This window comes from Pan paniscus, chromosome 14 (assembly GCF_029289425.2).
Source record: "Pan paniscus chromosome 14, NHGRI_mPanPan1-v2.0_pri, whole genome shotgun sequence".
Lineage (NCBI taxonomy): Eukaryota > Metazoa > Chordata > Mammalia > Primates > Hominidae > Pan > Pan paniscus.
In genome coordinates this window covers 30463002-30607180 of record NC_073263.2, presented here as the reverse complement: position 1 = coordinate 30607180, position 144179 = coordinate 30463002, and the positions used below count along the sequence as shown (strand labels likewise).

General features: G+C 42.7%; 2 protein-coding genes and 3 long non-coding RNA genes across 10 annotated transcripts; 3 read left to right on the top strand and 2 right to left on the bottom strand.

Annotated features, from left to right (window-relative positions):
- The first annotated feature begins 22725 nt into the window (after window positions 1-22725).
- LOC134728795 (uncharacterized) lies at window positions 22726-27160 on the top strand. Its single transcript, XR_010109604.1, has 2 exons — window positions 22726-24250; window positions 26744-27160. It is a non-coding gene; the product is annotated as an uncharacterized LOC134728795 (long non-coding RNA).
- Window positions 27161-43434: 16274 nt separating this feature from the next.
- On the bottom strand, window positions 43435-93456 carry TEX26 (testis expressed 26). 6 transcript variants are annotated; one of them, XM_063595697.1, is made up of 7 exons: window positions 93333-93456; window positions 86349-86433; window positions 73027-73192; window positions 68832-68988; window positions 59450-59626; window positions 56801-56962; window positions 43435-43710 (listed from the first exon to the last, which is right to left on the bottom strand). In XM_063595697.1, the coding sequence occupies exons 1-7, from the start codon at window positions 93391-93393 to the stop codon at window positions 43688-43690; spliced, it is 831 nt and encodes a 276-aa protein (XP_063451767.1). In that variant the 5' UTR covers window positions 93394-93456; the 3' UTR covers window positions 43435-43687. The 6 variants fall into 6 exon arrangements, with proteins under 6 accessions (XP_063451767.1, XP_003826910.1, XP_057155630.1 ...); XM_003826862.5 differs by lacking the exon at window positions 43435-43710 and adding an exon at window positions 48829-51045; XM_055096584.2 differs by lacking the exon at window positions 43435-43710 and adding an exon at window positions 55325-55486.
- On the top strand, window positions 93437-104261 carry LOC103783029 (uncharacterized). Its single transcript, XR_004665854.3, has 3 exons — window positions 93437-94866; window positions 95238-95311; window positions 103275-104261. It is a non-coding gene; the product is annotated as an uncharacterized LOC103783029 (long non-coding RNA).
- Window positions 100565-120139, bottom strand: MEDAG (mesenteric estrogen dependent adipogenesis). Its single transcript, XM_008952206.5, has 5 exons — window positions 119359-120139; window positions 108628-108737; window positions 105014-105126; window positions 104294-104579; window positions 100565-101825 (listed from the first exon to the last, which is right to left on the bottom strand). The coding sequence occupies exons 1-5, from the start codon at window positions 119634-119636 to the stop codon at window positions 101701-101703; spliced, it is 912 nt and encodes a 303-aa protein (XP_008950454.1). The 5' UTR covers window positions 119637-120139; the 3' UTR covers window positions 100565-101700.
- A 19014-nt stretch (window positions 120140-139153) lies between these two features.
- LOC130540756 (uncharacterized) lies at window positions 139154-143312 on the top strand. Its single transcript, XR_008954746.2, has 2 exons — window positions 139154-142209; window positions 142812-143312. It is a non-coding gene; the product is annotated as an uncharacterized LOC130540756 (long non-coding RNA).
- Window positions 143313-144179: the final 867 nt, after the last annotated feature.

The following is a 144179-nucleotide window of genomic DNA, read 5'->3' as shown; positions in this document are numbered from 1 at the left end:
TGCTGTTTGATATTGATAATATGAAAAGGGTTAGCTCTGCAAAGTGGAGGGTTGAAGGCCTCTTTCTCTACACTAAAGGGTTCACTTGGTGCCTCCTTAATTCCCCGCTTCCTAAGCTGCAGCGTGGACCCCTTCCCTCCTATGATAACTTGTCTATCTTGGAGCTGATGAAAAGAAGAATTTTGTGGGTGTGAGAAAAACAACTCACTGCTTTGACTTGTTCACACAGGTCACTCTCAAGTCCACAGGCCTTGCCTTTGTCTCAGTGCTAAATGGCTTTTTTTCACTTCCTTTCTACCTGTCCTGCAGTTCAAAAGTGGTTCCCTGCCTCCCAGTGGCATATACCCTGCCTCAACTTCTGGTTTGTCAGCTCAGAGAGCCTCTATAAGATCCTGCTCCAATCTCTGAACTTCTGTGTGTTTAAAACACATGATAAAGTCATTGAGTGTACTTTAAAGAATCAAACTGGACTGAATGTATAAATCTAAATTTGTGGCTTTTAGAATAGTTAATATTTATTATGTTAATTATATTTATATTTTGATAAATACATGTTAATGATTTACATATATTAATAAATATATACATTATGATATGTAACACTAAAATTAGTTATATTTAATAGCCTACATAGTTTGAGGTTGTATTTAACTTTTCATTCAAGTGGTTAAATCCTAGGGAACCGGTGACTTCTGGAAGAGACAAGGTAGAGAGGAGAAAACCCTTGCAAGAAGCTGAGCTTCCAAGGAGTCCGTGGTGTCCTGGTAGGCAGTGCTGTGAGAACCTCAATCACTCTCCCTTCTCATCGCCACGGCCCCCAGACTCCAGCACTAAACAGCCTCATTTTTCAGCCTAGACCCACTCACTCATAATTCATCCTCCTACGGTGTTGAAATTGCTCTTTAAAAAAATTATTACTATTATTTTATGGGCAGTTGTCAATGGCCTAGAAATTGCTTTTGCTTCAACCTTGATTTGACATTTTCCAAACCTTCTTCCCATCAAGCCACACCACCTTTGACCTGGCCCATTACTGAGAAGAGTCAAGCAGCGCCCAGAACCCTGCATATTCGTTTTCATGATGTTGCCATTGATTAAAACCTCAGGGCCTCCTTTCCCAGCCTGAGACTCGCTCTTCTGAAGTGCTTCAGCGGTGAGTGTGATCATCTTTCTACAGAGGATTTTATTTTTTGGATCAGTTCAGAGCACTAGAGACAAAATTTTGTGGCTAATAAAATAGGAAAACTATGTTGAATATAAAATAAGGTGTACTAAAAAGTACCAAGGCTAATGTTTTTCTAGTCTGGCCCATACCTTGGCCCCAGAAGTATTCCCCAAAAGAAAACCTCAGTCTGTGTTGGGGGCAATGACAACATCACTGCAATAGGCCAAAGTGATAACCTTGCGTGGTACTTTCGACTGATACATGAGTTTTAGTATTTTTTGAAAAGGGTCTCATAACTTTATCTTCATACCACAAACATGTATCTGTTTGTGTGAATTCACACATGAAGATGGATTCTGTAACACAGTGATTGTTCACTTCTCTTTTTTTTATTTTACTTTTTATTTGAGAAGGAGTCTCACTCTGTCGCCCAGGGTGGAGTGCAATGGCGCAGTCTCGCCTCACTGCAACCTCTGCCTCCTGGGTTCAAGGAATTCTCCTGCCTCAGCCCCCAACCCCCAAGTAACTGGGATCACAGGTGTGCACCACCACATTTGGTAATCTTTTTGTATTTTTGGTAGGTACGGGGTTTCACCATGTTGCCCAGGCTGGTCTCAAACTCCTGAGCTCAAATGATTTGCCTACCTCGGCTTCCCAAAGTGCTGGGATTACAGGCGTGAGCCACCACTCTTGGCCGATTGTTCATTTCTGGGTTGAAGAGCAGCATCACTCACCTGGTCCCAATGATCAGTTTATTGCAGTGTAGCATGCAGATGACATCTGTCATCCACCTGGGGTTCTGGCTGGTGGACTTGTCCTAAAGGGTTGAACGGTGAAAATGAACAAGCATATGCCTTTTTAATGATCAGACATTTTCAGTTGTCTCAAGCCGTTCTTGCCTGTAGTATGCATGTTTAACATCATATAATTTTCTTCATTTTCTCCTTCAAGTGGAAATAATTTGTTTCATACATTTGGAGAGTCAACTTTATTTTCTGTCTCTAGGGAGAGCATATTCTGCATCCCGAGGGCTTTGGGGCAGCTATAATATCTGGGATAGATTATACATTTCCTGAGGGCAGAGACTGGGTTTCTGTGTTCCCAGCACCCAGCACAATGCCTGGTCTATGACAGAGACTAAAATATTTGTTGAGATAATAAAAAGAATGGCTTTAAAAATAGAACGTATCCTGGAATGGGTCAGGCATTGTCATTCCTAAGCATACCTCCCCAGTGCTTTTTGTCTTTTGAATTTCTGATTCTGTCATTCAGTAAGTTCTCTGAAGAGAAGCCCTAACATAGCTACCTAAACTGACATAACCGTTAATGGGTGGAGGAAGGGAAGATTCTTTTCTATTTGTCATTCATTAAGACATACAATAAATCACATGATGGAATCACATGTAATTCATCATTCCATCTGATTTTAGAAGCAAAATGAAGCTTTATCTTGCACTACATAGAGAGATCATATTTTATTTGCATTCTACAGACTAGCAAAATCCAGCATGAATATATTATATTCAAGGACACAATTTATGTAATCACACCACTTAAGAAGCAGTTTAAAATAGCAAATAAAATCAAACTGTAGCACTCAGCATCCTTATCAAATGAAAATCACATACAAAGACCCGCTTTCTTCTTTTCAACTTCAGCTGCAGGGACCAGAAATAAATAGCTCCATCTTCTCTGATCATGATTAAGGTGTCGTCAGGCATAGAGAGAATGCGCAGCACGGGACCCCCATATGACAGCCTCCGCAGCGCAGCAGGCAGCAGGAAGGAAACCTCTTTCTGTCGGGCCAAAGCATTAGCTCGCTCCAAATACTCTAGCTGCAGATACGTGCGGAAGCCACCCTGGAGGATAAAGGACAATTCATGAAACGTCCTCTGTCTTTCTGGCTTTCAAAAATTCTCCTTACCATCTGGGCATGGATAATGCCTTTCTTGGACATAATATCATTATTAGCACATAAACGCGGCTGCCAAAATCTTGGGGGGTAATAACTGGGGTGTGCCTGTTGAGCTGAGCCCAGAAGTCTGTTACCCAGCTGCTGGGCTGGCTTCTGCTGCCAGTTTCTTTCTCTGAAGAGGATGATGATGATGGTTGTTACTGAGACTGTACCATGTTCCATGCAACAGAGACCTTCCTCTCAATTCACAAGATAACTGTGGGAGATAGGTTCTATTGTTCACCACATTTTACAAATTGGGAAACTTAAGCTTAAAGAGGTTAAATAACTTGCCTACAATCATAACTAGTAAGTGGCTGGCCAGAGACATGAGTCCCCATGGGTGTGACAACTCCGCAGTCCTACCCACCAGGATGTGTGCCTCATTTCGAATCTTAGCAGTACACCTGCAGAAAAAAACTCTGTGGTCAGAGTGAAGGGGTCGGGGATATTTGGGGCTTGGGAAATCTACATTTTCTCTCCACTTTCCCCCAAACCCTACTTCATTAGAAGCTTTCCTTCTTTTCCCTGGAATCCTGAATGTTCCTTTTCAAATCAGATGACAATGAGACCACTTGTATTTAATTTGGTGGGGGAATTGGCCAAAAGTCTGAATAGAGAGGTGTTTTTTTTTTTTGTTTTTTTGCTTTTTTGTTTTTTTTGATGGAGTCTTGCTCTGTTGCCCAGGCTGGAGTGCAGTGGCGTGATCTCTGCTCCCTGCAACCTCTGCCTCCTGGATTCAAGCAATTCTCCTGCCTCAGCCTCTGGAGTAGCTGGGACTGCAGGCACATGCCAAAATGCTCAGCTAATTTTTGTATTTTTGGCAGAGATGTGGTTTCACCACATTGGCCAGGCTGGTCTTGAACTCCTGATCTCAAGTGTTCTGCCCACTTCGACCTCCCAAAGTGCTGAAATTACAGGCGTGAGCCAGGATGCCCGGCGTGAATAGAGAGGTGTCTTACTGCTCAACTTGTCATTTTAAAACTTAATTCATTCTAGGACAATGGAAGTACACTGATGGACACGACAATGAAGAATGTTAAAAGCAGCCTTCTTAGCCTCTCATTATTATACATCCCAAATTTGGAAGTATTAATAATGATGATGATGATATTTGCTGAAAATTTATTCTGTGGCATCCCTGTTCCAAACACTCATCTGATTATCAGCAGGTGCCGCTGCCCATGGCATTTCTTGCACACTGGTGTGCTCTTGCTTTGGGTGAAGTTGTGGATGCATACTTCAATCCTTAGTTTTAGGATATCCTTCTAAGAACTGGCCGTCATTACTGAAATTCCTAGTTGAACTACTCCAAGTATAGCCAGACATGGCAAGAATTTGAAGATTGTGAGCAAGCATGTCCCCTTGGTTCAACTTCAGGTTGGCCAAAGGAAATGAGGGGCGAAGAGTTCTCCAGAAAGGAGTGGGCTGGATAATAAATACATTATGCAAATTCCCTAGAACTCCAAATCTGATTCACAAAAAACCCAACTTACCCCACTGAATTCTGCCCAGTGCTTCACAGTCTGTTTTCATGAACAGTTGTTCTATTTGTTTAATACTCTAGAGAGAGAGAGAAAAAAAATCTGTTTATAGAAATTACTAGATTACTGGGGAAAGGGGTGTAGAAGGAGGAGGAAATCTTCATATAAATTTCACATTCAAAAATGCGTAATACTCAAAGATCTCTGGAACTCCAAAACATTAATAGGATGGTTAATTGAAATTCAGTGCAGACGCCAAAGCCCTTCTCCAGTGGGAGACCTGGGCTTCTAGACCTTTTATTTTTTAAATCAAGCCCTAATTCGCAGAAGAAGCTCTGTGTTCCTCAGTGTTCATGCTCCCAGGAATTCCCCCTCTGCCCTGGTCCGTTCCTGACCAAACACTAGTCTCTCTTTAGGCGCCTCATTTCGAGTTAAACAGCAAACCAAGTTCAAAGGACAAGGATGGGAAGGATACTCACTTGGGTGTAAACTGAGACAAAAAGACGTGTAAGTCATGAGAATTATTTTCAAGTATTAGCAGGATCATTCTGTAGGAGAGAGATATTTTTTTCTGGGCGGCTATACAGGCAGACTATTAGATGAACCCAGTGATCCCTGCCTCCTGATGTTCATGGCCTATATTATTCTCATGCTCTGAGTAACTTTCTTGGAGCCAATAGAACACCTCAACTTTGAGGGGATGTCACTTCTGTGATGACATTACATGAGATCATAGTTTGTCTTGCCAGCAGACTCGCTGCCTTGCTGGCTGTAATGAAGCTGGCTGCCATACTGTTAGTTGCCCTATAATGAAGACCATGTGGCCAGGAACTAAGGGCAGCCCCTGGCCAACAGCCAGCAAGGAATTGAGACCATTAGTCCAACAACCTGCAAGGAACTGAATCCTGGCAACAGTCACATGAGCTTCAAAGCAGATCCTTCCCCAGGCAAGCTTTCAAATGAGGCCCCCAACCTAGTGAAACCCAGCTGAGGGTCTCCCCTCTGAGGACACAGCTAGGCCATTCCTGGATTCCTCACTTACAAACACAATGAGACACGAGGTGGTTGGATCACTTGAGGTCAGGAGTTCAAGACCAGCCCGACCAACATGGTGAAACCTCATCTCTACTAAATACAAAAAATTAGCTGGGCGTGGTGGCACATGCCTGTAATCCCAGCTACTTGGGAGGCTGAGGCAGGAGAATTGCTTGAATCAGGGAGGCGGAGGTTACAGCGAGCTGAGATTGCACCATTGCATTCCAACTTGGGCAACAAGAGCAAAACTCTGTCTCAAAAAAAAAAAGTATATTGTTTTAAGCTACTAAATTTTTGATAATTTATTGTGGAGCAATGAATAACTAATACAGTGGCTGAAAAGTATAGAAATTGGGCTACAGGGTAGAATATCAATAAAGACTAATTTCAGCTCATAGAGGAGAAAAAATATCTAAGGTCAGAGCTTTCCAACCTTGAAATGGGCTGCCCTATAAGGTATTGAGTTCTTTTTACCTGAACGCATTCAAGCACATGCTGGCTCATGGCTTAGCGGAGAAGAGAATTTGAGAACTGAACGGGGTTAAACATTAAAACAACTCTAAGGTCCTTTCAAGCCCCAAGATCTATAATTTCATGAACATATGTAGAAGGCAGCTTCACCAGAGCTGGTTGTATTACATGTCTGTGTTGGGAAGTCAGGTGTTGGTTTTCTCATATATCCCAGGGTGTCTGCCTTTGAGCAGTAATACAGTGAAATGGAGAAGAAGAGGTGATGCCTGGTATCCAACACACCAGGGCATTGCGTGGAGGTGAGTCTAACACTCAGGGCCAGTGTAGGGGTCATGAAGAAAGATCCTGGCTGTGCAACCAAGCTCAGCACCAGTTCCTTCTAAGTCATGCTCCAGTGGAGACACGTCACATTCCTGGGGTGGGCTGACGGTGCCAAACTTCACCGTGGCCACTAGACAATACAATGCACACAATATTTAACGCAGATTTTTGGAATAAATGTACAAACAAACCAAAACGCCCAGAGGTATGGCTTCAACAAGAGCCTAGGGTCAGAGATGGAATGGAAAGCGGAAAAGCCCAGGAGGAGTAGCATTTACATACTGGGCTCAGGCTGCCCCTGAGACCACCTCTGTGACTGTGGAGCCAAGCCTCAGGGAGCTGTGTGTACCCCTGGGCACTCTGAGGTTCCAGACAGGATGGCAGCAGGGAAGGGCCATGCGGTGTTGTAAGCTGCATGGTGAGGCTGTGGGCCATCAGATGGGCTCTTGTTGGCCCTGCAGCACTGTGGGCTGTGCCCAGAGAGACCCAGCCTCCTCCTTCCAGCCTAGAGCTGAGGAGGAGCATGTGCTTCTGCATGCAAGGGCACGATTCTCAGTGAGACACTCAGGGACACTGAACTCTGCCTCCACACAGTGATTCAGTCACTGGAGACACTTAGACTGAGCACCAATGGTAGGTCAAACACCGTGTCAGATGCTGAGGCTTCAGAGCTGAAAGATGTGCTTTTGTGACATTCAGTATCTAGCAAGGTCACAGACAAGCAAACCAACCATGTAATGGAAAACGATAAGTTCTATATGGGTAACTGCAGACCACTACCAGTTTTAAAGGAGGAGCATCTAAGTACAGTATTTCTAGGAAAGTTAGGACACCCTCTTGGCTTCGCAAGGAAGCCAAAGGGTTTGGTATGCTTCTGGGCTGAGACCACTGTTCCTCTAGATGCTACCTACATCTGAAATATCCTACACATCGTGCCCTGCCTGAATGTATGCTTTAGCACTCCTTCCCCTTCTTGGCACTGAATTGTAATGAAGTAAGTCAGTATTGCATAGAAAGAGCAAAGGAGATACTTTCTGGTTCTTAGCAGGTACTAGAATACAAAACCCTAGAATAGTGGAAAAGAAATGAGCAAAGACCATATTTGCCAGCTTCATTTGCAGCTAGATAGGACATATGATTAATTTCTGACTAAAAAGTTGCAAATGCAGGTGTCATGGGCAGCTTCTTGGAGTTGTCTTTAAAAGGAAAGGGTGAATCTTTTCTTGACACGCCTCCCTTCCTGCTGGCTGGAATGAGAGCATGTTGGCTGGAGCCTGAGCAGCCACCTTGGGCCATGAGGAGGAACACACAGGCTGAGGATGGCAGAACCACAGAGTAGAAGGGGTCTGGTCCCTGAAAATTTTATGAAGCTACTGGACCCCCGACTTCCTACATGAGAGAGGAAAAAGCTTCTGCGTCACTTAGGCCTTTGAGGTTATGCATATTCTGTCACCTGTAGTTAAAGCCAATCCTAACTGATATAATGAGCTTTAGAGAGAGACTAGAGTTTCAATCCCAAATCTATTCCTTAGTAGCTGAGGGGTTTCAAGCAAGTTACTCAGATTCTTTAAACCTCATTCTTTTCAGCTATGAAATAGGGGTAAGAATCCTTTTGAGGGGGCTGTGGATATTCTGGAGACTGATGAAATAAAATATATAAAGATCCTAAAGCAACGTGGACACATAGTTGGAAGTCAATGACTGTTTGATACATAAGTGAACAGAGAAATGGTCTCATGGCTCCTCAGTGATGTACTGGGTAACATTTTGCTGAGCAAAAATGGCCCCAGATAATGTGATGTCTGTCCTGGACCCCCACCGCCTCTCCTCGCATATGCTCCGCTGGATGTGTGGAACAGGCAGCATGCTGACTCTTGCCTCTGTGCTTTTGCACATGCTGTTCCCTCTGCCTAGGAGCCTTTGCCTCTCTCTCCCTCCTTTATGGAGTGATTCCCTTCATCCCTCAAAACTCAGCCCAAGGTTCACCTTGCAGGAGGCTCCCTTACTCCTTGGTCTGGGTTGGGTGCTGCCACTGCACCCAGGCTTAATTCTACTGCAGCGCTGATCTTCCCCAGGACACAGACCATGACTTGACTGACTGCACCATGGGGGCTAAGACAAAGCCTCCCACAGTAAATATGTATTGAAAGAAGGAGGGAAGGAAGGAAGGAAGGAGGGAGGGAAGGAAGGAAGGAAGGAAGGAAGGAAGGAAGGAAGGAAGGAAGGAAGGAAGGAAGGAAAGAAGGGGAGGAAGGTAGGGAGGAAGGAATAAAGGAGTGGGTAGATGACCAGGCAGGCAGGCAAGCACTCTAAAATTGTAGGTAATGACACTATTTTGGTTTAAAATATCTGGGATATTGCTAAAACACTGAATAATTTATCCATTTAAATAAGACGCTCCTCTCTCTTCCTAACAGGAAGTTTGTTTCGTTTCACACAAATGAAGGTGCTGTGGTCTGAATGTTTGTGTTCTCCCAAAATTCATATGTTGGAATCCTACCTCCCAATATGATGGTGTTGGGAGGTGGGGCCTTTGGGAGGTGATTAGGTCACGAGGGCAGATCCCTCATGAATGAGATTAGTGGCCTTATAAAAAGAGGCCCCAGAGAGACCCCTCAGCACCTCACACTGTGAGACGGTGCTGTCCAGGATCGAGGAAGCAGGCCCTCACCAGGCAGTGAATCTGCCTTCATCTTGGACTTTGCAGCCTCCAGAACTGTAAGAAACAAATTTTTATTGTTTATAAGCCACCAAGTCTAAGGTGTTTTGTTATAGCAGCCCAAAAAGACTAAGACAGAAAGGGACACTTTTAAAAAATATGTGTTATTTAACATTCCTTTTCCCACAGCAAGTGAAATGCTAAGCACACCTAAACTCCCACTGTAGCCATGGAATCTGGGGCTCTGCCCTTGAAAAGGGCACCTGGGGACTTCAACAGCCTACAGTCTGACAAGAGTGTGTTTTTGTTCAAACTCCAGGAACAAGATCATAGAGCTTTACCTTGAATACTTTTTTCCTATAATTTCAGACATAATCATGAAACCTTAACAAATAGAGCTTAAACAGCTTGTTCCTTTATAATATATATTTTATTTTATGATATGAGTGCAACCTTATTCATTAAGATTTCATATTCTAGGCTAACCAAGGTGGCAGAGGAAAAGTTTAAAATACCTAATTCCAGCAGATGGAGGTAAGGGAAATGCCCAACCTCTCCGGACAAAAATACGTATAAAACCAGTGATGTAATAAAAGTCTTTCTCCTTTTTTTTTTTTTTTTTTTGAGATGGAGTTTCGCTCTTGTTGCCCAGGCTGGAGTGCAATGGCTTGATCTCGGCTCACTGCAACCTCTGCCTCCCAGGTTCAAGCGATTCTCCTGTCTCAGCCTCCTGAATAGCTGGAATTACAGGCATGGGCCACCATGCCCAGCTAATTTTGTATTTTTAGTAGAGACAGGGTTTCTCCATGTTGGTCAGGCTGGTCTTGAATTCCTGACCTCAAACTATCTGCCAGCCTTGGCCTCCCAAAGTGCTGGGATTACAGGCGTGAGCCACCGCACCCGGCCTTTTCTCGTTTTTAACATAAGTCTTTAAATATCTTGTTGGTCTAGTGTACTAAGTAATTTAAATATATTTTACCATGTAAACTGTTCAGTAAATCAGATAGGTTTTAAGTAGAAATTACAGTTCAGAGTTGAGAATGATCTTACAGATAGATCATCTGGCCTAATTGGTTCATATGGTTAAAGTTTTAACTGTGGTTTCAATGATCCAATGTTTATAAAACCCATTTACTTTATTCTGTGACCTCATACTCTGTTTCATTATGCATTTGAAAGTTTCCAGATCCAGCAGCTGTCTTCCTCTCTTTTCACACTCCTGAAAGCAAAAAAGAATAATTAGCTATGAACATAGCTGCATTTTCTTTAGTCTAGGAGCCAAAGTCCAAAGAATTGAATGTCTGATTAGACTTACCTAAACTCTGTCAATTTCTAACATGTATCTCTTTTGTTCATTTCTCTGATGCATTCACAATTTGTTTCTAATTCCATTAAGAAGTGACAATTTAAAAAGAATTTAATCTTCATTGCTGTTTTATAGAATTAAAAGGATTTTCACTGAAAAATCAATCTTCAAAAAGAAAATCAAATTACCCAGATGAATATTTTGAAAGTTCACCTGGCCAATTCCTACCTGAAAAGGTGCATTTAAGCTTTGTAACTCTTCAAGGGTCATTTGATATTATCTTATCAAAACAAAAAGAAAATAAATTAAAAATGTATAATGCTAATAGTAATATCTATAAAATACAATTTCTGGAAACCCATAATTTCTCTCTTTATGAGTCCAGTGAGATAAGCTGAGCCTCCAGGTAATTTGGATATTCCAGCCCTCACTGTTGTGAGTCTCTATGCCAATTCAATTGATTCCACAACCCCAAATTCTAGGGTAGGGTTGGCTTTACTGGGTGGAAGGAAGGAGGAGGTAGAGAGGTAGTGGGAGGAGAGGGAGGATAGGATAGGCTTTGACTTGAGAGAGAAAAGAGGAAGCTTCCGCACCCCCTCAAAAAAAGGATCAGGAACTAGACTGAATGAGAAAAGGCAGTCTACAAATATTTTACTGTGTCAGATTCCAAAGACTCTGTCCCCTGTCAGGGGTCCTCTGTGTTAGAGCTGCCTGTGCCACATCCTCTGCTCTCCAGCCCATCTCTCACCCATGCTGAGCCAGGAGGAGGCCTTGGGGGAACTGACCTGCCACCTCTTTTTCTGGGGTAAATTTTCTCAAGCTGTGGCCATTGGATGGAGGAACTCTGGTGTTAGTGAAACTGGATCTCTTTTAGTCAATAAACGGATCACCAGAGAATACCTCCTCCTCACCTTCAGTCTCTTAGCTACTGTCTCACCAATTTGCCTTTTATAAATGAAAATCCCCAAACATCTGGCTTAGAATGAATAAACTATCACCAGTGAGTACAGCCAAGTCAGGCTCTGATGTTCTTACACTGTCTCATGAGGCCTGAGGCAAACAGCAAAGGAGGAAATTGGCTTTTCTTCCAATAGGATCATCTCCTGAAATCTCTGTGTACCGGTCTCCAAGGTGGTGGCCCCTCCTGTAAAACTCAGACTGACACCAAAGCTACTGGGAGATCTGCCATTTTATAAAATTAAAGCATCTTTCAGATTGTGACTTGAATGGTCTCACAAGTACTTTTCATCGGGGAACAAAACCAAGGACCCAGGTCTAGAGTGGAGACACATGTAGCCTGAAGTTTCTACTTGAAAATTCTTTGTAGGGCTCTTCTGGCAAGAACGGAACCCAGGAAGTAATTTCAGAAGTTAACTGGGAGAAATATCTTACCAGTATTTAAATACATGCAAAAGATATTTCATCAAACTGAGAGCCATTTCCCTTATCAGACAAAAGACATTACCACTGAGTTAATTCAAAGTGTTCTTTGGCCAAAGCCTTCTCTAGGATCCAAAAAAGCAGATGAGAGTTTACCAGGCTCACACACAACACATGAGAAAAACATACTTGGGTCTAAGCTTTAATAAAAAGATCCTGTCTTGGCTGGGCGCGATGGCTCACGACCAGCACTTTGGGAGGCAGAGGAGGCCAGATCATGAGGTCAGGAGATCGAGACCATCCTGGCTAACATGGTGAAACCCCACCTCTACTAAAAATTCAAAAAAGTAGCCGGGCATGGTGGCAGGCACCTGCAGTCCCAGCTACTTAGGAGGCTGAGGCAGGAGAATGGCGTGAACCCAGGAGGCGGAGCTTGCAGTGAGCCGAGATTGCGCCACTGCACTCTAGCCTGGGTGAAAGAGTGAGACGCCATCTCAAAATAAATAAATAAATAAAAATAAATATAAAAATAAAAAGATCCTGTCTCTAAGAACACCTATACGATTTCTCCTGAGTTCTAGATGTGAAATCCAGAAGGTGAAACAACTTTTAAGGATTTGAAAATTATTTCTCTTAAGGTTGGAAAATTATAGGAAAGACATGCTACTGTCACAGTTTTTCACATTGTATTTTTCTGAGCCCTTACAATTCTAAATATCAGATATAAATACTTTATTAGTCCATAAGTTACATAAAACACATTTGTTTTGCAGATTTGTACAAAGGAATCAAAATATATTGCCTATATGTTATCTCTACCACGAACTTTCATTTTTTCCACTGTACCTGAATATTTTTTCGTCTTAGCTTCAATACTTCCTGAAATTTTTTACTGCGATGGATTGCCTGTCCACTAACTAGCATTTTATGTGGAATTGGCCTTTTGCCTTTCTCTACTTTCATCACTGAAAAAGAAAAAACAACAACAACAAAAATTGCCCTACCTCCCAGGAGGGGGCTCCCCAATCCAGAAAGAGACTAACTCATCTTGTCTCAATAAATTTCCTGGAAATGCTGCTGAGACAGTGGAGTGAAAGCCATCATTAATAATAGCAATGAAGGGCATGAAATCTAAAGGGAGTGTGATTATATAATTTATAAAGGGTTTTACAGTAATTTTCATTTAAGCATAAAATGCAACCAAAAAGCCTTTTTCCCTTCACAACTTCTCCTCAGAGCCATCCGCAACAAATATCCCACCTCACCCCACCTCCACCAACAAGCATGACACACCCACACCTGTCATGCCTTAGGAGCCGGCTGAGGTTTGCTGTCTGTCCTCTGGGGTCACGCTACCATCACTGCCTCTGGCCACATCTTCTCTCACTTCCTGCCTCCCTTCTCCCACCCTCCACAAAAATAAGGAAATGGATGAAAGGTAACTACAGAAGATTTGTCAGGCTCTTGGCACACACTATGTTAACTAAATTTCCTTTGCACTTAAGAAAACAGTTCTTAAATCTCACAGACCCCATCAAATTTTCATATGTCACGAAGGAAAGCAAAAATCCAGTGATCATTAGCCAACTTCTTTTTTAAAGGCAGCAATATAAATACGTTTTGGAGAAACACAGCTAGAAAACAGGGCCATTATTGTGCTTTTCCTTGAAAATATAAATCAGGCCTTCACATAATTGCATGTTTTTAAGGCAAATTTGGAACACAAAGCAGAGAAAACATATGTCCCTTCTGGGTACTCCTGTGCTTGGCAGGGCTTGGAAATTCGTAACTGCCATCGACAGCAAGTCACATTGTATCACTAAAAAGCTTGAATGACTTGTTTTCCTACAAATAAAAACAGAGGGAAAAGCCTGACTATTTCATATCCAAACTATCACAGCTATAGTGACAACCATAAATAATTTAGTCTGCAATTGTAGATTCAATTTTTAAAGATATTATCTACTGCCCAGCAATGCATTTTGTTTCATTCAAGCACAATTTCATAGAAAACTACCTGGATAATTCCCTAATATCCTATATTACAGGGAATTCACGGAGCTATGATTCTGTTTGTCCTTACATTGCAGTTTCCCCAAAGCAAGTAGGTTTTATGATTAGAGTGGTTTTCCCATAAGGGTTCATTTGCCTGCTGGTTGCTCATTTGCATTGCAAATGAGCTCTCCTATTGTTACAACCCAGCATCTCCTTGCCTCTCACTGTTAAGAGTCTCCTCTGTTGGGGTGGTTTAGGGATAATTTCACGTCTACCACAAGGGAATTGACTAATTCATCGAATATAGTATCCTTTTGAAATTCTGTTTCTTGAGTGGCTGTCTCTACAGCTTCAGAAAATAGACAGATATAATCAATGGTCTTAAGATTCTAAAAGAGAAAGTGACTCCAGAAGGTTTGGGGCTTCCCCGGGGTTGAAATTCGGAGGATTCCCCAGCAGCTTGTCCAGATGAAGAGGAAAGGAGGGAAGGCTAAGGGGAGCTCGTCAGTGAATCTAGATTGTTAAACCACTTGTGTAAAAATGGAGACCAGATATTGCTTAAGCAAGGAAAGGAGGGAAAAAATGGTGGGGGCGATTGTGCTGGGAACTTTCAAACCCAACACAAGCTGAAACTTGAAAGCGGGTTGTCTTTTTAGCCATGTTAGGAGCCAAAAATTAGAAAAGTACTTTAATTTTAAAATAATGAATGCAGGCTTGACAGCACTGTCACTAATATCTAGCCTCTGTTGAGGTTATTATGTGCCAAGCACTGAGTCTTTTACATGCACGTTTGTGTTAATCCTCTCATCAACTCTGTAGGAGAGATATAATTATTGTCTCCATTTTATAGATCAGGAAACTGAGGCACAGAAAGGTTGATGAACTTGCCAGGCTTCCCACAGCTAGTAAGTGCTGGAACCAGGATCCCAGCACAGAAGAGCCACGCTGCTCACTGGTTACTCAAGCCCCCTTCTCCAGACTCTGCTTGAGGTCCCCAGCTACCTCCAGGGACAGCACAGATGGATGAGCAGAGGGGGAGCAGTGTGGACTTACCGGCCTCTATTGTCCCCTTTCACCTCTCTTCTCATCCAGTGTAAAATTAGTGTAAATTGTTCTAACCCAAGTTGCTGGTCCCTTAGAAATGAACCTTAAATGCCTTTACTTGAAGGTGTTCTTCCTTTATTATTCTTTTAAAATAGTTAAAAGTAACGGTGACCTTTAAAGAGTCAGATCCTTCCCCTTCCCCCAGTGAGTATTAAAGACTTCCTACCATCAGGATATCACAGCTTATGTGAGCTTTTAAGAGGATCCAAATTTGTTGCAAGGCACGGCCCAAGCATTTTCCAGCTCGCTTCTCTAAATTAATCTGAAATGAGTACATTGCTGCTTTTCCAGCTGCTCGGGTATATTCCATGGCCTCTTAGTGGCTTAGAAATAAAGAGAGTTGCTTCCTCCAGCTTTACCAAATAAGCATGGCAGAGCTCATCTTGCCTGTGTACACTGGTCAGCTATAGCAGTGGAGGGGGATGTTGAGAAGGCTATTGAGGCAATGGCCACCCTAATAGGGAAGGTTAGGATGGATTAGCTCTGTGTCCTGAGCACTGGAGGGTGGAGTGGGCCTTAAGCAATGCATCTGTACCATGAGCAAGGCATTGGAGGAAGGCAGAGAAGACGAAGCTGGAAGGCACCATCCAACCCATAGAGTCATCCCCCTTCCTTTACAGTGGGGAAACTGAGATGCAGAGAAGTATCTTGTCTAAGGTCACATCACGGATTAGTGGCAGGAATAGAAGGCTTGTTTTTTTCTACATTAGAAATGGGATTAATTTATCCTCTTCCTGGAATAAGTTGATTGAATTGAATACAAAATTGGGAAGAACAAGGATGTTCCAAGTTGTCAAATTCCCTCCTGTAGATTCCCTCACACCCTCTCTCCTGACTGCCCTCCACCCAGCCCAGCCCTGCCAGGAGATGCCAGGTCCCTGCCAGGTCCTGTATTGTATCTTCTTTCTAGTGGGTCTCCCGAGGGCCCCTCCTTGCTGTCCATCTGTAACTTTTCCACCTATTAGGTTGCAAAGGGAACAAAGGCTCTAGCCATACCCTCTGGAGTTCTAGGCACCAGATGCTCAAATCAAGATAAAAAAAGGGAAAGCCAAGAGTCTGGGGACAGGATGAATCAGAGCAAATCCAACCTTACTGCTCATTGTTGTGGTAAACTGTAAAAATGGCCCACACTCTTTGCCATATAATTTGGAGCTTGGCTTGTGACTTTGGTCAGTGGAAAATTAGAAAACATGATGCCAAAGAGGCTTTAAAAGGTATGCACAATGGGTGTGTCCTCTCGCTCATTTGATCTCCGTGAGAACATGCCCACGCTCGTCTGCTGGAAGAGGAGAGATACACGGAACAAGCCAAGGTGCCCCGATTCCCAGCCAAGTTCATCTTAGGTCAGCCAATGGCCTGCCGGGTTTCAGATGTGTGATCCAGCCAACTATGGCCAACAGAATTCTCTAGCTGATGAGCAGGCACCTGAGAAAACCAGTGAGTACTCTTGTGTGCCACTGAGGTTTTGTGGTAATGTGTTATGCAGCATGACTCTGGCAATCCATAACTGATACACTGTCTATTAACTTACATTCTAGTTGGTTCTACCACAGGCACATAGCCTGAAGCATCACCTCTTCCTATGGTATGTGTTGTAAATCACGACTTACAAATTTTTTCTTATATCATAATCCTCAGTAAGAATCTGTTAAACATATATATGCACACATGCTATTGATTATATACACACACATATACACCATATTTTGTGAAACACTATTGGCCTTTAATTTGTGTAAAGTGCTCTTATTTTTTTCTATTCTATTTCCTTTTCTCTATGCCTAAGTTGTGTCTACTATACACTAAGCTGATGTCATGGCTCACTAGGGGGCAGAGAGCTGCAGTTTGAAAACCACATCACGCTTTGCCACAAGACTTTCTTATGTTAGCAATTCAACAGGTATTTTCTGTGCTCTTGGTACCCTTCTCAGTAATGGGCACAAATAAGCACCCAACAAATGTTTGTTGAATTCAACTGAATTGAGAGAAGTTTACAGCTATGAACTTCCTGGGTTTGTGTCCCTAATCCCTACATTTGAGATCTAACTTTATTTCCCAAGATTTCAGAGATATGACAATGACGGTACCCTTCTGGGAGTGCTGTATGAGTCATTCTTCACAGTTCTAGCAAATTGAAGAATCATTTCCAACACTGGCCCTACTGGTGGTCTGTCTGCCCACTCTTAGTGCACCTGCCTGCAGAAGCAAGAATGCAGTCCTGCGTCTGCCCCGCCTGACCGTGTGAGGGTGGGAAGACGGAGGCCAAGTGCCGTATCATATCACTCATTGCTTCTCTTATGTCAGGCTGGTGTCTGGCACACAGTAGGTGCTCAGAAAACACCTGTTGAATTGAACTGAAGTGACATCAGGCCTCCAGGTCTGTTTCTTTATCTTTAATGGAAGGAAATTTGACCAGGTTCTTTCCAGCTTTAAAGATCTAATTCTAAGTAGTGTCAACTAAATCTGACTGTCTGCCGAGGTGGAATAAACAGCTACTACATGCTGTGCTCCAGCTGTGTCAGGAAAGGCCCCTCCCCTTACAGACACGCTGCCCAATGATGTGCCGGGCAGGCCAACTGGAGCGGCACAGCTTGGCATTAAGGTGTTCAGCTTGTCGAAATACAAAAACGTCTGCAAAGGTACGTGCAAGCTATTATCAGTCTTTTACACCAGATTGAGAAAACAACTTCCAGAACTTTGCCTGGGAGCAGACCTTGAGAGAGGGAACAGTACTATATGAAGGAGTTGACCTGCGGTGCTAGGGGAACAAGCTTGGGGTCCTCAGAGATGAAAGGAGTGTGGCAACACTGAAGGTGAACTCGTACCGGCTCACAAATGGCCCAGTTCAGCCACTTGCTGTCTTCCCTGGGCTCTTTCCCAGTGTCTCTCAGCAAAGAAGTGAGAGGTGAAACTCAGAACCTCTTCATCTCCTCTATCCAAAGCCAATATTTTGCTCTATGAGAAATGCTGGCTCTTGCATGTTCTAAGGCAAATTAAAAATAGCTGCTGTGTGCTTATTTTCCTGCAGCGAATTTAAATGTGTGCCACTGAGGCCATCACTTTTTACTTTGAAGCGGCATCATCCCACGTCCTCCCACACAGACTGGATCCTGCACCAGCCCACACACACCTCACGCTGGGAGCTTCAGATCCTGTCACTATTCCAAGCTGGCAATGAGGAGCCTCGGGCCTCAGAGACACCCCACCAAACATAGTCCAGTCACAAGCAATATGGCTTGGGTAACTGCAGTCCCCAAACTGGCTAACCCAATTAGCAAAGGATGGAAACCAGGTGGAGTTATTTCCATATCTTGGCTATTGTCAACAGTGCTGCTACGAACATGGGTGTGCAGACATCTCTTTGAGATCCTGATTTCAGTTCTTTTGGGTATACGTTCAGATGTCGGATTGCTGGATCATATGGTAGTTCTATTTTTAATTGCTTGAGGAACCTCTATAAAGTTTCAGTTATGCAAGATGAATTAGTTCTAGGGATCTGCTGTATAGCATTGCACCTATAGCCAACGATACTACCAAAGTCATCAATACTGAATGCACTTAACAATTTTGTTAATAGGGTATATCTCATAGTAAGTGCTCTTAACACACACACACACACACACACACACACACACACACACGGCATAGGGAAAGTTTTGGAGGTAGTGGATATGTTTATTACTTTTTTTGTGATGATGGTTTCATGGGTGTATGCATATGTCCAAATTCATCAAACTGTATACATTCAATATGCACAGTTTGTTATGTATCTAGTTGATAAATAAGGCTAGTTGATAAATAAATAGCAATAAAAAAGCTCAATATTGTATTGTATCTAGTTGATAAATAAAGTGCAAAAAAGAAAAACCCAAAAAAACAAAAAACCCAGGTTGGCCTCAGTTAAAAACTCACTCTCAGCCATGAAGTATGCCCCATAAAGCTCTGTCATCCTCTGACAGCTGCCAAAACTTCCTACTTTATCCCAGGAGACTGAAAAAAACTTGCTGGGAATGGGAAGGTTGAAGTGGAGGCAACACAGATGACTTCTGTGTGCCCCAACTTGAGAGGGGATCAGCAATAGATTCCTCCTGAGGCTCCACCATGCTTGAAAGTGCATCACACACAGGGTAACGGGTTTCAGACTTCCTTGACTGTGACCATTTCACAGGACTCAAATGACTCCATCTTCACTTGGAAACAAAAGTTTCACACTGCTTATGCTTATCCTGGAAGCTGCACTTTGACAGTAACTGTTGGTCAGTATTTTAGATGCCAGTCATATTCCAGTAAATCAATTTTCTGACCCACTGATCTCACCCACAGTATGAAGATCCCTGCCTTCAGGAAAGCCTCTTTTGTTATATTATTTGCACAGGTCACTAAGGGAAAAGGAAAAAAGCCCAATTCTTAACTCCTTATGATCCATTTCCACCTTACTGTTCAACATTAGTTTTATTTCTGCTGTCCATCAAGGCCCATCTCAAATGCTACCACCTCCAAGAAGCCTTCCTTGTTTCCAAAGCCGCAAGTAATTTCCCCCTCTCAGTTTCCCTCTTAGGATTACATGTCGTTTGGATACAGTCTTCCTCTCCCATTGAGTTCCTGCTTCCTAGAAATTAGGCATGAGTCCATCATCTGCACAGATTTTGCCATTTCGGTGTCATTTACTGAATATTTTTCTTTAAGTAGCCTCACTTATTTTACATACTACCTTCTTTAGCCTCATTCTAAACAAAAGTAATCTTGAAATAATGGATTTCATGTACTTGTTATACTCTTCCAGCATGTTAACATGTAAATGACATTATTAAAATTTTAAAAATCTCATTATGGTACCACCTAAAAACATCTCTTTTGAGGAAAAAATGCGCTAGCTGTGTAAAGCCTTGAGGGGCTGGATTTTGTTTAAGTTTGATTTTTCTCTAGGGCCCAGTCTATGGAATTGTTCCATAAATGTTTGCTGAATTGAAATCAAGTGCAGGGGATTACTGGAAATTATTTATACACTAACATTGTTAGCATGAATCTGATTTATCCAAAGAGGTGATTGTCACTCTGGAAAGTAAAGAATGGGATTGGACTGGAAAGGAAGTGGTCATAGAAAGGGAAGTATTGGTGGGCATGGGAAAATGAGAGGAAGAAACTCGCAGAAGCTGGCCACGTGTGTACGGGGGTGGCTGGGAGGTGTGCGAGTTTGGGGAGGGGAGTTATAGGCAGCAAAGGCGGGATGCCACCTTCCGCAGCAGGCCACCAAGTACCTGTTCTGGACCTGGGCTTTAAACGGGGTCATTGGCAGAAGGCTAACCTCCTGGCCGTGCCTAGGGGATTCCAGCCCCGTCCCAAGGTCCCGCCTAGCAGACTGCCCTGGCCCACCGATGTGGCTGCGCGCCTACCTTTTCTGCGCTTGCGCTCCTAGCCAGGCCTAAGCGGTGCGGAAGCTCCTCGGTTCCCACAGAGTGGCTGTGCGTTCTCCGCCGGGTGAGGCAGGCTCACAGCAGCCAGCCCGGGGGTCGGCACTCGGCGGCCCCTGCTGGTCCACTGGCCAAGACCCAGCGGGGCAGGTTTGGGCTACAAGCATCACGGGTCCCTCAGGATCGCCGCTGTGTTCAGTATGCTGCACAGACCCCACCCGAGACACTGGCCCATCAGGGTCTCGGTGAGACTGGGCCCACCCAGCCCGCATGCGACTCCCTTCTGTGCAGCCACAACAGCCACCTTCCCACGAAAATGACTCTAGAGAGTAGGGGGATAGGCTCTCTGCCTTTATTGATCAAGATGGAAGACATCAGGGTGAAAGACCTTCTCACCCTCTTTAGGAAGAAAAGAAAGAAAAGCAGGAGCCTGCCACGGTGGCACGTGCCTGTATTCCCACCTGCTCAGGAGGCGGAGGCAGGAGGATCACTTGAACCCAGGAGAGGTCAAGACCAGCCTGGACAACATAGCAAGACCCTGTCACAAAAGATAATCATAAAAATAATACTTCTTTCCTATTTATTCATAAATAATGAATGAAAAACAGGACAAGAAAGAGGTCTCTATCCCAGCCACTCATTTCTTAAATGCTTTTAGTTCTGCACATGTAATATAACAAGTAAGTAGTAAACTACTAAGGAAAAAAATCCACAGAAGGTAAAGATTGTAATCACATAAAGTCTACAACAAAGTGAATCTGACATGTATTTCATGATAATTTTGATTGTATTTCATGGTAATTAGATATAAGTGACAGTTTGTTTAAGCAATAATCCTAATTATGGTGAATTTTACAACAGCACTTTGGGGGCTGCTCAGGAAAATTCCCAAAGGTGCCTGAGATCGCGGTTCTTCCATATGAGTGTTTCCGTCTTGAGGAAACAGAGGCAACAATAGATTCTAGGCTTCTATGCCCAAGTACTGTGCCCTTTCGTGTCTGTGCTTAGGAGAACATAATGCCTACTAGTCCCTTGCTTAAACTTCCTCCGTTTAAAGATCTTGCTTGCTGGATCTTCTTGAAATAGAGAGATTAGGGGAAAACTCATCTCTCTGGTTGCCAAATAGGGCCGCAGAAGTTTGCAAGCTCATTTCTTCTTGCCCGTAATTTGACTCAGGGGAAAGGAAGTTGTCTCATTTAGGGCCCAGCTGTAGGTTATAAGCTGGACTGCAGGTCTTCTGTCCCCTGTCATCAGAGGACTGCCATCTTCAGGGCTCAGGATTTGTGGGTGATTAACAGTGCCCCTTTAGGCAGGAGGCTGGGAGCATCGTGGTAAAACCTGGATGTGGCTTGGATTCCGCGTGTAGGAATCCATACTACAGAGTCTGTGAAACCCTTTAAGGACACTCTCGGCCGGGTGCGGTGGCTCACGCCTGTAATCCCAGCACTTTGGGAGGCCAAGGCGGGAGGATCACGAGGTCAGGAGTTCGAGACCATCCTGGCTAAAACAGTGAAATCCTGTCTCTACTAAAAAATACAAAAAATTAGCCGGGCGTGGTGGCAGGCGCCTGTAGTCCCAGCTACTCGGGAGGCTGAGGTAGGAGAATGGCGTGAACCCGGGAGGCGGAGCTTGCAGTGAGCCTGGATCGCGCCACTGCACTCCAGCCTGGGCGACAGAGCGAGACTCCGTCTCAAAAAAAAAAAAAAAAAAAAAGGACTCTCTCACTCTTGGTGCCCTGATTTTTTTTTTTTTGAAACGGAGTCTTGCTCTGTCACCAGGCTGGAGTGCAGTGGCGCCATCTCAGCTAACTGCAAGCTCCGCCTCCCGGGTTCAAGCGATTCTCCTGCTTCAGCCTCCCAAGTAGCTGGGGCTACAGGCATACGCCACCGTGCCCAGCTAATTTTTGTATTTTTAGCAGACATGGGGTTTCACCATGTTGGCCAGGATGGTGTTGATCTTTTGACTTCATGATCCGCCCGCCTCGGCCTCCCAAAGTGCTGGGATTACAGGAGTGAGCCACCGTGCCCGGCCCGGTGCCCTGGTATTTTATTTCACTGTGTCCAAAGAACACAGAGTCTACCCTAGAGGAAAGAATCCTCTACTAACGGCAGGCCCTACACTCCAAAAGGCCAAACCAAGCTTCTCTGGGGTCAGGTAAAGGGAAGGTGGAGAGTCGGGGTGAACTGAGTGAAGCAGGATTTGGGTGGATGGGAGAGGGGAGAGGGAGTAGAGATGATTCTGGAGCATGGAGCACTTAAGCGAAGTACTTGGGGCAACCAAAGTGAGAGCACTGGGACTTGGCAGGAAGGGGACTGATGGGGGAGAGAAGGATAGGAGATGGGAGCGTTATAGATGCATCACCTTTTTAGCTAGGGCAGTCAAGTGTAGAGCTACAGCTGTACAGGTTACGATATTTAATTTCCCCAACTGTCAAGTGGTGATCTTCACAGTGCCTGCCTCATAGAGCGAAAAGTAAAGCTAATGTTATAATGTGTGGGCAGTGTTTAGAGTAGTGCAAGACATGTAGCAGGTGCTCCATGCATGTTGACTATTATCATTATCATCGAAGCCAGGACAGCCTCCTACTATCCTACAAGAGGCTGACCACAAGCCCTTGACGCTCTAGCTCACAGCCGATTGGGCACAGTATAAAGGATGTCCATCAATCCGAGGACTATTGAAAAGATGGGCTGGACCAGTGTGAGTCTCTCTCGGTGTTTAAACTAGCACATTTGCAAAGTATCCTGGCGGGACCGAAAGAAGCAGGCATGTGGAGTGAGCTGAGTTGTATAAACAGTGGGGTTCCAGGGTAAAAATTTTGAGCTATTTGTTCTTGGGTCCCTGAATATCCTTTGAATCCAAAGCCACTCTCCCTCCAGCTTAATAAGGACCAGCCCTGAGACAGCTTCTTGCTCTAAGATTTCTGTGAGATTTTTTGTTATTCCACCTGTGTCCCTACCACGAAGCCCTTTGGCTTGAGTCAACTCCAGGGGATTCTGTTCCTTGCAATCCAAAAAGCCAAAATAGAAGGAACTAATTGTCTTTCTGGTGGAATGTCCACACATGATTCCTATCTTCTTCTCTTTGCTTTTCTCTTTATTTTCTACAGTGAGCCTAAACAATCAATTTATAATTTTCTATAATTAACACTTATTTTGTAGCCAGAAAAAAAAAAGTGTTGCTTAAATGAAAGAATTAGCCCATCCATTTGTAGCAAGCAGAATGTTTGCAGGAAAAAGACCAAGGAACTTTAGGTCAGCTCTGTGTTCAAGTGGCTTTCTTTCTTTTTTTTTTTTTTTTTTTTTTTGAGATATGATCTCACTGTGTTCCCAGACTGGAGTGGAGTGACGTGATTCCAGCTCCTTGCAGCCTTGACCTCCCAGGCTCAAGCTCAGCTCCCCCAAGTAGCTAGGGCCACAGGCATGCACCACCATGCCTGGCTAGTTTTTAAATCTTCTGTAGAGATAAGGTCTCACTATATTGCTCAGGCTGGCCTTGAACTCCTGGGCTCCAGCGATCCACTTGGCTTCAGCCTCTCAAAGTGCTAGGATTAGAGGTGTGAGTCATTGTACCTGGCTGAAGTGGCTTTCTAACTATCCAGTCATGTGACCTTGGCCGTGCTGCCTCACTCTCTGAGCCTTGCTCCTAAAATTAGAAGGTGTGCTAAGGAATCCCTAGGTTTCGTTCTGGTTCTAAATACTGTTGCTATCCCAGCTTAGCAGAATCTGTACCCGCAAAGCTGCAGCTAGTCTGCAGGGGGTGGTTTACTTGGGAGTCAGCCTCTGTTCAACACTGAAAGCAGCTCCTTCAGAATGGGAGCAGGCACAGTGAGGGAGCACTGCTGGAACTCATCACTCATTTCTTCCTCCATCATCTTACTTTGACCAGCATTTGTTAAAAACGTACCCTACACCAGACAACATGCTAGCTGCTGAGACAGTGAAGACAAAACCAAGGACAGAGAGGTGAGCCAACAATTTTATACCACAGTAAGTGCCATGTCAGAGGGTGTCCTTGGGGCTCTTCAACAACACGGAGAGGAAGCCGTTAACTCTGGCTGCAAAGGTTGGGTGGGGAGGTGCTTCCCAAAGGAGAAGCCATTGGAAGGGTTAAGTATTAGTTTTTCAGGCAGACAAGAGGGGCTGTTCTTCCAGGAACAGACAGAACAAGTACAACAGTGCAGAAGCAACAATGAGCTGGATGCTGGATGTAGTCATGGCGCTGCTAGTGATTAAGCATGAGGAAATTCTGGCACCAGCCAGGAAAAGGAAAGAGATAAGGCCAAAAAATGTGTAGAGGTGGGATCCTGAAGGAAAGTGCAGGTCATATTAAGGAGGTTGGATTTCATTATTCCTAAGAAAATGAAGAGTCATCTCAGCAAGGCTTCAGAGAAAGACCATTTTCCCTGTAGCATGGAGAGATTGGAAGTGAAGGAGATCCTTTGCAGCAGCCCAGGATGGAAGTGCAGTGGACCTGCAGCAAGGCAGGGCAGTGGGGATGGAGACAAGCAGCAGCAGTGACTGCAGGGCTTGGGGAGAGGAAGGATGGCTCCAGGGTTCTGACTGGCACAGTGGGAAGAGGCTATGAGAAAAGGAGAAAAGAAATGGAGTTTAAGATAATTGATTCCGCTGGAGTCATCAAAGCCCCTTTTGAGATATCTGGGTAAAGAGGCTTACCAGGAAATTAGCAATAAAGGTCTGGAGCTCAGGAGAGCTATGGGAGGCACCATTGCAGCAGGGTGAGGTTACTCAGAAAAGGGGTCCCTCAGGACAGACAGCGGGAAAGCGTGTCTTGTCCTCATGCAGAAATGTTGGTGTCATTGATGTCTGTGTGCACAAGGAATCAGGCATCTGATGGCAATGGTCGAGATTAGTACTTCAGAGGTGATTGTGCCCACAGATTAATAGAAGAAGATCAGAACTTGGGGGTCTATACTGGAAAATATGAAGCCAGAGGATTTAGGAACAAGGGAGATAAGAGTCAGAGACAAGCCCTGGAGCCAGAGACAGTGGAGCTTGCCCTCACATGAGTGAGGCGTGGTGGGTGGGGGTCCCACTGATCCTAAAGGTGCAGGGCAGCCTTCCCTGGAGGCAGGATTTCTCCCCCGGTTGTCTGACTGGCTCCTCCATCGTCAGCATGCTGGGAGCTGCTGCAGCCTCATTCCCTAGGAATGATCCCACCATCCAACCAGCTGCCCAGCCTCCCAACCAGAGTCATCTTTTACTCTCCCGCTCCTCACTCTCCTGGAAACAGAAGCACCATCTGACCTGCCGCCGACACTCCGAAGTCCAGCCATGATTTTACTCTTTCTCACCCTCATCCCCTTTATCTGCCCAGGGCCATGTCATTAGCCAGTGTCCTCCTGTTGTCCGCTGTCACTGTGACCCCCAACAGCAGTGGTTTCTGGGGCCCCCTAACTTTTGCCATTCTCCGTGATCCTTCTGGATCCCAGATCTACTTTCCTGACCCTTCCTTTCCTTGTGCCACCCTCTGCTTGGAGCCTGGGCTTCCCCCTGCCCCATGGTCAGTACAGCCCCACTGCCTTCCACCTGCCTCTCTCGGGTTTTCTGACCTCGGGCAAATTATTTAACTTCTGTGATCTGAACTTTCTTGTCTGTAAAATGAGGTGGTTGGACCAGGTGATCTCCAAGTGCTTCCTACAATTTTTCTGCTGCACTTTAAAGACTTTTCTGATAAGTCTCCCCCGACCCCAACTCACACAAACCCCAGGCTTCCAGGTCCCCTCACCAGCCCAGTCTCCCCTAAGACCTTTTGCTCAGTTGTTCCCACCCAAGGCACCTCTCCATTGCAGCAGATGTGTACACGGAGGTCGAAGCCTCTGTTACAGGTCGAGGCTATGCTGGTTCAGTGGTGGGTGTGGGATACAGCCCAGGCCTCTCTATCCATCTGTTCCTCTTTGTGTCTGACCAAGACTAGGTCCAGTTGGGTAGGGACAGGTCACGTGATTTTATCATACTACTTAATTTAAAAAAAATTTCTGCATTCTTCATTAAATGTTTTCATGGTTTTTGTGAAGGTCAGTGGCTTCCTCACCAGGAAATCTCTAATTCAGGCTTCCTTTGACAGTGTATTTAGGTTTGTACTGACATATCCAAATGCAACCATCATGGGTCATTCCTGCACACTCTCCCCATCCCCAGCCCTTTTACCTGCCTGTCCCTACCTGCTCCCAATGTTTGTGTTTGCCAGACCACCCTCTTCTCTCCTTCCTGCCTTCCTGTTTCTGGCTCTTGTTTTCACATCCAACACACATCCACTCCCAACACCCCATCAGGCTCTCTTATTGGGAAGAGCCACTGGGCCCAGTTCTTATTGGGAAGATCCATTGGTTTAGCATCCAGCCTGCCCTCAGTGGACCTGAGCCCCACCCTTGGCTGTTGTGACCACCAGTGGCTGTGGGTGGAACTCTCATTACCTGCTCTCCTCCCTGCCCACAGGTCCTTCACACACCTCCCCCTCCATCTCCAGCCTGCTGAAACACAGACACAGAAGGGAGACTGAAGAAGTCCTGTGCAAACAGAAGTTTAAATAAAGCTAAGCAGTTCAGACAAGAGCTAATCCAAACCATCACAGGGATGCATTTGTGTGGCGGTCAGATCAGAGCCAACACTAACATCCTCAGCTCCCTTGAATTCTGTGAATTCTGTCTGCAGAATGTGCTTACAAGGCTGGGAGACATCGGCCTGCTTCAGATCAGGAGCTGGCATGCCCTGGTTGCCCATGGCAACCCAGCTGCACGGGAGTGCTGGCGTTTGTAAATGTGTGTGGGCTTAAAATTATATTATTGATTCTGTCTGGAAGACGATAGTCTGATTTGTATATAGCTCTGAATAAATTACTCCTTATCCTTTACAGCCATTGGAGTATGAACCTCTCTCTCTTTCTCCTTTTCTTCTTCTTTTTTTTTTTTTAGAGAGACAGCAAATTGTGTCAGCAGATGTGAAATGAAATGTTTCCCATAACAACCGTACTAGAGGAATCAACATCCAGGGCACCAGCCTGGAAAGTAGTCCAGGCATTACAGAATAAATAGCAAATGGATTTGGGAGAGATGGAGACGCTATCGGGTAGTCTATTCCAAAGGGAACATACGGTGTACTCTGAATTACAGTGAGATGCAGCCAGGAATAGAGAGACAGGCAGCTCCACCCTGGACTCCATCACTTCAACCTGAGTCCAGGCTTTCTCTTTTGTCTTCTCCCATATGTGGTATATACTCAGTGGACTCAATTATTGCCCCAATTCCTCCTGCTCCTTATATCCATACTCTTTGCCCTATAACCCTGTGAATCCTCCTACAAAAGGCATCATGCACTGCCCTTGACTCCAGGCTTGGTCTTGCAGCTCGCTTTGACTAACTGGCAGAAGTGGCAGGGTGCCAGTTGCGAGTCTAGGCTTTAAAAGGTTTCAGGAGTTTCCACTTGCCCTCCTGTCATCACTGTGAGAAGAGTCTGCCTCTGGTAGCTGCTGTCACTTTAGCTGGGACCCAGATGAATACACATGGGGAGGAGTCACCACCTGCAAATCCATTCAGATCAACAGCTCTAAGACCTACTCCAGCCTAGACAAGCCACTCCAGCCAAGCAGCAGATGCATGTGAAATAAATGTTTATTGCTGTATGCCACCAAGATTTTGTAGGTGCTTGCCTTGCAGCAGTAGCTGACTGATAGAATCTTCCATTTTTTCAACATCATGGCAATCAGTATCACTGACAATGGGAAAGAAAAGAACAACATCCCTCAGCTCCCCATTTTGGCAGTCACTGATCACAGGCCTTATTGAGAGGAAATCCAGGTCATGCATTACAATTTCAACTCACGTTGGGTCCTCACTGTGCACTGTGTCATCAAACATGGTGTTGCCACCAGGCGCATTCTGGAGGCCAGTGCATCTGAGAAGCTCCAAGTAAATTATAAGACTCTGTCTCTGCCACTGCTTTAGTGCCCATGAAAGTCTTGTTCAAATATGGGTGGGATTACATTTGAATCGAGGAGGAATAATGGCATTATACCTCCCAGAATGCATTGTAAACATTGCCTTCAATTAATCTTAGAATGAACACCTTTATCAGAATGCCAACCTCATGCTCCTTCTAACTTCCACATTTCCACCCTTCCATCAAGGTTCATATTATACAAGTACGTTCAATCAATTTTCAACAAATATTTATTGAGCACCTGATGTTGGCTGGGCCCTTGGAGCACCATGCTAGATAACAGATTGAACAGAAAAAAAGTGGTGGAGTTGTGTCATTAGGGAAGGTAAGAGTCAAGACTGACTCCTGGGCATCTGTCCTGAACAACTGGGCAGATGGAGATGCCATTTTCTAAGCTGGAAACACTTGGGGAGTTGCTGATTTGGGAAATATAAAAATTTCTGTTTGGAATATATCATGTTTGAGATGCTTCTGAGACATGAAAGTTGAGATGTCAAATGGACAGTTAGGTGTCCAGATATGGAGCTCAGAGGAGAGGTCAGAGCTGAGGCTATCAATTTGGAGGTTTGCCAGCATGTGGATGCCATTTAAAACCACAGGACTAGAGCCTGGGTGAGATTTTCTAAGCAGAGAGCACTCATAGAGAAGAGGGCCCAGGAGGATATTTAGAGGAGAGGCAGAGGAGGACTAAGCAAAGGGGTTGACAGGGGAGCAGCTGGAGAGATAGGAGGAACACCAGAAGACTGTGCAGGCAGACACTGGTGCTTGCCATGCTGTGTTAGTTCACTTTGTGTTGCTATAAAGAAATACCTGAGACTGGGTAATTTATAGAGAAAAGAGGTTTATTTGGCTCACAGTTCTGCAGCCTGTATGAGAAGTGTGGTGCTGGCATCTGCTTCTGGTGAGGCCTCAGGAAGCTTGCAATCATAGCAGAAGGCAAAGGGGGAGCAGGCATGTCACATGGTGAAAGAGGGAGCAAGAGAGAGAGGAAGAAAGGTGCCAAGGCTCCTTTAAACAACCAGCTCCCATAGGAACTAGCAGAGTGAGAACTCACTCATTACCATGGCAACTGCACCAAGCCATTCATGAGGGATCCACCCCCATGACCCAGACACCTCCCACCAGGCCCAACCACCAACACTGGGGGTCACATTTCAACATGAGTTTGGAGGGGACACACATTCAAATCATAGCACATGCTTTTCCACCCAGCAGCCATTCCTTTCCCTGGCTGACAGAACTCTGCCTTCGAGTAGGTGTTGGGGGTCATGCCCTTCATGAAAGGAGGAGTTTCTCCCTCATCTCGGTGGGTGAATCAAGCGGCCTGAGACAAGCATGGCAACCCACTCTCCTCTCTGATTTGGGCTTAGTCATAAGTGTTTAACACAACTTTGGCCAATCAGATGTAGGTGGAAGTCTACTGGGTGGCTTTTGGGGAAAGGTTTCTCTGCTCTTAAAAAGTGAAAAAAAGGAGAAAGCAGAGTTCCAGTCCTGCCTCAGAGGGAGCTTCTGCATGGAGGTGCTGCAGAATTTTGCAACCAGGATGAATGTGAGGACTAAAGCTCACACAGTGAGAAATATTCTATTTAAATTACATGTTGAATTAGCCAACTTTGGAGAATTCTCTACCACCTAGTTTATGTTGTAAGGTAATTAATTTTGTAAATGTTTAGGCATTATGGGTCTTCTATGACTTTCAGCTAAAAGCATCTTAAATGGTACTTGTGGTTTCAAGTCAACCTGTTAACTTGACCGTTAACCCATAACTTAATGGATTCTTTTACCTTATTTGGGGAAATAGCAATTACCCAATCTGTTAAGTACATGGTTTGTCAATCTTAACACTAACTTAATATTATGTTTACAATTTGTTTCTTTCAACAGTCAAAAAACAAATTATTCTGCCAAGCAAGGAGCATGTTTTAGCTTAGTCACCACAGAAGAAACAGATCACTTTTAATTATGACATTTCATCAACACTTGGCAAGTAAGAAAGATGGGTTGAAAGACTGCATCAGAAATATTCTAGAGTTATTTTCCTGCTAACATGGAAACAAAAAGATTCAATGTGAGAAGAAAAAATAGATTCCTAATGGTCAAGAGAACAAGAAAATTAGATAGAAACTTAAATATAAAGTACCCGGAAGTCAAAATGTTTGAAATGACACTTAGAGCCTTAATTAACCAGATTTTAAGATAATGACTGTAGTGTCTGTGTCTTCAAATGGTTTGGGATGTCCTTACAGCTCTTTGAATAGTGTTCTCTTTATTCAATTAATGCTTCTGAAAGAGCTTTAATTTTACATTAATCAAAAGCCCTCATGATATTCTCAGTATGTACTCAAATTCAAGAGTTTTTTTAAAGTGCAATTAAGTTATCAAGGCAGAGGCTCTGATTATAGGGACGAAAATTTCATAGCAACAGCCCATTAAACACACTGAGCCTGACACATTGCTGTACACCATGGTTCATGCCAGGCTGTGGGCAAAAGGGTCAGGCTTCCCAGTGAATGGGACTGACCTCCCTCTACCTTCCTCCTGACGAGCAAAATACTGCTTCTTTGACAACATAAACAGTTACCTTATACTACCCATTTTTACGGCAAACAACTCTCTGCCTGTAATCCAAGCTAATGGAATTTTTAAAAATTCTGTGAGAGTTTTAAAAAGCAAGGACTGAAAATAGCTTTTTCTTTTTTCTTTTTTGTTTTTTTTGAGACTGAGTTTCGCTCTTATTGCCCAGGCTGGAGTGCAATGGCATGATCTTGGCTCACTGCAAACTCTGCCTCCCGGGTTCAAGCGATTCTCCTGCCTCAGCCTCCTGAGTAGCTGAGATTACAGGCATGTGCCACCATGTCCGGCTAATTTTTTTGTATTTTTAGTAGAGACAGGGTTTCTCCATGTTGGTCACGCTGGTCTGGAACTCCTGACCTCAGGTGATCTGCCCGCCTCAGCCTCCCAAAGTGCTGGGATTACAGTTGTGAGCCACTGTGCCTGGTGAAAATAGCTTTTTCTTTTCTTTTTTAAATTATACTTTATGTTTTAGGGTACATGTGCATAACATGCAGGTTTGTTACATATGTATACATGTGCCATGTTGGTGTGCTGCACCCATTAACTCGTCATTTAACATTAGGTATATCTCCTAATGCTATCCCTCCCCCCTCCCCCCACCCCACAACAGGCCCCGGTGTGTGATGTTCCCCTTCCTGTGTCCATGTGTTCTCATTGTTCAATTCCCACCTATGAGTGAGAACGTGCCATGTCTGGTTTTTTGTCCTTGTGATAGTTTGCTGAGAATGATGGTTTCCAGCTTCATCCATGTCCCTACAAAGGACATGAACTCATCATTTTTTATGGCTGCATAGTATTCCATGGTGTATATGTGCCACATTTTCTTAATCCAGTCTATCATTGTTGGACATTTGGGTTGGTTCCAAGTCTTTGCTATTGTGAATAGTGCCGCAATAAACATACGTGCACATGTGTCTTTATAGCAGCATGTTTTATAATCCTTTGGGTATATACCCAGTAATGGGATGGCTGGGTCAAATGGTATTTCTAGCTCTAGATCCCTGAGGAATCGCTACACTGACTTCCACAATGGTTGAACTAGTTTACAGTCCCACCAACAGTGTAAAAGTGTTCATATTTCTAACCTGTTAACAGGAGAGGTTTCTAACACTCCCAAAGCAGAACTTCTTCCTCTCCAGTTCATGGTATCAGATAGCAACACTTCCCAAGTTCTCCTTTACTGGTTAGAATCATGTCCACTCAGTCCCGTGGAGCAATCACTAGTGATCAGAGAGATGCCTTGGGAAGAACATTGTGCTGTTTTTATGCTGGGAGCAGCTGATGCTAATGAGATCTACTCACAGTGGAGGTTCAGCTTCCACTGTCCACGCCAGGGTTTGTTACTGGAGTACCAGGGTAGATTCCTCTTCTCTCCGCTCCTCCCCAGGTAAGTGAATCCCATCACATGTGAAGGTAATTGGTGCTCCTGTGAAGTTCAGGTTAGGGGAGGAAATGTCAGGGAGTCAACGAAGAGGAAAATAACTTTGGTATTGAGCATACTCTCTTATCATCTTGCCCAGCCAGGGTGAGATCAATAATAATTCTAACTTACATTTGGGTGCCACCTGCCATCCAAGACTGAACCCTTATTATCCAGTTCCACTCCTCCCCAACCTTCCTTATCTCAGACGCTAACTGCATTTTCCCAACTGCTTAGGGCAAAAGTTTGGAGTCATCTCCCTCCCCTTTCTCTCCCAAACACGCAGTGAGTCCACCAGCAAGTCCCTTTGGCTCTACCTCCATAGAGGTGGATTCCATCTGAATCCACCACTCCTCACTTTCTTTCCCAATACCTCCCAGCACAAGCCACCCATGACTCATTTGGGCTTTGCAATAGCCTCCTAATTTGTCTCCCTCTTTCCATTTCTGCCTCCCAACAATATATTCTATGTAGGGAGTGATGTTTTTAAAACAGAAGTTGGATAGTGTCAAGTCTCTACTTAAAACCCTGCCATATTTCTTTTCTCATTCAAAGTAAAGTCCGAATGCAGAGGCACACCCTGGTCTGTACTTCTACCTGCTGGACCTCACCTACCACCAGTGTCCCTCATTTCTCTGGAGCCACATTGACCCGCTCTTAGGACATGCAGGGCTCCCATGCTTGTTCCCTCTGCCTGAAAGGCTCTTCCCCGAGATGGTCCCAAGATTCTCCCCTCCTCCCACACTTCCACCAGGAATGAAGTCAGTGCCATCTTATGGGGAGGGCTTCTCCCACCACCCTACCTCAAATAGCAAACTCTCAGGCTCCTTTATGCTCTTAGCCTGTTGTATTTTTCTTGATACTTCTGAACTTGACATTGTGATACATATTTACATGGCAGATTTATATGAAATACATGTTTGTATTACATGCATTTTATCTTTTTCCTCATACTTCCATACTTGTTATTATAGCAAAGATTTGTTTATTAGTTTGTCAATTTTCTCCCTTCAGCATGTTAGCTCCATGAATGTACATTTATCCCCTTTCCTGAGGAATCCACAGAGCCTAGAACTCTGCCTAACACAGTTGAAGAATGAATTGGCACTTCCCAGTTTGCCAATGGTTCCCAAATAGTTCATCTACTTAATCCTTGAAATAACTGCTGCAGTGTTGTAATCCTCACGTGCATAGGAAGAAAAAAATCCAGATAAGATGTGATGCATGTGAGATTTCATAATCAGTAAGCAATACAGCCATTTCTGTTTGGAGACGGGCCAGCCCAGCTCTCTGTCCTCAAGTGCAGGGTTCTTTGAACTTCACAAAAATGACCTCTCCCAGCCTTTAAAAAAAAAAAGTGTGGAGATGCTCTAATTTTAAATACTACATGTAAGATATCATCCAATACAGAACTTTGATATCAGTTCCTCCAGATGAAGTTCCCTGGGGTGGACATCTGTGTAGTTTTGTTTGGGTTGGTTTGTTTGTTCTGCCCCAATAGCTTTATTACCTCTGTTTGGCTCACAGGAACTCTCTCCTATCAAAACCCCGTTCCATTCAGTTAGGTGGAGCTGACTTCTCTCTGCCTTGCTCCTTTGCCAAGTTACTATCACCACTATTAATTGGGTAATGTGCTGATTTTTTTTTTTTTTTTTTTTTTTTTGAGACGGAGTCTCGCTCTGTCGCCTAGGCTGGAGTGCAGTGGCGCGATCTCGGCCCGCTGCAAGCTCCGCCTCCCCTGTTCACGCCATTCTCCTGCCTCAGCGCTCGCCACCGCGCCCGGCTAATTTTTTGTATTTTTTTTTTTTTAGCAGAGAGGGGGTTTCACCGTGGTCTCGATTTCCTGACTTCGTGATCCGCCCGCCTCGGCCTCCCAAAGTGCTGGGATTACAAGCGTGAGCCACCGTGCGTGGCCAATTTGCTGAACATTTTTTCAGGCTCTACCTTTATGTAAAGATGTACAATTTTATATAAATGAGATCATACTATTTTGTAACCTGCTTTTTTCACTTAGCAAGATATCTAGAGTGTGTTTCCATATCAATAAAAATAGACCTAAGTGTGTGCATAATGTTTCATTCTGAATTTCCTTAAAGGTTCCGTATTAATGAGCATAACGGTTGTTGACATTTTTTCCGGAGTTTTATATAGTGCTTTGCGCGGGGCCCTAAAAAGTTAAGAGAAAAAGTTAAAGAACGGGCTTAGCTGGGGTAAAAAGGAACAAATATTCCTAGAAATGGGGTCAACTGCAAAAGGCGCGCTAGCACTCAGGCACCCTGTGACACGTACTCAGTTCACAGCCCATCTATGCCCCAGCATCCTGTCCACAAGCATTTAGCCTCCTTATACAACTCCCCTCCAGGCCCTGCCTCTTGGCAGACATCCTTCCTTCCGCTGTCTTGCCCGTTGTATCCTTGCAACATACCTCCCCTTTCTGCAATAAACCTGCCTTTCTAAACTCATTCCTGTCTTGGTAAATTATTTTACTCCCACGCACCAGTCCCAGACAATCACTGACCATGACACTTTGATGAACAATCACAACAAAAACCGGTATGTAAGTTTCCCATTTGTGCAAAGACGTCATTAGAGTATATTTATGAAAAGGGAACTCTGAAACATATTGCCAAACTGTCCCTTGGAAAGATTGTACCCAACTTACACTCTGTTATGAGTTGAATTGTGTCCCTCAAAAGATATGTTGCATTTCCAACCTCCAGAACCTGTGAATGCCGTTTTATTTGGAAATAGGGTCTTTGCAGATGTAATCAAGATAAAGGCATGAAGGATTAGAGTGGGCCATAGTCCAATATGAGTGGAGTTCTTATAGGAAGAGGAGACTTTGGACACAGACAGACACAGAAGGAAGGTAGAGAATGCCATGTGACAACAGAGGCAGAGATTAGAGTGATAAATCTACAAACCAAGCAATGCCTAGGCTACCAGAAGCTGGAAGAAGCAGGGAAGGATCTTTCCTTATAAGCTTCAGAGGTGCATGGCCCTGCCAAACAGCCTGGTTTCTGACTTCTAGCCCCTAGAACTATGAGATAATAAATTTCTGTTATTTTAAGCCACCTAGTTTGTGGTGCTTTGATACAGCAACTCTGGGAGATTCATACACATCCCATGAATGCATGAGCGTGCCCTTTACCACCCTTGCTGACGCTGGGTCATCTTTGCCAATGTGGCAAACCATCGTCCATTTTTCCATTGAGGCATTTGTTATTCTCTTATTGATTTACATGAACTATGATTAATATTTTCATAGATAATACTACTATTGCTACTTTTTAATATATGACGCAAATACTTTTTCTGTTATTTGTCTCCTAAACATTTTTACGGTTATGATTTTTTTGGTGGGGAGGGGGAGGTCTTTTTAGTTTGTTTTAGCCATACTTTATGTAGACAAATTTAGTAGTCTGTTTATTTAAGTTTCTGATTTTTGCAGCATGCTTAGAAAGGGCTTTCCTTAGCCACAGATTTTCTTTAAAAATTTTTTCTTTATAGTAGAATGATTTATAATCCTTTGGGTATATGTCCAGTAATGGGATTGCTGGGTCAAATTGTATCTCTGGTTCTAGATCCTTGAGGAATCACCACACTGTCTTCCACAATGGTTGAACATGTATGTTTATTGCAGCACTATTTACAATAGCAAAAACTTGGAACCAACCCAAATGCCCATCGATGATAGACTGGATAAAGAAAATGTGACACATATACATCATGGAATACTATACAGCCACAAAAAAGGATGAGTTCATGTCCTTTGCAGGGACATGGATGAAGCTGGAAGCCATCATTCTCCGCAAGCTAACACAGGAACAGAAAACTAAACACTGCATGCTCTCACTCATAAGGGGCAGTCGAACAAGGATAACACATGGACGCAGGGAGGGGAACAACACACACTGGGGCCTGTCAGGGGGTAGGGGGCAAGGGAAGGGAGAGTATTAGGACAAATACCTAATGCATGCGGGACATAAAATCTAGAAGACGGGTTGATGGGTGCAGCAAACCACCATGGCACACGTATACTTATGTAACAAACCTGCATATTCTGCACATGCAACCCAGAACTTAAAATAAATAAATAAATAAAATAAAAATTATTCTAGTAGTTGGAAAATTTTATGTTATAGCTTATAGTTTACATTTGTTTATTTCTTCCATCTGGAATTTATTTTTGTTGAGTAGCAATTTGAAGGTGCATCTTTTTTTTTCTCCAAAGGATTTTTTTTTAAATAACGTGTATTCAATAAGCCATTTTTTTTCTCACGGTTTTGCACTGGCACCTTTATCACATACTAAGTTCTCATATATATTTTAGCCTTTTTCTTGATCCTATTTTTGTCCTATTAATCTGCTCATCTTTCCTGTTACCTGTAACATAGTACAGTATAGCAATTTTATAATACATTTTAATATTTGTTAGGGAAGTTTTCTCCTAATTACTCATCTTACTTATCAAAAATTTCCTGGTTATTCTTGATATTGTTCTTTCCCAAATGCGCTTTATAATTTTTTGTCAAGTTACCTGCACGCACACACAACACTCATAAAAAAATACTGTTCGAAATTCTACTGGTGTTAACTTTATGTCAATTTAGGAAGAAGTGGCATTTTTACAATATTGAATCTTCTTTCATTTATTTATTTATTTATTTTTAAGATGGAGTCTCGCTCTGTTGCCCAGGCTGGAGTGCAGTGGTGCAATCTTGGTTCACTGCCAGCTCCACCTCCCGGGTTCACGCCATTCTCCTGCCTCAGCCTCCCGAGTATCTGGGACTACAGGCGCCTGCCACCATGCCCGGCTAATTTTTTGTATTTTTAGTAGAGATGGGGTTTCACCGTGTTAGCCAGGATGGTCTCAATCTCCTGACCTCGTAATCTGCCTGCCTTGGCCTCCCAAAGTGCTGGGATTACAGGCGTGAGCCAACGTGCCCGGCCTGAATCTTCTTTTATAAGACTGCACTGGCTCTTCATTTACCCAAGCCTTACTTTATGTTCTTCAGTAGGTTTCATGGGTTTTCATCATATGACTCCAATACAATTCCAATTACGTGTTATCCAAAGTATTTTATGGGGGTTTATAGTTACCATGAAATAATAAACATTAGACTAATTAAAAAAGATTAGTTAGTAGCTGATTACTCATTGACCAGTTATATCCGTAAACTAATTATAAACAGAAAATAAGAAAAGACTTGTGATGTAAGATTTACACCTTTAATTTGGCTAAACAGGTCTAGAAAATCCCCTGAACCCCAAACTGGCACAAATTGGTACATGGCAAGACCCTGGGAGCAGAGATCACATAGGGATCCTATCCAAGATGTGTTTTGACTTGCATATTTAAAAAATTTGAATTAGTTGGAAACTGTTAAAAGACAGAAAATTTCAAATAAAAACCCTATTCCTGACTTTTGATTTCTGTTCAGGAATCTAGAAAGTCAGAAACGGTGTATTTCCCACCCTAATGAGATAACAGCAATAGAAAATCGGACAAACTGCAAGTTCATAACTTTTCTTATGCCCATCAGAGAGCTGACGACACAGGGCAACCAAAACTCAGGAGACACAGGTATCTGCAGGGAGAGATGGGACACTATCATTTGCTTACCTGAGCCAGAAGTGGCCGGACACCAGAAAGAAGAATTCCGTGAGAATACTTACTAATTTGATATAGGCTGAGAGGATGGGCCGGCAAGAGAGTGTGGTGCTTGACGGGGCTGCAAACGTAGGGGAGTTCACACCCTCTTGCAGACTTTTCTCCATGTACCCCACCAAGGACTCACAAAAGGGAGTGGTGAACCTGGGGAGAAATCATCCTTCTTGGTACAAGCCTTGAGGACAGCAGCTAATTCAGGAGAAGCTTGAAATCTTAACCAGGCCTCTCCCTTAACTCCCCTATGGAACAAAGCCTTCATCTGCAAGAGGATTGGGGAAAACTCACTGCTGCTGGGGGAAGGGAACAGAAAACATCCTCTATTCATGGGGGAGGGACAGGAATAAGTGCTGGGGGAAAGGAAAGAGCCCTGAGAAGGCCATGCCCTGAGACCCAGGGACACAGTGCCTGCTTAAGAATAAGGCTTAACCAAAACAACAGAGAACACCCCCACCACAAGGCAAGCAAGCACTGAGGAATCAGTAACAGTAGAACACAGTGTTCTACTGTTCCCCAGGAAAATAAGAGAGAGGCGTGGGCCAGGCACTGTGGCTCACGCCCGTAATCCCAGCACTTTGGGAGGCCGAGGTGGGCGGATCACCTGAGGTCAGGAGTTTGAGACAAGCCTGGCCAACTTGGTGAAACCCCATCTCTACTAAAAATACAAAAATTAGCCGGACATGGTGGCAGGTGCCTGGAATCCCAGATACTCAGGAGGTTGAGGCAGGAGAATCACTTGAACCCAGGAGGTGGAGGCTGCAGTGAGCCGAGATCATGCCATTGTACTCAGCCTCTGTGACAGAATGAGACTCTGCCTCAAAAAAAAAAAACAAACAAAAAAAAACCCACAAAGAACATTTTCAGAGATAAAGAGGGATAGTATATCATGAAAAAGGGATCAATTCACCAAGAAGACATAACAGTGTGTTTGCAGCTAATAACAGAACTTCAAAATACGTTACCGAAAACTGGTAGGACTGAAAAAAAAAAAGATAAATCTACAATTATAGTTGGAGACTTGAGCACTCTTCTCTCAGTAATTGACAAATACACAGAAAATCAGTAAAGATACAGAAGATTTAAACTACACCATCAACAAACTTGACATAATTGACATTAATAGAATACCAAAAAGCACATACACATTGTTCTCAAGTGCACATGGACCATTCACCAAGGAAGAATATATTCTGGGCCATCAAACAAACCTTAACAAATGTAAAAGAATAGAAATCATACCAAGTATGTTTTCAGACCACAGCAGAATTAAACTGGGCTTTAATAATAGAAATATGTCTGGGAGGATCCCAAATATTTGGAAATTTAATTTCTAAGTAGCCCATAGTTCAAAGAATAAATCTCTAAGAAAATTTAAAAGCATATTAAATTGAATGAAAACAAAAATACAAATAAAGCAAAATTCATTGAATGTAGCTAAAGCAGTGCATGGGGGAAATATACTGGACTATAGCATTAAGCATAGAAAACATATTAGACTATAGCATTAAGTAGTAGGAAAAACAAAAATTCTCAGTCACCTAAGCTTTTAGGTTAAGAAACTAGGGGGAAAAAACACCTAGACCCTAAGCAAGAAGAAAGAAAGAAAGAATAAAGATGAGTACAGAAGTTAAGGATATTGAAAAACAAAAAACAATAGAAAAAAATCTACGAAACCAAAAGTTGGTTCTTTGAAAAGATCAACAAAATTGATAAACCTCTAGCTAAGCTAATGAAGAAAAAAAGAAAGAAGACAAAAATTACCTGTATTTGAAATGAAACGGGGGCCTTGACTATGAAACCCACGTACTCTGAGAAAAAGGGAATGCTATGAACAATTTTATGTCCATAAATTTGACAATTTAGATAAACTGGGCAAATTCCTTGGAAGAAACAAACTACCAAGCTCATTCGAGAAGTGGGTAACAAGAATAGTTTGGATAATATCTATCAAGAAATTGAGCTGAGCATGGTGACTCATGGCTGTAATCCCAGTGCTTTTGGCCTTAAGCAATTCTCCCACTAAGGGGATTCTTTCCAGGAATGCAAGGCTGATTCAACAATTAAAAGTCAACCAACGAACCCTCATATTAATGGACTAAGGAAGAAAAGCCGCATGATCATCTTAATAGGTTCAAAAAAAGCATTTAACAATATTCAACATCCATTCATGATTAAACAAAACAAAACTCTTGGCGAACTAGGAAGAGAAAGGAATATCCTTCACCTGATAAATCTTTGTGACACTGGCTTAGTTTTTACTGGATAAAAGACACTGTTAAGATAATAAATAGAAAAGCCACAGATTTGGAGAAAATAATTACCAGTCATATTTCTGTCCAACAACTTGTATTCAAATATGTATATATATTATCCCCAAATTCAACAATAAGAATACAAACAATCCATTTTTTTAATGAGCAAAAGATCTGAATAAACACTTCCCCCCAATATATATACAGCTGGTAAATAAGCACATGAAAAGTTTCTCAATATCATTTTCATTAGGGAAATGCACAGTAAAACTATGATGTAATATTAGAATAGTAACAAACAAACAGAAATGTGAAAATAAGTAATTCAAAATCAAAGCTATTGGAACTTTATTTGGGGCCTTAAAGGAACGTGATTATGGGACGTGAGTCGTATAAAAGGCAGCTATAGCCTAGGCATCTGTAACCTTTGTTTCTCTGATTATAGATTACCCTTTTCTTTACCTGCATTGTTTTATAAAATGTTATAAAGACTAAAGGGAACAAGAGAAGAATCCCTTCCCTCTTAACTATTGATCTTTGTTATAGACTAACTTTCCTTTTTCTTCTTTTACACAAATAGCATCATGTTGTCAAAAATGGAATGTTAAATATACTCTTTTAAAGTGAGAAAGAAAACAATCCACACCTAATCAAATTTCTATAACTCATAAACCAGCTTTGTGTGGAAAATGTTGTAATCCTGTTAAACTTCCCTGTTTTCTGCCTATATAAGTAAGACCTTAACTTTTCAGCTTCAGAGCACTTGACCCCATCCCTTTGGAGTCTGTGTTTTCAAGGTGGCCATCCTCAGTTTTGTGCTTAAATAAACTCTCTTAAACTGGATTTTGATTCTATAGATTATTACAGGTTGACAGAATATAAAAATTAACTGTTCCAATTGCTAATAACAGATGTGGAGCCATCGTAACTCTCATATGTTGCTGGTGAAATGCAAACTGGTACAGTCATTCTGAAAATGGTTTGGCAGTTTCTTATAAAGTTAAACATGCATATGACACAGCAATCCCACTCCCAGGTATTTATTTACTGAAGAGAAATGAAAAGTTGTATTCACAAGAAAACCTAAACCTGAGCCAGGCACAGTGGCTCAATCCTGTAATCCCAGCACTTTGGGAGACCGAGGCAGGTGGATCACCTGAGGTCGGGAGTTTGAGACCAGCCTTGCCAACATGGTAAAACCTTGTCTCTCTTAAAAATACAAATAGATTAGCCGAGCGTGATGGCAGGTGCCTGTAATCCCAGCTACTTGGGAAGTTGACAGAGGAGAATCACTTGAACCTGGGAGGTGAAGGTTGCAGTGAGCCAAGATTGCACCACTGCACTCTAGCCTGGGTGACACAGCAAGACTGTTTCAAAAAAACAGAAAAGAAAAAAAGAAAAAAGAAAAGAAAACCTAAACCTGAATGCCTATAGCAGCTTTATACACAAATGCCAAAACCTGGAGACAACCCAGATGTTCTTCTACCAGTGAACAGATAAATAAACTGGTACATCCATACTCAGCCATAAAAAGCAACACGTTACTACAGATTACTCAACAAGAACAACAACAACAACAAAATTCATTTTGCTAAATCAAAGAAGATACAGAAGGTTATATATTATATTATTCCATTTATATGACATTCTAGAAAAAGCAAAATGATAGGGATGAAAATCAAACCTGTCATTGCCAGTGGCTAGGGAGGTGGGGCTGTGTACAGGGGAACAGCCAAAGGAATTTTAGATGGAATTTTACTTTCCCATAAAATGATTGGGGTGATAGATACAGTGCTCTATGCATTTGTCAAAATCTGTAACACTATACACCAGAAAGAGTGACAATAAAAATTGTAAATACATTTAAAAAACATATTTTTTGCTTTTCCTGAAATCCTATATGACTAACACATGCTAACAGGGCAACAATTAGCCAGAGATAATGTAAGCAAACCCACATCCAGCAGCTCGCCAAACACAAGGGACAAAAATTGGTGGGAGGAAAAGCAGGTTTATTGGAGAGCCAGAAAACCGAGAAGATGCTGAACTATTGTCCTAAAGCACCACCTTAAGCCAATACAAATTGTAGGTACTTTTCATGTTAAGCGCAGGGGAAAGAGGAGGGAATTGAGATCAAGAGCTAACCAGTAACCACAGACAATTGGGTGCCAGCAAGGGTCTGGGGAGGTTGGGAATGCCTTTGTCCTTGGTCAGGCCTTAATGGTCCTATAAATCTTTAACAAAACATAGTTGTTTAAATATGTGTCCTTTAATCCTAAAGTGTTTTTTAAACTACACGATTGTTGTTTTTGCCTATTACTGCTCTAAAATTATCTTAGCCTATGAGCAGGAATGGGTAAAGGCCCCTTAAACAAAAATGGAGTAAAGTAGTTTTTTTTGTTGTTTTTGCTACGATAACTCAGCAGCCCTTTTAAACATAGTGGGCACTCTTCATTTCACCAGTCACTCTCCCTATGGTCTCACTCCTGGCCCGCTTCCCTCATTTAGGTTACCTGCCAGGCCTCCTGTGATACTGTGACTTATAATAAGAAATACCTATTTTGGTCTTTGTCCAGTTTCCTGGCAGGCAACTCCTAGAATGTTTCGAAGTGATAAGTGATGTGTCTTTTTGTATGTGAATGAGATGTCTGAGATGACTGCCGGGGAAGGAGGGAGGCTTCAGGATAGACTCCACATGCAGGCTGGTTGCCAGGGGAACCAATCTTGATTAGAGTTGAGACTTTCAACTCCACCCCCCAATCAGGGAGAAGAACTGAAGTTTGAATTAATCACCAATGACAAATGATATAATCAATTATGCACATGTAATGAAGTTTCCATAAAACTCAAAAGGACATGCTTTGGAGAGCTTTCAGGTTGCTGAACATTGGAGATGCCTGGAGGGTGATGTGCCTGAAGAAGGCCTGGCAGCAACTTGTACTTTCCCCCATACTGTGCCTTATGTAGTTCTTCATCTGGCTCGTCGTGTTCATCTTTTGTAATACCCTTTATAATAAACTGGCATATGTGAGTGAAGTGTTTCTCTGAGTTCTGTGAGCTGTTCTAGCAAATGATCAAACTCAAGAAGGCAGTCATGGGAACTTTCAATTTGTAGCCAAGTCAGGCAGAAGCTGTGAGTAACTTCGGGACTTACTACTTCCTGTTGGCATCTGCAATGGGGGGCAGTCTTGTGGGACTGACTGGAATCACCCAGCAGGTTCATTTTGTCTGCTGCCTAGATAGACCCAATTTATCAAGACAAGGAAACTGCAATAGAGAAAGAGTTTAATTCTTACAGAACCAGATGAACGGGAGACCATAGATTTATTATTACACAGATTAGTCTATCCAAAAATTCGAAGACTAGGTTTTTTCAAGGATAGTTTGGCGGGTAGGGGGCCAGGGAGTGGGGAGTGCTGATTGGTTGGGTCAAAGATGAAATCATAGGGAATTGATGCTGTCCCCTTGCGATGAGTCAGTTCCTGGGTGGGGGTCACAGGACCAAACAGTGAGTCTGGGTAGAGCCATCAGTCATCAGAAATCCAAAAACCTGAAAAGACATCCCAAATCTTAGGCTCTACAATAGCGATGTTATCTGCAGGAGTAAATAGCGATGTTATCTGCAGGAGTAACGGGGAAGTTGCATTTCTTGAGGCTAATTTGTTAGTCCTACAAAGGCAGTCAAGTCCCCAGGCAAGAAGGGGTTTGTTTTGAGAAAGGGCTGTTACCATCTTTGTTCCAAAGTTAAACTATAAACTAAGTTCCTCCCAAAGTTAGTTCAGACTATGCCCAGCAATGAACAAGGGCAGCTGGAAGGTTAGACACAAGATGGAGTTGGTTAGGTCAGATCCCTTTCACTGTTACAGATTTCTCACTGTTATAATTTTTGCAAAGATGGTTTCGTGAGTCCTCATCCTGCCAGGTCTGCGCCAACTCCAGGTAGCGTCACAGTTGAATTGAACTGTGAGCTAGGAGGACACCTACCTGGTGCTGGAGAACTATTCGGTCGGGGAAAAAACTCCACACATGTGGTCACAGTAGTGCTCTGTGTTGTGTGAGAGTAGTAGGAGAGTATAGAAAGAGAAAAATATCTTGCTTTCTTGCCTATGCACCCCTGTAGGCATTTCAGTTTGAAACTCTTGCTTTTGAAAATAGCCTGATTATAGTGGCTGTACATCCATAAAAACCTGGGCCTTTACCTTGATCCAGAAACCCTTTCCTGACCCTTCAGGCCGGGTTAGGCAAGCTCTTAGAAATCTCATAGCATTCTGCACATGGCTCTTTTAGGATGTTACTGAGATTTCCTTCTGTATTTGTTAGAACCCTGTTGATTACGAGTGGCAGAAATCTAGCTCAATCCAGCTGTAGTCAAATCAAGAAATGAATTGTTCATGGGGCATGGATGGAGATGGTTTCAAGGATAGACACTCCAATCTCATCAGGATTCTTCCGTTCCTCATACATCCTCTCTCAGGTCTCCATTCTCTGGGGCTGGTTGCTGTTGTGGGACTGGGAAGAAGACCATGGGCAGCTCTGGACACATCTTCTTACAGCCTCATAGCAACAGAGGAAAGACTGCTCTGCCCAGTCCCCATGGAAGAAAATCCTGGGCCAAACCCCAACCATGGCCAGAGAGGAGAGGTACCACATTCAGATGGTACCTGGCCCGGGCAGGGCACAGACAGCCTTCAGCTGACATCAGAATCACATGGCTGGATTGGGGTAGGAGAGTATCCCCCAAAGTGAGGCATGCTGCTCTGGGCTGGCAAAATTGTAAATTTCATTACATTTGCCAACTTGTATTTTTTGCTACACTCTTAGACCTTTAGGAATGGAATAGATTACTGTGTCTTTCATTTCTGTATCTAGTACAGCAGGGTGTCTGGTATGAAAGACTTTAAAAATATTTAAAAATAAATGTTAAATGAAGGATAAAGTTTAAATTGTCATAGTCATATGCCTTGAATTTTCTGGAATAGTCCCAATTTCATGATATGTCTATGATATCTTTTTTATTAAGATAATTCTTTAAATGAATAATTTCCTTATTTTATAAAACTTTTTATAAAATTACATTCAAAAATTTATTCAGTACTTGGCCATACCCTCCGCTTATGGTTTTCATTCAGCAAGGCTGGCCAATTGTGTTGGTTATATTTTATTTGGCTTCCAAATTCCCTTTAATCGCCTTTTCTGGCCTGGCTGGTGCCACAGGAGGTTAACTCTTTGGACTGCATCTCCATCAATACCTTGCTGGTAAGCATCCATTGGGCTTGTCAGTGAGAGCCATTGCCAGGAGATCAGATTATATGAGAGGGAAGGAGAAGCAAGGCTGGAGGAATTTTTCCCTTCTTGTTCCCTGTGTCATGTCCCCCAAAATGGCTCTGTCCCTTCCAGGGGACAGCAGCTCCCCGACAGCCCAGGCTCTCACAGGGAGAGGTGGTAACAGCTTTCTTCTCTCTCAAGTCTCTGGGAGCCTTACCCCACGTTTATGTCCTCAGTAAGTAGTCCCTTTACTTAAGCCCCATCATCTGAAACAAATGGGGTGGATTCTGCTTTCTGCTTAGACCTTGACTAAACTACCAACTTAACCTTCGCAGGTGCAATTTACCAATTAGATCCCCCCTCTAGTTTAGTGGTTCTCACTCTTTGCTGTGCACAGGGATCACCTTAGCACCTGTGATCCGTCCCCAGAAGTTCTGATGTAATTGGTCTGGAAAGTGGCCTTGGGATCAGGATTTTAAAAATCTCTCCAGGACATTTGATTGGGTAGCCAAGGCTGATAAGCCCTGCTCCAGACTCATATACCTCCTGTACAGAAAGGAGAATTCTAACACGTAGTGGAAACAAATTCCTATAACCTGCGTTTCATTTCTTACTTTCTTACAAATTATTGCAGCCTTCATTCTAAAGGGATGTTGTTTTCTACTTATTCACAAAAGCTTTTTAAAACAAATTGGAGCAATTTTAAACACATTTACATAACTGTTTCTTCAAGAGGTTCAAAACAAAGAACAGATATTTCTAGAAAGCATAGAAATCCACTATATACACTTTTATTTTGAATAAGGTGTGTGCAAGGGTGATGGCAGTGGCTGCTGCCATCATGCCAGCTGCAGCAGGGAAGCGCAGCTGGGGCTGTACACTCCCTGGAGCCAGGGGGAACCCTGCCCATTCTGAGTTGGGACAGGACATCCCCATGTGGCTACAGCCACCTAAACCACAGCTGCAGACCCAGGCCTCCTGCTCTAGGGAGCAGGAAGGAGCGCCCCCTACTGGGTGAGGCTACAGCAGCCCAAAATGCAGCTGTGGATCGGAGCCTTCCTGTGCTCTTGGGAGAAACGGGAACAGGCAGGATCTGCCTTCCCAGGTGCAGTTGCAGCTGCCTCATTCGCGGCTGCAGACCTGGGCCTCCTGCTCCAGGAAGCAGGCAGGAGCTGGGGACAAGTGGGAGTCCTGCCTCTTCTGAGTTGGTGGGGCGGGAGCTCCTAGGTGCAGCTGCACCGCCCTCCCAGGCACAGGACCTGGGCATCTCTGTAGCCTACACCCTCGAGTGCCCCAGGAAGGACCCCTGTCCCTGCAGGCTTAGGGGTGTCTGCTCCCAGTGCCTGGCCTCTCTCTTCTCCCAAGGCCCGCTCCAATCTCCCAGCGGGGTTGGGGGCCAAGTCCCAGCAGGAGGCTGACAGAATCCTGGGTAGAAGGAAGAGGGTCCCCAGTAAGGGCCCACCCTCAGGCCAGGGAGAGCCTGAAGACTAGGGGCTGGGCTGCCAGTCCCGTGAACTGGAGTAGGGACTCATGGGCCTGGAAGAGTCCAGGCCCACCCATGGCCGCCCATGGACCAATCGGCATACACTTCCTTCCTTCTGAGGTCCATAAAAGCCCTGGGCTCAACCAGAGCAGGGCAGAAGATGGCCAGAGGACAAAGAGAGCAGAGAGATGATGGGACTGGATGACCAGCTGCAGAGAAGGGTACCCTGTCCACTGAGAGCCTCAGAGATGACCTGCCAGCAGAAAGGAGCTACCCACTCCTCTGAGTTGCTCTAACACTAAATAAAACTCTTCTTCACTCTTCACTTGTGTACCTCATTCTTCCTGGATGCAGGACAAGAATTTGGGCAAAGGTGCTGTGGCCACAGAGGTTCCCGGCAAGAAAAAAAACACCCCAGAAATCGCCTAACAAGGGTAAGCTTTTCAGGAAAGAAAAAAGAGAATTAAAGAGCCATCGGGGGATACCACAAGAAAAAAAAATGGCAGGATTAGTAACCGTTGAAAAACTACTATCTTACAAATATAATAATAGAGATTCTAGTGCCACATAATTAACTCATGCCAGGTCCATGACTGATCTGGGTTTGCTGATCTTCTCTGAGAATGAACCAGGTTAAAGCACTCACAGCTTCTAGCACATTAAAATAAGCAGTGGCTACTGGCCTCATGAGAATCTTTAAAGTGTTCAATGTTTAAAACACCCTTGCCATTTTTAAGATACAAGAGAACCTCAACCACACTCTTACTTTAAAATGCAATTGCTTTTTAAACACACATTTGTTGACGGTGATAGAATGTAATATTTTTGAGAAAGAACTGATTCTACAAAGCTTTTTCTCATTTTGAGGGTCCCAGGAATGTTGCATCTAAATAAATGCTGTGCCTGTACCAGTCAGCTATTGCTACATTGGCCTCTGGCATGCAGCAAAGAGCATTTATTTCTCATTCACAGTTTGTGAGTCATTGGGGCAGGTCAGCTGGGGTGACTCATTTTTCTCCTGGGACCAGTGAGCAGCCCAGGTTTATTTCTTCTAACAACCCATTAGCCAAAGAAAGCCACATGGCTGTGCTCACATACAAGGTCAGGGGAAATACATTCCATCTTTAGTGGGAGGCGCTGCAAGGTTACATGGCCAGGGGTGTGGATACAGACAGAGATGAAGAATTGGGGCCAATAATTCACTTTACCACCGTCCCTAAAGTAAAAGTCTGTCGAAGATGACATCTCAATACTGTATTTACAAGTAGAACATCTTGCTCTAGAGTGATGTCACTGACAAGTTCTAGAACCCTATAGGTAAGATGACTTTTTGTGTCCAGACAGATGGCAATACTCATCCGTATGCTGTCTGCCCCAGGGCAAGGTAGGTGATGCTGGCTTTTCTTAGCTACCCTACCCCCAGAATACCAAAATGATCTCCAAATAAGTAATCAGGGTTTGAGGGGAGGAGGAGAGCATTGAACAGGTGGTGCATAGAGAATTTTGGGGGCAGTGAAACTATCCTGTGTGATACTGTAATTGTGGATACATGGCACTATGCTTTTGTCATAACCCATAGAACTTTATAGCACAAAGAGTGAACCTCAATGTATGTGAATTTTTAAAAAATCATTTGGGAGGTCAGGGATCCCATTTGGGATGCCCAAGGTGTGGAGATACATTAAAAACTTAAGATGCATGCACAGACACGTCTGCAGTCGTGAAAAACTCAAGTCCTACACAAAACTTTGCTACCAAAATTTGAAGAAGAAGAAGATGAATAGTATAAAAACAACATTCATGGGTGATCCACAACTTGAATCAATAGAAATTTATTGAAATAATATTTCAATAAATTTATAGAAATTTATTGACTGTTGTGAAATAAAGTTACATAGAATACAAGAGTCTACGCTAACAGAAATACAATGGCACTCACACCATGATCCGACTCTTGCTTCCTTGATCTCTTTTTGTGTGACTTTTCCCTGTCCCCGGCCAACTCACTAAGTATGTGTCAACCACTCCACCTTCTTCCAGTTCCTAGAACACCAAAATCATTCCTATCTTAAGGCCCTTGCCTTGCTGTTCTCTAAGCCTGGAAAGGTCTTGTCCCATCTCTCCATGTGGCTGGCTCCTTCTCCTCTTGAAGTTTCATCTCAAATAGGAGCCTCTTGGTGCCTCCCTCTAGAATCGAAGCTCCATTACTGTCTTTCACTAGTGCATTATCCCCATCCCCTAAAGCCCTGCTTGGCACGTAGTAGGTGCTCAATAAATATTTGTGGACCAAAGGGGCTACTCATTTATTAATATTTGGCTCAAGGCCCTGATGGAGTATGGACCTCTGCTTTGGAATGGATGCTGTGAGGACAGTCAGGAAGTCCCACACTGCACACACTAAACCAAGAGAGAGTCCACGTAAAGCTCCTGGGTGGCCACTGCAACAGTCTTAAGCACTCTAAGAAAGGCATAAAAGCAGCTTAATGCTCAAGTATTGACCCACATCTGCAAAGGACGTTGGGGCAGGGAGACGCTTAGCTGATAAATAGAAAACTACCCCTGTCTAAAGCAGGGATGGTTGGGATATGACTGCCTTGATACAAAACGGGAGCAGGAAATAGGACAGGCCCAAACAAGGGCTCAAAAAAGAAAGAAAGAAAGAAAAAAAGCCAAAGCAGCAATAACAACAACAAACTCTTGCTGCTGGTGGGAAACCTACAGGGCAAGCTCCTTCTCCACATGAGCCCTGCTGGCAGTTGTTTGTGTGTGTGTGTGTGTGTGCATGCACACGCGTAAGAGCACATGCAGGGGATGTAGTGAAAAGCACAGTGTGAAATGAGGAAATAAAGGATATCTTCTCAGTCAGTAGCCATGGGAAGAACAGGGAAGTACAAGGTCCTGAGAGCACAGAGATGATGGAATTTTTATATATTGGGAGAGAAACCCAAATCTAGTAATGACGATGTGTGATAAAAACTACTAGTATGATGAAAAACAGTATATTTCCAAAACTAACATTAGAGGGGAAAATGAAGAAAATCAGCAAAAGTAAAACTAAAAAGAACAAACAGCAAATAGCAAGCAAAAAAAATGATATGGAAAACAAAACCCAGTATGTGAAGCATCACAGTTGCTCTGTACTAAGTTCTTTGAAGACAAAGACTGGCATATTAGTTATGAAATAAAAGATAGGCATAATTTATTTCTAGAAACAAAGTTAGAAAGACAGATTGGAAATGAAAGCAAGGACATACTGAGCAAATGCAAAGGTAAAACCAAAATCAAATCAGCACCAATAGCAACATTAATATCAATTAAAATGCAATTTAAAGCCAAAAAGCATTAACCAGCCAAAGATGAATAATATATAATGGGCAATGTTAATCAATGAAGAAGCTCTGTGTAATTCATAAACCCTAATAGAATACAAAATACAGCAGCCACATATATGAAGCAAAAACCCCAGAAATACAAGGGAAAATTGATAAAAATATATCTATTGTGGGAGGTTCCAATATTCTTTCAGAATTGAACAATTCAAGTATGCAATTAAAGATATAAGGGATTAAAAATACAATAAACTATAATTTTTTTCTCTTATATTCATGTAACACATAAATTAATCATATACTTGATTAATGGCATTAAATAAAACTGCAATTGATTTCCCAAAAGCACATTTTTAAACTTTCATTCATTCAAAGAAGAGATAAGGCAATAAAATGATTTCTTAAGTCTCTGATTAATGGGACATTAAGAAATCTCTTCCACATAATTCCTAGTTCACAGGAGAAATCAAAATTGAAACTACGAATTAAGTATCCAAAAGGGAAAAGAAAAAAACATTGTATCAAAACCTATTGGATACAGCTAAAGCTATGTTCAGGGGAAATTTTGTAGCCTTAATTTTATTGTTTAAAAATAAAGCGAAGCAAAAGACACAAATTCATGACTATCACAACATACTTGAAGCTATTTGCATCTTATTTTTCCTTGATAATTGAGAAAATGACTAGGAATGTCCTCATGCTTCCACTGATTTTCAGATTTTCTTCATTTGTACTATTTTCCCTTTTCATTTCTTCTTTTTGTTAGAGTCACAGTGAGTACGAATAAAGCGATCAATAATTTGTCTATCTGAAAAGTATGAAAAAACAGGATGAAAATTTTCACGTAAGTATTTAAATGCTAAATTGGGAAATTCTATGAAGGAAGAAAATATCTGGTAATATTACTAAATACACAAATTTGGTAAGACCAAAATAATAGCAGGCTATTATACCTAATACCTAAACAGGCACAGTTGTGTAATTATTGATTAAGAAGAGTAAACTTAATACTCAAGGGATTAGCAAACTTACTGGACAGAACACGAATTTCAGAATGAAACAGGCTTAAGTTTTAGTTCTGTGCTGGCAGTTGTTAGCAAATGATTTAACCTCTCCACTTCCTCAGTTCCTCATCTTTGAATACAGGCAGCAGGACTTGCTGTGCACAGACGTTGGAATAGATTAGGGACACTGTGTGTGAAGCACCCAGACAGTGCCTGGCCCATCAAAAACAATAAATGGTTGTCTTATCCTTTTGTTACTGGGTGCATAGTAATAAACAGTGATGATAATAGAAATTATTGTTCCAAAATTTTCATAGAAGCCAGGGCTGTTTTTTTACTCACTGATACTGGTAAGGTTTACTGTCCTTGAATGGTAACTGTTTGACCTTGGGAAGGCCCTTCAACTCCCCCTCCCTGGCCTCCATTTCCTGATCTGTAACATTAAGGAGTCTTGTCTGGTTCTGAACATCTATGATTCCTTACTCCTAATTATATATATATATATATATATATTTTTTTTTTTTTTTTTAGATGGAGGCTCACTCTATTGCCCAGGCTGGAGGGCAGTGGTGCGATCTCGGCTCACTGCAACCTCTGCCTCCCAGGTTCAAGCAATTCTCCTCCCTCAGCCTCCTGAGTAGCTGGGATTACAGGCATGCACCACCATGCCCAGCTAATTTTTGTACTTTTAGTATAATCCCAGACTCCTGACCTCAAGTGATCCACCCGCCTCGGCCTCCCAAAGTGCTGGGATTACAGGCAGAAGCCACCGCACCCAGCCTCTAATCATGTATATCTTTAATAGTACAGAGTGGAGCTGTAAAACTTTATTCACTCCCAGCAGTTATCACCTGTGCAGCCAAAACCAAAAAGGAGTGAAAATGCAAGTGATGTCATGCTCATATTCAATGTTCATGTTATCCTGCTCAATGTCACAAATGCCAGTGGAGGCCCATAGATCAGGGATGTCTGTGTGTGCGTTTGTGTGTGTGCATGAGTGTGTGTGTTTATTCCTGTTTTCTCTCCAATTATGTCTTCATTTATTTGTTTTTGTGATTTCATGTTTAATTTTGAAGCATCCCTACCCTACTCCATACCTTGTCTCCAGTATTTTTTTAGTTGGGTATACTTTTCATAAAGTGAAATTCACTAATCTTTTGTGTACAGTTTGATGAAGTGACACATGCATTACTGTAACCCATGACCACAGGATGATATAGATCATTCCTTCCATCCCAGAAGACCCTTCATGCACCTTCCCAGTCAACACTCCCTACTTCAAGACAGCCACTGTTCTGGTTTCTTTCATCAAAGATAAGTTTTCCCAGTTGTAGACCTTCAAATAAATGAAATCATACAGAAGGTATTCTTTTGTGTCTGGCTTCTTTCATTCAGCATGTTTTTGAGGTTCATACGTTTTGCTCTATATATCAATAACTAATTTCTTTTTATTGAGTGGTATTTCATTATATGAATATATCACAGTTTGTTTATCTATTTTCCTACTGATGGAGATTTGGGTTGCATCCAGTTTGAGGCTATTAAGAATAAAGTGGTTATAAACATTCTTGTACATGTCCTTTTGTGGACATATGGTTTTCTTTCTCTCAGGCAAATACCCAGAAGTGGAATTTCTGGGTCATGGAGTAGGTATATGTTTATCTTTAGCAGAAGCTGCCAGACCTGTTTCCAAAGTGATTGTACTCTTTGATGGCTGGGCACAGTGGCTCATGCCTGTAATTCCAGCACTTTGGAAGGCTGAGGCAGGTGGATCACTTGAGGCCAGGAGTTTGAGACCAGCCTGGCCAACATGGCAAAACCGTGCCTCTATTAAAAATACAAAAAAATTAGCTGGGCGTGGTGGTGCACACCTGTAATCCCAGCTGCTTGGGAAGCTGAGGCGTGAGAATTGCTTGAATCCTCAAGGCAGACATTGCAGTGAGCCAAAATCACGCCACTGCACTCCAGCCTGGGTGACAGAGGGAGATTCTGTCTCAAAAACAAAAACAAAACAAAACACAAAACAACAACAAAGTGATTGTATTATTTACTCTTTAATATTCCCACCAAAGCTGTGTGGGGTTCTGACTGCTTCCTCTCATTGATATTTGCTATTGTCAGTCTTTCTGATTTTAAGCATTTTAAGCATTGTCTATTACCAAAGAATTTATAGCAAAGAATTTATATTAAAATAAGAAAAAAATCCTTTCTTCTGATACCAGAGGTATACATACATGGTTCACCAAGTTTTGCATGAATTAGTAAAAAGGATGAGTGTGTAAAATTTAATGTCAATTTGAGTGTTCAAAAAGGCTACCAGTTGTAAGTCAAATGATACCAATCTTTATTATGTATAAATGCAAATTCATTTCCTCGTGATTTTGTTTACGCTGTTGCTTCTGCCAGGAATGGTCCTGCTTCTCCTTACTGCGCAGATTCATCTTTAAGACTTATAGGACCCCTCCTCCAGGCAGGCTTTCCTCATCTCCTGTCCATCCATAGGGTTGGGAGTACCCCTCACAGCCTGCTACTGTACCCGAAGATTACTTTGATTACAGAACTGGTGACATTTTAACTATGTGTCTATCTCCCATACCAGATAATGAGTTCCCTGAGAAGAAGCATTCCTTATTTATCTTTGTATCAACTGAGCATTTCTTGAGTAAATACATTGATTCTTAATATTGAATCACAGGCCAGGAAGAAATGCCTTTTACATGGCCATTTGTGGGAGTTTCAGTTGGAGGAAGAGATGGGGAGGGAGCCATAGCTGAACAAATTCACAGAAAACTGGGTATCAGATCATTTTACCTTTCAACTAGGGGAAAAGTGGACTGATGACACAGTCTTTACCAATAGGAAACAGTTGCCCAATGAGTAAGCTTTTGAGTGGTCTGAAGCAGACTCAGAGATTAAAACAATTTTGAAAGTAGAATAGTCACTAAAGATAACTACTAGTTCAACCTCCTCAAGTTATAAATAAACTGAATACCAAATAGTGGTGACATACAGAGTTAGTGGAAATGAAAGGTTTGCCTTCAGCTGTCTCTCCTTTATGCTTTCACAGCTTTAGTTTTTGTCATATTGGAGTTTTCTCTTCTCTGTATTTCACCCTCCAACACACACCATCTCTCTCCCACACCCCCACCTCCCACCCAACTTGGTCCATTACTTAAGAACAAGCCTGGCCTTTTCCCTTTCTCTCTCTCTGTATCTCTTTCTCTCTCTCTTTTAAAATGTACCTGTTCTAGGCTTCTATTCCATCAGAGCCTACAACCTATGAGAGATAATCCTGTAAAATAATTTAAGCTGAGTTGATAATAATTCTGCCTAACACATCTGCCAGGTTCTTAAATTATCTGCATATGTACTCAGCCACAAAAGCTCTGCTGTGATATTCGCCAGCTGAAAAGCATCAGTGCCATGCCTGACACAAGAAAATGACAAGAGGTTTTGGGCACAAGAATTCAGAGGGAAACTTCCATTTGTTTTTCAGCTTCTAATAAAGCTGGCATTGATGAGTGGGCCATTGTACAGCAGAGCTTGGAAAGAGGAGTGAAAATCCATGGGAAGCAGATCCTGCATCAGCCCAAGGCAGCCCCAAAGAGGAAAGCTCTGGGGCATGAGCCTTCAGGCACCTGCCCCTGGTGCTGCCCTGAGGGAACCAGGAAAGCAGAAGAGCTAAGAAGAAACAAAACCCTAGCTTATTCTAAGTTACCTTGTTAGCTAACAGGTCTACCTCACCTGTCTGGGGAGGAAAACCCCATTAGGTGGACAGAGTGTTTACCTGAAAGATCAGCTTACCCCAGTATCTTGGAGAATGTAGATCCGAGGCTGCCAGAGCACTTTGAGGAGTCCCTAGTTCACCCTCAGGGGCGCCACTAAGGTTGGATTGCACCTGACACACAGTAAGAGACAGCGGTGCCTGCAGACACCATGGTTTCCATGGGGGCAGAGAAATGACAGCTGAATCTGCATTGCAAGTCCCTGGGCAGATGGGAGCATCTGCTTAGGGAAGACAAAAATCCTCTTTCTACAGGGTCCAACAGATGTGGATCCTAAAGGTAAAAAGAGCTCCTTGTAAAATGCAGAGGATAATTTTATATACAAAATTGAGAGCAAGAACAGGCAGGCTGACTTGAGCTTGCTGCAGAGCTTTGGCTGGGAACTCTGGGAAGATTGAGCCAGCGGACCCTTAGGAGCCTCTTGGTTTTCTTCTGAAGTGCCAGACTGGCCCAGAGGCATCTGTGGAGAGCAGGGAGGCATCATACTCACTCCATGTTCCTTTCTCTCAACAGAAAATGTATACTCCTGTCTCAATAGGAGGGAAACACCTGCTTCTTGTACCTCCCTGAAACCCAGCATTCAAGTTATTAGAAGGGTCTTTAGGCTCTCAGCCCTCAATGTGTGAGAGTGGAAAATACTTCCTTTCTCCCAGCACACACACACACACACACACACACTCACACACACCCTTCCCTGTCAGCCTTGAGTACAGTAGGTTTTCAGTCTTTCTTAGGGCAGGAGATCCCCAAAACGAGGGTTTCAGCGAGGATTTCAGAGGTGCAAGCTCTTCTGATTGTGGCTGGGGACAGCACCTGGAGGCCCAAGAGAGTCAGACAAGAGACAGAGAGCCCTTGGAGAGATCCCACATGGCCAGTGGAAGTCCCAACCTCATCACAGGGCACACAATAAGTTAGTAGCCCCCAAATAGCCTAGAGCACAAAATGGGGTACAGAAAATGATCAGCTGGGTACAGGAATAAATATTAGACTTTTATTGATTTTTTTACTTCCTTCTGTAACAGTTTGTATGTTTTATAAATGTATGTGATACATTAGTTTAGTTGGCATATGAATATATTTTATATAAATTTTTACATCTGCACCGGGTGATGTACTCACAAATGAGGAGGAATAGGCTGAGAGGCAGCTGCAGGAAGAGCTCAGTTTCCTCTCCTCAAGCGCTCTTATTCTGAGTTCACATTTTATACACTCTCAGACTGACCTGTTGCCCCTAAGATGCCCCCAAATCAATTCCAGTCACTTGGCTGCAAACTAGGATAAGTCTTTTGTCATGTGGAGTGAAGCCACATCAATGGCATTTGCTGTCCTTCAGAGAGTGATACATAGAGATTTTCCTGTACCTTAAAAAGCTTATCACAAAAATGTACCAGCAAACAGAAAATAAAGATTAGACAAAATACAGCAAAACAACGTGACTCTACAAACACCCAAAGGAGAAATCAATTAGTTCTAAGAAAAAGAGGAATCATCCTGGAGCAATTCAGCCACAGGCAAAATGAGAACAGAAATGAGTGAAAAGCTGTATGTCTCTTTTTTAATAAGTGGGGATATAGTCACTGGGCCTCCTTAAAGGAAAATGTCTTTTCAGTGGATTGAGGTTTGCACAACACTATGAGTTGGTTTTTTTTTTTTTTGAGGCAATGTTTTCATTTTTGTGGCATTCAACTCCAGTGGCTAGAACTTGGAACCGTTTCTATTTGGCAAAAGCAATGTATTGTGATCTGTAAGTGTGTGAAATAAGACCTCATCTTACCTTTGTAGGAAAGACTCTGAAGGTACTCTTTGACTTGAGAGAAAGTAAATGAGTTTAAAAGCATTAAGAAATCTGGGTAGGTTTTGTCGTAGTCACTTTGGTATGTGGTCTGTTTCTTTGTGTGCTCTTGGTTCCTCAGGTAGCTGTGCAGCACAGAAGGCACTATAGAAATACACAGGGGAGGACAGTTCGGAAGGCTGGCACCCAAGCACACCAGTCTTGCCCTTATTGTTTGAAAATGACCCTGACAGCCCCCAGCCCAGCTTTGAGCTTAGGCAGCATCCTTCATGATGCCGGACACTAAGGCTCTGTATTAAACAAATTCTTCCAATGACCAGGGCTGAGCAGAGCTACAGGGACTTCCAGCCTGTTGCTGCTGGAAGTGGCAGTGATCAGAGAATGACCAGAAGGGTGAGTTTGACCATCACTTTCAGAAGAGAAGTTTTCCCTGAACTTGACTCTTATGCAGGTCAGTGTGTTATGATAGTGAAGGAAACTGAAATATTTCACCCCAAATTACACGTCTTTGATATACGTTGAGATGGCTGTTGAGAAGGCCTGCAGACAGAAGTAGTCCTGCAAAGTTGTCTTTGAGAGTGGGGTGACCCGCATCCACAGGGAATCTGCAATGATGAAGCCTGGCTTTCCAAGGCCTTCCCTTGTCTGGATCTAAGAAAGATTAACTAAGATCGGACTTCATAGGTCTAAAAGAAACCTTTACCATCATTCTCTCTGGGGGCTGCTATCACTGAACAAGACCAACTTTGCTAGCCAGGTCTCCTCTTCTCCCCCTCCCATAACCTGTTTAGCCAGCTCTTTCTATAACCTCAAGATGATATAAAAGCATCAACCCTCCTGTCATTTCTTTGAGTTCTTATATTTTGCTTGACTCCCATGCATGTTAATAAATTTATATGCCTTTTCTCCTTTTAATCTGCTTTTTGTCAGTCGATTTTTCAGCAAAGCTTCAGAGGGTAAAGAGGAAGTTTGCCCTTGGCCACTATGATGGTGACATTCACTGCCTGCTTAATAAACAAAGGTCCTCATAGAAGCTTCTTCTTTCAGGACATCTCCTGTGCACATTTGGGATGGCACAGTAAGGGGCCTCCTTCCAGGGACCTAGGCATCTTCGGATGAGGATTTTAGAAGAATGATGGTGTTTACAGTCATCGCTCATTGTCCATTTGGACTAATGGGGGTCTGAGGTGCAGGCAACACCCAAATCATTTATATTTGATTATGAATATTGCTCATTTAATGTGAGTTCTGATATTCCAGAAACTATCATGAAAAAAATAATAGAATCACGATGTAAAAAACAAATTTTCACAACCTACCCAATCCTTTTAAACCTTAAGAACACCTTCCAGTTCCAGGGATCCCCTTTAAGGGGTCATTGGCCAAATGGAGGAACCAAACTGGTGAGAGGATTTGACACTGCACTCTGAGAAGAGTGTTTGTAGGGCCTGGAAATGCTTTAACTGGAAAAGAGAAGACTTAGAAGGCATATGACAAGGTTTTTGTAGAGTAATAGATTTATACTAACTAACATCCATGGGAAGAAGTGGAACCAGTGGCTAGAAGTTTAGTAAGGAATATTACAGCTGCTACAACTTCTACACAGTTGGAGCATCGGACAGCGAAGGGGGATGGGGCTACCCTGAAGTGGATACGCAGGGGCACTGTCACCCCTTGGCAAGGATGGAGTCAGGAAGAGTCACACACATGAGGCTCTGGACGAGGTAATTTCTAGGCCACCTTCTAACCCCAAGGTGCTAAGCATCAATTCTGTGATTATTGTCTCAAGTGCTACTTGATCCCAACCCCATGCCAGGAATGAATCATGTCTCAGATTGACACCAAGTTTTCTGCTTAACTAGTAGCTTGGAGGTGGCTTGGTCACGGAATTTTTAAAAACTTTCAAGGGATGCACATGTGGATACACTTCCAGTAGAAAATTGAGACTAAACTGGATTCCCGCCTCATTGCTTTCTGTCACTTGACAGCAACTGCATCCTTCCCTCTCATTTTTTAGGAGAAGGAAGCATCCCCTAATTCCAACCACTGCCCCTCTCCAGCAGGGATGATACTCATTTCTTGGCCTAAGCAGTCAGTCATCTTCTGAAATGTACTGGCTCCCTGGGTTACAGGTTGGGAGCTGCAGTGACAAGGTTCTGATTTCATGCCAGGATCTCTGGCTTTCTCCATGACTATTACCAAAACGGGCTGCCAGCGCCCTCTGTGTTGAGAAGTTTTGGAGCCAGGGGTTAAGATCTATGAGATTGTTTTAGAAACCGCAGCTGGGCTGGGCTCATGCCTGTAACTCCAGCCTGTAACCCCAGCACTTTGGGAGGCCGAGGCAGGTGGATCACCTGACATCAGGAGTTTGAGACCAGCCTGGCCAACATGGCAAAATCCCATCTCTACTAAAAATACAAAGAATTATCTGGGCGTGGTGGTGTGCACCTGTAATCCTAGCTACTCGGGAGGCTGAGGCAGGAGAATCGCTTGAACCCAGGAAGCGGAGATCGCAGTGAGCCAAGATTGTGCCACTGCACTCCAGCCTGGGCGACAAGAGGGAAACTCCATCTTAAAAAAAAAAAAAAAAAGAGAGAGAGAAAAAGAAAAAGAAACTGCAGCTGTACTCACCTAGACCCTGAGAAGCAACAGGCAAGCTTGAGTAGCATCCATATTTGAAACTGAAATCTTGAAGCTCAGGAATTTTAGCTGGAATTTGGTAATTCCTTCGGAATTCAGTGTCTGGAGGTTGGGGAAGTAACTTTTTCCATTCCAGAGACAAGTGAGAACTTTTCTTAATCTTCTGAGCTGGGGTGGAATGGAAACGGAAGGCAATACTTACTCCTTGTGAACAAAGTAGCTAAACCCACTCTTGTTGTGTTTAGAGGTACGGTCAATGTGCCCTGTATGAACACTTCAATGGAGAAATCATTTTCTGCTTTGTCAGTCACAGGAAGTATATACTCAAATGATCAGAAGTGGTCTCTAGTGAATATATTTTTATGTCACGAGTCTGCTCAGTGGGCACAGAAGACACTGATCACTCCACTGGGTCTGTCTGGTCCCTGGGGCAGAGATGGGTGTCAGAGAGATTTTGGATAGGGCCAGGGTCGCCATATAAAACATGGGATGCCCAGTTAAATTTGAATTTCAGATAAATAATGACTTTTTTAGTGTAAATACTTGCTATCTACTGCATATCATTATTCAAATTTAACTGGGCATCCCATAGTTTTATTTGCTTAATCTGGCAGGCTTAGATGGGGTGCCGTATATCATCCCTATTACCTGGAAAAAAAAACACTTGAAGCTTATCCCTTACTGATGGAGGGTTAGGCATCACTGCATTAGTGGATAGCACCACTGTTATTTCTTTGAAATATCTCTGCTAAAACATATTCATTCAATATCTATGAAGCACTGAAGCCAGTGTTACAAACATTATCAGATTACAGAGGCAAGAGTCATAATCCATCTCACTTAGAATGAGTTCATTCCTGATTCTTGCTACAAAGCCTTAGTTCAGAGGCATATCATGTAACACCATCTTTATTCAGAAAGACAAAGATGTCAAAAATATGAGTTTCATGAGCAATGTCCAAACAGTGCAAATTACTATTGACACTGAACTCAACTCTCTTCCAAATTAGTTTTCCAATAGATCTTTTCAAAATAAATCCTAATATATATTGTATATCAAACGATTTATAATGGTAGCTACTGGTATACATTTTATATCAAAGGATACATAATTGCATCTACTGGCACCTGAGAGCACTTTTATATTGATTTTTTAAAAATGATTTCTGTCTAGACCAGCAGAGGAGGAGAGGATTCCAGTACATGTTGCCTCTTACTTTAGATAACTCAGGAGGAGAGGGCATGGGTATTCAATAGCCCTCGTAATGACCTCATAAACTGCCCATACAGAAGACAGATTATAGAGGGGAGGAACCTGTGAGGCTCAAAATCAGGGCACCCCTTAAGATATTTTGGAAAACCATCTGGTACTGTTCCTGTAACTTCCATCTATAACTTAGTGCTATGATTTGAATGTGTCCCCACAAAAGCAAACTTAATCCCTAATGCAACAGTGTTGGGAGGTGGGGCCTAATGGGAGGTGTTTGGGTCATGGACATCCTGCCCTCATGAGTGGATTAATGCTGTTATTGTGGGAGTGGGCTAATTATTGCAAGAGTGGGTTCCTGACAAAAGGGTGAGTTTGGCTTCCTTTCTCTCTCTCACTTTCACGCTCTTGTCCTTCCATTTTCCACCAGGGCATGATGCTGCAAGAAGGCTCTTGCAAGGTGCCAGCACTGTGCTCTTGGCTTCCCAGCCTCCAGAATCATGAAACAAATAAATTTATTTCATTATAGATTACCCAGTCTCACATATTTTGTCAAAGCTGTACAAAACAGACTAAGACACTTAGCTTTTTCACTAGGAGCTTTATAAGCAAAAACAAATTTCCACTGAAATACTTGATGCTTTTATCTATATCTCTTCCCTAGAGCTACCATTCAATAGTAAATGTTTTCAGTTCCTATATCAGTTCTGTGCTATTTGCCAAGGTTATACATAATTAAGTCATCGTTCTACCTTAAGACAATTAGCGTGAATACAAAGATATCTACAGAACAAACAGGTAGGGAATGTGGTAAGTCTTGCAACCATAACATTTGGAACTGTGGATCTCACGTGGAAATATGACATCAGAATCACCTGGGAAGGGTCTCTCAGAATACATCTACTGACCCTCATTCCAGACATTGAGAACCTCCAGAAGTGAGCCCCAGGCACTTAGATTGTGAAAACAAACCGCCCATGTGCTTAAGAATTACTGACTCAGAGCTTTGAATAGGGTGCTACAGGAGCCCAGAGAGAGTATGAGGGGCTGTGTTGGAGGAAGAGGAGGATGACAAGGACGAAAAGGCAGTCACAGTAAGGAGCTTTGACAACGGGTCAGTACAGAAGCAAAAACTGCATAGTGTGTATGTGAAACTTGGCCTGGCTCACAGAAGGGTGGGGCATGCAGGGCAGGGAGGAGGAGCTGAGGGTGAAATAGGAGAGACAAGCTGGGGCCAGGCTGTGAAGAGTCTGGAACGTCCGTTCCACATGAACAATGATGGACCGGCATAGAGGTGGAATCATTGGAGATGAAGACCCAGAAAAGGCAAAAGCCAGGACCTAGACTTAAATATCTATAGAATGAACAGGGAATGTGGTGAGCCTTACGACCATAACACTTGGGACTGTAGATCTCACATGGAAATAAGACATCAGAATCACCTGGGAAGAGTTTTGCAGAATACAAAGAGTCTCACTCTTCATTGATCCTCAGTACTTATCACAGTGATAGAACTCATTAAGTATTTACTAAGTTAATGAGTGAACACACACACCAAAAAACCTGGAAACATAATTGCTATGGATTAGCAATTAATATCTGAAGTACACTCTAGTGACTGCCTATGTGATCAAGCTATGCTTAAGGTAACTCCTAGTAAACTATATATTGTTCATTACATAGCATGGGCTTAGTTCTTTAAAATTGAGGCTTTTGTTGTCTTTATAAAATGTTGTGTTAATGAGCTTCACGCGTTATTTGGAAGACAGGTTCCTGATAAAAAGGGACCTAAGCGACACCTAAAACCCCCGTATTTGTGCTGAAGTATGGACAAAAATAATAACCATGAGTTACAGCTAACCTGACCCAATGACGCCTCCCCCCAGGGTTCCTGTTCCTCAGGAGCTCAGCTCCCCTGGGTTTCTTTTCCACTGGAGTAAAACTGGAATGGTTTAGCCCAAAGAGAGAAACTGGCCCATTTAAGATTAGGTATGGCATCTGCAGAAAGGCCCAAACCAAAAGTAAGTCTTCAGCAAGGACCATTCAAAACTATTAGGACCAGCTGGGCACAGTGGCTCATGCCTGCAATGCCAGCACTTTGAGAGGCCGAGGCGGGTGGATCACGAGGTCGGGAGATTGAGACCATCCTGGCTAACACTGAGAAACCCCGTCTCTACTAAAAATACAAAAAAAAAAAAAAAAAAATTAGCTGGGCATGGTGGCAGGTGCCTGTAGTCCCAGCTACTCGGGAGGCTCAGGCAGGAGAATGGCATGAACCCGGAAGGCAGAGCTTGCAGTGAGCCAAGATCAGGCCACTGCACTCCAGCCTGGGCGACAGAGTGAGACTCCGTCTCAAAAAAAAAAAAACAAACAAAAAAAAACCAAAAAAAAAAACCCATTAGGACCACTGACACATAACCTATAGCCAAGTGGGAACTAGCTCCGCTGTCTATCAGCTGCTCTGATTCATCAAAGCTACGTTCTCTAAGCCTGACTGTGAAAAGCAGCACCTTTCAGTGCTCCTCAGTCGTTTACCTTAATTCCATAATGAGGATAAAAAGCTAAGACATGGCCCTTGTGCTTCAGAAGCTTAGATTATTACAATATCATAAGTCCTACAAAAGAAGTAAGAACCAGGGCTGTTAAAACACATGGGAGGGCCAACAACCCAAAGGTGGAGGATCAAAGAAGGCTTCCAGAAGAGAGGCGAGGCGTACAACCAGACTTAAATTATGGGTAGACAGACGCTGAGAAGGAAGGGAGACCTGCTCCACAGGGAGGAAGCAATGTGTGCCACCAGCACAAGGCCACGAGGCATGGAGGTATGCGGAGGCTGTGAGTCGGGACACCTGGCAAGGTCATGAGGGTGGGGGCTGACAAGAGAGGAGGCAGCATGGCGGCCAGGACCAGATTGTACAGGACTCATGTAAGCCATTTAGCTTTTATCCTGAGGACAATGAAAATTCACTGAAGGGTTTTAATCCATAAAGTGACATCAGTTTGCACATCTGGAGACTCATGATGGCTGTCTTATGGACAGTGGGTTAGAGGACACAAAACTGGAAAAGCTCACTGGGAAAGCTCCTCTAGCTGCCAGGTGGTGAAACAATTGGAGAGAACCTATGGATAATGCAGGAAGATCGGCTGCCGGGGGAAGGAGATGAGTTGAAATGCTCATGAGGCTTTTACTCAGCACCCAATATAGGAAACTGAGGGTCTAAGGAGAGGTTTGGGAAGAGATACAAATGTGGAGGTTCTCAGGATAGTTGTTCTTTAAAGGAATCAGAAACTCCAACTGTTAGAGGCCAAACAGAAAAATGACCAGAGAGAAAGAGTCAAAAAAGTAGGGGGAAACTGGGAGTGTGTGGCAACACAGAAATGCAAGAACAGTGGTCTGAGAGAGAGAGCAGAATCCACAGTTAAATGATGCTCAAAAGTTGGGTAAGACGCAAATGGAAAAATCTCCATTGAAGGTCATTGCAGACCTTGAAAGGAGCAGTTCAGTGAATGGTGGGGGCAGACACCAGGTTGGAAGGGGTTGAAAAGTCAAAGGGTAAGCTTCCCATTAAACTCAGTGGATTGTATCCCTGCAGTTAGGACTCCTCTGTCCCCAAACTCCAGCAAAATGATCGTAGATTAGAAATGTTAACACATGTTTTAGAAAATGGAAAGCAAATGTAGATGTAGCAACTGATTGAGCAAAGTAGAGGAAGCTGAAGCCTAGATGACTGCAGCGGGGAATGATAGCAAAGAAGTGAACTAGGTAACCCATACTACAGAACACTTGCAGGCTCAAAGGTAACAGGTACAGTGGAAGGCAGGGAGCGAGGCTCAGGGCTGAACACAGAGGCTTGGCTGAAAGCTTGAATACCAAGTGGCTTCCCGGATCACCTTCATAACCCTGCATAGTCATATGACTATTCCTTCCTAACTAGAAGTTTATTCTCTGCAAAACTGAACCAAAGAAGCTCTGGACTGAGGGACACCAGGCATGGTAAAAGGTGAGTGGAGTGAGATGCTTGATTGAAAAAAAGAGGGGTCAGTGAAAGTCTGCACACCAGCCAGGGAGATCCCAACCCCTTGCTTCTCCACTCCTGCTCTCAGAATGCCAGCAGTCAGAATTACCTCTCTGGAGAGACTGATCCACAAATAATGGCATTTAGGGATTTCCCCCAAGAAAGATAGCTCATCCTCTAATCACCTAAGTCAAGTACCAGCTAAGAAGTGCCTTCTTTGTACACAGTTTTTAATTATATTTGATACCTCCTTTGTAGGTTTTTGAGCCTTGGAGTTTAATATTTTGTGTGCACCCACTTTAAGAAAAAGAAGAGTCCACAAAAGTGCTACTTGAGTTTTATTAGCTTTATAATGAATCGGCCTCTGTTCCCTTGCAAATATGGACAATCAAATTTTCATTAGACCATTAAGACACTCAGAGAAAAATGGAAACAATGCAAGAAACAGATGAAAATGCTAAAAGTTAATTATATCATAAATATCTTAAAATTCATGAGAATTACTGCATTATAAAATAAGAACAGAATGCTGTTTTTAAAAAATAATTGGAGGGAGGAAGAAAGAGAGCTTAGAAATTAAAAATATGAGACCTGTAATAAAATTTAATGAAGAGCTAGATTAAGAAGTAAAGAAGTTTTCAGCCAGGCATGGTGGCTCATATCTGTAATCCTAGCACTTTGGGAGGCCGAGGTGGGTGGATTGCCTGACCTCAGGAGTTCAAGACCAGCCTGGGCAACATGGTGAAATCCTGACTCTACTAAAAATACAAACAAATTAGCCAGACGTGGTGGTGCATGCCTGCAGTCTCAGCTACTCAGGAGGCTAAGGCATGAGAATTGCTTGAATCTGGGAGGCAGAGGCTGCAGTGAGCCAAGATCACACAACTGCACTCCAGCCTGGTGGAGATTCTGTCTCCATGAAAAACAAACAAACAGACAAAACAAAAAAGGTATAGAAGTTTTCAAATAAACAGAACAAAAATACAAAGAGAAAGAAGCTAGGAGAGAAAAGGTAAGATAATTTAAGGCTCGATCCAACTATCCAGTAGCTTCCTAAGAAAGGGTGTGTTGGAGGAACTTTTGAAAGTATATTCTTGTCAATCTGGAAATGTCTTGTTTTCTTCATTAGACTTGCTTGATAGTTTGGCTGGATATAGAATTTTAGGTTGGAAATCACTTCCCTTCAACACATTTTTCCAAATGTCTTCTAGCATCCAGGATTTCTATGTAGAAGATAAGATGCCATTTTAATTTCTGATCTTTTTTATGTCAACCCCCTGGAAACACTTAAGATCTCTTTATTCCTGACATTCTGAAATTCCACACTTACATGCATTAGTGACAGTCTTTTGTCATTCATTATGTCAGGCATTCAGGGGCCCTTTCAATCTAGAAACTCTGAGAATTTTTTCCTGCATTACTCCTTTAATATTTTTCTCTCCTCTCTTTTCTCTGTTCTATTCTGTCATTGTGTTTGGAAAAAATTTTGGTAAGTGTACAACAAAGTATGGAAAAAAATAGTGACAGGCATGTAGAAAAGTAAACACATAGAGAAAAACAATTAATTCTGGTAAAAATAAGAGAAAACGAGCAAAGGAAATAATGAAATACAACTTGGCTCAGCAGCAAACATTTACGTACTCATGTAATCACAGTATGTCATATCATAATATATACACTAGCAATTGAATTTAACAAGAAATCTGTAATATAATTATATTGACATGATGGAGGGAGGGCCAGTGAGACCGAGTTATAGGATAGCCAAATCCTCAGCTTCCAAAACAGAAGTCAATAACGTCTAAAATTCATGAATGAAGAAGAGCAGTAGAAGCATATTATTTAAAAATCACATAAGAAGAAATAGTTAACCAGACTGAAATTGACTGCCAATGAAGAATAAGAGTAGGGATGGGGCAGGGTAGGTCAAGGAACTACTGTTGTTTCTTTATATGCCTGTAAGTAATCATTTAAGTATATGCATACATTTGTTTAATAAAAGTAAATTTTAATTTTTAAAAACTGTAAACAAGAAGTTAGGAATTCAGAATACCATGTATAAACTGACTCTTGAAGGAATTTTAGCTGGGAAGGAGGTAGTTCTAATAAGAGAAGCCAGACTGCCTGGGTTCAAATCCTAGACTCCACCAGTCCCGAGCTGGGCAACCCTGGGCATGTTGCTTAACCACACTGAGTTTTAGATCCCCCTCTTTGATTGGCGGTAATAACTTCACAGGTTGTGAAAATTAACTGTGTTAATTTATGAAAAGCTAAGGGCTTAGTAAACGTTGGCTGTTTATGAAGGGAAGCAGAGAAATGAACAGTAGCTAAAAGAAGAGATGGGGTTGAGGGAAAGCTCTGTTTCTGTTTTCACCTGGAACATGCTAGACGGGATATACTACAGTCAATGTGCATGCCGGTGGGGTGGGATTAATACTTTAGAGATGGAGGGATGATGTTGGAGAAAAGGCCAGAGAACTGGAAAGATAAAGTTCTTGTTCAGGGGACAGGGAGACAGATCCACAGCTCACAGGGATTGATGGTTCTGTTGGGGCAGGAAAAGGGATGCAGGATGAAGGCGGAGACACCCGGACCTTGAGAGATGTGTCATTCTCCTGTCCTCGGGTGAACAGGGGCCCTCAGCACTCCCTGGCTTGTGTTCAGAGCCCACAGGGCAGCCAGCCTTCCTCAGCAGTCACTGGGTGTCATTATTTTGTCACCAAAAAGCAGGAGAACACCAATACTCCAACTGCCATTGTGTCACAGGGCTTAGAGCCATGCACCAGCGTGTGTGGCTTTCTCAGTAACTTAGGAAAAGATTTCCGTCTGTGCGTTTAAAAATATAATCAATTTTCATGAATTCTCAATAAAGTAAATTTCCTGCTGATAAGCAAGAACAAAATTGCATTGAATCACCAAATATGTCATTTCTGGAAAATGTGTTGGTATAGATGAAACTCATTTTTGACCCCCTGAGACATGGAAGCTATGTCATCTCTACTTACCCTACAAAAAATTAGTCAAAGGTGTTCCCAGCCACAGAGCCCTAAGGGCAGAGCCAGGTGAAGCATGAGAGAATCTAGATTCTCACAGGGGAATCTGCATAGCATAGTTCCCATCCCAGGACACATGTGCTCTTCCAGGAAGCAGGATGAATAGCGTGCTGGACTTTTCATCTCTAACAAGGGAGAGAATAAAATGGCCCTCACTTCATCCTCTCATGGTTTCCTACTTACCTACAGAAGACACCAGCATCCCATCCACAAGGAACTCCAAGGCAGACTCCTATTACTCCCTTATCTCTGACATCTGTCAGTCACTCATCCCTATCATTCATTTATTTGTTCAACCAATATTTATTTTCATCACCTGTGATAAGCCAGGCACTGGGGTGGGTGCTGGTGAGACAATGTGAGCCAAAAGCCACAGCCCCTACCCTGGAAGGGGCCTATTGCTGACTGAAGTGCCCATGCCACCACCGTGCAGATCCTGCCTCCATCCGCACTGCCACAGCCCTGTGTCAAGCCACCTCACTCCTCTCTGCGCTCCTCTAACTGCCTCCTCCTGTCCACCTTCTTCCTGAAGGGCCATCTCCATTCTTCACTCTGCAGCCAGTGTGAGGCTTCTAAAAGTCAACATCTGAATTGTGTCACTACCTTAATAAAAACCTCTTAATTGCTTCTGGGATGAACTCCAAACTCTTTAGTATGCCCTGTAAGGCCCTTCCAGACTGGGTGCTCTCTGCCCACATTGATCTCCTCCCTCAACCCTCCCTTTGCCCTTGATGCTCTACTCTTGCTGAAGTTCTTTTAGTTCCTGAAATGTTCCTCCAGGTCTTCAATCCTGTGACAACACTCTCCCCTACCTCTTTGCCTGGCTAATTCCTCCTCATCCTTTGGGCCAGGCAGGGAAGCCTTTCCTGACCCCCCATCCCACACTAGGCTGGATGTCTTCCTGTATGCCCACAGCAACCTGCATTTCCCACAAGGTGCACCTTTTTATACTTGATGGTTTTTATTTGCAAAGTTGCCTGTTTCCATGCCTAGACTTTGAGTTCCTTGAAGGAGAAGAACACACGCATGCTGCCGACCACTGCAACTCCAGGGCCTACCACATGACCCGGGAAAAAAAGAAAAACAAACGTGTTTACCTTTTGATCCGTCCACAAAGTCTCTCTTAGTAAGGGAAATAAACTGATTTGATATTGCCTTGTTAACTTCTTTCATTGAAGCAGGGATTTTCCAAGGGAGGCAGTTCTTTAATGTCCCCATTTGTTGACAGTGAGGTAGTGTCCACAGGAAAATGTCCTATCAAAGCAAACATAATTTTCAAGAAAATCCATATGGATTCACTCAATAGGATCAATAATCTGAGTGTCTGTGTGCACATATTCTTCAGAATCCTTTACAACCAGCTGCCACTGCAGGTGCATGGATGCAGGGAGCCCGTCAGCAGGAGCCATTGGTTGACCCAGCCGAAACGCAGGCTCTGTACATTTCTTTGACTTTTCACATTGAAAATGAGAAAATGAGATTGAAAACTTCAAAGAGTTGTGCTTCCAACCAGAAGTCTCCTACAGATAAGACTAAGGGAAGAAATAACCCATGTTAATTCTAGTTCTGGCCATTCCCAAGGAGCACAGGCAGTGGCTGCTTTCCCCTTGGGAGCCCCTGAGGAAAACTCTGCCTCACATGCAGAGGCCTCAGCAACTTCCTGAAGGACAGGAATGGCCAGCACTCTCTTCTCACCTCTAAATGTCCAACAATGATAGACTGGATTAAGAAAATGTGGCACATATACACCATGGAATGCTATGCAGCCATAAAAAATGATGAGTTCATGTCCTTTGTAGGGACATGGATGAAGCTGGAAACCATCATTCTCAGCAAACTATTGCAAGGACAAAAAACCAAATACCGCATGTTCTCACTCATAGGTGGGAATTGAACAATGAGAACACATGGACACAGGAAGAGGAACATCATACACTGGGGCCTGTTGTGGGGTGGGGGGAAGGGGGAGGGATAGCATTAGGATATATACCTAATGCTAAATGACGAGTTAATGGGTGCAGCACACCAACATGGCACATGTATACATATGTAACAAACTTGCACGTTGTGCACATGTACCCTAAAAATTAAAGTATAATAATAATAAAATTTAAAAAGAGAGATTTTAGGATGATAAAACTTGAAATCTTCACCCCCTCTTGCCATCGTCCCTCTTTCCCATGATCTTGCTTCCTATTTCCCTGAGAAAATTGAAGACACCAGAAAATAACCTCCACAGCCCACCAACCGTGTCCCAGCCACCGCACCTGCACTCACACATGCTGTGATGGGAGGGGAGCCACGCAGGTGCCCTCAACAAGGCCCAGTCCCGCCTGCAGCACTAGATCCCTCTCTACTGAATCTACTCCAGCAAATCGCTCCAACAGTCCTCACTTCTCTCTTGCAACTTGAATCTCTTCCTCTCTGCTGGATCATTGCCATCAGTATCCAAGAATGTGTTTATTTCTCCTATCTTAAAAAGAAAGCACTCTCTTCACTGTACTTCCTCTTCTAGTTACTAAGCTATTCCTCAGTTTCCCTTTGCACCAAAATTCTTCAAAATAGTTAGGTATACTCGCTGTCCCAAACTTGCCTTTTAAACCTCTTTTAATTTTCAAATTCTCTCTTGATTCCCTCCTTTCCCTCACAATCTATCAACTGGAAAAACCAATACATAATATTATGATTTATCTATTGAAGAAGCCATTTGCTGTGCAGAGGTCCCCACAGTCTGGATTTTGTTGATTGCGTATGCATTTGTTGTTTAACAAGTTCCTCTGTCCCCTGTATTTCCTCCAAATTGGCAGGTGTATCCAGAGACTCAAATTCACTAAACTAGAAGTCAAGCTTGTCCAACCTGTGGCCCCACCCAGGATGGCTTTGAATGTGGCCCAACACAAATTCATAAACTTATTTAAAACATTATGAGATATTTTTGCAATTTTGTTTTTTAAAGCTCATCAGCTATCATTAGTGTTAGTGTATTTTATGTGTGGCCCAAAGCAATTCTTCTTCTTCCACTGTGGCCCAGGGAAGCCAAAAGATTAGACACCCCTGAATAAATGGTGTTTCAAAAGGCTGTAGGAGGCAGATAATACATGGTTGTTTTTCTTGTGTAACGTTAGCAGTTGTTGATATTCAATGCCTAGATTAATAGGAGCTGCCATCTGGCACGTGAACACTCATTGGCTGAGAACACACAGGACAGTCTGCCACACTATCTCTCATTGGTTGAGAGCCTTCAATAGTACTTAGAGGAAGGGAAAATTATATGGTCATGTGTTTGTGAATGTATAAATACAGTATAATATTGTATACATACAGTATAATATTGTAATCAACTCTGCTACATTAATTTTAAAATATAAAGGATGACCAAGCATAGTGTCTCACGGCTGTAATCCCAGGGCTTTGGAAGGCCAAGGTGAAAGGATTGCTTGAACCCAGGAGTTTGAGACCAGCCTGGGAAACAGAGTGAGATTCTATCTCTACAAAAAATAAAAAATTAGCTGGGCATGGTGGCATGCACCTGTACTTTAAGCTACTCTGGAGGGTGAGGTGGGAGGACCACTTGAGTTCAAGAGTTCGAGGCTGTAGTGACTCTGATTGATTGTGCCACTGCACTTCACCCTGGGCCACAAAGCAAGATCTTGTCTGTAATATATCTAATTATACATAATAATACATATGTTAGAGACATATTTTTATATTATATATAAATTATATATTAAATATATAATTTAGATATATATATTTTTTAGAGACAGGAGTTTTATGTATATATCTCCAAGAGATATATACATACATATATATGTGTGTGTGTGTGTGTGTGTGTATATATAGGTCTATAAATATATATATATTTTTTTCAGGGTTGAATACATTACAATGAATGGATATCACAAGGAACCAAATTGAATAGGCTATATGTATACATTCTAATGACTTCCAAGTCCATATGTCCAGCTCATCTCTCCCCTAAGAGCTCCAGACCTGTCTATTAAACTGCCTGTTAGACATATCTTCAACCAACATGTCTTCAACTGAAACTACATGTTCCCCCAATGCCCTTCTCCACCCAACCTGGTCCTCCACCATGTTCCAGCTGAGTAAACAGAATCTGCATACGCCAGCTGTCCAAGTCAGAAGTTGAACATTATACTTTCCTCTTCCTTATCCTTTGCATCCTTTTAGTCATCACATCCTGTTCATTCTACCACCTTATCATCTATTGAATGCATCAAGGTGGCTCCATCCCAGGTTGTCCCATCCCACGTGGCAGTCAAGCAAATGAAACCCTTTACTACAACAAAGCATTACCTTTTGTGATGGGAGAAGGGAATAGAAAGACAAGAAAACACACATGGAGAATCAGCTATTTCCATCCAGGGGAGAAGGAACTTAGAGATGGCTTTCTTTAATGTGAGTCTTGAAGAAATATAGGAGTTCCCTTCATGCACAGGATAAGGGCATTCTAGGTAGAGGCAACAGAATGATTTAAAAAATGGAGGTTTGAGAGCGTATGAAACACAAGGCTAAGCACAAGTACTTGTACATGGCTGTTCATAGCTGCACAATTCACAATAGCCAAAAGGTGGAAACAATCCAAAGATGCATTAATGGATGCACAGACAGACAAACTGTGGTTTATCCGCGGAAGAGAATATTATTCAACTGTGACAAAGACTGGAAGTACTGATATTTGCTACACGGATGCTACATGGGTAGTCTTCATAATAGTGCTTTTCCTGTCATCTTTCTAGTCAGATAATTTCTTAGATGATGAACCTTGAAAACATTATGCTAAGTGAAAAGAAGCCAGACACAAAAGGTCACCTATTATTGATTCCACATGTAAAATATCCACAAAAGGTAATCCACAGACGTAGAAAGCAGACGGTGGGGAGTGGAGTCGGGGGTAATTGCTTAATGGGTATGAGGTCTCCTTCTAGGATGATGAAAATGGTTTGGAACAAAAATAAAGGTGATGGCTGTCCAACAGCATGTATGTACTAAATGCCAGTGAATTGTTCACTTTAACAGGTTAATTTTATATTATGTAAATTTCACTTCAATTTTTAAAAAGTCCTTTTTTAAAAAAAACTCCAGGGGATAGAACACAAGTGGTTAGAAATAAATGTGAGAAGGTAGACAGGAAATAGTTTAAAAAGAACCATGTATCCTGTGACTGTAGAAGCTGAAAGATCTTTGTGACATATTTAAACTCTCATTCTTATGGGTTGTTGATACAGTACAGTATTAAATTCAACACATATGTAGATATTATCTTACTTCATTGAGATGAGATTTGTGGCTCTTGATTCCTCTTGAAGTCTCAGTTTTGATCAAATCTTCTTTAGAGTGTGATTTCCAAGTGTACTCATCACTATATTGTGTCTGATTGAGAATAGGATCACTAAGTGAATATGTATATCCTAATCTTCTGATACCGTTTTGGCTATAAGAAAACCCAGCAGAAATTAGAGTTAGAGGTTAAATACCAAATCTCACAAAAGTACACATGTCAAATCATTTTACTCATTACATTTTTTAAAAAGATTGATTGGCATAAGAGTTGGTGCCAGAAATAATTTAATTTCAGGTTTTCCTTGAAGGAAAACAACCCTGTATTTTAGGATGGCTTTTAACAAAAGTACAGATGCCTAAAATAAAATTTAAAAACATAACAATATGAAATTTATTTCATTAATTTTTTTAAAGAGCTGAACACTCTCCAATACAAATGGCACTTCAGTGTAACCAAATAGCTGGTGAAGAAAAGCTTCTCTCTATAGAAATCTCCCATTTGATAAAGGGAAGAAATACAAGAATTGAAATATCACTAGTTTCAAGCCCGTAATGAAATAATGAATCTAGGCAATGGCCAGCAATGTCCACTCACAGCTCCAAAAGAGGACCACCAGACACTATGAGCTTCTGAGTGAATACATGCATCATCACTTATTAAATATCTTTGCCAAAATGCAAAACTTGAATCAGATGAAGTCTTCAGAATGTTGGATTACAGGAAATACATGAAAAGAGAAATCATTTAAATGGCATCATGGAGACCAAAAAAAAAAAAATCCCAGAACAATGATTCTGTTTCTTCAACAAAGAATTTGTCAGAAAAAAAAAAAAAAGTTCTCTTTCTCTCTTTTTTTTTAAAGATTAAATGAGGTAAGAGACAATAACCAAATGAAATGTGTGGACCTTTTTTAGATTCAATTTCAAACCACTGCCTTTTAAAAAAAAGTTATGAGACAATTGGAGAGATTTGATTGCTGATTGGCTATTTGATATTAAGGAATTGGTTTTCTTAAAGGTGAGATAATAGAATTGTTACATATTTTTAAAACATCCTTATCTTTTAGAGATACATACAAAATCTTTAGAATTGAAATGATACAATGCCTGGGATTTGCTTCCACATACTCCAGTGGGAAGGATTAGTGGAGGGTACAGATAACAGTATCTAACGAGTGATGATTGCTGTTGCTGGGTCATAGTGGGGGATTTGTTGTCTGTTCCTTTGTGTATGTTTAAAATATTTCATTTTGACTTATTTTTTTAAAAAAGGCTGAATAGATTCAGATTATCTCTGTAAGAAACAAATATCTAGGAAGTTAGAAAAAAACATCCATCCGGATGATCATCCTATTGTCATTCAGATATAAACTGGAGAGTTTCCAAAGGGACGGGACACAGCACAAATAGCTTTTTTTTTTTTTTTTTTTGAGACAGATTCTTGCTCTGTTGCCTAGGCTGGAGTGCAGTGGTACCATCATAGCTCACTGCAGCCTCTAATTGCTGGGCTCAATCTATCCTCCCACCTCAGCCTCCCAAGTAGTTAGGACTTACAGGCATGTACCACCATGCCCAGCTGATTTATTTTTTATTTTTATTTTTTGAGATGAGGTCTCACTATGTTGCCCAGGCTGGTCTTGAACCTCTAGCCTCAAGCGATCCTCCTACCTCAAACTCCCAAGTAGCTGGGACCACAGGCGCATGCTACAGGCTGGGATTACAGCCGTGGACCACCATACTTAGTCACAAAAATCTTTAAAAGAATCAATTTTCAGATCTCAATTTCTCAATATACTCTTTCCTAGAACATATCCACCTGAGAACAAACCTGCAAATGTATGTGGGTTCTTTCTTCCTTTACCCCTTGCCTGATTCTCCCTTCCCCATTTCTCCACAGGCTTTTTCTATGGTGCATTGTCTCGAGGAATAAGCCTCCAACCCTGAGGGGGTCCCCCAGTGAAGGGAAACATGGTCGGAGTGATTTCACAGACACTTCCTTGTAATCCAAGTTCCACTTGGAACCACTTGTCTGGGCTTGTGGTTCTCAATGTCATGTGTATTTCTATAGAGTGAAGGGTTGTGCTGTACCCAGGGTACTAGGTATGTGTGGGGAGGCTCTGAATTTAGGTAAGTCATAGAGCATGGCTGAGAGTAATGTCTGGTTTTCTATCTCCTAACAATTACAAAATGTTCACCTCTTTTTAGGGAGAGGCCTCTGAGAGAAGAGAGGATGTAGAATGCTTAAAGTGACTCCTTTCCTCCCACATTTAAAGATAGGCATTTATCATCTTATCTCTAGGACATACCATTAGCTGGAAAGAAAAGCAGCTCTGAGGTGGTGAAGCAGCACAGATTGGTCATGCTGACTACTTTAAATATAACCAGAATCTTGCCTTTTTTTTTTATTTGACAGAGTCTTACTCTGTCACCCAGGGTGGAGCAACCTCCACTTCCTGGGTTCAAGCAATTCTCCTGTCTCAGCCTCCCGAGTAGCTGGGACAACAGGCACATGCCACCACACTGGTCTAATTTTTGTATTTTTAGTAAAGACAGGGTTTCACCATATTGGTCAGGCTGGTCTTGAACTCCTGACCTCAGGTGACCTACCCGCCTTGGCCTCCCAAAGTGTTGGGATTACAGGCATGAGCCACCATGCCCAGAATCTTTTCCGAGACAGCAAATTTTTAAAGATTCACTGGATAAAACTGAGAAATAGGAATCTTGTATTTTTTTCAGATTTTGTATTAATCATTCAATAAAGTATTTAAATTTTATTCTGAATCCAATCATTTTACAAAATATTTACTCCAATGCAGCCAATTTTCATTTTATTTTATGTTGTAAAATATTTAACAATAAATGAAAGTATAGGCTGACCTGCCAGACCAATATTAATTTTCACTATATGTAACTTTCTTTCACTGAATACTAGTAAATATTTGATTTGATGTCTGATGAAATTAATAAAATTGTTTCTGTTTTTATACGTGATTGGTATTTAATCATTCCCAAAAGGAAAGCAGCAGAATTCTATATATATGAGAATATATTTAGGAAACATTATGCTTTTTATTATACTCTTCACTTCACAAACAACTTATACATTTAGCTACACATTTTATTGCATTATTTTTGGATATAATGCAATAAAATGTGTAGCTAAATGTATAAGTTACTTGGATATAATTAATCATATCAGACCCAAATCTTTTAACACTTCCTTGTCTACTTTTAATAGTCTTCTCTATAATATGCATTCCATAATTTATTTTTCAGTGGTTTTTATAATATTCTCAAAACATATATTAACATTTATTTGGATTGAAAGTATAGCTAGATTTTATTTTGACATGAAATAAACCTGATTTTACTTATTGATTTGAACAACAAGGACTGATTTTACCAACTAGGTAAAGATGGTATAAACCGGATAAGCTAAATGTTCAGCTCCAAGATTTTGATAAAAATATATTCAAAATATGATAAAAGCCTTTTATCAAAAAAGTCTGTATTTTGGCTTAGGATTGACCTGGCAATGTGGGCTCTTTTTTGGTTCCATATGAACTTTAAAGTAGTTTTTTCCAATTCTGTGAAGAAAGTCAAAGCTGGAGGCATCACACTACTTGACTTCAAACTATACTACAAGGCTACAGTAACCAAAACAGCATGGTACTGGTACCAAAACAGAGATATAGACCAATGGAACAGAACAGAGCCGTCAGAAATAATGCCGCATATCTACAGCTATCTGATCTTTGACAAACCTGACAAAAACAAGCAATGGGGAAAGGATTCCCTATTTAATAAATGGTGCTGGGAAAACTGGCTAGCCATATGTAGAAAGCTGAAACTGGATCCCTTCCTTACACCTTATACAAAAATTAATTCAAGATGGATTAAAGACTTACATATTAGACCTAAAACCATAAAAACCCTAGAAGAAAACCTAGGCAATACCATTCAGGACATAGACATGGCCAAGGACTTCATGTCTAAAACACCAAAAGCAGTGGCAACAAAAGCCAAAATTGACAAATGGGATCTAATTAAACTAAAGAGCTTCTGCACAGCAAAAGAAACCACCATCAGAGTGAACAGGCAACCTACAGAATGGGAGAAAATTTTTGCAACCTACTCATCTGACAAAGGGCTAATATCCAGAATCTACAATGAACTCAAACAAATTTACAAGAAAAAAACAAACAACCCCATCAACAAGTGGGCAAAGGATATGAACAGACTCTTCTCAAAAGAAGAGATTTATGTGACCAAAAAACACATGAAAAAATGCTCACCATCACTGGCCATCAGAGAAATGCAAATCAAAACCACAATGAGATACCATCTCACACCAGTTAGAATGGCAATCATTAAAAAGTCAGGAAACAACAGGTGCTGGAGAGGATGTGGACAAATAGGAACAATTTTACACTGTTGGTGGGACTATAAACTAGTTCAACCATTGTGGAAGTTGGTGTGGCGATTCCTCAGGGATCTAGAACTAGAAATACCATTTGATCCAGCCATCCCATTACTAGGTATATACCCAAAGGATTATAAATCATGCTGCTATAAAGACACATGCACACGTATGTTTATTGCAGCACTATTCACAATAGCAAAGACTAGGAACCAACCCAAATGTCCCACAATGATAGACTGGATTAAGAAAATGTGGCACATATACACCATGGAATACTATGCAGCCATAAAAAATGATGAGTTCATGTCATTTGTAGGGACATGGATGAAGCTGGAAACCATCATTCTCAGCAAACTATCACAGGGACAAAAAACCAAACACTGCATGTTCTCACTCGTGGGTGCGAATTGAACAATGAGAACACATGGACACAGGAAGAGGAACATCACACACCAGGGACTGTTGTGGGGTGGGGGGAGAGGGGAGGGATAGCATTACGAGATATACCTAATGCTAAATGACAAGTTAATGGGTGCAGCACACCAACACGGCACATGTATACATATGTAGCAAACCTGCACATTGTGCACATGTACCCTAAAACTTAAAGTATAATAATAAAAAAGTGTGTATTATAGAAATTTATTAAAATTAGTGTTTCGATTTTCCAAATCCTTTTTGAACATAGAAAATTAAACAAGTTGCTTCCAAGTGAAAGAGTAACAGGTGCAATTTAATAGTCATTTGTTAAGACATGCCTTTTCAATATATTCTCAGAAACTGAGACAGGGAATAACTCAATGACTGGAGGACAAATCATCTTATTAATAGCTTTCAATAAAATTTAAGGAGTACCGAACCAAGTTGTCAGCTGATCAGTCATTAAAAATCACATTGTGATTTCTGGGACATAATTCAGAAACAGTTCAGAGTACTGAGTGACACTGCTATACTAAAACTCCTTTCATTTGCACTTACTTATTTCTATATATATATGAACAAAGTTTCTTAACATTAAAATCTATAAATTGAAAAAAGAGAGAAGTAGAAAAAATTGATGCTGAGTGCAGTTTCATTCTGAAAATAACAATGCTCAAAACTAGATATATGAACTAATTGAAAACTAAACAGCCACATTTATCTCATTAAGATGCAGTTGCAAAAAAATTTTCTTTTGTATTTCATAATTATGAACATTTATAATGTATTTATTGCTTTGAGCAATTGTGTACTAAAATAATTGTGATAACTCAGTACTTAGGGCCATATAACATGTTTAAAAATTAATTTCAATTAATATACTAAAATAGTTGCAAAGAAGTATAATAGCATGATCAATAAATTGCTTCCAAACATAAAATATATCACAGCAGGGAAAAAGTCTATGGAGGAAGTGGAGTGGGAATGAGAGTTCAAGAAGAGAAAGAAATGAAATAAATGATCAAAAAGAGCTTATTTGTGTGTTTATTTAAAAGATCATGGCAGGTATTAATTTGCTAAAGCATTCAGAGTATTCATTGGTTTTATTGAAAAGTTTTATTTTAAAATGTCAATATGCAGGATGGGGAGGAAGTTTAATCTTTTGCAGCTATTTAAATTTATGTTGACATTTGACAAAGCCATCATACAAAGACTCTCTATAACCAAGGAACTTATGCAGACTTCACCCCTGAAAGCACCAAGAGCCAAATTAGGCTGTAATAAACTGTAAACATTAAGGTCACATCCTTAAGGGGGAAAAAAGAAATTTTAAAAAATCAAATAAAAAATAAATTCAAGAATAATTAGAATAAATAGTCTACCCTAATGAGAAGGAACCAGAAAAATAATTCTGGCAATATGACAAAACAAGGTTCTATAACATCCCCAAAAGATCACACTAGCTCTCCAGCAATGGATCTAAACTAAAATGAAATCTTTGAAGTATCAGATAAAGAATTCAAAAGGTTGATTATTAAGCTACTCAGAGAGATACTGGAAGAAGGTGAAAACCAACATAAAGAAATTAAGAAACAACTCAGGATATGAATAAAAAATTTTCTAAAGAAATAGATTTTTTAAAAAATCAGAACTTCTAGAAATGAAAGACACATTTAGGGAATGACAAAATGCAGTGGAAAGTTTTAACAGACTAGAACAAGTAGAAGAAGAATTTTAGAGCTAGAAGACAAGGCTTTTGAATTAACCCAGACAAAAATAAAGAAAAAAGAATAAAAAGAAATGAGGAAAGTCTCCAAGAAATATGGGATTATGTAGAATGGAGAAGAGTAAGTAAAAAGTTTGGAAAAATTATTTGAGGGAATAATTGAGGAAAACTTTCCTGAGCTTGCTAGAAATTTAGATATCCAAATACAAGAAGCTCAAAGAACTCCTGGGAGATTCATCACAAAAAGGACTTTACCAACACCTATAGTCATCAGACTGTCTAAAGTCAATGTGAAGGAAATAATTCTGAGACAAGTGAGACAAAAGCATCAGGTAACCTATTAAAAAGCAAAACAAAACAAAAAAACCTATCAGACTAACAGCAGACTTTTCAGCAGAAACCTTACAAACCAGAAGGGATTGGGGTCCTATCTTTAGCTGCCTTAAAGGGAATAACTCTCAACCTAGAATTTTTTATCCAGAAAAACTAAGTTTTATAAACAAAGAAGAAATAAAGTCATTTTCAGACAAACAAATGCTGAGGGAATTTGTCACTACCAGACCAGCCCTACAAGAAATGCTAAAAGGAGTTCTAAGTCCTGAAACAAAAGGTCAATATACGCCAGAATAGAACCTCTTGAAAGGACCTATAAAACAATAACACAATGAAAAAAACAAAGTATCTAGGTAGCAATTAACATGATGATTAGAACAGTACCTCACATCTCACTATGAACATTGAACATAAATGGCCTAAATACTCCACTTAATAGATTGGCAGAATGGATTTTAAAAAATCCACAAACCACAAAATATCTGCTGTCTTCAAGAGACTGATCTAAAACATAAGGATTCATATAAACCCAAGGAAAAAGGGTGGAAAAAGATATTGCATGCAAATGGAAACCTAAAGCGAGCTGGAGTAGGTATTCTTATATCAGATAAAACAGACTTTAAAGCAACAACAGTAAAAAAAAGACAAAGAAAGTCATTATATAATGATAAAAGGATTAATCCAACAAGAAGATATTACAATCCTAAATTTGTATGCATCTAACACTGGAGCTCCCAGATTCATAAAATATTTACTACTAGACCCAAGAAATGAGATAGACAGCAACACAATAATAGTTGGGGACTCCAACACTCCATTGACAGCACTAGACAGATCATTGAGACAGAAAGTCAACAAAGAAAGAATGGACTTAAACTACACTCTAGAACAAATGGACCTAACAAATATTTACAAAAAGTTCTACCCAAGAATTGCAGAATATACATTTTTCTCATCAGCACATGGGACATTCTTCAATATAGACCATACAATAGGCCACAAAACAAGTCTCAATAAATTTTAAACAATAAAAGTCATATCAGGTATCTTCTCAGATCACAGTGGAATGAAACTAAAAATCAACTCCAAAAGGAACTCTCAAAACTATACAAATACATAGAAATTAAACAATCTGCTCCTGCATGATTTTTGGGTTAACAGTGAAATCAAGATGGAAATTAAAAAACCCTTTGAAATAAATGATAATAGTAACACAAGTTATCAAAACTTCTGGGATACAGTAAAAGCAGTGCTAAGAGGAAAGTTTATAGCACTAAATGCCTACAGCAAAAAGTCTGAAAGATCACAAATTGACAACCTAATTTCATACTTCAAGGAACTAGAGAAACAAAAACAAACTAAACCCAAAGCTAGTACAAGAAAAGAAATAAGATCAGAGAAGAAAAAATGAAATTAAACAGCAAAAAAAAAAATCAATGAAACAAAAAGCTTGTTCTCTGAAAAGGTAAAATTGATAGACCATAAACTAGATTAACCAAGAAAAGAAGAGAGAATATTCAAATAAACTCAATTTGAAATGGAACTAGAGACATTTCAACTGACACCACAGAATTATGAAAGATCATTCAAGACAACTATGAGCACCTCAATGCACTCAAACTAGAAAATCCAGAGGAAATGAATAAATTCTTGGAAACACACAAGCCTCCTAGATTAAATCAGGAAGAAATAGAAACCCTGAGCAGACCAATAACACGCAGTAAGATTGAGTCAGTAATAAAAAAAACTGTGGACTTCAAAAAAAGCCAGGGCCAGATGGATTCACAGCTGAATTCTATCAGATGTTCAAAGAAGAATTGGTGCCAATCCTACTGAAACTATTCCAAAAGATTGAGAAAGAGGGAATCCTCTCCGACTCATTTTATGAAGCCAGTATCACTCTGATACCCAAAACCAGGAATACTGGTCTGTAGAAAACTACAGACCAATATCCCTGATGAACATTGATACAAAAATCCTCAACAAAATACTAACTGAATTCAATAGCACATCAAAAATATAATATGCAATAATCAAGTGGGTTTCATCCCAGGGATGCAGGCATGCTTTAACATATGCATGTCAAATATGATATGTCACATAAACGGAATCAAAAAACAAAAATCATATGATCATTTCAATAGATGCAGAAAAAGCATTCAATAAAATCCAGTATCCCATTATGATAAAAACCTTCAACAAACTAGACGTCTAAGGAATATACCTTAAAAAAAATTAGAGCCATCTATGACAAAACCACAGTTTTCATTACACCAAATGGGGAAAAGTTGAAAGCATTTCCTCTGAGGCCTGGAACAAGAAAAGGATGCCCACTTTCACCACTTCTATTCAACATAGTACTGGAAGTCCTAGCCAGAACAATCAAGCAAGAGAAAGAAATAAAGTGTATCCACATTTGAAAAGAGAAAGTCAAAATATTGCTGTTTGCTGATGATATGATCATATACCTAGAGTTTGGATAAATGAATTCTGTAAAGTCTCAAGTTACAAAATCAATGTACACAAATCAGTAGCACTGCTATATACAACAATGACCAAGCTGAGAATCAAATCAATAACTCAATCCATTGTACAACAGCTGCAAAAAATAAAATACCCAGGAATATACTTAACCAAGGAGGAGGTGAAATATCTCTACAAGGAGAGCTACAAAACACTACTGAAAGAAATCATAGGTAACACTAACAAATGGAAACACATCCCATGGGTGTGTTTCATGGATCAGAAGAATCAATATCATGAAAATGACTACACTGCTCAAAGCAATCTACAGAGTCAATGCAATTCTTATCAAAATACCAACATCATTTTTCACAGAATTAGAAAAAACAAGTCTAAAATTCATACGGAACCAAAAGAGAGCCCAAATAGCCAAAACAATCCTAAGTAAAAAGAATAAATCTGAAGGCATCACATTACTAGACTTTAAATTATACTACAAGACTATAGTTACCAAAAGAGCATGGTACTGGTTTAAAAAATAAAGTAGGCACATTGACCAACGGAACAGAATAGAGAACCCAGAAATAAAGCCAAATACTGACAATGAAGTGATCTTTGACAAAGCATACAAAAACATAAATTTGGGAAAGGACACCATATTTAATAAATGGTGCTGGGAAAATTGGCTAGCATCTCTCACCTTATAAAAATCAACTCAAGACAGATAAAAGACTTAAATATAAGACTGGAAACCATAAAAATTCTAGGAGATAACTTAGGAAAAACTCTTCTGGACATTGGCCTAGGCAAATAATTCATGATTAAGACCCCAAAAGCAAATGCAACAAAAATAAATAAATAAATGGGACCTAATTTAACTAAAATGCTTTTATACGCAAAAAGAATAATTAGAATAATCAGACAACCCACAGAATGGGAGAAAAATATTTGCAAACTGTGAAGCTAACAAAGGACTAACATCCCAAATCTACAAGGAACTCAAAGAAATCACCAAGAAAAAAATCCTATCAAAATGTTGATAAATGACATGAACAGCCATGTCTCAAAAGAAGGTATACAAATGGCCAAAAACATATGAAAAACAATGCTCAACATTGCTAATCATCAGGGAAATACAAATGAAAACTGCAATGAGATACCACCCCACTCCTGCAAAAAATATTATTGAATTTAATTATTAAAAAGTCAAAAAACCAATAGATGCTGGCAACGATGTGGTGAAAAGAGAACACTTATACCCTGATGGTGGGAATGTAAATTAGTACAACCTCTATGGAAAACAGTATGAATATTTCTTAAGGAACTAACAGTAGATCTATCGTTTGATCCAGCAATGCCACCACTAGGTATCTACCCAAAGGAAAAGGAGTCATTTTATTAAAAAGACAACTGTACATGTATGTTTACCACAGCACAATTCACAATTTTAAAGATATAAAACCAACCTAAGGGCCCATTGATTAGTGAGTGGTTTAAAAAAAGTGGTATATATATATATACCATGGAATATTACACAGCCATAAGAAAGATGAAATAATGTCTTTTGCAGCAACTTGGATGGAGCTGGAGGCCATTATTCTAAGTGAAGTAACTCAGGAATGGAAAACCAAATACCATACGTTCTCACTGATAAGTGGGAACTAAGCTATGGGTACCCAAAGGCATACAGAATGACATAATGGACTATGGAGACTCAGAAGCAGAGAGGGAGGTGGCAGTGGGTGAGGAATAAGAAATTACATATTGGGTACAATGTACACTACTTTAGTTACGGGTACCCTAAAATCTCAGATCTCACCATTATGCAATACACCCATGTAACCAAAAACCACTTGTACCGCAAAAGCTATTTGAAATAAAAAAGTTAAAATTTTTATACTGAAAACTTTTGTGAGAAGTTTATAAATATATAAATTCAAACATCACTGACCTAGACTCCCTAAGTTATCTATTTGTTTTTGGCTTTCATCCTAAACATTTCTTCTTCAGGCTACTGTTACAGTTATATAGCTGGCACTTTCATTACAGTCAGATGATAAAATTTCCCAGTTACGGACTCACTGGGATAGCTAGTAACTCAGAAATCTGGAATCTTGTAGCCTTGTACTTTTTGGAAATCTATCACATACTATGGTGGGAAAAATGAATGAAAATGACTAACTTCTTTGTGTTAGTCACTGTCCTAGTGCTTTGTGTCCTCAGAACAGCCACTTTAGGCAGGTATCATTGTCCCCATTTCACTAATGACAAAACTGAGCCCCAGATGGCTTGTTACTTGCTCAAGGTAGCAGGGATAATACGGGTAAGAGCAGGGGGCTAAGAATAGAAGCCATTTCTGCCTAACTCCATAGCCATGGTCTTACCAATACTCCACTTTTCAATATCTTGAACTTTTAAGATGAAATTTTTTATTTATTTATTTATTTTTGAGACAGAGTCTCACTGTGTCACACAGGCTGGAGTGCAGTGGTGTGATCTCGGCTCACTGCAACCTCCACCTCCGGAGTTCAAGCAATTGTCGTGCCTCCACCTCCCGAGTAGCTGGGATTACAAGTGCCTGCCACCACACCTGGCTAATTTTTGTATTTTAGGTAGAGACGGGGTTTCACCATGTTGGCCAGGCTTAAGGTGAAAAGATTCTCACTGGACACAATTCACAGAATGAAGATGATAATTGAAGGCTCCCTATGCTGATTTCATACCTACCAGTGACACAGTAAAAGATGATGGGGCAGCCGGGTGCGGTGGCTCACGCCTGTAATCCCAACACTTGGGGAGGGCGAGGCAGGTGGATCACAAGGTCAGGAGATCAAGACCGTCCTGGCTAATACAGTGAAACCCTCTCTCTACTAAAAATACAAAAAATTAGCCAGGTGTGGTGGCGGGCGCCTGTAGTCCCAGCTACTCGGGAGGCTGAGGCAGGAGAATGGCGTGAACCCAAAAGGCAGGGCTTGCAATGAGCCAAGATGGCGCCACTGCACTCCAGCCTGGGTGACAGCGAGACTCCGTCACACACACACACAAAAAGATGATGGAGCTCCCCTAATCCCGCTCTCACGCACCTACTGATGAGCTTAGAAGCTTAGAAAGGCAGCTGATGCCTGTAATCCCAGCACTTTGGGGGGCCGAGGTAGGTGGATCACGAGGTCAGGAGATCGAGACCATACTGGCTAACACGGTGAAACCCCGTCTCTACTAAATACACAAAAAATTAGCCCGGCGTGGTGGCGGGCGCCTGTAGTCCCAGCTACTCGGGAGGCTGAGGCAGGAGAATGGCGTGAACCCAGGGGGCGGAGCTTGCAGTGAGCCGAGATCGTACCACTGCACTCCAGCCTGGGCGACAGAGCGAGACTCTGTCTCAAAAAAAAAAAAAAAAAGGCAGCTGATGTTTAGAAACTCCCACTACCCTCATCTCAGGTTGAATTGGAGGAGAAGCTGAAGCCAATATTGCAGTATCTGGAGGAGTGGAGGTAAGAAGAGGGGGACAGTGGCCTTCTTCCAGCTTCCAAGACTAGTCTGGGTGATGCTATGATAACAAGTATTTATTCATCCATTCATCTATTCACTCAATTGTCATTGCCTGCCTACTCTATATTAGGGAATGGATTCAGGTCACGTGAATGTTTAGGTAGCACAACCTTATTAACCTATATATTGGGTCTGCTGTAAACCACAATACACAGGAACTTTATGAAAAATTGGTAGCCATTTTCTCGGTTTCCCTATAGGAGGTTTGGATACTGTTTGAGGGGAAGGGGTATCACAGATGCTTGGAGCAGAGGTGTGCACACAGTAGCCCGTACCCAAGAGCATTTTTACCAAGCTTCTCTAATTACTGTCTATGTGTTTGGATTCTGAGTCATAAAAGACAAGTCAACAAATTAAAACATGTATATCAATCCAACTCAAATAATGATCTACCGAATTAAGGCAGGCACTGCTCCTGTTTTAGGCGTGAATGCAGTCCTCATAGTGGTAGCATAGGAATCCCAGTTGGGGTCACCTGCTAAAAGTACAATAAAGCAGTTTTAAATATGGCAAACCAGAATATTTTGAAGAAATGTTGTTTTAACAATTAAGATAATTTTGCAAGAGAAAAAGACATTTTGGATGGTTTATCTTTAGAGTCTAAGGAATAAAGGCCAAAATACAGCCTCTAATAGGAATGAGGAAGTTTGACTTATCTGTGTTTCACCCCAAAATAAAAGATAGTTCTACTGTTTCTCCTGAGCATTCATGCATGCTATTTTAAAGAATTAAAGACAGACATAAAAATATAAAGAGGAAAGTAATTCATCTGAAACTCTATCATTTTAAGAGACCTACTATTATGTTTTAGCCACCAACTTTACATGCATCATATTAGATGTACCTATAGACACACGGAATGACTTTACACACACGGGATCATATCACACACATCAAGTTTTATAATGAACACCCCCTTACTTCTTCCTTTCCCTGCCATTGCCACTCTCCTTCCTATCCCTCCTCCCAGGCTGCACATGTTAACAATTTTGCCTGTTTCTTTGCATACATGTGGAGGTAATCACATGCTGATTTATACATAGACATATCGGGTTTCAGTTATCAACATTTTGTTTCACAAAAGTGGGCTCATACGACACAGAGTGTCTTTTTCTTATATCTGTCACTAACAGTGTGTGATAGAAAACTCCTCCAAGTCATCTGGCGTAGTTCTAATTCATGTCTTGTAATGGTTGTGCAAAATTCTGTGGTGTAGATGCCATTTAAAGCTATGAGAGTGGGGAGATCAATGAAGGAGGGAGTAGACTTGGAGCAGAAGTTCCAAGGCTGAGACCTGGAACACTCCAATGTCAAGAATTTGGAGAGAGAACGAGGAGCCAGTGAAGGGGCTGAAAAGAACTGTTAGAGAGGTGATGAAGAAACCAGGAGCCAGTGGCATCCTGAAAGTCAAAAAAAGTGTCCCAGAGAAGGGAGTCAAACACTGCTGATGGTTCCAGGAGGATGCCAGCTGAGAATTTACCACTGGTAGTGCTATTGTTTGAATTTGTCCCCCAAATGTTGTGTATTGGGAACTTAATCCCCAAATGTATATGTTGATAGCATTTGCAGGTGAGGCCTTTGAGAGGTAATTAAGATTAGATGAGGTAATCAGAGAGGGGTCCCCATGATGGGACTGGTGGCTTTATAAAAAGAGGATGAGAGACCTGGGCTAGCACATTCTTGCCCTATCACCATGCAATGCCCTCCATCATGTTACAATGCAGCTAATAGGCCCTCACCCGATGCCAGTGCCATGCTCTTGGACTTTCCATCCTCTAGAACCATCAGCTAAAGTAGTTTTCTTTTCCTTATAAATTACCCAGTATGTAGTATTCTGTTACAGCAACAGAAAATGGACTAAGACAGGTAGATACCAGCAACAACACTGTTTATTTGCCCCAACCTCCCATTGTCAACGAAGTACCACCAAATTTCTCAGGAATATACATTTTAAATTTAAAATTCAGTCATTCTCTCACTCTTCATATCTGGGTGGTTACCTGCTGCTTTATATATGTCATGAGAACCTTGGTTGAACATCTCTACTTTTTGAATACACAGTGTTCTCTAGGATGTATCCCTTCATCCCTAGAATACTGTAGCCACCTCATTGCCTGTATTTGTTCCCCTTCATGTGTCCTATTACAATTGCTATTAAGTATTTTTCTTCAATTTCCCAATATTTTAAAAAGCTATATGCTACTGCTTAGCATAGGGAGCTCTGGCCAAATATTTATGGTTCCTGTTATCTGTGAACCTCTTAATGTTCATCTCCACATCTATCCCAATCAAGTCTTGTTTATAATTTAACAGACTCTCATTTCCAATCAGGATCTGATCATCTGCAACTATTACCTGTGCCCTTAACCCTGGCTGAAGTTCTACCTCCACTTAAGAGCCCCTTAGTCAGATAACTGAAGCCTTAGCCCCTTGTATTCCCCACTCTGTAACTGTGCTTCTATGCACTCGTAGTGTCTGCTCTCTAATTCTGCTCTACAAGAAATGACATCATTCTCCAATACTCCTTCTTTAGTGGGCATCGCTTTACGCTTGAAAGCATTTTATCCCAATAGCAGAATTCAATGTTCTTTGTTAAAAGAATTACAAGTATGAACAAGTAAAAGGGAAGAAATTGTGAGGCATGCCACTCGTAAAAGAAGCCTTCTCTAACCTGATTTGAACTTCGGCATTGGACTTTCGGAACGATCAGGAAGGATATTCTGCACAAAAGCCACACGTGAATTTTCCTTCTTTTTTCTAAGGCAAACAACTCTAACAGTCCAGATCACATTTCTATTAGGCTCAGATATGCCTCAAAAAGCCTGGCAGAACAGCACTCCAGGCAGCACCTCCCAATCAATCATGTGGGCAAGCACGACACGCCCCTCTGTGTTCTCGCCCGTTTAGGGTCCTATCCCTTCTGAAGATAGTTTGGCAGCTGGGGTCACCAATTGCCAGGTGCCTGGATCAGGAGTCTGACGGACAAGAGCAGCATGCCTTACCGTTTCCAGGAACTGAGGCCATGAGAGCCTCCCTCTTCCATTGTTACCTTTGTACAGATCAGGCACTCCCTCCACTCCCTAATCCTAACCTGCTTGGATGCACACTTGATCTTTGGTACATCTTCCTTTAATTTCATGTTAATGATTTCCCTTACTACAACTCTTTTTGTAAGGGCTGTATTTCTATGCTTTTTACCTGCATTGACAAAGCTTCTGAAAGTACAGTATGCCATTGGAATTAATTTTCTTCATTAACAGAAATGTTCATTGAGAAATCTGTAATCACAATATTCTGAAAATCTGTTCCTAGTATGTTCTCTGCATGTCACTACTTTCTTCTCAGTGTCTCAATGTCCTTTTGTGTAACTCATATCCATCTTTCCTGTGATTACGTCTTCCTAATTCTTTCTTCTCTCATTTTCTGTTCCTCCTTCAAACAAGTCCCCAAGCCCTCCCGTGGACCCAGCTCTGTGGAGCACTGGGACACAGAGTCTTGACCTGGCCTTGGAGAACTCATAGGCCAAGAGATGAGCTATGTATCCTATGAGCACAAGTTTAATGTGGTGCTGATGTCCTATGTGTCACAGGGAACATGAAGAGGGTGCAATTCTTTTTGCTTGGATGAGAAGATGTGGCAGCAAGGGCAGGCCCAGGGGTTATCATAGCATAGGTGGCATCTGAGCTGCGATTTAATTTAGTAGATGTTTGAAAGAGAAACACAAGACATGAAGTAAAACAATTTACAGAGGAAGTAGCATGAGGTATGAGAGTCTGAGATGAGACACAACAAATAGCCCCATGTGAATGGAGCAAAGGGAAAGATGGCTAATGACAGGTCAGCAAAGCATCCTAAAGCCTCATTCTGCTAACCTTGACAATCTACTGGATGTGTTCACCATTAGGAAAATATAAAGCTTTAAAAATATTATAAAATAGTAACATGTATATTCTATTATACTTTACAAAATATTTTCACATATATTATTTTATTCCCTCACTTTGTTTTGAGGATTCAAGGTATTGATATATATAAGTTGCTTGTAGTGTGCCACATGGTGACACTACAAAAAAGATATGTCCATGTCCTAATCCCCAAAACCTGTGAATCTTACCTTATTGGGAAAAGGGGTCTTTGCACATGCAATTAAAGATTTCGAGATTAGGAAATCATCCTGGATTATCCTCGTGTACCCTAAATGCAATTACAAGTGTGCTTATAAGACAGAGACAGAGACCTGGAGTAATGAGGCCACAAGCTAGCGTTACAGGATCTCTGGGGTGTTGATTTTTCTGGCTGGAAAACTCTGTGGCTGCAGTGCCTTTGCCAGAGTTTTTGTCCCGCATTGAGGTGAAGAGTGAAGAAGAGTTTTAGTGTTAGAACAGCTCGGAGGAGTGGGTAGCTTCTCTCTGTAGGCAGGTCATCTGGTCAAGTGTTCAGCTGTCAGTAGAGAGGAGACCCTAGGCAGCGTAGCTCCTCTCCATAGGCAAGTCATTCAGAGATCTCTGCAGGTCTCTGAAGCTCTCAGCAGAGAGCGTAGCTCCTGTCTGTCGGCAGTCGAAAGGGTACTCCTTCCTTTCTGCAGCTAGTTGCCCCATCATCTCCAGCTATCAGCAGAGAGCATACTCCTCTACAGCTGGGGGTTCCCTTGTCTCTCCCTGCCCTCTTCATTCTCTGGCTGTCCTCTTCCCTGCTCTGGCTGAACCCAGGGTTTTTATGGACTTCAGAGGGAAGGAAGTGCATGCTGATTGGTCCATGGGTGGCCATGCGCAGGCTGGAGGAGGCAGCATGAGTCTCCACTCAGATTCCTGACTGGCAGCCTGGTCCCCAGACTTCAGGCCCTCCCTGGTCGGAGGGTGGGGCCTTACTGGGGACCCCAGCCCCTTCCACCCAGGACTCTGTCTGCCTCCTGCTGCCATTCACAGCCCTGGGGCTTGGTCCCAACCCCACTCTGAGATCAGAGCCAGTGGAGAGAGGCCAGGCAGTGGGAGCAGATACCCTTTAGCCTGCAGGGATGGGGGTGGGGTATTGCCTGGCAGTGGGACCAGATACCCCTGAGCCTGCAGGGATGGATGGGTGAAGGGTGTCCTTCCTGGGGAGTCCAAGGGTGCAGGCTGCAGAGATGCCCAGGTCCTGTGCCTGGGAGGGCAGCTGCAGCTGCACCAGGGAGCTCCTGCCCCACCAACTTGGAAGAGGCAAAGCTCCCACTTGTCCCTGGCTCCTGCCTGCTTCATGGAGTGAAAGGCCCAGGTCTGCAGCCGTGGGTTCCACAGGGAGGCTCAGAGGCACAGGGAGGCTCAGGCCCACAGCCGCAGTTTGGGTGGCTGTAACCTCGCCCAGGACTGCAGGGCTCCTGCTTGCTCCATAGAGCAGGAGGCCTGGGTCTGCAGCTGCGGTTTGGGCGGCTGTAGCGGCACAGGGAGCTCCCATCCCAACTCAGAAGGGGCAGCTCCCACGGGCTCCATGGAGTGTTGCAGCCCCAGCTGTGCTTCCCTGCTGCAGCCAGCGTGATGGCAGCAGCCACTGCTATCACTAGCAGTGCCGATGGCTACCTGAAGCTGGAAGACGCAAGGACCACTTCTCCCCTAGGGCCTGTAGAGGGAGTGCAGACTTGTCCAGACCTTGATTTCAGGCTCTCGACCTTCAGAGCTGTGAGCAAATACATTTTTGTTGTTTGAATCCACCAGTCTGTGGGAACATATAGCAGCCACAGGAAGCTAATACAACACCTGAGAGCCCCATCTGTTGTAATTATTCAATAACAGTTAGTCATCAGTCACCATCAACCTCATCCTATTTCGGACCAAAGCTGGGCAGTGGGGACACATCAAGCCTACCATTTGGAGGGTGACTCTCCCAGCAGTGGGGGATGAAGTGGCACAGAGTAGCCATTAGAGGCCCAAGCCTGGAGGTAAAGGGGCGAATTCACCCGGGGGAAAAAGAGCTTTGGAGGCAGAATCAAAGAGACCTGGTGATCAAACTGCAGTCTCAAGGAAGCTGCCTTCCCTTCTAAATTGAGCAGCTAGGACCCTCTTAACTGAACTCTCAAAGTCTGGAAGGTTTGAGGAGGACAAGGAGTGTGATTTTGCACATGTCAAGTTGGAGGCCCTGCTGTGACACCCACATGGAACTGTCTGGTAGACAGTTAGATATTCTGGTCTGAAAAAGTAGGAAGAAAGTCCAAGTCAGAGATAAAGGTTAGAGAGTTGTTGGCACCTTTATGCAGCACTTGAAGCCCTGTGCAGGATATGGTCACAAAAAGAAGATAAGCCTAGAAGGATCAATCCTGGGGGACTCCAACAGTTCCCAGACAAGAAGGGGATGAAATGGGGAGACAGTGGGAAAACAGGGTGGTTAGAAAGGGAAGAGAAGCGTCCAAAGGGGTGCTGTCGGGGTGCTAGGAGGGGATCCTCCCTCCTGTCTCTCCTGTTTGCCTTCCCATCATATAGAAACTGAGTGTATTAGATATTTTCTGCACTAATTAAGTATTTTCATTTTCCATTCTTAATTTACAACGGAATGAATTGGAATGAAAATATGCATTTCATTCACTCTTTTGGGAGCACAATTCTAGGGAATTTGTACTTGAACAATCCTTCACTGCTCCATAGCCACTGTGGAATCACAGTTACCCAACTATACAGCAGCAATGGCCAATTATTGCCACAAGAGACTATGATGGAGCTGACTACACGGTAATCATGCCACTAGCGTCACAGCTAGAGTGTTTCTCCCTCCACAGACCCAAAAGGCTGAACTGGTGAACCTGCTGCATCTGTGGGCAGAATTAGGACGAAAAGCACTACCTCTGTGAAAGACAAAATCTCTGTGGAAGAAAAATCAATTCGGGTTAGAGGCGGCAGCTGAAGGCCATGGCTCCCAGCCTGGTGCGACAGCCCAGGGAGGGCGTCTGCCTCTGCAGACACAGCTGGGACTGCATTCAGCAGCCAACCCCTCCCCCACTTTCCTTGCTGTTTCCAAGATCCTATATGGGGATCGGGACTCATGCAGGACCTGTTCTCTTCAGAGCTTCCAGGACTTCTCTTTCTTCTTTGCCTTTGGCCCTGTTTTCCTTGGAAAATCACCAGTTCTTCCTTTTTTCCTGTCCCCTCTTAGCCAGGCACTTCCTCGAGTGTTTAAAAACCCTGCGCGTTTTAGGGAGCGGGGATTTGGCAAAGGTTATGCGAAGGACTGAAAGGGGGCAGCGTCATGAATGCCCTGTCATTCTCCCTGACTCCCCGTCTTTTCCTCAGTTGAGCATACTCCTAAGAGCGATGCCACACCCTTAAATACTAAGGCCCCTTTTTCTCAACAGGACGCTTTCCCCGGGAAAGACCCCAGCCCCGCCCCGCAGACCGGCAGAGTCTGCTGTCTTACTTGGCTGGAGGTTGTGGTGGCAGAGAGAGGGATCCGGAGCCCTGGGCCCAGGCTGTTCCATTCTGCCCCAGGAGGCGGCCGCGGGGCCCTGGCTCCAGCTATCTCAGCGCTTGCGGGAGCCGCGGGCTGCTTTGTGACGCGTCGCCATGGAGGCAAGGATCGGGTTCCAGGGAGTTCTGCCCCTGCCAAGGGGTGCTGGCCACGCAGGAGGCTTAACCTGGCCGGCGCGGGAATGGGGTGCAGAGAGCAAAGAAATGTGGCTTTGATCTTATGGATGCCTTACTTTTACATTATTTGTACAGTTCTTGCAGTGAGCTTTCCGGACCACTGTCTTGTATGTTTCCTAAGAAAAGCAAAAAGGGAAGAGATTGAAGAGAAAGTAGATTTTCAACTACAAACTTTCATCCATTTGCTTTCTGCTTAAGCAAATGTGCGCAAAGTTGTCATGGATTTTTGCAGTCAATAAAAACCAAGCAAGAAGACTGAATCCCAAGTCATCTGGTATAAATGGAAGCAGTTTCTGTGATAGTTCCACGCGGTCAGAAGGGTCATCCTGGCTTAGGAGAGGGGCAGAAGAGGAAATGCACGCGTGGAAACAGGAGTGGGCAGGGAGGATGTGACACTGTCCTCCTCACCAGGCCACGTTCCTGGCACCAACCATAGTGTTTGTGAGGGTCAATTTAATTGTTCTTGTGCTCTCATAGAGGAAGCTGTGTCTTTCATCCCCTTGTAAGAGTTTTCACTGATGAAGGGGGTCTTTTATCTTCATATCTTGGGAACTACTGAAACTGTTTCAAAGAGTCAAAGACACCAATAACTAACAGAAATTCTTGTTTTCAGGGGCAGATAAGAAAAGAAACAATTTGCTGAAACTCCCTCTGCTTGTAACACAACTGACTGAAATCAGCCGGAATCAATATGGCCAAATGCAGTTTGCGCACAGCAAGCTTGCTGTTGTCACAGCCTGAATTTCTACTGCATGTTTCATACGAACTCCCTCCAAATTTGCACATGGGACCTACCAGGAAGCATGAAGAGAGAGCCATGCATGCCTGAAGACTTCCCAGATGTTCCCTTTGCTTCCACCAATCACCTGCTAATCCCAGGATCCAACCCTAAACCTTTTGTAATAAAATTACTGCCCTAAAGCCAGTACAAGAAGACAGATTTGAACTGGACTTCTGTTTCCTCAGAAGTTAACTTGCAATGTGAAGCTTTCCTTTTCTCAAAAACTTGGTGTCATAGTGTTGGCTTCTAGTGCAGTGAGCCCCTTTTGCTGGATAACACTACCTGGTAATTTGACATACTAGGTGGTTAGTAACTACTGACTGTCTCCAGGTTACAACACAGTTATTACCTACTTGGGTGAAAAGAGAAGACAGGAAATACATTTTGGAGTTGGCTGGCAACCTGTTTACAAAGCGATTTACAACAGTTCTTTATTCTTAAGGGGCTATTCTAATATAAGACCTCAGAGAAACAGTGCAGTGTGACAAAGGAGGAATTTATCAAATGAGACAGAAAAAGCATCAAGGTAAGGATCCCAAATATATGTGCAAGGAATGTCTTTAAAATGAAGAGCTAAACTAGAATTTTCTGAAGGTAGAGTTCTATCCATATAATGGAATGAATATAACACATTATAAACTCTCATGTTTTGAAGCAATGGAGGGTGGAACACATTAGAAGGCATAGATGTTATTAAAAGGAATGAGTCTAAATTAGGATTTAGTAGTGGCATCTAAATTTAAAAAGTAGCACCCAATAACAGATTACTGTCTGGAAATGGTAGAGCTAATTAGCATAGCATAATTTAAGAGGAATATATTTTTAAAATAGAGCAGCAAGTATATAGAATTTTGAAAGTGAATTCTTATTAATATCTTACAATTTGTCTCATTTTAGGCAAGCTGTGAAATGGTGCGGTAGGAACCAAATAGAGAGCCAAAGGATCTCTCTGTCACTGCAGGCCCTTAGGGGTAAGCAAATCCTTCCCTGATCCCTGGTCTCCTTATCTGTAAATAAGAATACTAGCACCCACCTCACTGTGCTGTAAACATGATGAGTTCCAACAATAATTTACAAATTGTAAAATCACACAAATCTAAGATATTGCTCTTGTTGCTATTCTGATCTTCATTCCTTTTATAGTCTTTCTACTTCAAAGTGTATTTTTGCGTGGGTCCATTTTATGGCTATTGGTATAGCACTATTCCTGCCTTTGAATTCTGGTTGCCTGAGGCAACCCTTCTAAATGATTAAGTAGAGTGTATCCCCCCTGTTTTCTTCTCTCCCTCAACAAATACTGACCGTGCACTGAATATGAGCTGTATGATGGCATCGGGGCAACACCCTGATTATTATAGTGAACAACTTCCTAGAAGAGGAGGTGCCTGAGCTGGGTCCTCAAGGATGCTTGGAGTCAGCCAGGTGAATAGGGGGAGGTGACAGGTGACACAAAGTAACGCAAGGGCCCAGAGGCATGGAACAGTGTGTGTAGTCCCAAGACCTTTAGTAGTTTAATATTGCCATATTGTAAAGTGTGTCAGGGGAAACTGAGAGCCGGCTGGGGTGGAAGGCCCTGCAGGCCATCCTGAGAAGCTTGGACTTCACCTGAGCATGCTTGGGTTAAACAATGCAGTGAAGGGGCCAGGTTGGAAGTTTAAGTAAATCCTGGCCTCTCATTCCAGAAGGAGGAGAGGCAAAATTCCACATCATTCTGCCAGAGTAAGTTAATCATTCAGAAATTAAAGCATCTAGGTTACTAATTTAGGTTACTGATATGTCTTTAGCAGAGTTTCAAATTGATCCAAAACAATTGAGAATAGTTGTATTGAATGGGTTAAATGTTAATTGGTTGTTTTCAGTTGAAGTGATTACAGCCGAGCGTGGTGGCTCATGCTTGTAATCCCAATACTTTGGGAGTCCAAGGCAAGAGGATCCTTTGAGCCTAGACGTTTGAGACAAGTCTGGACAACATAGGGAGACCCCGTTTCTACAAAAAAATGAAAAAATTAGGCATGGTGATGCATATGTGTAGTCCCAGCTACTTGGGAAGCTGAGGTGGGAGGATCAATTAAGCCCATGAGTTTGAGGCTGCAGTGAGCTGCAGTGGTGCCACTGCACTCAAGCCTGGGTGACAAGAGAAAAACCCCATCTCCAAAAACAAAAAACAAAAAATTTGCGACAATTTCTTTTTGCATGCACACACGCATCTGCGCATGCATGTCCATGCATGTGCGCGCACACACACACAAACACACACATAGAGAACATGATGTGAAGTAGTAAAGACTGGGATGGGTGGTAAGGGTGAAGAGACAGCACATATAGAACACTCAAGTTTGAACTATAACAGAGAAGAAAACCTCTAGCCAGGGGAGGAGGAGGGGCTCAGGTAGAGAGTTATTACTTAAAACAGGGGAGGAGCAACCAAATTCCTAGGCCAAGGGTCAGGAGCAGAAAGATAGAGCTTGAAGCTACAGTAGAGAGCAGATGGGGTCCAGGCCTGGAGAAGATGGGTGTGCTGGAGAGCCGCTCCCCAATCTGAGTGTGCATATCTGCCCCTGGGCTTGTGTGTGCACATGGCTTCAGACTCAGGAAGTCAGGCGGAGCCTGAGCTGCTGCATTTCTAACAAGATCCCAGGTGATTCACAGAGTTTGAGATGGACAGCTCTAGAACCTTGCTGTGCTCCGGTAACCTCAGCAGCACCTTGTTAGAAATGCAGAAGTTCAGGCCCCACCCAAAGCTGCTAAATCAGGATCTGCACTCTATCAAGATCTCCGTCTCCGGAGGATTCCTAGGAACATTCCAGTTTGAGAAGCACTGCTCCAGGTCATATGACAGGCAAGGTCATCTCCCGAATGAGAGGGAGAGAGGAAAGAGTTGAAGGCAAAAATTCAAAGAGCAAGCTAATGAAGAACGGGTAAAAGAATTGACAGGTGGCCACTGCCAAAAGCCCAGAAGAGGTCACAGACAATCTGCCACCTTGCCAATTACTTTGGATACAAAGATAACGAAGTGAAGCTTCTCTGCCTTCACTCTCACATTTGGACAAAAGACTTTCTATTACTATGCAGTATGCAATGCTTTGATTCGAGCATCCTTATGTAAAAAATAAAATAGAGATTTCTTTTAAGGAATTGTCTCACACAATTGTGACAAGTCCAAAATCTGTGGGGTAGGACAGCAGGCTGGAGACACAGGGAAGAGTTGATGTTGCAGCTTGAGTCTGAAGACTGAGTGTTGGCAGAATTCACTCTTGCTGGGGGAAGCCAATGTGTTGTTCTAGTTCATCCTTCAACTGATTACATGAGGTCCACCCACATCAGAGAGGGCAATCTGCTTTATTCAAAGTCCATGATCTAAATGTTAACCCCATCCAAAAACACCCTCACAGAAATATTCAGAATGACTGTTGACCAAAGATCTGGGCACTGTGGCCCAGTCAAGTTGACATGTAAAATTAGCCATCACAGACTCAGATCTTGTTGAGTCATCTAGGTCATAGTTGCCACTAAGAGGGGTTGTAGGTAAGTAGTCCAAGAATGATTTTGGTCCTCTTATTGGAAATTCCAGAAAAAAATTATATAGTTACTTTCTATTAGGATAGTCTAATTTAATGGGGTAAACTCTAAGCTCTGCTTCTAACTTGGTACTTACCAAATTTACTTACATTTCATCTAAATAAAACCATAACAGCAAGTTTAGACTATTGATTCTATCAAAACCTCATCAATCCCTTTTATATGTGACCTCCCTCTTCAGCCGGCCCTTCTCTCCCTAATTCTTCTCTAAACTCTTTTTTTTTTTTTTTTTTTTTTTTTTGTATTTTTTGTAGAGATGGGGTTGCACCATTTTGCCCAGGCTGGTCTCAAACTTCTGGGCTCAATCAATCCACCCACCTCAGCCTACCAAAGTGTTGGGATTATAGGTGTGAGTCACCGCACCCAGCCTCTTCTCTGAACACTTAAGAAACACACAGCCTGTGGCGACCATTGGGTAATTACCAGTGCCTTCCATTGTTAGTTCTTCTCTCAGGTTTATGCAAGTAGCAAACAGCACAAGTGAACAGTCATTTTAAATCTGTTATACCAGCACTTATCCATCCAAATGAATGTTCTCTTTTTCAAAGTAATCACTTATTTGAATGCTGCTTGTATTAGTTTGTTCTCACACTGCTATGAAGAAATACCCGAGACTGGGTAATTTATAAAGAAAAGAGGTTTAATTGACTCAGTTCCACATGGCTGGGGAGGCCTCAGGAAACTTACAATCATGGAGAAAAGCACCTCTTCCACAGGGCAGTAGGAGAGAGAATGAGTGCCCAGTGAATGGGGAAGCCCCTTATAAAACCATCAGATCTCGTGAGAACTGACTCACGATCACAAGAACAGGATGAGGGAACCACCCTCATGATTCAGTTATCTCCACCTGGTCCCTCCCATGATACATGGGGATTATTGGAACTACAATTCAAGATGAGATTTTGGCGGGGACATAGCCAAACCATATTACTGCTGCTATCACTTGAAGCATTTTTGAAATTCTTTAGATACTCCCTTTGAAAACTGACACACGCATTCTTTTGAATTTCTTCAATGGGGGCATAACTTTGCTTTTTCAGGATAGATTGGATATTTGAAACAGTAAAACAGCATTCAAGCTGATAATTAAGGTAGGCGATCAAGTTGAGCAATGTTATCTTTTAGCCAAAAATCAAGCTAGTACCATCAGGCAAAAACAAAACAAAACAAAACAAAAAAAAACTCCCTCATTCTGTAAATCATTTCTGGACTTGCATTCTTGTTGGAATAAGTGACTAGCCTCCAAGATCACTGAGAGTTTGGGTAAATCAATCACTTGGATCAATCAATCCTTAAATATTTGTTTTAAAACTAAATTTTGCCAGGCATGGTGGCTCATGCCTGTAATCCTAGCACTTTGGGAGGCCGAGGCAGGTGAATCACCTGAGGTCAGGAGTTTGAGACCAGCCTGGCCAACATAGTGAAACTCTGTTTCTACTAAAAATACAAAAATTAGCTGGGCATAGTGGTACACACCTGTAATCCCAGCTTCTTGGGAGGCTGAGGCAGGAGAATCACTTGAACCCAGGAGGTGGAGGTTGCAGTGAGCTGACATCATGCCACTGCACTCCAACCTGGGCAACAAAAGCAAAACTCTGTCTCAAAAATAAAACAAAATAAAATAAAATAAAATAAAAACTAAATTTTACATTACATGTCATTGGTTTCTATCTCTAGAACTGGATTACAAGCATCTTAGATGTTTTCCTTTTTGAATTTCTCTCAGAGCACTTGTTTTAGTCTCATTAGCTTACACAAGGGTCTTCTTTTACAAGAGTGGAAGCTCCTTGAAGGCAAGGGCCATGTTTAGGCACCTTTGTATGCCAGTATCTACCTGGTATGTGCCTATGGCACCTAGTAGGCACTCAAGCATGTGTGTTGAATGAATGAAGACAAAATGAATTAATGAATGAATGACTTGCTTAGGTCATTGTTGTCCTATGATTGTATTGATCTTAAACTGTTAAAATATCAGCATTGGGGCACATTTATACTCAGTGTGAGGCCTCTTTTACCCAGGAAGATCTGTTCCTAGGCTTTTCATCAATTTTAAAGATTGCCCAATATAACTTCTTTGTGATATTTACTAATAAAATACACTAGCACGGTGTATATTTCTTATAGGCAATCAATAAAACTTTGCTGAGTAAATATGGAATGGGTGAATGCGTTTGATTCAGAGTCGACTGAAAAGAAGTTTTAATGGTGAAAGAACCCTTCCAGATCTTTAGACCATTCCTGGGGTGATACTGATGGTTTTTCTCAATTCCGCTACTTAAAAAAAAAAAAATCTTCTTTGTCAGTTTTATGAATAGAGTTTCTGTTTCCTTTGGGAAGCATTTCATATTTGATATCCACCTAAGGTTTGTTTGCACTGGTGTAAAACTTAGTTTATTGTTAATACTCTTCATTTTTTATTGAGTGTAATAATAAATGTTTAACATCTTCTGTTATTAAGTAGCATTCCCCTTCTCTTTTCTGAAAGATCAGTATCAAATTTTATTTCCTTTCTTCAAATACTTCATAGCCTTGTTCTTCAAAAGGCGCTTCTTGAGAAAGTGGCTATGAAAACCCACAATTCTTATTGTAATTCAGTAAGTTACAAGGCAAATACAACACCCACAAACCACAATGGAAAGCTCACCTGAAGCCTCAGTCATAAATTTAATCAATTCTAGGTTGAATGCTAAGAAAAGTTTTAATTGTGCAAATGTGGTACATAACATTTCAAATATAAGTGGAAGGATCATCAGTAGTGTTATCAAAATGCATAATACAGAAACTTTTTAAGAAAGGATAAAAAATTACACTCAGGACCCATAACTCTTCCTCATTATAAGCATATGTAGTGATTCATTCATGCAGGTTTTTATATGTAGATAGGATTTTTTTTTCCTTTTCAAGAATTCCATTGTAGCCATGAGATGAAAAATGTATTATGGTAATGGTATAGCTTTCTTCTATTTTGCTTTTAGTGTTAGGTTTGCTAAAAGCTTATTTAAAATTCCCTCTGACATAATGTGTTTTCAATAAGGAGGATGCTGCCATGTCCAATACCCTTCCCCTGTCATTGTTCGGTACCATATCTCCTGGCTTCCTTCTGCATGGGTCACTTAGTTAAGAGGGAGGCCAAGGGAGTTCCGATTTCAGGCAGTGTGTGGCAGGGTTACTGTCCTAGCAACCTGGCTACTCCTCACTGTGAACGTTTCTCATAGGTGTCATATGGCAGGATGAAAAACATATTTGCCTCCCAGTGAAAGATGGCACAGGCTTTTGCCCAGCCAGGTTGGCAAGAGAACAGAACTCTTAACCCCTTGCTCGACAGGTTTGAGTTCAAGGGGTTGGATGCTCCAAGCAGAGGGCCAAACCCTGATTTATGAAGCATGCTGGGTCAACAGCCAGTCAGACCACTCCCACAAAGGCTGCCACAAAAACTCCCAGGGAACTGAGAAAAATGTTCAGGGTGGCAGAACTCTGTGGCCCTTCTGCCTCTTTGGAGAAGTGTTCAAAGTAGAGAATATCCCCCAGCCCCACCCAGTGCCATGGGACCAAGGCCTTTCCATCCTGGTAATCATAACCTTTAGGGGAATCAGCTGCCCTGGGCCTGCCAGGGCATCACATCCACAGAAGCAGAAGAGAGGAGTCCTCCATAGAAGCCATGGAGGAGCCGGAGATTGACACGCAGATGGAAGTATCTGCCTCCCACCTCCTACCCTCCCCCCAGCCTATAGTCTAGCACAGGCCTGGAGTGCGGGAGCAACTGCTACAATGTTCAGTTCAATCAGATAAATTGGTTGGGTGTCTCTTCAGATTCCAGAACACTTGGAAATGGTAATTCTGCCAAAAGAGGCTCTGTCAGAGATGATCTGGGTGACAGATTGCAGTTAAAAACATCATCTATTGAACCTAAAAAACAGTAAACAAAGCATGCATTATTACCATCACTGCAAGAAAAAAAAACCAACAGTGCCTTTCAAATTCATGCAACCTAACTATTTTAATAATTAATAGAGAATCCTGGCTTCCTCAGAAAAATTCAAAAGGCTAAACAGAAATGTGTTGCTTTTTCTTTATTAGTGGGACAAGATTGTCTCTTGCTTTTTTGTGGGCTGGAGTAAACTTGCAATGAGCTTAATATACTCTTTCACACTTGAGGGCAAAAGGCTTACATTTTGGGAATAGTTACTGAGGACAGAGAACAGTTTTTGCAGGGAATGGGCCCAGGTTAGCACCCTAGTGGCCCCGTGCTCTGCCTGTCGTGGGTGCCAGGTTTGGACTGCGTGACAAGCAGGAGGTGCATCTTGGCTGTGCTGTCCTGCAGTGCATGATGACAGCTTCCAGGAAGGACCCTGCCACACTCCTGTGAAGTTGAAGTGGCCCCAGAGCCGGCTTAGAGTAAACTTTCAAGGAAGCACTGCTTAACTTCAAATGTTCCTCAGTGTCCCAAAGATGGGGTGGACACTCTGGGCAGCCCACAGGACAGAGGGTGAGCCATGGTGAAACCGGAAAATCCTGCCCAGGCTGCTGGGGCTGATAGGTGAACTCAGGGGTGTCAGAAAAAGGCCCAGGCACATATGGCACTGCAGCAAAGGGTCCAGTTAATCATCCCCTCCAAAAGGATCAGAGTATAATCCTCCACATGATTGCAACAGAGCAGAGCACAAACACATCTTTGTGAGGAACTCCCAGGCAGAGAAAGCTGAAACAACATGGGAAGAGATGAACAGAAAGACAGAGAGACAGAGAAAGAGAGGGGAAAGAGAGAGAAACAGACAGAGACAGAAATGGAGATGGAAGAGATGGAGACTGAAATGAAGACAGAGATGGAGAAAGAGCAGGAGAGAAAAACACACAGAGAGACAGAGAAAGAGATGGAGAGAGAGAGGAGGAAGGAGGGAAGGAGGGAGGAAAAAAGAAAGAGACCACTTCTAGGATAAGAAATAGCTAGTAGCAAGCATTTTTGTTGTAAACATTTGAAGAAAGAAACACAGGCTGTGGCCAGGCATGGTGGCTCACACCTGTAATTCCAGCACTTTGGGAGGCTGAGGCAGTTGGATCACTTGAGGTCAGGAGTTCGAGACCAGCCTGGCCAACAGGGTGAAAACCCGTCTCTACTAAAAACACAAAAATTAGCTGGGTATGGTGGCACACACCTGTAGTCCCAGCTACTTGGGAGGCTGAGACATGAGAATTGTTTATGCCCAGGAGGAGGAGGTTGCAGTGAGCCGAGATGGCACCACTGCACTCCAGCCTGAGTGACAGAGCGAGAGTCCGTCTCAAAAAATGAAAAACACAAAAAACAAAGCAAAAAACACAGGCTGTAAATACAATTAATGAGGATTCTATATTTTACAGCTGAACTCTGAGAACACCACAACTTCACAGAGACTGCTGGTTTTCTGCAATTAGCAGCAAGAGTCCTGACTCAGGGAAGTTGCTCTCCAGTCCAGACTAGCAAAAGACAGAGAGAATGGGCTCTGCAGAAGACAGATCCAGACAAGCCATGCATGATTCATGCCACCTGCAGCCACACGGGTGTCAATACCAAGAACCTGCCATATGTCATCAAGAGTGTGTTAAGTGAAACCTTCTCAAGAGTTATTCTTTTGTGCTCTGTCCAAATCTGGAGAACCCTTCCAAATACTATAAAGATTGATATCTTGGCCGGGCCCGGTGGCTCACACCTGTAATCCCAGCACTTTGGGAGGCTGAGGCAGGCAGATCACAAGGTCAGGAGTTCCAGACCAGCCTGGCCAACATGGTGAAACCCCATCTCTACTAAAACTACAAAAATTAGCCAGGCGTGGTGGTGTGCGCCTGGAATTCCAGTTACTCGGGAGGCTGAGGCAGGAGAATCACTTGAACTCGGAAGGCTGAGGTTACAGTGAGCCAAGATCACACCACTGAACTCCAGCCTGGACAACGAGAGTGAAACTCCGTTTCAAAAAAAAAAAAAAAGACTGATATCTTGACCATATAGTGACTCCTCCCAACTGATCATTTTTGTTCACATTCTGTTGTACAGAATATGAACATTTGGAAGGCAGCAGTCTTTCCTAAGATTTAAATGATTGCCAATAATATTTAAATGACCATTAATACTCATTTAAATTAATAATAATATTTAAAGTTATTTTGGGGTATACTGCATAATGTAATCCTCATGTCAGAAGACTTAAAGAGGCTCAAAAGGAAAAGTCACTGCATTTGTTTTTGGTAATAAACATGCCCCACTTCTTACTTTCTGAATTTTGTGATCTATTTCCCTTTCATTAATAGGTCTTGCCTTTTGAATCAATTGACTCTCTTCCATTATTTTACTCTACCCTTTTATTTAACTACCTTCCACATATCCTTCGGAATTTTTAACATACCTCTGGAAGTTACACTGAACTTTCGGTCAGAGAAACTGCTCCTTCGGATTAAAGGCTCACTCATTTTTTCCAGAAATAACTTAATCGTCTCCTTCTTTTCTGGACTTGTACTTGACAAATTCAGAACTTTTCCATTTACTTTTACAACGGAATTACTGAGCCCAAACCAATAGAAGAAATCAAATAATGCATCAGCTTTGAATTCATATGCAAAGCTTAAATTTTCTCCATTAACCACTTCATTTCCTGGGGGGAAGAAATTCTTCACTGCCTCTTGAAAATCAAACTGAAAGAGAGAGGAACATTGCATTGACTTAATGGACATAAGTATCCTGTTGACATTGTAGAACTAACAACCGCCTAAATATCCAAAACATCACACCTCTTATTTCCCTTTCACTCTCACACGTATTTTTAAACTGTTGTCTTTATTTTTTCTATGAAAACTTTGCATTTGCATCATATTCCATCTAAAAATTCTGAACTGCTTGGCCAAAATTACATTTATTCTTACCCATTTCTAATAGGTTGCTAAGAACTAAACTCATTTTATTGATAGCAATAATGCCACCTTTGAGAACAAAGTGTCTGAATGCACTTTGTTTTCTAAGGGCCATTCTCTTGGCCTAAGACAGGGCAATAGGGCCTCAGTTCCTGCATGAAATGCACAAGCTCCTTCCATGTGGTTGACAGCCCTGGATTCAGACAGGCTAGGCTTACCTGAAGCCGGTAACTTTCTCCAATCACTGAGGAGATGACCATGTCCATCCCTCGCTCTATCTGTCTTCTTATCTTGGGGTGCCTTGTGTTTACAAGAAACGCATACGTCCTTTCTAGAAATTAGCAAGCAGAATTCAGAAACAAGTGTGTCCATGTGACATAAGCATGCTTCTTATAATTTGCTATAGCAGTGGTTCCCACCTCCTTTGAAGATTTTATTCATTTATAACCTTCCTCTGCTCCCTCACAACCTTACTACAAAGCCTCGCCAGATTTCTAGAAGTGTTTCTGAGAATTTTGCAGATTTGAAGGAGGTTCTGGGCTGCTGTAAAGGCAGGCTAGACAATCGGCTCCCACAAGGCTGCAGTTTGTAACTGGAGTCTCAGAAATCAAAAATGCCACTCTATAATTATCACAGATGAGAACTGTGCCTCCACAGCATGTATCCAGTATGGGGAAGGAAAGTGGAAGATCGAGATAGCCGGTTTTCATGTTCCTGCAGTGCTGGATTTTTTCTTCTTCTTTTTTTTTTTTTATTTTTTTAAGACAGAGTTTCTGTCACCCAGGCTGGAGTACAGTGGTGTAATCAAAGCTCACTGCAGCCTCAACCTCCTGGGCTCAAGTGATCCTCCTGCCTCAGCCTTCAAAGTTTCTGGGACCACAGGCATTCGCCACCATGCCTGGCTAATTTTTGTATTTTTTTTTGCAGAGACAGGGTTTCATTATGTTGCCCAGGGTGGTCTTGAACTCCTGAACTTGTGCAATCTGCCAGCCACAGCCTCCCAAAGTGCTGGGATTATAGGCATAAGCCACCATGACTTGCTGGGTATTCAAATCACAACTTGACTCTTACAGAAACTTTCTTATTTGCAAAAGAAAATCTGCAAAGATCAGGAAACAGGGCTGCTCCATGCTTTCCACCTCCACCACTACCCCTACCCCATGCCCAGCTCTCCCCAGCTTCTCCAGGGACCAGACATTCTGACAAATGGCTAGTCTAGGGTTCTATGGACCAAGGCAACCAGAGGTTGATTCTTCTCCCTGCCGCTACCTATAAACAATCCCAAGTGGGAAAACATCTCCTTCTCATTGTTTAAATAATACCACGTGTCTGTCCTGGCAGACAGATTTTTTTGGTGTTGATTGATTAGTTTGGTTTGGTAACCCCTCATGTCCAATTCTGCATGATTTAAGCCAAAAGAAAGTTGTTTACTCATTAGGAAATATAAAATGGTATTAACCAGCAACCTCTTAACTTTTCCAGTCCCCAGCATCAAGCTCCATGGCCTTAATTACTCAGTCCTTGGTCTAAGGAGACACATAGATACCTGTGTTCTCCTCCATTTAACAGCCAGGGACCAGCCACTGTGTGATTTTTAGAACTCAGTGTTTTACACTGACTTTGAGATATCTCAGAGACAAACCTTCAGTCCACCAACAGCAAGTGTTTACGTCCTCGAGGAAGGCATTTTAAACTAACCTTATTCGTCTTGTTTTTCTTACCCATGTTTTTCTTTCTCCAAAATTATTTTTTGGGCACTTTAGATATAAGCTGCCTTATATCCTCTTTAAGACAATAGATAAACAAAGCAAGCAAACTCCTTGATACCTTCAATTAAATCTCATGTAAACCAAACCAACACCTCTGGGCTCATTATATGCTCATGGCCACCACACTCCACAGTTGTGCTGATGGGGCAGGTTGTACACTGCCTAACTCTAGAGGCTGTCATTCACATTTACAGACATTATTTTTATATTATGACAAACTTGTGGGAAGCATTAGTAATCGTCTTGAGGAAATGGTGGCTTTTTCTGATTTGCACAAAAGTGCAGTTTAGAATAACAGCAAGACTAGACATATTGCCTTAATCATAATTTTGCAATTTAAAATTGACCATCTTAAGCTTTGTGTCATAGAGCCTCTTCATTTTATGGCTTTTATCACAATTAACTAGTACTGGGTTTCTGGATTTCTGTTGTGGCAATTCATCACATTATAGCATGCCTCAGACACGTGCCTCCTTCCATGATAGTTGTTCAACAACTTCATACATTCTGTAGGCTACCTACAAATTCCTCCTTGTACCACTACCTATACTTTCATTTAAATGTTAAAATGAAGAGGGCTCTTACTCTTTTTTTAGATTCCTCCTGAGTGATCGGTGCAGGAGGTGTACTTGATACAGCTGTGAATTACATTCCTAAAGAACTATCTGGCTTTCTGGTTATAATCAAGCCAAAGAACACGTGGGCTTCAGATGTTCTAACGAGCACTTCTTGTTACTGGGCATTCTGTTCCTGGCCTCTCCTGCAGAAAGAACATCGTGACTTTTTATTGTCAAATGAGCAGAGAGAGCTCCACAAATTTGAATGAGAGTGAATGTTTGGGGAAATCTATTTGAAATTCGTAGATCATTTCTTATTTCCTTGGACTCATTTTAAGAATGTTAGTTAGAAGCAAGTTTAAGAAATTCTACTTCTATTACAGAACGTTATGCCCATGACTTCCCCCACATATCATTCTGAGCAGGAGGAGGAAGGCAAAATGAAGACATTTTCATACTGAAATTTGGTTTAATATAGTTGCTACCAGCTAATCTGATTTCTTGGAAGAAACAATAAAGAGATGTGTCTAAACATGACCTTCCAACATCATGGCATGAAACAGAAAAGCATCCACAATGGCTATTTATTTTCTTAGTTTCCTCATCCATAAAATGGGAATAGTGTAAGCACCTCCTAAGTGGGATAATTACGCATCCTAGTTTGCCCGGGTCAGTTTATACCTTCTTCCCAGAATAATTATTGATAGTAATGATGTTCATGTTCATAACGTCCTGAATTGATAAGCCCTACAAAGTTGTTGTGGTGATCCATTACATTAGAGCACTTCTTAGACATAGTAGGTGTTTGATACGTGGTAGAGCATGTTATATATCATCCTCATCACTCTAGTCATTTCTGCAACCTCCAAAGGCTCAGAATGTCAGATCACTTCCCACCTAGGCAAGAAGTAGAAAAGAAGCTCCCAGACAGGTGGCTTCTGCCCTAGGATCATTGAGGGGTTTGTTCTGCAGGCATGTGCTGTGTTTCAGGTGGCCTCACACACCAGGCTCCTTGCTGTCTACCTTGTCACAAGCTGATTTCTGCCCTGCTCATCAGTCCACACCTCAGCCCAGTTTTGTCCCAGCAAGGACCAAACCAAAACTATTTATATACTGATATGGTTTGGATTTGTGTCCCTGCCCAAATCTCATGTCAAACTGTAATTCCCAATGTTGGAGGAGGGGCCTGGTGAGAGATGACTGGATCATGGGAGTGAATTTTCCCCTTGCTGTTCTCATGATAGTGGGTGAGTTCTTGCTAGATCTGGTTGTTTAGGAGTGTGTGGCACCGCCCCCCTTCCGCTCTCTTCCTCCTGCTCCATGTAAGACGTGCCTGCTTTCCCTTCGCCTTCCACCATGATTGTAAGTTTCCTGAGGCCTCCCCAGAAGCAGAAGCCTGTATAGCCTGCAGAACCGTGAGCCAATTAAACCTCTTTTCTTTATAAATTACCCAGTTTTAGGTATTTCTTTGTAGCAGTGTGAAAATGGACTAATATAGATACTTACCTTTTGAGGTGTCTTTTTTGGTCTGTACATTAATAAAGAACAACATTGGTTTGCTCAATATAGTTTCCCTGTAGTCTTTATAATCACAGTAGTTGGTCAGTTCCACATACCTATGAAAAAGCAGAGATCATTGCAAATGTAACATACCCTTTCATCTAAATTAGGAAGGGGATGTACTGGACAGGTATCTGCCATAGCCACAGACCTTGGAGGGAAGTTCCTTGAAATGCATCCTTACAGAGGTCACCATATAAATGAATCTTTCTGGTCATGGCTGATTGGCTGAAGGATCAGCGTGCATCCCACAGGCAGCCATGGCCCTGGGGGTGTCCTGGCATCAACACTTGGCTCTCAGACTTTACCAGATGATCACCAGTATCATCTGTCGTTTGGGCTAAAAGCGTTCATTTGAAGCTATAAGAGCTCTAAGTCCCTCTGAATTGATAATGAATTAGACATAATAGTAGAATTAGCTGAATTTTCTCCAGTGGAGTCATCCTGTTTAACTTGTGGGTCTTGAATTTTCCTTTCCTTCTCCCCACTTCCCCACTAATCCCAAGATAAACCAGCCCCCTCCATAGATTACAGAATCAACCAATATTCATATGAGCTATTACTAGTTCACATCTCCCCTACGCTGAACTTGCGTAATTAAAAAACTAAAACAACTGATGTTGGACTTTTTGCTACATCCTTGTTAAATTTAGCCTTTTTGGTTTTCATTATTCTCATTTAGGAAGATCTTTCTGAATCCTGACTCTGTCATCCAGCATGTTAGCTTTCTTCCCTGCCCTTCACATCTTCCAAGCAGCCTAGCTACATCCCTGTCCGCATTGTTCATAAAAAGGTCCAAGTGCAGATTAGCTTCCTTCAAGAAGTTAGTTAATTTTCTAACTAAACCCAAGCTCAGATGCCATGTGGATGTAGGCAGGCTGAATGGCCCCCAGCAGGCTGAAGGATGCGTCTGCCGCAGTCTCTCTGAAACACAGAGCTGGTTCCCCATTGACACAGCTGCGAGCATCTGCACGGAGCGAATGGCTGGCTGAGCTGAGCGCGCGGGCTGCCTTTTGCTACACCACAGCATGTTTGTTTCTTATATCTAGTCATCAGCAGAGACAGCTCCAAGCAATTCTTTCTGGCTGATTGTCCTTCCAGTGCCTGACATGAAAATCACAGCCTTGGCGAGAAAACAGCCGCTGCAGGGAGTGGTGGCCACAGTACTCTAGGCATCCCTCGCCTGCGTCCACTTCCCACCACCCCTCGGAGGGGCCAGCACACAAGACAGTGACCGGGGCATGTGTCAAGAGCATGCGAGAGAATATCTACCCTGAGGCAGGAAAACACGGCTTCCGCTCGGCTGTCTCCCAGCTTGGTTTCTTAGAAATCTATGTCATTATCTTTCTGCTGGGATTGTCAGACCTGATTTTGAGAGCATTTAAAACCTGACCCCTGATGGAGCCTCTAAAATGCTTCCTGTCTTCTATTTCACCAAGCTTTTAAAGCAGTCTCCACCTCCCACCACATCTGTAGTGGTGGCTGCTTGGGAGCTGTTCCTGGGGTAGGGAGGGGAACATGGGGCTGCAGTGTTCCAGAGAAGAAAAAGGTGGGTGTGGATGTTGATGCTCACGGAGTGGGTGAGGATGGCAGGAGTAGAGGAGAGGATGATGGGAATGGAGGAGGGGCGCTGGGGTGGGGCGCTGGGGTGTTACAAGGGAATGGATGGCCAGGTAAGAGAATGCAGACCCACACGTGGCTTTGGTATGGTTCTTCCTTCATCCCTCCCCTGCCCTCATCCTCACCTGGGCAGAACAGGAGAAAGGGGATGAGATGGGGGAACCTCAGGAGACTGAGGGGAGTGGTGCTGGTGTTGCACATCAGCTGGGAGAGAATTTTCCTGCCCTTTTTGTGTCCCAGTTGACCAACTGCCAAAAATTACTAGAGAAAGAAAGCAAAGGAGAAGGCAGGAAAAAGAAAACCACCATTTGCTGGGCTTATTCATTCATTCACTGAGTAACTTCATTGAGTCCTGCTGATGAGCCGGGCACCAGGTGAGCATTTACATGTGTCTCATTGCCTTCTTGTGCTGGAGGGGCTCAGAGTCTAGAAAGGGGACAGTGGACGGAGGCAGTGCAGGGTGCCCCTGTGCTCGCCCATCCCTCTTGCCATTCATCTATTTAGCGGCCAAACACCCAGCACAAATATCATAGATATTTCAGAATTACTATGCAAATATTGCTTCTACATATTGAATATTTATCATAGTTGCTGAAATCATCATTAGGCAGGCAGGTAAGAGTGGCTTGGGAAGGGGGTGAAGAGAAGGTGAAGTCTGTGGTTACATGGGGGGTGAGGATACAGAGGGAGAAAAGAGAAAGAAAACCCCTGTAGCAAAAGAGGAAGGAAAGGGCAAGTCTGGTTGACATAAACATAAAAAAATAGATGGGTGATGCGGGAGGAGTTGGGGGGCAGGCTCCACCTATGACCCATTCGAGGCAGGTTTCCTATTATCCTACCATCCTGTTTACATGGAGTTCAGTCATGGTCATTTCAGCTCCTTTACTATATTCCTCAGGGAGATTCCTCTATTCTTTCAATATCTGGAGTCTGATTGTCATTCTTAATGGAAAGTGCATGGCATTTGTATACAATGCACCCAGAAATCTGCAGTTTTGATGCATTTTCCGATGACACAAATGCTAGTGCAGTATTTCCCTCTGCGTACAAAATTGATTGACATCCAATGGGTCAGTGATCCCACAGATAAAAATCTCAACTTACAAATGATCTCTGGTTCAGAGAATAATCAGTTTTCCCTGGAATTTGGTGGAAGGCTTTTTTGAATGCTACTGGGCTCAAAGAGCAGGTATCTGGCATGGTCACAGAAGGAAGCCTGCTGGATAGCCACATGTTGAGCGTAATGTATGACCTACACATGAGCTATCCATTTTCGAGCCTGAATTTCATAAAACACCTTGGATAATAAAACTACATGCAACATAATTTAATCTGCCTTTGATGATTCAGGGGTACTTGAATTTCAGCTCCTTAACAGGCTGTAAACCTCATCACAGTGCATGCCAGTTATCACTGTACCACAGATGTGTAAAAACACTGCTTATAGAAGACCTCTAATGCCAGAACTTACAGACAAGAGATTGTGCCAAGACCCCTACTTAATAAGCTCCCTATCTCTAACCAGGCCACAGATAAGAAATACCTCATTAATTCCTCCATCCCCAGCCTCCCAGTTATGGTCCAATTGTTAAACACCTTGAAATTCCATTGAAATAAATAAATGTGAGCATTCACTAAAACACGATAAGATCGGAGAATTTAGTTGTTAAGGTGCACAGATATTTAAGTTTCTGACATGTAATCACTGGTTTTAGTTTAAGACTATCCTTACTAGATTATATTAGGGACTAGTTATTTGATCTTCTTTGTTTGTGTGTTCGTTTGTTTGTTTTTTGAGATGGAGTCTCACTCTTTCATCCAGCCTGCAGTGCACAGGCACAGTCTTGGCTCACTGCAACCTCTGTCTCCCATGTTCAAGCAATTCTACTGCCTCAGCTTCCCAAGTAGCTGGGATTACAGGCGTGCACCACCATGCCCAGCTAATTTTTGTATTTTTAGTAGAGACAAGGGTTTCACCACATTGGCCAGGCTGGTCTCGAACTCCTGACCTCAAATGATCTGCCTGCCTCAGCCTCCCAAAGTGCTGGGATTACAGGTGTGAGCCATCACACCCGGCCTTTAATCATAGATATTTCAGAATTACTAATGCAAATATTGCTTCTACATATTGAATATTTATCATAGTCGCTGAAATTATTATCATTAGGAATGAAAAGCAAACACTTTAAGATAGACAGTTTCTTTAAAATCTCATTTCTTCATTGCTTTACCCTGGCCCCAACATGCTTCTGGGGTGAAAGTTTCTAAGCTTGGCTTCAATCCAAAGATTAAAAGGCAGGACAAGGCCGGGCGTGGTGACTCACATCTGTAATCCCAGCACTTTGGGAGGTCAAGACAGGAGGACTGCTTGAGGCAAGGAGTTGCAGACCAGCCTGGGCAACACAGTTCCAGACCAGCCTAGGAAAACCTTGCCTCTACAACAAATTTTTAAAATTAGCCAGGTGTGGTGGTGCATGCCTATACTCCTAGCAACTCAGGAGGCTGAGGCGGGAGGATTGCTGGAGTCCAGGAATTCCAGGCAGCAGTGAGTTATGACTGCACCACTGCACTTCAGCCTGGGTGACAGAGCAAGACCCTATCTCAACAAACAAACAACCCAAAGCAACCAGCCAAACAAAAAACCCCAGCAGGACAATGTAATGGGAAACACAGTATTTCAAAATAAGATCTAATTCATGTCCTGATTTGCTGGCTATGTGGACTCAATTCCAGAGCCACAACTCACTATGACCTTGAGGGACTTCTTTAACCTGTCTGCACCTGTTCACTCATCTGTGGAAAGGGCATAACAGTATTTTTTCCCTCATGATGAGTAAATGCAGTACATGCAATGTAGACATACGAATTTGAACCCATAGTAGATGCTTGATAAACATCATGAGTATCTCTAATCCTGGCCAACTTGGCAAACCCATAGGACGAAGTTCTGTAAACTTCTGACTCCCAACCAGGGCTGTGTTCATTTGAGTTCCCAGGAAATAAGGAAAATATCAGCATCTGATAAATGAGCAAGAGTTGCTCCTTCCTTGTTCCAATTTCTTTCCTCATTTTTTCAGTTTAGGAGGCTAAAGGGAACAGCTTAATGACAGCAACATCGGAAAAGGAGGACCAAAAAAGAGCATTGTGTTTTGCTTCTAGCAAATCAGGAGCCACTGAAAGATGGCCCACCTCTAAGACACCCAACTTTCAAAGCTGCCCCAAACTTCCCTTGGCTCTAACAATTTCTGCTCAATGACAAATAGGAATTCAAATCCTCCATGGCCTCCATCAAAGGGTGGTGTGTGTGTGTGTGTGTGTGTGTGTGTGTGTGTGTGTGTGTGTTCATTAAAAAAAATATGGACAGTTGAGCAGAGAAAAGGAAGAACACACAGTGCAATAGTCTGTGTAGGAGGCCCAGGAACTGCTTGCCACCATCATAATTCTTTGCTGTGACACTAAGCAAAAGCTTGCAGAGCCATTTTACTCTTGGGGGAAGCAGGCTGCCCCTGCCATGACTTTCCAGTGTTAGCTTGATCGCCTTACACAGAGTCTCGCCCTAATCTCTTTTCCCTTCTTCCCTCCGCCTTCTGCCCTAGTTCTACTGAAATAAAGCAAAATTTTTAGACTTCTCACTCTAATGTGTGTGGCTTACACAGACATTATTCAAGGGTACACATGTTCATGCATTCATTCCTTAAGGAATTATTGACAGTTAGTGTGTGTGAAACTCTGATGGGGCAGAGAATTGATTCATTCATTTATGCATGGAAGGAACGATTACTGAGTACCTACTGTGTGCTGGGCACTGGGGACACAGAGATGAGAAAGGAAACTGCCTTGCTTTTAAGAAGCATATAGTCTCCTAGGGAGTCAGATGAGAAAATACACCATTTTGGTATGAAATGATGAATGTATAACCTTCTTGCTCAAAGTGTGATCCTTGGACTAACAGCACTGGAATCACCTGGCATGATGAAAAATCCGGGGCTCCCCCCATAATAAATCAGAATCTGTGTTTTAACAAGGTCTCCAGGAGACTTGCATGCTTATTTAAAGTTTGAGAAGCACTGGTCTAAGACATGGTCCCTGCTATTCATAGGCTTACAAACTGGTAAATCATTCAAACATACTAATGCCAGAGAAATACATAATTCTCTGTATTCACATGTCCAGGCTCCACTGGGTTCTCTCCTAGTCAGTTAAGCCAAGGGGAGCAAGTCAGGAGGGTCCCGGGGTTAGAGCCACGTACTGGGGTGAGATGGGTAGTAGGAGAGATATTGTCCTGTCAAGCCAAACAGCCCCCAAGGGTTGGACAAGAGCAGGGGCAGGGAGCACCCCAGGAAGAGTCACAGCCTAGCCCATCCATGGGGACTATGGGGTGGCTGCACGCAGGCAGGTAGGCAGGTAGGTGGCAAGGACCAGGGGGGCTGAGAGTAGAAAGGAGACCCAAGTGTGGCTGCAAGTCCAGAGCCTGGCTCTGAAGAAGGCAAGCAGGAAAGATGGCCAGGTGGCACATTGCTGTAGACTCATCAGATCTGAGGGTGATTTCTGTCTCTGTGACCTCAGCTAGTGTTTTAACCTTGCAGACATTCATTTTCCTCACCTGTAGAATCTGGCTAAAAAAAGGCACCCCATGAGTGGCTAAGAGATTAAATAATGTGTGTAAAGCTCTTGGCTTCTGGTGCTGCTTAATGGTATTATTACTATTCCCACTTTATAGTTGAGGAAATGGAGTCCCATGGACAGTAAGTAAATTTCCCAAGGTCATTCAGCTCGCAAAGAGCAGAGCCCTTCCTCTAGACTGACTCTCCTAAAAATCTCACAGCTCAATGCATGGATGGTTATTATTCCATCAACATCACTATGTGTCCTGCTAAGGGGCTGCTGTCCTAAGCAGGTTGCTACATCTAAGACCACATCTTCCAACCTCCCAGCCTCAAGTTGGAATCTCTTCTGAGAACTGGGCCTGGGCCAGCAGACAGAGCCCAGCACTTCCCACTGTGGGATGGAGGTGAGGCTTCCCCCAGTAAACTTCCAAGTGTGTTCCAGCCCGACTGTCCTCATTTTACCCCTATGAGTGCCGCTTCACCTCACCTGCATTCTCCGCCCTGAGTAGGTGTGACTGTCACCCATCCAGGAGCAGGTCACAGCTCTGCTTTTAGTGGCTTCCTTAAAATCACTGCACTTACTTCCTTTTGTAGGCTGATTGTACAAAATGTGCACTAGCTGACATAATTCCAGTTATTTATTTGTAGATTCAGGAAATGAGTGAGAAAGCAAGATTATTTCAGGTTCAAAGTAATTTGCTGAAAGCATAGGTTCTCCTAGTTCTACTGGTTCTCCCACTTAGCAGCATCTTACCTAGGTAAATTACTTAAGCTCTGAGTCCTAATGCTTACATCTGTAAAAAGGAGAAACAGCAGTAATGCGAACTTTGTAAACTTTTATGAGATAGTAGCTGTGAAATACTTTGCACCATTCGAGTAAATGTTAGTAGCCACCATTTCTATTGTATTTATTTTTATTCCCCAGGCAGCCTCTTTCATGCTAGGGGAGCACCAAAACGAAGGGACTCCAGGTCTTCTTTGCCAAACGTTTGCCATTATATTTCACAAGAGGCTGCTTTATAGGAAAAAACGTGTGTGTGTGTGTGTGTGTGTGTGTGTGTGTGTGTCGTAGTTAATGGTAATTTTGACTTTTAAGTATTGAATGAATGGCTCCCTGAATGACCATTACCCACATCTCGTGTCCTGAGCACATTGTGTTTACAACATGGGCGAGAATCCTGATCTTGAAAGAAAAAAATAAACATAAAGATCTTGCCATAAATCCTACAAAATAGGACAAATATTTTTAAAGTAGGTTTTTGAAGGAGCTTTAGAGCTGGTGGTCATCACTAAACCTTCCCACTATGCTGGATTTCTTTAGTTTACTTAGTAGGTATGTACTTAGAAAAAATGTTAAAGTATTAGAAAATGAACCTAAGTAGGGCTGCTAAAATCATCCTGTTGCTCTCTTAGCGAGTGAATAACCTGAAAGTCAAGGTCGGTGGCTCTTAGCCTTTCGGGGTTCCTTGGAAAAGGGCCTCATGAAAGCCACAGTACATACTTATGAGGTCCCAGAAAGAAATTCTAATTACACCAGGGGCTTATCCCATATGCCAAAAATATTTGTTGAGTTAAAAAGAACTAATTAATTAATAGAGCAAGGATTCTTAACCTGGGTCCAAGTATCTCATGAACATCCTGGATGGTCAGCAAAAATTGGGTATATATTTACATTTCTGGGGAATCTACGTAGAATTCTCAAAAGTTCTATGGTCCAAAATGATTAAGAACCATTTTGCCTTTTGGGATCCCTGGCCATCTTGGTGGCTGCTTTTGGTTAGAGGCCATCCCACATCCAAGGCCGGAATATGGTGGCCGCAAAGAAGATGAAAAGTCACTGGAGTCCATCCACTCTAGGCTCCAACCCATTAAGAAGGGTGGAAAATACAAGCTGGGGCAATCTGGCTCTGAAGATGATAGACAAGGCAAAGTGAAACCGGTCATCCCCACCAACTGCCTGGCCTCGAGGAAATCTGAAATACAGAACTAAGCCGCATACTCTCAAAACTGCCATCTACCACTCCAGCAGTAATAACATTAAATTGGGCACAGCATGTGGAAAATACCATAGCAAGTGCACCCTGGTGTCACTGATCCAGGGAATGCTGAGATTTTTTTTTTTTTTTTTTGAGACAGGGTCTCACTCTGTTGCCTAGGCTGGCGTGCAGTGGCACCATCTCGGCTCACTGCGAGCTCCACCTCCAAGATTCAAGCCATCCACCTCCCACCTCGGCCTCCTGAGCAGCTGGGACCACAGGTGCATGTCACTATGCCCAGCTAATTTTTGTAGACAGGAGGCCTCACTATGTTGCCCAAGCTGGCCTCGAAGTCCTGGACTCAAGCAATCCGCCCACCTCAGCCTCCCAAAGTGCTGGGATTACAGGCATGAGGCACTGCACCCAGCCCTGAGATCTTTGGAAGCATGCCAGAACAGACTGGTGAAAGTAAATCATGCAAATCTTTAATAAAACTGGCCAGAGCTTATTTTTCAAAAAGAAGGAAGGAAGGAAGGGAGGGAGGGAGGGAGAGAGGGAAGGAAGTGGGGAGGGAGGGAGGGGAGGGAGGGAGGTTGTATGCTATCTCTAAAGCCAAAAACAACTGGGAAAATTTGGCAGCTCAGAGGAGCGAAGCTTTAGATATCTGAGTTCTGGCTTCGGCATACCTCCCACCTCCTGATTCACGAGGGCAGAACCTCTCACTGCTGCCCACGATCCAGTCCTCCCCCTCTGCCTGGAAAGCTGTCTCCATTTAGACCACATTCCCTCCTGGCCATCCTTCAGGACTGCACACTCAGTTATAAAAGCCTCCTTCCCTGCCTGAGGACAACAGATAGCTCCTTCCATCACCCAAATTATTTTCGGAGGCTCCTTGCTATTTCCCAGGTACAAAAGCCCTCACAGAATTGCTTATACAATGATAGCCTATTATTTGTTGGTTTGTATTTGCACCCTGGTCTGTGTTACCTGGTCATTGTGGCCCAGTTGTTTATTCTAGATTCAAAGCTGTCAGGGGAATCACTGTTGTTTAATTTTCTTTTGTGTGGGAGGTGTTCAAAGCAAAAGTTAGATGACAGACTTCAAAATCATTTCAGATTCTGCAGCACTGTTTGCTACAATTAGGAGAACTGGTTCTGTCAAAAGCCTAACTTACGGCTTCGTTCATTCTGGACATTTTTATTTTTCACACCCTGCTCTCAAATACAATGGGTATCTTCTTTTTAAATCTGCACACATCTGACTCAGTTCCTCCCACAGTCCTCCGCTTATGGTTTGGAATTGGAATTTTCATTTCACTAGGAAAGGGAGAAATTCTTGCTGGGGAATGGTTCTTCAGGCATTCAGAGCCCTCACTATCTTTGGAAAAGCAAGGTTTTTTCTCCAGGAGTTTTGAAGACTGCACGTTCAATATCTCATTTTGTTTGCTTGCCTCTCTTGGCTCCCTCCTACCCACAGGGTGCCACAGCACGCTGTCTTTCCCAGTAGCAAAGGCGCTGTGTCTCAAAAGCTGGCTATCTTATTCATTTCTGAGTCAGACTCTAGACCATGCTTGCCTCTTCAGGCACTTGGCCCTCTCAGCACAAATATAACAGGGCTTTGCACTCCAGGCCCTTGCCAAGAGTGAACTCTGGAGGCCTGAGGCCATGTGGAATCAGGCCTGAAGTGCCCTCCTTTACCACGTGGCACCAAAGCCTGCTTCAGATGGCTGGGCCACATCCTGCCGGTCTGCCAAGAAGAGCTTGGGGGCACTCTGGCCACAACAGTCAAGCATCCTGGGGGCCTCCTTCCCATTAAGGCCCTCAGGTTTCGCACTTGTTTCCCCAGAACTTATCTGTGCCGTCCACAGCCCACATGGCCCCGGGCTGGACTTCCAGGGGCTTTGTTCCCTTCTCAGCTGAGGTTTATTTGTTTACTTTTGAAACACGAAGGGAGGCCAGAGATGGGAAACTTTGAGCTTTTGCATGCTTCTCCACTCGCTCTCCTCACTGGAGAGGGCTGGCAGTGCTCAGAATGGTGCATGCCCCCTGCTCCTCACCGCCACCCATGCTCCAAAGCCAGGATGTGAAGTCTTGCAGAGCTGCAGACAGCCCCTAAAGGGTGTGCTCCCAATTTGAGCTCATCTGACCCAGTTAAGGAGCCAGAATGGGAGAAGCATCCGCCAGTCATGAGCTCTGGCTGGGGGCCCCTGCCCTCCCCCTCGCGCCCAGTCCTGATGCCCTTCTGGGCAGCTTCAAGCAGCAGCTGCAAAATGTCAGTGCAAGAGGCAGAAGAACCAGGGCAAGCGTGCAGGCTCCGGGTGACAGAAGCAGAAGGAAAGTCTAGAAGCGCACGGAGCAAGGGGCCACGCGGTGTCGCGGGCAGCGAAGACAGCCCAGGCTCCCAGAGACCGCAGCCGGGTGGAGGCGTCTGCGGGTACCAGGCGACAGGCCGGGGCGCACGGCGAGGCCACCCACCTCTTGATGTAGCTGCTGAGGCGGTAGAGCTGCCCGTCGAGGCGCACGAGGCCGTCACCGAAGACGTTGAAGCCCCCCCGCGCCGCTGCCGGCTCCCCGGGCCCGGCCACCACGAGCTGGTCGCCGCGCAGCTGGAAGGCACCGGGCTGCAGGCGCAGCAGCTGAGCCAACGGCAGCAGGGCCAGCTCGCAGTCGCAGGTCCACAGGCTGCGAAGCTCCCCAGACGAGATGGAGGTCAGGCTCGGCCTGGCCACCGGCTCGCAGGCCGTCCCCGCCATGCCCGCGTCGTCGGTCCTCACACCGCCTGCTTCCGTCCGGTGCCTACAGCCCCCAGCCGGCGCCTGATGGTCCCCAGGAGGGGCCGGGCGCCCTGCCTGCGTCAGCCGCGCGCGAGGTGAGGAGGGGGTCGGTCTGCCCGCCTGGCCGGGACGCGGTGGCCGCTCAGGTGCCAGTCTGACCGCCCGGGCGGCCCCTCCCAAGCTGCCACTCGCTGGGAGCCCTGCAGGCACCGCGCGGAGAAAGCGGCCCCGGCGCAGCGCGGCCCCTTTTATCCGCCCTCCGGACGCCCGCCTCGCCCCTGCCGGCCCACGGCCACGACCCCAGAGGCTCGGGGCAGAGTTATCATCGTCTCATAACTTGGCATGCTCGAGTCTGCTCGCAGCCAAGGCTTAGTCATCCCCCTGGGGTCCGCTACTCAACACCAGCGCTGGCCCCCGCCCTGCCTGGCGGACACTGCCGGAGGCTGGAGGTGGGGAGTCCTCCCCGGGTTCCCAGGCCCTGCCTATGGTGGGCGGCAGGGCGCACAGCACCCACCCTTGCCTAAGACACCACACCCCTGGTGTTGATTGGAGAAGAAGGCAAGGGCTCTCGCCCCACCCATTCCACCTGGGACCCAGAGGCTGTCAAAGGCCAGTGCTGGAACTCCGATCCCCACCTCAGTACCAGACCTCTCACTCAGCCTCAGTTTTCTGCCATTTTAACTCCATCCAGATCGTACCCTGCATTTCCCTCCTTTCAGCCTTTCCTTCAGCTGGTTCCTGGCCCTGGATCCCTTCCCCCTAGAAATCCCACTGATCATCACATCGCTTTTCCATAAAGCCTTCACGAATCCCACGAGGGTTTCATCGCTTTGCTTCTCCTTTCTACTGCACGGTGAACCCTAGACTGCAATGTGCCGTGTAGTGGGGATAGCAGGGTCCTAGCATCCTCCCTTCTCCCCTGCCTCCCCAGTAGGTGGTGATCTCCTTGAGCCCCAGAATATGTTCATTTCTTCAGTCTATAAATATGTGAGTGCTAGCTATGGGCTCATTGATCTCCTGAGGTATGAAAGGAGAACTATATTATTCCATTTAATTAAACACCTATTTCTGCTGCGGAGAAGCCTGGATGGGATGGGAGGAGAATCTAGCCTAGTTTCGAGGCTTTCTGTAGTACTGTGATTTAGGATTCTAAGCTACATCCCAAAAGTTGAGTAGAACGTAGAGAATATCCTTAGTTAGTCTTTGTGTGCCCCCACATGAACTCTTGTGTAGGTTTAATCAGATGGGATGAAGAGTCCTCCCGCCATATCTCATTTAAATCTCAGAATATAAATGAGCCCCACTCTCTTCTCTTCTTCTAGGTGCACACCTATCCTTTCTCTAGACATGGATCTTTTACCCATGGGATCATTACCCCATCTCTGGGCCTCTCTGAACAAATCTAATTCACTGAGCATGAATTGATCACTACCCACTCAACCTTTTGTGGTGCAGGAAGGATGCTCTACCTGTGAAAAAAGCATCCAGAAGATCTTGCAAAGGGAGGTTTGAGGATCCCTGCATAGAGAATGGGTCTGGGGTGGGCTGAGACTGTAGACAAGACTCAGAGGCTGGGGCTGTTTTCACAGGGGAGGGATTTGGTGCCAGCAGTTAAATCCATTGTGCCCTATTTAGAACTTCACTCTTGTCCCAAACATTGACAGAGTCATCACTATGCACCAGGGACCATCTTAAGCTCTGAGGTCACACACACACACACACAAGGATCCAATAAGTGCTACCATAGATGTATGGACTAAGCACTATGAGAAATAAGTGGTTCTGCCCCAAGAAGGGTGCTCAAAGGAGGTGACACATGGCTAGACTTCCAATACACAGGGGAAGCTCCCAGGGGAAGGAGCAGCAGCAATAAGGAGATGGGAGAGAAGATTCTGTACCATTCTATGCAAAGAGAGATGCTATGGTTCCATCTGGGGGAGGGGGGAAATTTTTAAACAGCTAGGGCAGACCATCCTATTTGGGATAAGAGGGGTCAGTTTTATATGAGATGAGACCAGAAAGGGCTGTTGGAGCCAGATTGTGACAGACCCCCTGAGTTGTCAGGAATTTGGATTCTTAAGACAATGAGGAGCCTTGGGATGTTTTAAAGAAAGGAAGTGATATAATTATGGCTCAGTTCAGATAGACACCTTTGGTTATGACCAAAGAAGATGTTTTGAAACAGGAAGATCAGAGGCAGAGAAACCAGTTAGGAGATTGATGTAATAATCCAGATAACATAGGATGGGGGTCTGAACAAAAGCAGCTGTGGGAATGGAGATGAGGTTTCAACATTTTTGAGTCAGAGTCAGCAGGAAGGATCTTATGAGTAAATAAATGAAAAAGAGCAGAGAGACACACTTAGTCTCTTGCTTGGGTACCCAGAGAGATGGTGACACCATTAACGAAGCTAGGGTTCACAGGAGGAAGAGTAGGAGTTTGAGGAGAGATAGTGATGAGCTCAGGGGGGACATACTGATTTTGAGCTACTTAGGGAACATCAAGGTAGAAAAGTCCAGGAGGCAAGGAGTTAGTTGGGTCTGGCGTTTTGGAGAGACAAGGTCAATGATTGAGATTTGAAAGTCTCTAGATCAAAGACGGGGTTGAAGCCAAAGAAGTGGATGGGAGCATCTAGCTAATACATGATAGGGTAGGAATTTGAACCCAGGCCTTTAGTTTACTTCAACATATGTTAATTGAGCATCTGCTATGTTCAGTGCTTTGCTGGAGATACAGAGTTGAATAGAGGATGGCCCCTGTCCTCAAATAACAGGGAGAAATGCAGGAATCAGCATGAACTAGTCTTCTGGCACCATGTCCAAACATGTGGCTGAAATCTAGTTATATTTTCCCTGTGTCTCCAACCTGCTGGTGGAATACAACCTCAACAACAATAACAGCTGCAAAAGTTGCTTTCAATTAGTAAGTCAAGGAGGGCAGGTCCACTACAGAGCCCTCACCAGCCCCTACCCTCCCCGTTCCACATAGATCGAACTCAACAACTCACCCTATGAGCGTCACATAGATCAAGCTCAACAACTCTTGATTGCCCTTAAACCTACACCACACTGTCTATGAATGATTTGGCTTTCTTGAAGGGTAAAATGTTACATCGGGGTTTTATATCAGAATTATATGCATTTGTTTAAGATAAACATACCAGTCCCTCCCATCAAAAAACCGTTTCCTGGCCAGGCGCGGTGGCTCACACCTATAATTCCAGTATTCTGGGAGGCCAAGGCATGTGGATCGCCTGAGGTCAGGAGTTCCAGACCAGCCTGGCCAACATGGTAAAATCCCATCTCTACTAAAAATACAAAAATTAGCTGGGTATGGTGTTGAATGCCTGTAATCCTAGCTACTTGGGAGGTTGAGGCAGGAGAATCGTTTGAACCTGGGAGGCAGAGGTTGCAATGAGCCAAGATCGCGCCGTTGCACTCCAGCCTGGGTGACAAGAATCAAACTCCATCTCAAAAAAAAAAATCCGTTTCCTTCATAGTAAGATATCAACACTTAGATCTGAGTAGAAGAATTAAACGAAATTTTTCTTTACCTCACCACAGTTGTGTGATTTTACAATTTTCCTGTATTTTCCAAATAAATGTGTATTGTTTTATACAGAAAAATGATGTTGAGCATAATAAAAATATTTTAAAGATGCTTTCTTGGTATGTTGTCTAGAGGTTTCATTTGATGCGTTTTCAGCAAAACACCTGCATTTCTTTATGGGTAATTTATGCATTACCAAAATGCCAGAGAAAGATATGAAAAAGTGAACAGAAAAAAAATAGTATTCAATGTAATGTAAGCCATTGCTAATAAGTAGAGAGCTAGAGAGATCTTTTCACGTTTAATGTCTTTTTCATTACCCAAGTACCAGCCAGGCAAACAATCGCTCCTGGTGACGACCTTTTCAGTCTTTTTTTGGTTTGCTTACATAGTTGTGTTCCTATCGTAGAATTTTTATTCGGCTTTGTGCATTTAACATTATATGTATACTATGTTGTGAACATTTCATTTTCTTTGTGAATAGTATTTTAAATCACTATGCTATTTTCCATCAAGTGTATATTCTATTGTTTGTCTAGACATTTCTTTACTCTTGAACACTCAGATTGTTTCTTGTTTTTCCTTATAAACAATGCTGCAATAAACATCTTCAGACTTTGATTTCGTTTTTCTGTATCCAAGCTCTCAGAGATGGAATTACTGGGACAAGTGATATGAGAATGTGTATTGCTCTGGAAACGTGTGTCATTATTCTCGTGAAGGCTGGCACCAATTTGTCTTCTCACCAGCAGTGGTTTCTCATGGTTTTAAATCTTTGCAGTTGGGGTAGGGTACCTCATAGCTATTTACGCTACAAGTGAGATTAGCAGTTTAGCTATAATGTTACCACTCAAATTTAGAGACTTTATAGCAAGGCAATCACCCATTGGTGAGTCTGTGGCTATGCTCACAGGTAAAAGACAAGATAAAGATTTTGCCATCCTTATGTGTCCCCATTAAGGTAACTGTGCTATGGGGACATCAGCAGCTCACAGGCTCAGTTTCTCAGCTTTGGGGGTCCAAAGTTCATATTCAGAAACTTTGATTCAACCTTACCAAATTCACAAAAGATTAAAAATCAATTAGGCACCACCACTGCCACCATTTTTGGATTTTTCTGTCAGCATACAAACATCTACAGGTTTCTTTTGTCTTAAAAAAAATAACTTTCTAAACATTTTAACATCTCACTTTCCCTTTTAGTACATTTCCATCTCTCTTCTTCACTCTATGGTCAAACTCCCTGAAAAAATTCTCTAAATTCCTTGCCTGACATTTACTCCTCAAGACTTTATACCTTGACTTCTGCCCGTCACACCTCCTGAAACTGACCAAGTCTCCAATGACCTCCTTGTTACTAAACCTCATAAACACTTTCTGTTTTGATCTCACTAGACTACACTTGTCCCTGCAGTTCTCTCTTCCCTTAGCTTGTGAAGAACTTGCACAATGTAGTGAAAGGTGCAAAGGGTTTAGAGTTGAAAAATCTAACTCTAACATTTGCTAACCATGTCATCTTGAGCAAGTTTCCTAAACTCTCCTGTCCTTCATTTTCTCATTTTTACAATTAGGGTAACAGAGGGAGAGGCAGGATAGCAACACCGTTAAGAGCTCAGACTTTGGTACCTTGTCACCTGGGTTGGAATCTTGAGTCTAGCCTGCAGTCTTGAACACGTTACTCCTATGTGTTTCAGTTTCCTCATATGTGGAGAGTGAGGTTTGTAAGAATTTGATGTGTTATGGCAAAGAATTGTCTGGCACATAGTAAGTGCAATGTAAGTGTTTGCTTGATGCCTACATCAGGGGACTTCTGTAAGTGTACAATGAGGTGACCGCCCACTCACAGCATCTAGCTCAGTGCCTGGTTCTCGAGTAATAGTGTCAGCTCCCTGTCTTCTCCCACTCTTTGTCCCTCATTTCAGGCCACTCATTTTCCTGAACTGCAGAGTTCTGTCCTTGTCCTGGATGTCCACCTTTCCTGGATGACTTTGTCCAAATCTTTGGCTCTGATGACCACTTACAAGCTGATGATGTCTGAATCTCTAGCTCCAGGCCAGATTTCTTGTCAGGCTCTCTGACCAATCTACACAACTTCCTGCTAACCTCTCCACGTGATTTCCCCCTGGCACCTGCAACTCATCATCTTCCTCCTGCCCGATGTGCTGTTTCTCCTGTGTTTCTCATCCCAGGGAGGCATCACCATCCCTCCATCCAGCACTGTGAGGGCATCCTAGACTGCACCCTCTCACTTCCTCCCTCCACCCCTACGCTCTTCTGCTGTTCCTCCACCCCAGTCCTCCTAGCCAACTGGGTGCCTCCACCCACTGACTCTGCCTTCTACAAATCTCAGGAATCTCTTGGTTCCTTCCCACCCCCACTGCCATTGATTTTGCTTAGCCTTCTGCCACTTTTTCTCAGGACTATCTCAGTAGCCTTCATACCAGTCTCCTCTCTCCCAATCCCTCCTCCCCACGTCCCCCTAGCAATTCATATACTGAAGTCCTAACACCCAGCACCATAGGATGTGACTGTATTTGGAGATAGTTTAGAAAAGTCATTCAGGTCAAATGAGGTCATAAGGGTGGGACTGTAATCCCATAGGACTGGCACCCATATAAGAAGAGAACGGCTCCAGAGTTTGTGGGCATACAGAGGAAAGACCACATGAGGATACAGCAGGTGGCAGCCATCTACAAACCAGGGAGAGAGCCCTCATCAGAAACTGAACTTGCATCTCGCTCTGGTTTGAATGTGTCAAACCAATTCAAAGCAAAGTCCATGGATTGGAGACTTAATCCCCAAGGCAACAGTGTTGGGAGGTGAGGTCTAATAAGAGGTGATTAGGTCCTAAGGGCACTGCCTCATGCAGGGATTAATGTCATTATCTCAGGAGCCGGTTTGTTATGGACAGTGGGTTATAAAAGTGAGTCTGGTTCTCTCTGATCCTTTCACCTTTTGCCACGGGAGGACACAGCAAGAAGCCTCTCCCAGATGCTGGCACCTTGATCTTGGACTTCTCAGCCTCTGGAACTGTGAGGCAAATACATTTCTGTTCTTTATAAGTTACCCAGTTTGTGGTATTCTGTTATCACAGCATAAACAGACTAAGACACAAAGTTGGTGGCACTTTGTGATGGCCGCCCAAGCTGTCTAAGCTCCTTCCTCATGCTCAGATACACAGCCTTTGCTTAAGGCTGTGGAAGATGGCTTGCGGCTCCCTGAGGGTGCAGCTGGCTTTCCCTTGATGCTGTGGACAAGCTGTTCCTGCCACACAGCTTCCTACTGTCTTCACAGCCCCTCACTCATCTTTTAAGACCCAGTTTCAACATCACCTACTCAAGGCTAATTTTGGTGTCCTTCCTCCTTGTCCCATAGGACAAATGATACATGTTGTGTGTCCCCTTACCACATCCTGTACTATAAGCGTTGTGTTATTGATTTACTTGTCTGTCTCACCCTCTAAGCCCAAGAGAAAAGAAAACAGCATCTTATGCCTTTTTATTCCTGGTACAATGTGGTTTCACAGAAGATATCATATTTATTTTTATTGAATGAATGAATAAATGAATGGAAAGCAGCATTGAGTCATGGTTATATATAAAGTTCTGAGAACAGTGCCTGGCATAAATAAGCACTATTGAGTGTTTGTTAAATAAATGAACAAAATATATCTGAACATGTCTCAGATCATTTCTTCTGCAATTGTAACTGTAAAAAGTCTTGTGAAAGCTAAAGTAGGAACATATGGGAAAATAAAAGCCCAGATTTGCAGAGATCCACTCATGCAAATACGTTCAAATTTGAAGTTATTGCATTGATTCCTGACAACTTTAGTCATGGCTAAACTAGAATGGAAAATTTTACTTCCTTCCCTCTGCTTACCTCATTGGGCTCTGCCTGTGTTATTCTCTGAGTTCACTGCTTCCTGTCTGCCCAAACAAACACTCACTTCTGGTGGCAGACTTCACACAGAAGCTTTCCCAGGCCAGTCAGTTGATCCTGGTTACGTATGTGCTTTTGCACTTTGGTTAAACCTCTTTAATTGCTGGTAGGGTGCTCAGTGCTGTGGGGCACTGGGGCAAATGTAGGTTAGGACATTGCAGGAGCTGGGACTATCCAGTACATGGAGCCTCTGGAGGAGGCGCAAGTGACTTTGGAGAAGAGTGAGTCTGTTGATGTGAACCACGTGTGGGAACCAGGGTACCACTCAATTCTACAAACACTGATGGAATGCTGGCATGGGCTAGGAGTGTGGGACTCCAAAATGCCTAAGACCTGTTCCCTGTCTCCAGGGGCCTCAAGTCAAGCCAGCTACTAGTGGTCAATAAGTGTTGGAGGAGGAGATGGAGGACCTAGGAGGGGGACAGGAGCACAGCCAGTTATGCAGGAGAAAGTAAGGATGGAGGGTCTCTAAGCCTAAGAACAGGAGTGTTGGTTAGGTACAGGACACAACTGAGGGCTCATCTAGAACTTTTAATGGGGTTGGATGCAGTTGAAATCACATTTGAGAGGGTATGTTGCAAAGACTTTAAAATTTTCTGTATACTGTGATGTTTTGGCATTTTAAAAAACCTTTCTGGTTGGTGAGAGACGGCCCCTCCTGGATCTGGCCAATTCTTAGAGAAAGGACTCAGACTGAAGCATGCCTTTGATATGCAAACTAACCAGTGCAGTGCCAGACCTCCTGTATCTGGCCGGTGCATCCCAGGAGGCAGTATTCCTCTGCCTACATCATCCCAGGACCAGGTGCCAGCAACAGAGACCCCTCTTTGTAACCCAAAGCCTGCCAGAATTATTCAGTCTAGCCCATCCAAAACCATTCACCCTGCCCTGCCTTGCCTTTCCCCGGAAACCCCAACAAAGGTTATGGCTTAAATCTCCCCCTCATCCTAACTTCTGCGAGCTCCACCCTGGTGTCTTTCTCATATGGACCAACACAGTGTGTGTGCCCCTTGTCCCTAGGACCTGTGAGTATAATCAGCTTCTTTTTTCCCTGAGCCTCTCCTGCATCTCCTCTTGTGGTTGCACCTGACTATCTTATAAAAGAATAAAAAACCGAGGGATGGCTCTTAATAATGGTGTCTACAGATAAGATTGGCTTTAGAAAGGGGGTTTCACTAGAAGACCCATCCAGCTCTAAAGATTCACACCCTAAAATGGGCAGATTCGGAAAGTCAAGGGATGAACCCAGGGAATCCCGTAGTATTGTCAAAATTATTGCTGCTCCTGGAACAAAGGGCCAAATTGTTCCTTGGATTTCATGTCTTTCTCCACCCCATTGACAAACAGCATCAACCACAACAACCATAATGAGAATGGCTGACATTTAGTGAAGATTTCCCCATGTCAGACACTGTTCTAAGTGCCTTCAATGGATGATTTTATCTACTCCTCCAAACTATGAACTATTTATATTCCCATTTTATAGAAGGGGAAAAAGAGGCACACGGAGTGCCAGTAATTTGTAACTTGCCCAGCCATACAGCTGATGCAGTGAAGAAGCACTTTTTATAAACCCCTTCCTACCCAAGGCAGCTGAGCTGACAAGATGGAAAAGATGAAAAGCTTCACTCTTCACATCTGTCTGGACTATAGAACAGGAGTGGGAAAAGTATGGTCCACCAGCCAAGTCCAGCCTGCTGCCTATTTTTGTATGACCATGAATAAGAATGTTTTTTCATTTGTATAGAGATTGCACTGAATCTGTAGCTCATTTTGGGTAGTATTGTTAAATAGTTGGAAAAAAAACAAAAGAAGAGTAATAATTTTGTGACATGCAAAAATAATACAAAGTAAGCTCACATTTCAAAGTCTTTAAATAAAGTTTTATTGAAACACAGCCACATCCATTTGTTTACATATGGCTGCTTCCATGCTACATAAGCAGAGCTAAACAGTTGCAACAGAGACTCTCTGGTCCTTAAAGCCTAAAATGTTTACTGCTTACCCTTTTCCAAAGAAGGTTTGCCACTCCCTGCTCTAGAGACCAAACTGGAATTTAGAGTAAGTTATTCTGTCTTCTCTAGGCAACCCTCAGCACCCTTCTCTGTCTCCAGAACTTAAAGTATTCCCTCTCCACATTTAAAAGAATCCAGACCAAAAGAGAATAAAGCCATCCAAAACCCAGACTCCTCATCCCTCAAGTCCTTGTCTTAAAGCTTTAAAAGGAACTTTACACAGTGGCCTTTTTTCTGTTGTTCACATCCTTTGGCATGTTGGTGGGGGCTGTGTTCATGCATTCATTCACTCAGTCATTCATTCATTCCATAAACGTTGATTGAGCCCCTTTGTCCCGGTGCTTTCCAGGGTTGATGAGGGAATAGGAAGTGGGCACTCACTCTCCACAAAGTCAGTAGTTACCTCTGGTCTTAGACCCGAACTGCATGGTCAGGCACACACTTCGAACTTGGACAGACCTGAGTTAAGATCCCAGCACTTGCACTTCGGAGGTCTGTGAGTCCATGGCAGCCAGGAAACCACTGGGCCCTGCAAAAAGGGGGGATACCCTTAACTCCTTCCCATGTATGCTAGGAGCGGTCAATAAAAAGAATGTGCGGAAAGCACTTTGCACAAGGCAGAGCACAGGGCCAGCCCCCAGAAAATTGTGACCGTCATTATGACCGTCACCACCACCATGGTCCTGAAGAGTCTAAACACGTCCACCTCAGAGTCGATCAAGTTGACACAGATTTCAGAAATCTGTGTTCTCTTTTAAAAACTTCTATTTATTTAATACCAGGAAACACTGTACTATTTCTAGTCCCCTAGGTATTTGTCACAATCATAAAAGCCAAAACTTTTTGAGTCACAAAAAAAAAAAAAAATAGAGAGAGAATTTTCCTCACATTAAAATCCTCTGTGATTTTGGAAAAAAACAAAACAAAACAAAACAAAACACTGAGCAGAAATAACAAGAAACCTGGCAATGCCTGGCTGACAACAGCCAGAGGGAGAGGCCCCCTCACATGAGCGGCCTGAACTCCCGGCCTGCATGTCAGGTCTTTGGAATGCTGGGCCTAACTCAATAGTTCCTTTACTAAAAAAAATTGACAGGCATAGAATGTTCAGAAAGAAATAAAATGAAAACGAAAAAGCAAACCCCCCACACACATTTTGTGTCTTTGTGAGGCTTCACAATCAAGGGCTTAGCAGAGAGATGGAGTGGGGAAAGCTAGGCCAGCCCTCCCTTAATCCTATTTTGGCCTGTAAGTTACCGGGACAAGGGCAGAAATCCATGTTTTCTAAACTTTGTAGTTCAAAAACTAAACAAAACAAAAACACTTGTTTTGCTTCACCGCTAAGTGATTTGTAAGTGCAGAAAAATCAGAAATTATTGATTTAATTTTTTCAAATAATAAACAGAAGTCCCCTCTATCATCCCACCACCCAGAGGTAAGCACTGAATGCCAGTTACTGTGCGTCCCCCAAGCCTTTGTGTATCTGTTTAGAGCAGAGGGCATAGAGCTCCCTATGTCACCCAGGGCAGCTGGGTTGGTGCTTAGGACGGAAGACTTAGGAGCCTCAATATCTGGATTCGAATCCTGGCTTTGCCATTCATTAGCTGTGTGACTTTAGGCAAGTGCTTCCCTCTTTGCACCTCAGTTTCCTCATTTGTGAAATGGAGTTTATTACAGCACTCACTTCTTGGGGTTGTAGGGAGGATTAAATGAATTGTTATATGTAAAGCACTGAGAACCAAGACTGGGACTGTCTCTCTCTCCATATATATACACACATATGCATGCACACATAGAAATATATATAATTTGTATGTACGCTATGACATATATTTATATATGTGTGTATTTACTAATATGTGTGCATTTTTCCTAAATAAAATTACATCAAACTATTCATGGTACTGTATTTGGTAGCCTTTCTTTTTATGGCTTAATTATGACATCTATGACCCCATATTACCAATAATTTAAGTTGTTTCTCATTTTTCATGATTAAAATAAAAATACCGCCATTTACATTTTTGCACTTGTATCTTTGGCAACTTGTCCAATTACTGGCTGATAATTCACCCCTAACCTGGATCAGATATTATGCTCTTTTTCAAGGACTTTGATACATAATGTCAAACTGATCTCCAAACTAAAATTCCCAAAACCATAGCAGGAAGTTACCTATTTCCCAAAGTCCTAGCCAAAACTGTGTATTATTATTCTATTTTATTTTTCCCCACCACGTTGGAGAATTTTATTGTTTTAATTTTTTAAATTTGTTACCAGGAAGGTTAAAACTTTTTATGTTTATTGGCCATTTTTATTTTTTCTACTGTGAATTTGCAATTTAGATCCATTGTTAACATATGGAGACATCTTTTCCTTATTTGTTTGCAAGAGCTCTTTATATATTAAACATGTTACCTTTTAAAATTTTTATCATTTGCCTTTCTGCTTGATAAATTCCAAAATATATCAGAATATATTTTTTACCATTCAGAAATTTTGAATCTGTGTGTATGTGTGTGTGTGTGTTTTAAGCCCTTAAGTCTAGCAATATTTTTCACTATGACTTTGTCCTGAGATCCCCAGTTATAAAGTTTTTCTCTATTTTCCCCCAAATCATAACAATATTTTTAAAAATTTTCTTCCAATGCATTTATAATTTGATTTTTTAAGATTGAACTTATCTCAAAATTAACTTGCAACTAAAAAGCTGATATGGTGGTTTCTTCTCTAGACTCAGTGATTCTATAAATTGATCAGTATCCAAGACTGTAATAGATAGATTAAACAAAATTTTGTCTATTTCTTTTTTTTTTTTTTTTTTGAAACAGAGTCTTGCTCTGTTAGCCCAGGCTGGAGTGCAGTGGTGCGATCTCAGCTCACTGCAAGCTCCGCCTACTGGGTTCAGGTCATTCTCCTGCCTCAGCCTCCCAAGTAGCTGGGATTACAGGCGCCTGCCACCACGCCCGGCTAATTTTTTGTATTTTTAGTACAGACGGGGTTTCACCGTGTTAGCCACGATGGTCTCGATCTCCTGACCTCGTGATCCGCCCGCCTTGGCCTCCCAAAGTGCTGGGATTACAGGCGTGAGCCACCGCACCCGGCCCCAAAAATTTGTCTATTTCTTTGAATACCAATGTTCTCCTCTAAAAAGCAAAAACAGTGAAATCTCGTCTGCTTGTAATATTGTGAATAAACATGTTTTGAAAAGTGTCAAATGCTATAGCAGTATAACAATTATGACTAAATTCAGCTTCAGGATGAGAAAGAAGTGAGACACAGGAATGAAACATTTGAGTTCTCCCAAGAAGGGAGAATACTCGGCAATAAGTTTCCTTGATTTGAACTGATGAACTCACTAAGTCACACACTTGGGAGCCATTGGGGGTGGTGTAAGATAAAGGTATTTTCTGAGCATGTCAGTGATACTTTATACATATCACAGATTTGACTTAATACTGTCAAAAAAAAAAGACCCACCAAGATTCAAGTTTAATAACTTAAAAAGTAAGAAAAGGTTAATTATCAGGTATTTTATATGAAAAAAATGCATTCCTTAAGTTGTTTTGATTCTCCATAAACCTCAGGCCAAATTTTTTAGATTTATGTAAAACTACCACCTCTATTGCACAGTACTTGCAAGCCTTCTCCCTTTTTTTTTTCTCTAATCAGAGTAGTGAGGATGAGATAGGTTCAGAAGCAGCAAGCCAGGCCACCCCACTCTTGTTCCAACATTCTGGGCTCTGCTCAGAGCCGCCTCCACCCACACCAGAGCCTTGCACAGGAATTCAGTGTGCTGTCACTTGGCGGCCTTTGCCGGAGTGGCCAGAGGGGGCGCTGGCGAGAGCTAACAGCCTCCCACCCTTGTGCTTCTTCTATTGGCCCTGGACGTGAATAAATCATGCCATTGACAACTGATGGGACTCAACTTCAAAGATGAGAGAAATTACCCAAGGGGAAACAACACCAAGTTTATGAGTGAAGAGTTAAGGAGCTGTTCTTAACGTTTCTGAAAGGATACCAAGAACCTACTGAATAATCCACAGTCATTCATCTTTTTTACAGTTAGTTTGCTCAGGGTCCTGAAGGACATTATCAGAAAAGTGAGACATTTGGAACAGTATTCAAGTATGTGAACTAAAGCTTCCCTCATTCTCTCAGATGAAAGCTAGTAAATGTAGCAATGAGAGATACAAGAGAGCAATGTTCCACCCTCATTAGCTCATTATGGGGCTATGATTGAATTTGAGGAAAAAATCTTGATTCTACAAAATGTGCCCTTCATTTTCTTTTTTCTTTCTGTGCTATTGAACACTTTGAAGATATAGCCTTTTTTTCTTCTAAGAAAAGCAAAAAAAAAATAAGTGTGACAACACTTTTTTCATGACTCTAAGTTTGTCCTACTTATATAAAAAGTACAGAATAACAGCTATCATTTCCTATATGCCTGGCCCTATTAAGGTAAATACTATCCATTTTCTAGATAAGAAAAATGACTCTCAGAGAGAGCAGGTTACTTGCCTAAATTGTTGGAGTTAGGATTTGAACCCTGCTCTGTCTCACTGAAAAGCTTTTGCTCTTTCCAGTACTCAAGGATGAAAAGAGGAAATGGAACCTTGCTGAGTTTTTTAAATCCTGAAACAATTTTCATCCATCAATTCTTGGAATCTAATTTTTTGAGGTTTCTATTAGATCTAAAGAGCTAAATTTCTTGGTTGTGTCTTCTTTCATTCCATCCCTGGGGAACTACAATTCAGGCTCTTTCTCTGACTGCTTGGTTAGCTGGTCCCTCATTCCCACAGGGTGATCCTCCTTCTACTTTCTTGTTACTTTGCAATCTGATAGAATCTCAAATCTATATATTGCCTCACTCATGAAGTATGGATTTTTGATCTACTATAATACATGCTAAAATAGTAAAATTCAACTCTTAATGGTCCCCAAAAGATTTGAATGAAAGGACATTCTAACATACTGCCAGAAAGACACGTAGACATTGAGAAGAATATAATTCAATATTTGTGAGGTATTCAGATGGTACTGAGTACTTATCACAACATGAAACAATTGGCATGACTTTCTACCTCAGAGGTCCCCATTCTCAAGGCGAATATGGCAGAAACTGTGGATATATGCAATAGAAAAGGGATTTGAAACAGCCAGGTGCAGTGACTTATGCCTGTAATCCCAGCACTTTGGGAGGCCAAGGCAGGTGGATCACCTGAGGTCCAGGAGTTCAAGACCAGCCTGGCCAACATGGTGAAACCCCGTCTCTACTAAAAATACAAAAATTAGCCAGGTGTGGTGGCCGGCGCCTGTAATCCCAGCTACTCAGGAAGCTGAGGCAGGAGAATCGCTTGAACCCAGGAGGCAGAGGTTGCAGTGAGCCAAGATTGTGCCACTGTTCTCCAGCCTGGGTGAAAAGAGTGAGACTCCATCTCAAAAAAAAAAAAAAAAAGAGAGAGAGATTTGAAACACAAGGACCCTCCCTAACAAGTCATGGCAGGACTTGACATGTAAATACTATAATCGTTTAACTCTGTGAAACTTTAAAAGAGTATCAGAACATTAGAAATATCAATTTTCTTTGTCTTTTTCACTAGACATACTGGCACAACTGAGCCTCATACCTCTACATAGGCATTTGGTAAATATTTGTTGGAAAAAATGAATGATCAATTACAGCTAAGCCCATTATTCTTTTTACTATTACAGCTCTATTATTTGATTTATTTATTTGTTCAACAAATTTTTATTACATTGAATTGGCAAACACCATAAAAGATGCTGAGAATACAACTTTAAAATGAATACACTCTTCCTGTCCTCATATAACTTTCCTCTTCTACTTAACCATCTGTTTGACCTAGGGCAATGCTTTCACAGTCCCTTTCTTCATATAAAACAAGAGGAGTAACAGCTTTTCTAAATACCTCTATGGAGATGTTGTGACAATGAAGTAAGATAATACAATTTCTAAACTGTGAAGTTGTATACTAATATGTCATCTACAAAGTATACAAGTTAGAATGCAACCAACAAAAAGCTTCATTCAAAATAGCTTAAACAATTGAGGGAATTTGTTGGCTCAAGCAACTGAAAATGCCAGAGGTAATATTGGCTCCAGATAAGGCTTGGTCCAGGAGCTCAACAATGTCACCAAGAACCTTATTTGTTCCTAGCTCTTCATATTGCCCTTTTTGGGGCCAAATTCTAAGGCTGACTTTCTTTGAGATCCCCTATGGCTTCCAGGAGCTCTCAGGGATGTTACTTCCTCATTCTAATCCAGAAGGGAAGCAGGGAAGCAGGAGAGCATTCCTGCCTAATGTTTCCAAGGAAAATCTGAAAATTCATTCTGATTGGACCCCCTTAAGACACATGCCCCCTCTGCAGCCAATATCTGTGTTCCAAGAAATGGAAGGCATGGATTGGCTTAGTTTAGACCTCATGCCTCACTCCCGTCAATAAAGTCAGCTTCCCTGGAATCTCATGGATCCCCCCCAGTGGAAGGTGGTAGGCTGCTTAGAAAAGAACACAGATAAGAGAATAGATGATGAATATGTGACAAACCAACAAACTGCTTGATTTGCTGGAGTTGAAGCAAAAGTCAACCAAATAATACTGCCTAAAATCCATTTTATGATCACAGGTAACTAAGGACAACTAAATATTTGGAAAAAATGGAGGCTTGAGTAGACTTTCTATGGTGTATATGGAAATTATGTATGTAAATAGGACTCTGAAATGTAAGATAATTAACAAAATAATTGACATAATTCACTATTCTACTCCAGATAATGACCACATAGTTTAAATAAATTTTTGACACATTAAAATTTTGCCTGTCCAATAACAGGTACTTTCAAACATTAAAAAAAATTTTTTCTGTTTAAATCTCTTACTCAAATCACTAGTCTGGTATGATGATTTCTTATTTCTCTAAATAAATAAAATGTCTTCTACCTCTGAATAAGTTACGTGAATAATGTTGGGTCATACATAGGCCAGCCTTAGACAGGAATACAACCAAGACAGAAGAAAGTCTAAATCCTTAAAAGTTTTGAGGTGATATAAATCACTGAAGTTATCTCAATGGCCCCGAGGAAGGCCTTACACAGAGGAACACACAGCAAAACATCAACAATCTTTGCACTCAACCATCCCCCACCGTGTGCATGAGACAAATGGGTTTGTTACCTCATATCCACAGCTGGAGAGTTCCATCTAAAGTAATTTAAAAACACCTCTTACATAGGTGGAACTCATAGCCAGTATATTCACTACATATTGAAAGATTATGGTTTGGGGTGGTATGAAGATCCACCTTACTAAGTCATCAGAGAGCACTTGAGGAAGTAGAGACAGCAATGGCATGATAATTTATGGAGCTCAAAGAATGTTAGTTCTGTTAAAAGAAAAACTTTATAGAAAGTAAATTCAACAGAATTGACTTGAACAAAACATGATTCATGAATCAGGCAGCACTCAGAAGCACAAGAGGTTCATAGAACTCCAAGTTAGCAGCATGAGCTGTGGCTTTTATAGGCTGAATGCAGAGGTAAAGTGCAGACATAACTTGATTGGTTATGGCTAGGAATTTGCCTTATTTGGACATGGTCTGATCAGCTGACCACCTGTGAATGGCTGAAGCTTGGCTGCTTGTGATTGGCTGAGACTGGCTGTTACAAAAAAATACACTCCTAAGTTAGGTTTGTATTTTATAGTTTGTTTATATACCAAGTTAAGTTGCAGTTCATTGTGTAGGAACTCAAAGTACCTGCACAGCCTCAAGCCAATGGCCTCCTACTTACTACAGTTCTTTGCAAGTGAACTGTCAGACCAAAAAATGGAAATTTCAAGGAAAGTCCTAAAAGGGTCCCAAGTTTCTAAATTTAAAAAAGTAGTCTGTCACTATTGGAGGGATCAGGCAACCAGGATCCTGGTGCCAACTATCAAATCGATTGTGATGCTGACATGAAGCCACAATAATAACATGGGTGGGTGGTTTTCATGCCAGGATCCACAGAGCCTTGGGTGTTCCTTGCAGTCTCCTCACAGGCCATTGCGAGGGAGAAGGGAAGCAGACCTCTGGGGCCTCCACCTCTGCTTCAACTAAAGTGCTGCACTGTATCTCTTACATCTCAAACTTCTAAGATTTTATTTGAAGATTTCCGTTTTCAAAATGGTGACCCAAACACATATTGCTGCCTTCCCTTCAGCACTAGGTTTTCAGACACAATAGAAAAAATATGTAACAGGCCGGGCGTGGTGGCTCACGCCTGTAATCCAAGCACTTTGGGGTGGTCGAGATGAGGGGATCATTTGAGGTTAGGAGTTGGAGACCAGCCTGGCTAACATGGTGAAACCCCATCACTACTGAAAATACAGAAGTTAGCCAGCCATGTTGGCACTCATCTGTAATCCCAGCTACTGGAGAGGCTGAGACAGGAGAATTGCTGAACCCAGGAGACAGAGGTTGCTGTGAGCCGAGACTGCACCACTGTACTCCAGCCTGGGCAACAGAGTGAGTCAAAAAATAATAATAATAATAATAATAATAAATTTTAAAAAGTAACAATACTCAGAAAACTAGAAGGGAGACTTTTAGAGAAGGGGGTTTTCAGAAACTGAAAATCCCTAAAAGACCAAAAGGATCAGAGGAAGAAAAAAAAATAGTCTAAGGTGTGTGCAAGAGAGTCCTGCTGCAGAAGGGACAGGTGCCACCAAACATTTGTCCCACCTGGTGGTTGGAATCGAGGAGCTGGGTGGCTGAGGTACAAGAGGCAGGGTGCTTATTTGGGAAGGGAAGAACAGAGTCACCCTGGTAGACTCATTCCCCCTGGTGTCACTGTGAATAGAGTGGAGCACAGAAGAAGACAGCTGCATCCACCTCTCCTATCAGCAGTCAGTGCAAATTGAATTAGTCTATGTCACTGTTAATAAAGAAACCTGGCTGGGCGTGGTGGCTCACGCCTGTAATCCCAGCATTTTGGGAGGCTGAGGCAGGTGGATCACCTGAGATCAGGAGTTCAAGACCAGCCTGGCCAACATGGTGAAACCCCATCTCTACTAAAAATCCAAAAAAATTAGCTGAGTGTGGTGATGGGCACCTATAATCCCAGCTATTTGGGAGGCTGAGGCAGGAGAATCCCTTGAATCCGGGAGGCAGAGATTGCAGTGAGCCAAGATTGTGCCACTGTGCTCCAGCCTGGGCGACAAGAGCAAGTCTCTGTCTCAAAGAAAGAAAGAAAGACACCTAAGCAGGATGGCCAAATATCCAAATAAATCCAAGTGCATGGGGGAATCTCCCAACAGGACGCAGGGATAAAGAAATAGAATGGAAGAACGAAAAGTAAGAAATATGGACTTCAGACACAGTAGGTTAAAAAGCCCTCTTTTAAGGGTTCCAGTAGGAAAAAAATTGAGAAGAAGGAGCAGAGCTAACAAAGAAATTACAGAGAAGAATTTCCTAAAACTGTAGTCCTCAAATTGAAAGTTCCCTGGAGGACAAAGCAAGATACATTTTTTTTTAAATGAAACAAATCACCCCCTATAGATTAGAGTAAGCTATCAGAATATCAAGGATAAAGAAAAACTAAAATATTTGAGACAGAAAAAGCAGGTCACCCACTATGGCATGTAAATCAGTCTAACATCACACTTCACTAGCAGCACCCAGTGGAAGAAGACAGTGGAGTAGTCACTTTCTGAAATGCTGAGGAAAAGTGACCTTGTTACAGAATTCTCTACCTAATCAAATTATTCAAGTGTGAGGGGTAAAATTTGATGTTTTTGGACATACAAGACCTGAGAAAGTGTCCCACCCATCAATTGTCCTGAAAGAATTGCTGGAAGGTGGAGTCCAGGAAGAAGCAAAGAAATTAGCAAAATTTATAGTTGGTCTTAATAACTATTGAGTATAAAACATATATGTGTGCGTGTGTGTGAGTGTGACGATTTGGAAGCCCTTGTTTTGGCTTAAATAAAAGCTTAAAAACCAATGGAAAAAGGGATGAGGTCAAACTTCTGTCTCATGTCACCCTCTGTATTAATTCTGTATACACAGGGTGTTTCTTCTCTTACCCTCTGGAGGAGCCAAGTGAATCAGGGGAGTTTCCTTTATGGTCCCTGATGGGCACAGTCTGTCTTCTCTGCCATCTGGATGGGACAGGAGAGATGAACTCTCAGATAGATGACCCTAGGGGAGGAGCTGGACACCTCGTCCTTCATCCTTCCCAGGCCATGTACCCACTGGGAAAGGGCCTTTGAGGGATCATCACACACTGCAGAGGTGAGGAAGGGCGTGGGTTCCTCTTCTAAGTAGCATCGGCCTCAGTGAAGCAGCCTCCAGAAGGTGTCCTCCCTGGAGAGGGCTTCGATGGACTTCAGTGCCTCCCTCTCTCCTCAGACCTTCACATTTTTCTGGGAAGTTCTCTCACACCTGTAATCCCAGCAGTTTGGGAGGCCGAGGTGGGCAGATCACCTGAGACCAGGAGTTCAAGACCAGCCTGGCCAACATGGTGAAACCCCATCTCTACAAAAAATACAAAAAACGAGCCAAGTGTGGTCGTGCGTGCCTGTAATTCCAGCTACTCGGGAAGCTGAGGCAGAAGAATCGCTTGAATCCGGGAGGTAGAGGCTGCAGTGAGCCGAGATCACATCACTGCATCCAGCCTGAGTGACAGAGCAAGCAAGACTCTGTCTCAAAAAAGAAAAAAAAAGTATTTGAAGACATGCCCATGACACAGCCTCAGGAGGTCCTGATGGCTTGCATCCTAGGTGCTCGAGATACAGCTTGTTTTTATACATTTTTGGGAGACATAATACATTAATCAGTATACGTAAAATTTACTTTGGTTCCATCTAGAAGGGCAGGACAAGTCAAAGCAAGGTAAGGGTGGAAGGTTGGGGTTGGTGGGGGAGCTTCTAAGTCATAGGTAGATTTAAAGACTTTTTGATTGGCAATTGGTTGAAAGAGTTATTATCATAAAAAGGAATATCTGGTGGGGTGCGGTGGCTCACGCCTGTAAACCTAGCACTTTGGTTGGCGGAGAGGGGTGGATCACTTGAGACCAGGAGTTTGAGACCAGCCTGGACAAATGATGAAACCCCATCTCTACTAAAAATTCAAAAATTAGCCAGGCATGGTGGCGTATGCTTGTAATCCCAGCTACTTGGGAGGCTGAGGTGGGAGGATCGCTTGAACACAGGAGGCAGAAGCTGCAGTGGGCCAAGATAATGCCACTGCACTCCAGCCTGGGCAATAGAGCAAGACTTCATCTCAAAAAAAAAAAAAAAAAAAAAAAAAAGGAACATCTGGGTAAATGTCCTTGTGGAGACCAGGGTTTTATCATGCAGATGAAGCCTCCAAGTAGCAGGCTCCAAAGAGAATAGGTTGTAAATGTTTCTTATCAGACTTAAGGTCTGAGTTGATGTTAATGCTGGCTGGCTGTTTCTGAATTCCAAATGGGAGGAGGGTATAATGAGGAATGTCCCACCCCACCTTCCCGTGATGACCTGAACAAGTTCTTCAGGTTAACTTTGGAGTGCCCTTGGCTGAGAGGAGGGGTTCTTTCAGATGACTGGGGGGCCTTATAATTTTATTTTTGGTCTACAATACAATATTTGTTCCTTTGTGTCTGGCTTATTTCACTTAGCATAATGTCTTAAAGGTTAATCCATGCGATAGCATGTGTCAGATCTTCCTTCCTTTTTAAGGCTGAATACTTTCCATTATATGGACCCCATTTTACTTATCTATTTATCTGCTAATGGACACTTGGGTTGCTTCCACCCTTTGACTACTGTGAATAATGTCACTATGAACATGGATGTATAATTATCTGAGTCATTGCTTTCACTTTTCTGGGTATATACCCAGAAGTGGAAATGATGTAGGAGTTAAAAAGACATTATTTAGGCAGATAGTGAGGGTAAGGAAGTCCTCAGTAAGGTTTTCCTTTTAATGAAAAGCAGCCCCCAAATCATTTTCTTTTCTAACAAAGGGTGGCCAGTAAAATCAAGCTGCAGACATAGAAAGGCAGGCTAGAAGTTTGCACAGGTGAATGCTGGCAGTTGTGCCAATAGGAAAGGGGTTACCTGGGAAATAGGCATGTTCAAAATGGCAGCTTCATCTTCCCTTTTCCTTGCCAACCACATGTGCAGCAGGGGGCAGACAACATGGAGCTCGTCAGGCAGATAGCCCATTTGCATAAGATTAGGGTGGGGCAGCCAGCTTCCCTCAAGCTATGTAAACATCACACTAGGTCCAACCAATCTTTGGGCCCTATGTAAATCAGACACCGCCTCCTCAAGCCTTTCTATAAAACCCTGTGCACTCCACGACCAGCCGGAACTCCCACTCAGGTGCCCTTCTCTCTCTCGCAGAAGAGAGAGCTGTTTTCTTTTCTCTTTCTTTTGCCTATTAAACCTCTGCTCCTAAACCCACTTCCTGTGTGTCTGCATACTCAATATCCTTGGCATGAGATGGCGAACCTCAGGTATTTACCCCAGAGAATGATGTTTCTTTGGAATTGCTGAAACATACGGTAATTCTATGTTTAATTTGTTGAGGCACCACCATATTGTTTTCCATAGTGGCTGCACCATTTTACATTCCTGCCCATTCCCAATGCATCCGGCTTCCAGTTTCTCAATATCCAACACTTGTTATTTTCTATTTTTTTTTTTCATTAGTAGCCTCCCTAATGAGTGTGAAGTGGTATCTCATTGTGATTTTGATTTTCCTAATGATTGATTAGTGATGCTGAGCATCTTTTCATATGCTTATTGACCATTTGTATACATATCATCTTTGGATAAATGTCTATTCAAGTCCTTTGCCCATTTTTTATTTGGACTGACTTTGTTGTTGTTGAGTTGCAGGAGTTCTTATTTTTAAATATTTAATTTTTTTTTTTTAGAGACGGGGTCTCACTGTATCAGCTCAGCTGGAGTACAGTGGTGAGATCAGAGCTCACCGCAGCCTCCGAACTCCTGGTCTCAAGCAATCCGGACCTCAGCCTCCCAAGTCGTGGGGACTACAGGTGTGCACTACCACATCCAGCTAATTATTTTTTTTCTTTTTGTAGAGAAGGAGTCCTACTTTGTTTCCCAGGCTGGTCTTGAACTCCTTGCTTCAAGCAATCCTCCCATCTCTGCCTCCCAAAGTGTTGGAATTACAAGCATGAGCCACTGTGCTTGGCCAGGAGTTCTTTATATATTCTGGATATCAATCCCTTATCAGATATATGATTTGCAAATATTTTCTTTGATTCTCCTTGGGTTGCCCCTTCACTCTGTTGATTGTGTCCTTTGATGCATTTGAAACCCTCCTGAGCCCTTCCCTCTGGTATCCTGCCCCTGCTCTCAGGCTGCTCTGCCCTTTGCATGGGATTCTTGGGTATTGGGGTACTCCTCCACCTTGTATCCTGCTGCCTCCCTGGGTGGGCTGCACTCACTGAGGGGTGAGGGAGTGGCAGGTGCTTCATTCATCTGTGATTTCTGCCCCAGTCCTCTTCTAACAAACGCAAATCCTATTATGAGAATTTGCTAACAGGTTTTAAAAATATGCAAATGTATTGGGAGCTTATTTCAGAGACAATTTTTTTTTTAAAGAAAAAGTAACTTATATATTTTTAAAATCTAGAGAATGTACAACTCCTCTGCCACAACGTGAGGGAGAGAAGTCTGCAGACGGCTGACTGGTGACGACTGAACAAGACGGAAAGGCAAGTCGCTATGCCCGAAGCCTTTGAAGGGAGCCAGCAGGGTCCATGGGAGGTTCAGGACACATATCTGCAGCCCTGCTTCTGGCCTCACCCTTGGGGAAGCCTTTTGCAGGTGATCCTGGGCCTCTGCTGGGGAAGGCCCCAAGAGGTGAAGCATCCTCTGCAGAGGAGAGAGCACATCCGGAGGTAGAAGACAGACCACTGTCTGGGCTCCGTTTAACTGCTGTGATTTGGGATTGTAACTTACCCCCGTAAAGCCTCAGTTTCCCACATGGAAAATCAAATCAATCATTGTTATAACATTTCACTTTTTTGTTATGTGATGTAATTTGCACAGTGCTTTCGTATACGTTATCCAATTTAGCGAAATAATACAGAGCAATGCATTTTGAAAAGAATAAAATGCTTAACATATGTGAGGAATTCTTTTTTCCTTCGAAAACTACTCCAGATGGCTTGGCTATTGTTTAGTTAAGAGAATTATACAATTTTTGAGACATGGTTCCTTATCTTGTGTAGGCTGAAAGGCAATTAAACAATTATTCATGTCAGAATCTGAGGTAAATAAAAGGCTGCTTCAAAGAGTCCACTTACAGAGTGAAAAGCAGTTGAGTAGAAACAGAGAGTGGTCTGTAATTTCCTTCTGGAAGGAATATCCACTCCATATGGCCTGAAGCAAGAATTTCAAGCTCCTCTGTGGGGAGAAAGAGACAGAAATAAAAACTTTTAAGTTTTTTTACTCCGATTTGTCCCAGCCATTTTCTGAACAGCCTATGGAAGCCATCCGCTCCTCTAAACAAAAATAAGCTAAGAGACAGAAAGAATGATTTGATTTCTGTGTGTAGGGATGGTTCAGTCATAAATCAGTGTCTTTTTTCCAAGAGGAAGGTGCCAGCAACAAAAGTTGGTCATAAAAAGGACATTAAATTTTAGTAGTCTCTTCACTGTTCCCTCCCACATCCAGTTGCCAACAGCAGAGACAACTGTGAGACACAGTGAAATGAAGTGACTGCTCCACTGCTGGGCAACAGGCGACCCGGATGCCAGGCTCCCTGGCAGAAGAAATAGAAAGTCAAAAGCAAAGACGGATGTCTTCCTCCCTACCACATCACCTCCACTTTTCACCATCGCCTGTGTGATACACCCACCCCGCAATGCCTTCCTCAGCCTTTTACTTCTGTTTCCAGCGAGTCAAGAAAAACTTCTCCAGCTTGCCCTGTGGAGATGAATGAGCCCATAATCCACTTACACGTGTGACCTTTACACAGCCAGGACCCCTATACAGC

Bases quoted from the DNA above. Each gene is read 5' to 3' on its own strand.
- TEX26 (XM_034936524.3), bottom strand. From the start codon at position 93,393: ATGGAACAGCCTGGGCCCAGGGCTCCGGATCCCTCTCTCTGCCACCAC. The intron at 68,989-73,026 runs GTAAGATAATAT...TTGCTTTGATAG, and splicing joins ACAAATCTCATCTCAATGAA to GACATTTTCCTGTGGACACT. The intron at 56,963-59,449 runs GTGAGTACAGCT...GTATTTCTATAG, and splicing joins TGTTGCTTCTCAGGGTCTAG to TGCCTTCTGTGCTGCACAGC.
- MEDAG (XM_008952206.5), bottom strand. From the start codon at position 119,636: ATGGCGGGGACGGCCTGCGAGCCGGTGGCCAGGCCGAGCCTGACCTCC. The intron at 105,127-108,627 runs GTAAGTATCTAT...GCTAATTTCTAG, and splicing joins CAAAAAAGACACCTCAAAAG to AAAGGACGTATGCGTTTCTT. The intron at 101,826-104,293 runs GTATGTTAAAAA...ACTGTTTTTTAG, and splicing joins GTTCAGTGTAACTTCCAGAG to GTTCAATAGATGATGTTTTT.